Source organism: Hibiscus syriacus, unplaced genomic scaffold (assembly GCF_006381635.1).
Source record: "Hibiscus syriacus cultivar Baekdansim isolate YM2019G1 unplaced genomic scaffold, ASM638163v2 tig00111199_pilon, whole genome shotgun sequence".
Classification (NCBI taxonomy): Eukaryota; Viridiplantae; Streptophyta; class Magnoliopsida; order Malvales; family Malvaceae; genus Hibiscus; species Hibiscus syriacus.
This window is the reverse complement of record NW_024063015.1, coordinates 865,694-982,633: the sequence shown is the minus strand read 5'-3', so window position 1 is coordinate 982,633 and position 116,940 is coordinate 865,694. Positions and strand designations below refer to the sequence as shown.

The window sequence follows — 116,940 nt, the reverse complement described above, 5'->3', positions numbered from 1 at the left end:
GAATACGTAAATAACATGGAACAAATGTGTGATTATACCAAAATACTACGTCACCTAATATGTTAACTATTAATGGCAATTAACCCGTGGTGGCCACATCTTAACTAAATAAAAATGAATGTGACCATATCTTAATTAAATAAAAATAAAAGTGATCACATATTATGTTTTTTGAAATCAGCGAGGAAAAGTTGACAAAACACAAACATAAGCGATCAATCATGTAGTTAACCCAAAAAAATAAAATAAAATAATTGGATTTAAACCCAAAATGAATTAGTAACCAAGCAACCCTTAATCCATGAACTAAATCTAATATTTAGGAATCAATTATAATATATATATATCAAGAAAGCCTTAATCAATGAGCTAAATCTAATATATAGGAATCAATTATATATATATATATATATATATATATATATATATATATATATTAAAAATAAAAACATATAAGTGAAAACTTACATCTAGGCCAATTGAGAATATAACAACAGTTAAATCACTAAAATAAATCTAATATTTTATTTATAATTGATTTAAGATTTTAATATTTTTAAACTAAATTTATTGTTTTCATATTTATTTTTAATGAATATATATATGAAATCATTTTCATTAAAAAATAATTTAATATTCAAATATATAAATTTAATACATGACTAAAATAAAAGATTTTAAAGTTAATGCTCAAATTAAGACATTAGACAAATTAAAAACAGAATCAAGATCAAATAACATTAAATGAAAATCCAAGGAAACAAATCATATACAAAGTAGTGACCAAAATGGAAGAAAATAAATTAGGGTTTCAACACTGCAAATACGTAATATTACAAGGACACACACTATAATTATACTAATTTTGTTAACTGCCACGTAAACACTTTCGTTAAATGTTAACAACATGTGGAAATAGTTCAGTTGTTATATTGATGTAAATTTGAAAATGATGGTCATTTTGAGACCAAACCCATAGTTGGATGGTTATTTTTTGTAATTTACACTAAAGTTTATTAACTAAAAACAAAAAAAAAATGCTTATTGATTCAAGGCACGGTAAAATTGGCCCAATAGGGTAGATGGGTAAAAAATTTATCTATTAGGTCATTTTTAAAATTATTGTAGGATCTACGGTATTTATTACAAAGATTTAGAACTCATTACATCGACGTGATAAAACTTAATAAAAATATATTTTATTAGAATTCATCACATTGATTTACTGAGTTTAAATAAAAAATTATTTGGATAAATTCGTAACGTGACAAGTTTGTCTTATACAATAACATTTGATTCCAAAATAAAATCTAAGTTGGCCTATAGACTAATTTTGTCTCAAGGCACTCAATTTTTTAATAGTATTTTTTATCCGCTTAGCTTATCAGGTGAATTTTTGCCTCAAGACACTCAATTTTTTTTAGAAAATTGATTATTTTAGGAAGTTTTGAATGTTTATTTAATTTTTTAAATATAAATTTTTTTTTTAATTTAAATTTATTAAATAATTAAATATATTCACAGCTACATAACCAAAATATCTGACCCTTATAGTTTTCTTTGAATATTTTCTCTCATAACGCTATCGAAGGAATGAACAGTCAAAATCTTGACGGGAGGAATATCACCGTTAATGAAGCCCAGTCCCGCAAAAGTGGAGGAGGTGGCGGTCGTTTTGGTGGTGGAAACAGTCGTGGAGGTCGTTAGGGTTTAAAATTACTCAGCAATATAAATAGATGCTATTCCAATAAATTTTATTTTAATAATTAATTTTAAAAATTAATATATATATATATATATATATATTATATTAAAAAACCTTCACTTTTTGATAAATCATTTCACGCACAAACATTTTTTCCCTCAAGTGCAGGGACGAAAGTGAACTACAAGCATAGTCACATGGATCGCGGTACGCTCCGGTACGGGAACGTGGAACAGGATCGCAATTCGCTAGGTCCCTAAAATTCGGTACGAGGGGGATAGACTCATTTCGGATCACTCCGGTACGATGTACCATATAAATTGGTACGATGTACCAGTTTCTTAAGTTGCTCTTTTTCTACATCAAATTTTATAAGTAACTTCAAGACTTCAAATATCTTAGAGTAACTTCAATACTATAGATTTCAATTAGTAACTTCAATACTTAAAAGTTGAAGGACTAAATTTATAAAGTTGAAGGACTAAATTTATAATTAAACCAATATCTTAAACAGTAAAAATACAACAGTAAAAAGAGTTGGTCTTTACTTGGGTTTCTGAAATATTAACTTTACTTTTTTTTCTTCTCACACTTCAACGCTTCCTCATCTTCCTTTCTTTTCCTTCTCTAAAATACCAGTCCATCTTCCTTTCTTTTCCTTTACCAAATTATCTATCAAAAAAATATGTCGACTCTACCGCCGACTGGTAAGATCGGCCCTTCCACCGTCTTCGTTACCGCCCCTTCTTCTACTGAATCCTTACCCCTATATTTGTTTCTTTGTTTTTGTTGTGATGGGCTTTTGTTTCCTTTGCTTCTGCTGTGAGGGTTTTTGTTTTCTTTGGTTTGTTGTGGTGGGTTTCTTCTTTCTTTGGTTTGCTTTCATGGGGTTTATACTTCCATTATTTTCGCTATGGGTTTTTGGTACACTAATTTCACCGTTCTGATACGCAAACGAACCGTGAATTGGAACGGACAAACTGAAACGAGATTCGTGAGGTGGAACGCGTTCGTACCGCATTTTGGATCACAACGTACAGTACGTAGATCGTGGGCTATTGAGCGATTTATGTAACTATGACTACAAGTATTTAAAAAAAAAAGTGAACTATAAGTTACCAGAGATCATATATGCTAAAGTATTAATATTCAGTACTATTTTTTATTCATTAAGTCAATTTTCTTATTGTAATTTGATCATTTAAAATATATTTTTAGTTTCAAAGCTACTTTATTATCTTCGTCAAATATTAAAGGGTAAACTATGCCAATAGTCACTAATATTTGGGTAAGTTTTCGTTTTCACCACTAATGTTTCAAAAGTTACAAATTGATCACTAACGTTATCGTTTATGACAAATTGGTCACTCACCATTAACAAACGTTAACAGACGTGACGGAAAACACATGTGGACCATTTTATGCTTATATGGATGGTTGACCACCCCTTTGACCGGTGTTTTACCAAATATTTAATGAAAATTTAATTAATAAAATTAAATGGAAAAACCCAAAACCACCATAGCTCTCCTCTGTTATATTCAGTTAACCCAAAGCAGAGGGGAGGAGAAATGGCTTCGGGATTCTCCTGCGGTGGTCGGGATTTTTACGATGGATTAACTGACAGATCTATGGGTAGCCCAATCTGATTTCCCCGTCGCCTACTTCTTCAGCCACTTCATCGTCTTCCTCCACGTCATCGATTGCTTATCCAGCTTCTGAACTGAAATAGATTACAAGAAGAAGAATATGGCTTTGGGAAGATAAAGAACCTGAGAAGGATGGAATGCAAGAAGGAAATAGACGGGATTAGGAGACCAGATGTGCGTACAACGATGGGTGAGTATGCAAGGTTCTCTGATATAGCTATCCTACACAAATCAAACACCAGAAAAGAAGAAGAAGAAATCAGTCAATCGTTTTTCATTTCAAAGAAGTTGAAACAATGTGAAGAGAAAAGAGAAGCAACCCTGTTAAACCCATTAAAAATATATGCACAAGGAGTGGGAATGTGAAGATCGACTGGTCTGTTCTATAGTAATAAACAAATAAAAGATAAAGAAATTGAAGAGAGAGTGGTACACAGAGAAGGGGAAAAGATGAGAGGAAATCACAACCTTGCAAGCACCTTTCCCTGTGAAGAAGAAAGGGAAAAGGGAGTAGCAAGAGAAAACCAGCATTATTGGTGTAAACTACAAAGAAAAAAGGGCTCATTCCTCCTGTTATGGTTGTTTTGGCCAGAATAGTGAGTGTTATGGTGCAAGCTTCCATTATCCCCATCACCGTAAAAGGTGCTATTTCACCAACTATTTCTCTCATCATTACGACCATCTTCCCCGCCGTTTGGCCAATGAATGGAAAAGAAGAGCCATTACTAGATTCACTACCCACCAATGAACTTTTTCAATTTCTTCATGTATATCAATCAAACACTCAATCATTAAAAATGATGTTAGAAATGTGGAAAAAATTAAAATTAGAAGAAGAAAAGAGCTCAGCTCCTGCACCTTGTAATACGACTGCAACCACGGTTGTAAGGGTTGACCTGAGATTTGGACTGGTAATTGTAGTAGGAAGCACCACACCGGGAGCAAGGCACGGTGTTCCTCTACAGCGCGCAGTAGCTGATGTACATTGTAGTCGCCAACATGCGTTGGCTTATCTCGAAGTCCAGCTCGAACTCTTCCCCGGCTAAGCATTCAGCTACGGGGCTCTTGCATGGCGATCCGGTGGGTATCAATTCCAGGATCTGGTGTTTGTGGTGGTCCCAACTTGTATCGACGATTATTGCAGCAGCCGCCACCGCCGCTATGAGCGTCGCGTAGATCAAAACAAGCTTGCAATTGAGTGCTTCCATTTATAAATATGAAGATCTCTCTCTGTTTTACTGCTGTGAGCACCGACAACTATGGTTGTTTCCTTTGCTTTCTTCTCTGAAGCGTCTGTTTGGTTCCATTGTCTAATTTGGCTATCCTCGATGCTACTGTAGAGCAACCAAATTGTAATAAATTTCAGTAGGTCAACCATCCAGGTAAACAGCTAATAGTCCACGTGTGATTTCCGTGACGTCTCTTAACGGCTGTTAACGGGGAGTGACCAATTTTTCACAAATGATAACGTTAGTGACCTATTTGTAACTTTTGAAACATCAGTGGTGAAAACAAAAACTTACCCAAACATCAGTGACCATTAGGTATTAAATTTTAGGTTTGTAAACGAACGAACCGAATGAATACAAACGTGGGTATGTTCGTGTAACTTTAATCAAACAAATGAAGAACACGAGAAACTAAACGAACAAAATTTCTTATTCGCGCTCGTAAGAAATGTAGCTTCGTGTTTGTTCATATTTGTTCGTTAAAATGATAAATGAACACAAACGAATGAACGTTAACGAACACACATGAATGAACACAAACAAACATAATCAAACATAAATACGCATAAACGAACGACCATAAAATTAATTGGGTTTATATTTGAGAAAAGTTTTTTTCTTTCTAAATTATTTTAGGGTTTATATTTTCTTTAATTGATTTGAGTACTTTTATTTGGTTTTATAATTAATTGGATTTTAAAATATTAATGAGTTAAGGTTAAAATTTATTAGGTATTAATATTTCAAACGGGTCTGAAGATTGGACTGAATATAAACGAACGAACATAAATGAACGAATTACTGAACGTTCACGAAATTAAATGGACGAACATACCATTTGTTCATGTTCATTCATTTAATTAAACGAACATTAAATCTTGTTCATGTTATTTCGTTTAATAAATAAACGAACATCCCACCGAATAGTTCATTGAACGTTCGATTCGTTTATAGGCTTATTAAAATTTTTATTGTTAAATATTTTTTAAAATGTGAGATCAATTTCTTTTTTTAAAGGGTGTTAAGTTTTTGAAAGTGGTGTCATTTCTTTAATTTTATTATATATATATATATATATATATATTATATGAGAATTTTTATTTTTTTAAAATTTTGGGGTGTCAATTAACACCCTCACTGTATACTGGCTCTTCCAGTGCATATTTTGACATCTTTGGTAGAATTTGGACAAAGTATTGTACATTTTTAAAAATAAAATGACGGTTTTTGTGTAATTATACAAAAAACATTGTGTACATGAGCCACAAAAAGAAATAGATCAAAGGATTAAAAGCACACATTTTTATAAAAGTAAAGAGATTAGAAATGATGACACTATACATAATTTGAAACTCTCTATACGATTGACTTTGGGCTTCAAATCGTTCTGTCATCTTTATCCCTTTGTTTGGTCTTTGAGAGTTTTAAGTATTTCTCCTAACAACACTTAATCTAAAGAACCAATATAAATATATATATAAATATACAATATATATATATATATGGTTGGCATGATCATTTAACACAGTTCTGGAACTAATTACGCGACCTCAGTGTATAAGGAGTGTTTTTCTTAGATATCTCGAGCTCGAGCAGTTGAATCTATAGGTGTGTGCGACCATTATCAATTGGCTAAGAAAATTATGAACATATGCTACTTTGTAATCACCCCAAACTAATAAAAAAATACAAGTAATGATGCAACTTTATCTAGTTCTTCTTCTTAGAGGTGAAAGCCCTTATTATGGTCGTTCTCTTGTTAGTGTTCCATTGTTGTTGCTGCTGCACATTCTGTTCAATTTTCTGTTGTTTTGGTGACTGAAAAGGTGATTTTTCTTCTTGCTTCTCTTGTTTCTGATTATGATCCCTTAATTTGGTTTTTAACATATGGGGCCTAAGTTTACTCAAATCCGATAACCTCACCGCCTTCAACAAAAATTCCTCCGCGCCTTTTCTAAACATCTGAATCAAAATTACACAAGCAAATGAGTTTCACCATGAAATGCAATTTCAAATTCTCGTATTTGATTTTGTTTCTTTTTTACCTAGTGATCCTTGAAGAGACATTCTCAGATGACATGATAAATGTAACCCCTAGACTCGGTCTATGCATTACGACCAGATCTAGCAGATTATGATAAAATTTTCGAAATTTTTAAATTTTAAATCCTATGAATAATACCTTTTAAAAACATAGTTATTAATAATAAGTTCTAATTAGAGTAATATAAAACTATAAATGTATGAGTAAAACAAAATCTTTCACAAATCAATATCGATGTAATTCTAACATTAGTTGCAAGAAAAGTATTTCAAAATAAATAGGCACATGCCACCCATCATAATGAAAAATCGAGAGATAAATACATTAAAACAAAATAATAATATACGAATGTGTCAACCCTCCAAGTGCCAGGTTCGGGGTCGCCTATAAAAAATTATCTGAAAGAGAAAAATCTGGCGGAACGAGCTAGGGAGCTCAGTGTGTTCCAGCAGTGCAAAATAAAACATATGGTTAAGTTCAAAATCGATTCATTATCAAAGTTATGAAAATGATAGTAGAGTTGTAGTTTAAAATACAATACAACCCTCCAACCGTACGCCATGTGCAATTCCCCAGAACTACATCCATAAAGACTTACACTAGGCCCAAAGGGCGTAGGTGCCAACCTAAGGGAGCTCCTTGGGTCCATAAGGTATTATCTTAGCCAAAGCGTAGGTGCCCACCTGAGGGATGTGCCCTTAGGCCCATAAGGACTTATCTAATGTACATAGCAGAGGAGCCACTCTAAAGGAGTACCTTAGGGTCCATAAGGTCTTACCACTAGGACCATTGGGCCCAGGAGCCCACCCAAGGGTCACCTTAGGTCTATAGGGAATTACCAGCTTGATCGATATTGAACCTGTATGAGGAACTTGATTGGAGCTGAACCCACAGAGACTTCATACAAGATCCCAGAGTACCCTGAAGAGAATATTTTCAAACAATAACTAACAGTAGCAATGAAATCAAAGTTTCAACATATCAATTTAGTAAAAACAATATCAGAGAACATGAATTAGACAAGCAGGCTTAAAACTTTAGTAAATCAGAAATCATGCTTGAAACATATAAATCATGCAAAATTAAATCAGATCATCTAGCCATATTGCAAATTAGGTAAAATAGTCATATGCATATGATATTTCAAAAAGGTATTTAAAACACACATATATATATATAACATACAAGGAACACATATTGCAAAAAGAATCAGTCCGATAGATCTATTGAACATCAGCTTTACTACACTCTTTGACTGTAAGAGAACCTAATTGGAATAATACACTAAACTGAGTATTTAACAGGGTTGTAGAACCATACGAGTAATCTCGGGCTCTCACCGACGAGCGGATCAGGAGGAACCGGGCTGAGCAGATGAACGATCGAGAGAATAAGGGTACTTTAATTAAATGACATAATAATTTAGTCATTAACCCTCAAATTATATTAGATGCATTTAATTAAATCACTTAAATGAATACTTAAATTACATATGCATATTCAATTGTAACGGGTCAATTTGAAGACTTTTGGGTTTGAATTTGGCAAAACAGACATCGGATTTGGACGTCGAAAATAATAAAATATAACTTTTCAAAATTTTTGACTTTTTGGTCAAATTCACTGGCCAAAGGTCAAAGTCAATGGTCTGGTCAACGGGCAGGTGGTCAAGTCAAAGTAAACGGGTTAGACCGATTTGAGTTGATTCAGTTTGGTCTGAGTTGACTCGAACCGATTCTAGGAGGTTCCAAGACAAGAGAGGAGCCCCACGCGCGCATGGCAACACGTGACTACGGCGACAGGGTCAAGGGAGATAGCCGAGCACTCCAAGATCAGCAAAACATCAAGACCAAGAAATAATAATGCTCAAAACAAGATAAAATCATCAAAATCAAAAGAAAATGGAATAAACTCTTACGCCGACGGAGGACGAACGAAACTAGTGACGACACGGTGACCCACTAGTTGGGTTTTGAGCGCACGAAGGTGGGGAGTCCAATGGTGCAAGCGGTGAGGCTAGCTGATGACTGGGGTGACAGGAATCAAGGAAAGATCGAAGTGGTAGGGAAGTTTTTAGAAGAACTTCAACGGCTTCTCTACAGCGATCGGAGGGCCTTCAGCAACGACGGATGGTAGGGGTTTGATCGGGTTGGCGAGGAGCGTCGTTTGGGATAGGCGGTGATAACCATCGGTGGTCGAGGATAGAGATTCGATGATGGAGTAATACAAACGATCTTCACGCCTTTCGTGATGAACGACGATCGATTTTAGTGGTGTGACGGTTGGAGATGGGTCATAGGAGGACGCCAATTCAATTGGTGGCGATAGGGCATATCAACGGTGACTAGAGCAGGGTGGATCGATGAAGGGGCCAGTGGCGGCTATGGATATAGAAAGATTAGGGGTTGATTTTGGGGTTTGGTTCACACTATAAGGGTATCTGATTTTTGGGATTAAAACCAAACATAAAACCTTAAAACTCATTTTATTAATTTAAAAACCTAACTGTGGCTTATCCTAATTGGTAGAGGCATGGTTGACCATGCATTAGGTTAGGGGTTCAAAACCCATCAACCATATATTTTTATTTTTTTCCTGCAAGTATAAAAAGGGTAAAACTCAAGTTAGGTCCCTGAAGTTTTAGGTTTTTTGAAAATAGGCCTTAAAGTTCTAAAAATTTGCATAATAATCACCAAAATTCATTAAAAGTAAATTCAAATCAATTCCAATGAAAATCTGGGTGTGACAACTCTCATCCCCTTAAAATAATTTCATCATCGAAATTCTCCCGAGTCAAACAGATAAAGAAACTTACAACGATGATGGTCATTTCGATAAACCGAATCAGAGTCTGAGAGTCTCGGAATACATGACTCGAAATATAGGAATAAACATAATCATTATTCAAAGATGCATAATAAGAAAAATAATTAACAATAGATACATGCAGAAGTCTCGGGCTCATCATGATCGTCAAGACGTCTAGTAACATAGACTAGAGCAATCTGTTTCGCCTAAAATAAAACTGGTCCTCCACTTTGCTGCAAACGAGCTCTAGTGTCAATCCTAGAAGCAGATCTAGAAGTCTTACCCTGATTCTGACTCCTAGCTGGGGTCTAAACGGAAGCCTGAGAACGGGCAGGGTTCAGAGTATATGGACGCTCATAAGATGCTGGATGCAGACACTTTCTAAGGAAATGCACACTAGATCCACATCAATAGCAAGTACCCATTTTTACACATTCTCCCCTGTGTTGATTTCTACAACACTCACAAACAGGTATATAAGAAACACCCGATGAATCACCCCTCCTAACACTTAGGGTGGAGCTGTAGGCCTAGAACCATAATTACTACTCGGAGGAGTATAAGTACAAGTCCTCTTCTTAGGCTCCATAAGGTCTTACCATAAGGGCCATTGGGCTCAAGAGCCCACAAAAGGGCCACCTTATGTCTATAAGGAATTACTAGTTTGATCGGTGTTGAACCTATATAAGGAATTACCAGCTTGATCGAAGCTGAACCTGCAGAGACTTCATACCAAATCCCAAAGTACCCCGAAGAGAATAGTTTTCAAACAGTAATTAACAGTAGCAAGGAAATCAGAGTTCTAGCATATATCAATTCAGTAAAAATAGTAACCAAAGAACATGAATTAGACAAGTATGCTTAAAACTTCAGTAAATTAGAAATTAGGCTTGAAACAAATAAATCATGCGAAATCAAATCAGATCAACTAGCCACATTGCAAATTAGGTAAAACAATCATGTGCACATGATATTTCAAACATGTATTTAAAAAGATATATATATATATATATATATATATATATATATATATATAGAACATAAGGAACACACCTCACAAAAAAAATCAGTCTGGTAGATCTATTGAGCACCAGCTTCACTACGCTCTTCTACTGTATGAGAACCTAAGTCATATCAGAACAAAATTATTATCGGAGTAGTACACTAAACTGAGTATTTAATAGGGTTGTAAAACTATACGAGCAATCGCGGGCTCTCACAGACGAGCGAATCGGGAGGAATCAGGTAGAGCAGACGAACGATCAGGAGAATCACGGGTACATCAATTAAACGACATAATAATTTAGTCATTGACCCTCAAATTAAATTAGATGCACTTAATTAAATCATTTAAATGAATACTGAAATTACATATGCATATTCAAGTTTAACGGGTCAATTTGGAGGCTTTTGGATTCGAATTTGGCAAACAAACTTCAGATTCAGACTCAAGACGTTGAAAAACATAAAATATAACTTTTAAAAATGTGACTTTTTGGTCAAAGTCAGCAGTCAAACTGGTAAAGGTTAAAGTCAACGGGTCTAGTTAACGATCAATGGTCAGGTCAAAATCAACGAGTCATACTAATTCGGGTTGACTCAGGCCAGTTCAGATTGACTTAGTTCGGTCCGAGTTGACTTGAATCAGTTTTAAGAGGTTCTAAGACAGGGAATGAGCCCCACACACACACAACAGTATGTGGCGGTGCGTGATGATGATGACGGGGTCAGAGACGGTAGCTGAGCACTTTAAGATCACCAAAACAACAAGACCAAGCCATAACAACGTTCAAAACAAGCTAAAATCATCAAAAGCAAAAGAAAATAGTCGAAACTCATACCTCAACGACGGACGGACGAAACCAACGACAGCACTGTGACCCATCAGTTGGGTTTTGTGCGCAAGGAAGTGGGGAGTTCAATGAGCAGGCGGTGAGGCTAGCCGATGACCGGGGTGACCGTAATCGAGGAAAGATCGAAGCGGTAGGAATATTTTTGGCGAAACTTCAATGGCTTCTCCACGGCGATCGACGGGCCTTTAACGATGACGGTTGAAAGGGGTTTGATCGGTGGCGAGGTGCGTCGTTTGGTCTATGCGGTGATAAGCATCAGTAGTCGGGGATAGAGATTCGATGATGGATCAATACGAACGGTCTTCACACCTTTCACGATGGACGATGATCGATTTTGGAGGTATGATGGTTGGGGATGGGTTGCGGGAGGACGCAGATTCAATTGGTGGCGACGGGGCACATCAACGGTGGCCGGAGCGGGGTGGATTGGTGGAGGGGGCGACGATGGCTAGGGATCGAGAAGGTTGCTTTTGAGGTTTGGTTCATACTAGGAGGTATCTGATTTTTGGGATTAAAACTAAGGCTAAAACCTTAAAACTCAATTTACTAATTTAAAAATCTAACAACTAATTTAAAAATCTAATAGCGACATAACCTAATTGGTAAATTCATGATTGGCCATGCACTAGGTTAGAGGTTTAAAACCCCTCAGCCACACATTTTATTTTTCTTTTTCTGCAAGTAGAGAAAGGGCAAAACTCAAGTTGAGTCCCTGAACTTTTAGGTTTTTCAAAAAATAGGCCTTAAATTTTTAAAAATTTGTAAAATAGTCTCAAAAATAAATTAAAATTAAATTCAAATCAACTCCAATGAAAATCGGGGTGTGACAATAACCACTAGTATGTTTCTTAGAGATGAAGATTCCTGCAACAATATCATACTCAAAACAAACTTCTCAGTTCTCACATCTATTCTATTTCTTATGATGGAAAAGTAAAATATTTTTGGACCACCATGATAAAATCAAATCATGATATCATATTTCCATTGAATATGTTTGGGCAAGTGGCAAAATATTCCAAGGGATGATTTCCCTTTTCTTCTCAAGCAGGTCTTCCACTTTAGGACCCGATATTGCCAACTTTTTCCAATACACCATGCTATAATTACTAATTTGGCAATGCAAAATCTCAAAAGAAAAAAAAAAACCTAAAAGTTTCCTCACCATAAATAGGATCGACCCAGAGGATGCTAGAGAATATGGTCGTCCCCTTAAAAATTTAAAATTATTAAATAATTCTAGTATTTTTTTATATTTTACCTGTCAAATGTTATAATTGAGGGCCTCTCAAATGTTATAATTTAGTACCCTAAATTTTTAATATAAATTATTAAGTTATTAACTTCTTACATAAAATTATGTATAATCTCTTAATAAAGTAAACAGGAATAAAGGAATACAATGACTGAAGAGAAAAGAGACAATGAATAGAAACAAATCACACACCTTTTTTTTTTCTTGAGCAAATCATAGCCTGCCATGCCAGGCATACAGTAATCTGTAATGACGAGATTCACTTCAACTTCCTATAGAACGCAAAAAACAATCAGAAAAAAATTCAGGTTTGGTAATCTTAGATATTAAAAAGGAAAAAAAAATTATGAACCTGGTGAAAGCGTCATTAACATACTCTTTCCCAACGTGAAAGCGTGTTTTATTATGAAAATTTAATAATAAAGGAAGAGAACACGAAAGAATTTAAAATTCAATATAACAAACTAAAAGGGCAAAATGTAGTGTTTCCAGTTGCGTTTTTGTGCATCATTTTATAATGTTAGGGATTAATTTAACCCAAATTCAAGAGCCCAAATTAACAAAAATCATCAAATATATGACTTGCTTGCAACAAGTCATGCATAGGCTTAAGTCTAGGACAGTAAATGAAACGAGTCAGATCGTGAGTTATTCAAAATTAACTCGGTCAAAGCTTGATAAATACTCGATTCGAATGGACTCGACTTGAGCTCAAGCTCGACTCAAGTTCTTAACGAGCTAAAACGAACTACTTGATACTTGACTCGAAAAACTAGTGAGCAACTTGAAAATATAATATATTAAGAGTTTATTTTTTAAAAAAAATAAATAAATTATTAATAACATTAACATTTATGTGTTGATTTTTTTAAAATACAATATAAAATTTTCATGTACTTAAGGTTTAAGTTCAAGTTTTAATTAAATTAAGTTTAAGATTTTTTTTTTCATTTCGAGTTTTTTTAAAGCTTTTACGAGCTTCAATTCATGGTTTCAAATTTGAGTCAAACTTAAAAATTTTAGGCTTGCAATTTTCGAATCGAATTCAACAATACTCGAACTTGACTCGATTCGTTTATAGCCCTAGCTAAGTACACGCCAAATAGATGATAACGTTGGCACTCTCATATGACTATATATATTGTGCATATCCTCATTTTGACATGTTATTTTTAGGGTTAATAATGCCTAACATTATTATGTTCAGGGATTTAATGTTAAAAATATAACTTAATCACATGAGATTAGGGATGAAATGTGCATAAAATAAGTTGAAAAGCGCTACACTGAATCGGGCACTAATTAGATTGTGTAGATGCGGTTGTACTTTGAGATCTCCTTGGAGAATATAATAAAGCTGCAAAAATGGGTTGCATTTTTTGTTGTTGCATAAATAAAAAAGTCTCGATATAATTGATCTCTCACGAACACCATAATACAGCCTGATTAAAAAATAATTAATGTGTTCATGATTAATTAATTAATTTTAAAAGTTATGAAATTATAATTTATTCCGAATATGAATACATATGTCAAATAAAAAAAGTATTCATAGAAGAAACAATTTGTTAGGTTTGGCTTAGCTGAAAATTTTGATTAAATTAAAACCCCCTTTGCCAAATTGAAAAAAAAGAAGCAAATTATATGTATGTTTGGTACTTTCCTTAAATAATTCATTGTTTGAGATTCTGTAATTATTTTGCTTTATTTTTTGATGAGCTTGATTAGTATCATAAATATCCACTAATGACTGAATGAGATCCATATTTTATATAATTTTATTAAAACTTCAATCACTTCCCTCTCTTTTTAAGGTTGTAAACGAAACGAATGTTTAACGAACCGTTCAATGAGAAATTAGTTTATACTTATTTATTTATTAAATGAACGAACATGAATATATTTTTTTCCGTCTAATTAAATGAACGAACACAAACAAAGGGATCGCTAATTCATTTACGTTCGTAAACGTTAGATAATACGTTCGGTTACATTATTTCCTTTAATAAATTTATATTTATGTTCGTTTATATATATTCTTTTAAGAGTTTTTCTTGATTTAAAAGAAAGTTACTTTTATGTTAGTTTGTTTATGTTCGTTTATCATTTTATCGAACAAACTTGAACGAACACAAATAAGCTATATTCTTTAACAAACAAATTTGTTATTGGTTGTAAACAATCAAAATGGTCCCACGTGACCAAATGATGTTTTCGTTACTCCAGTAACTGTTTTTAACGATCGAGTGATCAATTTGTTATAAATCGAAAACGTTAGTGATCAATTCATTACGTTTGAAACTTCAATGGAAAAAAAGAAAAAAATTACTCAAACTCTAGTGATTGTTTATGAAGTTTACCACTACTTTATAATGTTGTTGGCTAATGCTGTTAATTACTCAGGCTTGACAAGTCTAATCATTGTCAACTATATATATATATATATATATATATATATATATATATATATATATATATATAGTGTTTCTTGAAAATGATACAAAGACTGCACCAAAAATATAAAATAATATGAATCTAGGCTTAACAAGCAGTTATAATTGCGAATCTTGGCATAAATAATTTATTTGTTATTCTTTGGTTTCTTTTAAATTGAACATATAAAATTTGTTGTTTTTCTGAATTTTAAAAGGGATATATATAAACTAATATATAGAATAATGAAAACCATGGGCTTGTTTCAATGAGATTGTAACCACCATTTTTATCCGACCTACTACTACTACTATTATTATTATAATTGTTTCTATCATTATTATTATATATAAAACAAAATTAAAATGTTAAAGGTCCAATTTACACAACCAAAAAACCAAAGCCTAATAGTGGCCCACGTGAAGTCTAGGGTTTCATCCTTTTGCTCCTGATGCTGTCTACTCATAACCGTTAGATCTGGGAGTGATCTAATGGTCCAAATCAAATCTAGATTAGGGATTTCCAAACCCTAATGCCTTCTATCCGCGCCACATACCGCGAGCCGTCAGATTTGAGAGGAATCCACACCGTCGTCAATTGTGGCCGTCGAGAAACCCGCTTGAGATGCATGCGAACATCTTGCCAGTTTCCCATTCAATCCGCTGCTGCCATCACCGCCAAGATATCGATGTTTATTTACCCCGTCATTTCGCGTTTGTCAACGCTGCTCGGCTAGGGCTCATTTCCTGGCGATGTCCCCTCCTCGACCAGAGTGTCAACACGAAGAAAGCAAAAAAAAGGACAAAAACTGAACATGCAACCAAGAAAACACCAAAATAGAAGACATTTTTAGTTTTAAAATAGAACAAAAAAGATAGAGAAGAAGGGGGCTTTCGGTTTTGAAAAAAGAGAAGAGGAAAGCCAATTTTTAAGAGATAAATATGAAGAAGAAAAGAGGAGAAGCTTACCATCATTCATCGTCCGTTGGAGGGTCAAACGTCACCGAAAATTCGAGTTCATCGAAGGTAAATCTCTAGATCTAGGGTGTTTCATGGTTTTTAGGCTTGGAGGAGTCTGGATCTAGGTCTAGGAGGAGGATTAGGTGTTTTTTATGGCTTCTATTTGAGTGTTGGCCACTATGGACGACTGCCGGCGGTGCTAATATACGGTGGTCGGAGGCTTCGTGCTACCTCTGGCGAGGAGATAAGGGGAGAGAGTTGAGAGAATTTTCACTCTTTGGCAAGAAACATATAAGATAAAAAGAATGAGGAAATGACCATTTTCAACCAAAATTTAGACTTATACACCCACACCAAAATGACATCGTTTTGGGTAGGGAAAACACACGTTTAGCGCATGGGTTTATCCTTTCGGAGGCCCTTTAAACTTTGTAAACATTAAAATTTTACCACTAATGAAGCTCTTATGTCCTTTTAATCTCAAATCTATATTTTTAAGCTTACTATTCAGTTCTTACCTGTTCTACATTATTATTTTATCATTGTATAAGTTTTGGCCTCTAAGTTATAAAATGTTCATTTTAGTCATTTGTATCTGCCTACATATAGGAGTGGGTAATTTATGCTTATGGGTTTCATATTTAGTTTTTTTATTTAATTTAGCCACTTTTTGTGATTTAGTATTCAAGGTCTAGTAGATTTATTGCATGTTTGATTATTGTTTTCCTGTTATCTTTATGATTTAATCTATGGGTAATTTAATTTATTTTATTTCCATTTCTACCACTGATAACTCCATACAAAGTCTATATTTAGGGTCTTTTTACTTAAGTTATTGATTGTCTTAAGGCACATATAGAACCGTATAGGTGCATTTAGGATTATGTAGTTACATTTGATGGAATTAATTTACTGTGACATTTTGGTGTTGCTTTACGAGAAATATTGTGTCTGGTTGATGATGTGCAGGTCAAAAAGCAAAAGGGTGTGCAAGGAGAATTGCCTTGGAAAATTGAGATACTGAAGCATAATGAAAATGACGCGGCAGCTAGGATGACATTTCTGGGCGCAAAGAAAAAAGATAAAATAGCTGAATATATTTTTTTTACAAGAGCCAACTGTCCAACCATCACGTGATTCTTGCTGCCATCCACCTAAGAGGGGACCATTACCACCTTTGTACTCCCTTTTCATGTGTAGGGGATGTACCTTAGGGTATCATTATCATTTTGGCACAAAACCCTAGGTATATTCCCTTGGTATAAATAGATTAAGACACCACAAAGAAGGGGGTCATCTTCTTGGGGAAAAGTAAGCAAAAACCAGAGGATAAATGCGACACCAAGCTTTCAACTTATTTTCTTTTTCTTATCCCTTTCGTTGTGTTCCTCTATTTTCAAGTTTGAGGGAGTGGCGAGCTAGGCGTCTGAGAGGAGATAGAACCACTAAGGTAGTTTGTGGTGGCCGAGGGAGCTTCGCCAACATGTGTTGGGAGTTTTTTCTCCATCCTTATGCTTTATTTTTATTTATATTTTATGGGTTGAAAGGAACGAATGATTCTAATGGATTATTCGAACCCCACCATGAACTAACTTTATTTGGTGGGGTTTATCATGGATGATTAAGTATTTTTCTTTAATAGATGGTTGATATTTCTATGTTTATTACTTGTTTTGCTTATTCTTTTTAATTACTTAAGATTTTAGGAGCTATGAGAGTATCATTTTCTTAAGTATACTACTTAGTGCGTGATAGATACTAAGAAAATAACCTTTAGTGTTCAACAGAAACTAAAGGAAGATCGATGTAAGCAATGAGTTTTAGCTGATAACTAGAGCCTAATCCACCGTTTGAGATGAGGTTAGGATTTTAACGACTAAAAGGAGTAGTGCCAAATCGATAGGTTAGATGTTGTTGCTCAGGCCGAGAGGATTTATCGTGGCATTTTTCATTTGTCAGATCCCATGACTAGAGATAGCGTAGGGATGCTTGTAGTAAACTCTGTCGAGCAAGTAATACATAGAAGTTTATACCATCCTAAAAGATAAGACTTAAGATTCCTAAGTGACCCTATTATTCATTCCCGTATAGCTTGTTGTGTGAGGATTATCAAGTCATCTTATTTAATTTTCAAGTTATCAATTTGTTTTGCCTTAGCATTTTGATTTGTCTGCACTTTAAACAATTACTTTTGCCATAACATTCTCATTTTCCACCTACTCACACTACCATTTCTACCCCACATACACACATTTCATTTTGCCTCAACATAGCCATTTGTGCATACCATTAGCTATACTTAGATAAAGTAGTTTGTTGCTTTGACTTAACTAGTAATCTCCTCCAATCCCCATGGAGATGATACTCACTCACTCTATATTACTTATTCGATTGTGTATACTTGCATAAATTTTCGTGTAAATTTATAGGTACTCACAACGCGAACAAGTTTTTGGTGCCATTGCCAGGGATTGGCAACTGGAAGTTTAATAGTTTTTTTATAACATTTTTATTTTACTTCTTTATGTTTTTGTATAATATACTTGATATTTTTATTTACCTTTTTCAGGCTTGATTGGTGTATTCCCCGAGGACATCTTGAGGAATCATTAATACAAATTAAACATGAGATTGAACGACTTTATATACGAAGGAGACGTGCTCAACATTATCATTGAAATATGTATAGACTGTAGAACCAAGGTGTTGGCCAAGTGAAGGATTAGACAAATTAAAATGTTGAGGTAAATCCAAATGCTGGAAATGATGCTAGGCCTCGTGCTATTCACGATCACTTAAATCCTAGTTTGGATGATCTAAATCCTGATATTGTGGCACCTGAGATTCAGGCAGCCCACTTCGAGTTCAAACTAGTCATGTTCAATATGCTGAATTCTATAGGGCAGTTTGGGGGTATTCCTTATGAAGAAGCCAGGAAACACATTCATAACTTCTTGTAGGTGTGTGATTCTTTTAGGAAACAAGGAGTGCATTAAGATGTGTTAAAACTTAAGTTGTTTCAATATTCTTTGCGTGACCGAGAGAGAACTTGGTTAAGTGGAGTTCCATCTGGCTCGATGAAGTCTTGTTCTGATCTATCCAAAATTTATTTGATGTGGTATAATCCGTCGAACATGAACACTCAACTTAGAAATGACATAACATCTTGCTGTCAAGCTGATGACTAGTCTATGTATGAGTGTTGAAACCAATATAAGGGATTGCTTCGCAAGTGTACAAATCATGGTTTCCAAGATTGGACTCAAGTCGTAATGTTTTATAATGAAGTCAATACATCTACGTGGATAATGCTAGATGTCTCGACAAATGGGACTTTGCTAGACAAATCACATGAGGAGGATTTTGATATTCTGGATAGGATTGAAAGCAATTATTACCAATTCCCCTATTCAAGGCTTGCAACTGGGAGGAAGACACATGAGACCTATGAGTTAGATGCTAAGGACTCAATTTCCGCCCAACTTTCAGCTATCACAAGTATTTTGAAGAACTTGCAACGTTAAAACGAGGTGAAAAATTGAAGGTAGCTATTTCAGCATGTCTGTTATGTCATGACAATCACCATGAGAGTGAATGCCCAGAAAATCATGAGTCCATCAACTTTGTGGGAAATTTTAACCGAGGTAACAACAACCCCTACTTCAACACCTACAATACAGGATGGAGTCAACATCCTAACTTTTTATGGGGACATCAAGGAGCTAACAATGCTAGTCACTCCACTTGGAAGCATAATATCAATAAACCCCCACCCTATCAAATGGATATACCATGACATAATTCTAACAAGAGGATACCATCTTTATCAAATAAAAATTCTTTGGAGGCCACTATACAAGATTTTATAGCAACTACCAAGACTATGTTGTAATACCATGTCAAAACTATTAAGAATCAAGGTTTTCTACTTCAAAGTCAAGGAGATTTACTGCAAAGCCATAGCTCATCTCTAAGAGCTTTGGAAGGCCAGGTTGTTCAAATTATCATGGCATTACAAGAACGCCAACTAGGACATCTACCTAGTCACTAAAGCTCATAGCAAGTAGCAATACAGTGCACTCACTCTGAGAAGTGACACCCATATTAATCAACAAGATAAGTTTGGGGAAAGGAAGAAGTATGATTTCAATCCCCACAATTTAGAAAGCTAAATCTGAGATGCAAGAAGAGACACTTGGAGAGAAGGACAAGGACAACGGTTCAACAAGTGGACCTAATGAAGGTGCAACCAAACATACCACAAAAAAAGTTATCCCCACACCTTCAGTAGAGGAGGTTAGACCCTCACTGCCCTTCCCTCAAAGACTAAAGAAGCATAATTATGGCATTCAATTTAAGAAGTTTGTGGATATCATCGATCAATTATATCTTAATGTTCCACTCTTGGAGACCATTTACTAAATGCCCACTTATGCTAAATTTCTCAAGGAAATCGTCACCAAGAAGAGGAAAGTTAGGAAGTACGAGACAATTGCCACGGCAATAGAATATTTCTCCGCACCGAGCAAGCTGCCACCAAAGCAAAAAGATACTGGCAGCTTCATCATTCCATGTTCTATAGGAGACAATATGTTGGAAAGACACTTTGTGACCTTGGCTCGAGTGTGAAATTAATACCCAAGTCAATTTTATTGAAGCTTGGAATAGGAAATGCAAGACCCACATCCATTATTTTTACAACTAGATGATCGTTCCCATGTTCATCCCGAAGGGAGAGTTAAAGATGTCATTGTGCGAGTGGAAAAATTTGTGTTTCAAGTGGACTTCCTTATAATTGTTTGTGAGATTGATACTAACACACCCATAATTTTGGGAGGCCTTTCCTAGCCCCTGGTCGAATCCTTATTGATTATGAAAAGGGTGAACTCACCATGAGAGTGGCCGACCAATGTGTGACTATGAATGTCTTTCGTACTCTCAAATTTGTTGATGACTCGAAAAAATAGCAGATCATTTTTGAAGTGGATTTATTGATAGAATGGGAAATTGATCAATTTTTCTACAACAATTTCATATAGTTGACAAATTATGAGAGGCTCATTGAAGAACAAAGCATCGAGGAGCCCGAGGAATTTTCATTGGAGATCGAGCAGTTTAGATTACTCACAGCTAGACCTAGTACGCACTTTGAACCTCTTGATTTTGATGAATTTGTACCTCCTAAGCCCTCATTATAACATACACATATCCTAGAGCTCAAGACTTTTCCAGAGCATCTTAAATATGCTTACTTAGGTAGTAATAATACTTTACCTATGATTATCTCCTTTAACCTTAATGCTGACCAAGAATGTAGTTTGCTAAGTGTTTTGTCACAACATAAGAAAACGTTAGGATGAACTATGACTGACTCGAAGGGGATCAGTCCCCACTATTTTCATGCATAAGATTCTACTGGAAGAATTCCATGGAAATTTTATTAAGCAACAAAGAATGATTAACCCTATTTTAAAAATATAATTATGAAAGAGATCATTAAGTGACTTGATGCTGGGGTGATTTATCCTATTCTAATAGTTCATGGGCGAGCTTGGTGCTATGCGTCCCCAAGAAAGGAGGACAACCATGGTGAGAAATTAGGATAATGAGCTCCTACCCACTCACACTGTCACAAGATGAAGGATATGCATGGACTATCGCAAACTGAACAAAGTTATCAAGAAGGACCATTTTCCCATCCCTTTCATTGATCAAATGCTGGATCGATTAGTAGGCAAGGCATACTATTGTTCCCTAGATGGATATTCTAGGTACAACTAAATTTTCGTATCATCAGATGACTAAGAGAAGATAACCTTCACATGCCCATATGGAATTTATTCCTATTGAAGGATGTCGTTTTGACTTTGTAATGGCCCAATAAATTTTCAGCGCTGTTTGCAAGCTATTTTCTCTGACATGGTTAAGGATTTTCTAGAAATTTTCATAGATGACTTCTCTACTTCTAGAGATAACTTTGAAAAATGCCCTGGTAAACTGGCACGAGTGCTTAAGAGATGTGAGAATGCTGACCTTGTGCTTAATTGGGAGAAAAGCCACTTCATGGTGACTGAAGGCATTATGATGAACCATAAGATCTCACAAAAAGGCATTGAGGTGGACAAAGCCAAATTTGATGTAATTGAGAAGTTGCCTCTGCCGACCTCTATCAAGGGTATTAGGAGTTTTCTTGGACACATTGGTTTTTATAGGAGATTTATCATGGATTTCTTCAAGAACTTCAAGAACTTCAAGCCCTTGTGCACCTTACTTCAACAAAACCAACCCATTGTGTTTGATAAGTTTTTCCATGGCACATTAACAGAGTTGAAACAAAAACTTATCTCAACACCCATTGTTGTCTCCCTCGATTGGATTTCACCATTCGAGTTGATGTGTGATACGAGCGATTATGGCGTGTGAGTTGTGCTTGGACAACACCGAGGTAAAATTTTTCATGTTATTTATTATGTTGCTCGTACCTTAAATGAAACGCAATTGAATTACACAACCACTGAGAAGAAACTACTTACCGTGGTATTTGCATTTGACAAGTTTAGGCCATACTTTATAGGCACCAAAGTAATTGTTCACACTAATCACTCGACTATAAAATTTTTAGTGAACAAGAAGGATGCCAAGCCTAGAGTCATTAGGTGGATACTATTACTGCAAGAAGTTGACTTGGAGGTTGTAAATAGGAAAGGTACCAAAAATCAAGTTGCAAATCACATGTCTAGGCTAGAAAACAATTCAGAATGCCATGACATTTTAGATATTCAAGAGGAATTCCATGTCGATAAAATCTTATATGCCACGACATTTATGTGTACGCTGACATCGTTAATTTTCTTGTTAGTGGAATTTTACCTTATGATTTGAACAACCAGGGATGGAGAAAGTTCAAGCATGATGCAAAGTTTTATTTATGGGATAAACCATATTTGTTTAAGCATTGTGTAGACAAGATGACCCCTTAATGTGTCCCTGAGGAGGAACAAAAGGACATCCTACACCATTGCCACGTGACCCCATGTGGAGACCACTTTGGAAGTGCAAAGACTGCTGTAAAGGTCATTCAATCGGGTTTTTACTGGCCTACACTATTTAAAGACACTCATGAGTTTTACAAGGCTTGCCATCAATGTCAACGTACTGGGAACATTACTAGACGACATGAAATGTCGCTATAAAATATTTTGGAGATTGAGAACTTTGATGTGTGGGGTATTGACTTTATAGAACCCTTCCAATCATCCTTTGGAGATCTATACATCTTACTGGAAATGGATTATGTGTCTAAGTGGGTTGAGGCACTTGCACACTGAAGAATGACTCTAAGACCGTGCTCAAGTTCATGAACAAAAATATCTTCACCAGATTTGAAGCATCTAGAGCCATCATCAGTGACGAAGGCACCCATTTTGAGAACAAGCTAATTGCCAGGACATTGTAGAGGTATAGGGTGTGACACAAAATTGCCACAACATATCACCCCCATACAAATGGCCAAGCTGAGGTCTCCAACCGTAAGATCAAGCAGATTCTCGAGAAGGTAGTGAACCCCAGAAGAAAGTACTAGTCCCTAAAGCTCAATGAAACACTTTGGGATTACCGTAAGGCATTTAAAACTCCATTAAGGATGTCCCCATTCAAATTGGTGTATGGAAAAGAATGCCATCTTTATGTCAAGCTCGAGCATAAAGCTTATTGGGCTATCAAAAAGCTCAATTTTGATGCACAATTAGTCGGAGAGAAAAAAATTATTGGAGCTTAATGAAATAAAAAAGTTTAGGGTACAAGCATATGAAAATACCAAGCTTTACAAGGAGAAGACTAAAAAATGGCATGATCAAATGCTTTTTCCATGAAATTTTCACATTGGTCAACAAGTGCTCCTCTATAACTCAAGGCTAAGGCTCTTTTCAGGTAAACTTAAGTCATGATGGTCAGAACCATTTGAAGTGCACCACGTCTACCCTCATGAAGCTATCGACATCAACAATATAGATGATGAGACCAGTTTTAAAGTCAATGGTCAATGATTGAAGGCTTACAATGAGCTCCACCCTTGCGTGATAAGTCAACGCTCTATATGAAAGACGCTTGAGTTTGCATTTCTAAGCTTTTTGAAAATGCCATGACATTTTGGATTTACTACACGCGAATTTTTATTATTTTCAGTTATTTTCATTATTTTTCATTTTTTCTTTTAGGATTTTATTCTATTTTTTAACCCATCATAGGTGGCAACTGTTCATGCAAGGACAAAAAGAAGGACAAACCCTACTTTTAATATTTTGGACGGCAGAAGACAAAAGGAATAAGGGAGTTATTTTCTTTAATTTTCAAATCCCCACCTTTATTTTTATTACCTTATCTTTCTTACTTTATATACTTTATTTATTAGTTTTCCCTTTTAATCTTCTTAAAACCCCCACCACATGTCACATACATTAAACACCCCAATTAATTTTTATTTTTTTACTCTATTTCTTCTTTGTTTTTACCGATTTCAACACTTCTCTCTTTTCTCTTTCAAGGTCGAATCCTCCATAACCAAAGTCCTCAAGTTTTTTACTTTGTCAATTCTTCACTCAAGATAACATGATGCGATCTCATCCGGCAAATACGAACCCTCCCTTCACACTACAGTTTCCTGACGACGAAACAAAGGAATGGTTCCAAAACATAAAGAACCAAAAAGTTTTCTTTGAGAAAGAGTTTTATGCAAATATCTCAGACCTGACGCAATGATCCGTCTTAGTTAGGGGTAAATTTATTCGCTTTACACCTTTCGCCATTAACCGCTATTTCAAGCTATAGGATGTCGATCGTCATTCAAAGTTTGTTGAGGAGGCTAACAACAAGGCATACCAAGGTGTGTTGACGGATCTCTATTTTCAAAACATTGAGTGGAATGTAAGCAAGTTAGCCGTCACACATTGGATAAAGACGAACTCCAACAGAGGGCTAAGTTGTGAAACCATTTCGTGAAGCTTAAGTTGATGCCTACAACCCACAATACAACAGTGTCGCTACCTCGGATGATGCTACTGTACTCGATACTTGTGGGAAACATGATAGACATTGGAAAGATCATTATGGAGAAAGTGCATACATGTTTGAAACGACCGAAAAATGCTTTGGTCTTTCCAAATCTCATCACAACACTTTCCTAAAACAAGGGAGTTATTGAGGATGAATTAGATAATTTCTTACCAGGATTGAAGGGAATCACAAAGGAAAAGTTTTTTGTGCTATTTGGATTCAATGAGACTAACCTGAGAAGACTGTGGAAGCTGGCGCAAAGACAAATGCCATAGCAAGATTAACCGTTGTTGCTGCTGAGTCTTCTAGGCATGCGAGGGCATAGGTGGAGACTTTATCAGGCGATCTTTGAACATTCTTTGCTTACGTCAAGCAACGAGATGCAATGATAGAGTCTTACTTTAAGGAAATTTTCCCTCAGTGGGTCCAAGATCTCCCGATTTTCCCTGACTCCATACTGCAACAAACTGGAAATACCACGACATCGTCAGGTCCCACTTAGCATAATACCTTGGTCGAGCCACATAATGATGTTCCACCTACCGACATGCATGAATAAGATGAGAAAGAACAAGAACCCATCCCCAAACCTAGTCCGAGAAGCCATCCACGACCCCACAACTGCTGATACATATATTGGTGAGACGCCTAGCCAACCGAAAATGCCGCAACAATCTACCCTACGTAGGACCACAAAGCGTCTAAAAAAGTATGCAAGGCGGGTTGTATCTCCATCTGACAAGAATCTTTCTGGCGCTAGTACTCTTTCTGTCGAACCAAAATCTGAATCGGAGAAACCAAGTTCTTCACCTCTGAAGAAGCACCCCAGGCGCAACACAACCACCGCGACACCACCACCATAGATAGTCAAGGTACCTTGCATTACATTGCATTACATATATCATTTAGTCTAGAATTTTATTTAGTTTTTATTTTTTTTTGAATTGAGGGCAATAATTCTTTCAAGTTTTCGGGAGGTAATGTTCTTATTAGGACAACTGCATTCATAGGGTTAGCAGAACTAATTTGCCATGGTATTTGTAAGTGTTAAGATAGTTTATAGGAACAATTTGATAATGCCCGATGATGATATTCCTATGGATAAAGTTGAATGTATATGACTATTGTGAATGATATAACCAACTCTAGGACTCAATTCTTTGTGATTCGTAACACACGATAGTATACTTTATATCCTTAAGGAACTTATACATTTTTTTATAAATGAACTCTTGTATATATTGTAGCATAGAATTTTGACAAGGAGCTTAAAGGCTAAAATTTGACTCCCTTAAATTTTGAACTATGTTTAGTTGCGAATAAATTATTAAGCATAACTAATAGAGGGACACTCCTATTTGCCATGACATTTCTTGGATACTTTCTTTGAATAAATGACAACCATGGCATACGACTGAATGAAAGTAGTCACGGGATGACTCTACAAAATAGACTAGGGAATGGGGTGTTTGCTTCACTTCATTTCCAATTCTAAGAAAGTAGGTGTGTTGGGCTGACTTCCCTCGTTTAAAAAGAGTTGTAAGGAAATGGGAGTGAAAGTTATGCTTAGAGTCAAATGAAAATACTATGGAAAAAATAAGAGTACTTGAGTAGAAACTTTCTAACTTCGTTGAGGATAGACTGGATACAATCACACACACACAAGTAAAGGATCTTGCCCTAGGGAGTAGTACTTGACTTCATAATTGGTCTAGCATGTTGAACTCAATTTTTTTAGGGATGGAATTTTTTTCCTACATCACTATCTTGACCTAATGCTTTTCCATGACATCTTTATTTTGCTAACTATTATCCATTACTTGAGGACAAGTAATAGCTTAAGTTTAGGGGTGTAATAACTCCGTAAAAAAAACTATATTTAGGGAATTTTTACTTAAGTTATTGATTGTCTTAGGGAACATGTGGGACCATATAGATGCATTTAGGATCATGTAGTTGCATTTAGTGGAATTAATTTGTCGTTATATTTTGGTGCTGCTTTACAGGAAAGGTTGTGTCTGGTTGATGATGTGCATGTCATTAAAAAAAGGTTGTGCAAAGAGAATTACCGTGGCAAATTGAGATGCTGAAGCAGAATGAAAATACCGAGACAGCTAGGATGACATTTCTAGCTGCAGAAAAAGACAAAAGAGCTAAAGATATTTTCATACAAGAGCCAACTATCCAACCATCACGTGATTCATGGTGCCATCCACTTAGGAGGAGACCACTACCACCTTTGACTTCCTTTTCATGTGTAGGTGATATATCTTAGGGTATCATTGTCATTTTGGTACAAAACCCTAGGTATAATACCTTAGTGTAAATAGATTAAGAAACCACAAAGAAGGGGATCATCTCCAAGGAAAAAAAGTGAGCAAAAACTAGAGGAGAAAAGTGACACCAAACTTCTAAATTCCTTTCTTTTTCTCATCTCTTTCGTGGTGTTACTTTATGTTCAAGATTGAGTGAGTGGCGAGCTAGGTGTTTGAGAGGAGCTAGCACTGTTAAGGTGGTTCATGGTGGCCAAAGAAGCCCTGGCAGAGCGCATTAGGAGTTTTTCCTCCACCCTTATGCTTTTTTATTCATAATTTATGGGTTGAAAGGAACAAATGATTCTAATAGATTATTCGAACCCCATCATGAACTAACTTTATTTGATGAGGTTTATCATGGATATTTACGTATTTTTCTTTAATGGATGGTTGATATTTCTATGTTTATTACTTGTTTTGCTTATTATTTTTAATTACTTAAGATTTTAGGAGCTGTGAGAGTAGCCTTTTCATAAGTATACTACTTAGTGTTCGAGAGATACTAAGGAAATGACCTTTAATGTTCGATAAAAAATAAAGGAAGATCGACATAAGCAATGAGTTTTAGTTGATAACTAGAGCCTAATCCACCATTAGAGATGAGGTTAGGATTTCAATAACTAAAAGGAGTAGTGTCGAATCGATATGTTAGATGTTGCTGCTCAAGACGAGAGAATTTACCGTTGCATTCTCATATGTCAGATCCCATGACTAGAGATAGCGTAGAGATACTCGTAGTAAACTTTGTCAAGCAAGTAAGGAATAAAATTTTAGGCCATCCTAAAATATAAGACTTAAAATTCCTAAGTGACCCATCATTGATTCCCGTAATAGCTTGCTGTGTTAGGATTATCAAGTCATCTTGTTTAATTCCCAAGTTATCAATATGTTTTGCCTTATCATTTTCATTTGCCTACAGTTTAAACAATTACTTTTTCCACGATATTTTCATTTACCACCCACTCACACTAACTTTTCTACCCCACCTACACACATCACATGTACTGGCATGACATAAGCTTTATACCTGAGCTTTGTCCCAATTAAATATGGGCGAAAGCTATGTTTTCGTGGTGAATTTATTCCCCATATGAGCTATAACGATTTACGTATGGGATACACACCTTATACCTCTGTGGGAATTTATTTCCTCGTATGGGTATAGGGAAGTAGATCTCCTCGAATTGGACTCGTTCCCTTTGAAGCCTATAATGGGTGAGGATCGAGGGTTTGACAACCCAAGGGGCACTGACATCAAGGACAATTCGAGTATCCTTTCCAATAGAGCCGAAACCATTCATATAGTGAACCATAGACTAGTAATCTAAGGTAGAGCCATATCGAACCTCTGTCCGTCAGTAGATACTGAGATATGTATATAGGAGGAATGACTCTAAGACTTTGTCTTTTGCCTTAAATTCATAGAATAAATTTATTTTTAGATGAAAGAATGCGAACTAAATACCATGCTGTTAGGATTAATTTCTTGAAATAAAGCATTTCGGGTAGAAAACATGTCTGGGTAGGACCAATTTTAATGAATCATGTTGGATATATACCATGATGGGTAGGTGCTAAATTCATCTCTGAATATCATTTTTACTTATATCAATTACCTTAATTTATATTTTTTATGTAATTTTTGCCTTTTGTATCATATCATCATTACATGATACAAATGTGTTTATTCACAATTGAATATCTGAGTGAAAATGTTTCAAAGGGGGAAAAAAGATTTCAATCAAGTAGCCGCGTACACAAACATGTACCGATGTCTAAAAGCTAAAAAAGAACAAGAATGAAGCTCGCTCGAAGAACTAGGCTTCAAAGTTGAAGGATAGAATGACATCCAAGAACATAAGGTATCAAAGGGATATCATCCGAGATGAGCCACACTTTTAATGGAGCCTCTACACAAGCCCATGGGAATAGAGCACTTGATAGATTGAGTTTCTAAGTATGAAACACCAAGATAAAGCATCAACGTACTTTAGACCAAGCGGCCAAGTGAAGGCATGTCTATAAACTGGACTACCTTGTAGAGTGACGACTTCGATCTCCAATGCAACTTTTTCTATGATATTCATTGTTGGGATCAACACCATTTTGCCTTTGCATTTTCACTTTGCATTTGTATTCACATCCTTACATCTTTGCAGTTGCAGCCATATACAATTACATTTATTGAAACATTATAACATTCATGCATTCAATAAAACACCCGAATAATAAGTAGAGGTTTCCGATCACAATGATCCTGACCTCTACTAGTAGCATGAATACTTCACGCCCACATAATACAAGGAAGATGACTAAGGAAATGGAAGAAAGACTAAAGAAAGTTGAGCAAGAACAAAAAGATATGCAAGAGGACATGAGAAGTAGGTTGGCTAAGATCGAGGCCAATATTAAAAACTCATAGATAGATATATTAAAGATGATAGAAGATATATTCAAGAAACACGCGATTGTTGAGAAAGTTCCTGCTAAAACCCATTCATATTACTATGGATACCCCTGTACACCAGAAATCTCAACCTCAAGTGTTCTTCGCCATTTAGAACCCACTACAATATCAGGCTGAAACTTCTAACTATCCTATTGCATTTAGGATGAAGTCAAGAGAGTTTTATGTTGACAATGAGGTCCCTGATTTATATGAATTGGCTAAAAAGGAAAAACTCACTCAGTGTGTGAAGAATTTGGTGGAGAGAATAAAACTTAGGGAAATTGATGAGTCATTTTATGGGTTTGACACCAAGGAGTTAGTCTGGTCCCCAACTTCATCCTTTCACCGAAGTTCCAAGCTCTTGACTTTGAGAAGTATGATGAGACCACCTGCCCTTTGTCCCACATCATCATGTCTTACCTGAGAATGGCTGGTCACGTGGAGACTGAGAAGCTGTTGATCTACTGCTTTCAAGACAACCTAACTGTGCCCGCTTCTAGATGGTATAATCAGCAAAGTCATACTCAAATTCGTTCTTGGATAGACTTAGCACAAACATTCTTAGGTTAATACAAACATATGACTGATATGACCTCTGATCGAACAATGCTGCAAAATATGGAGATGAATCACAATGATATCTTTCGACAGTACGCACAACGATGGAGAGACGTTGCATCCACTAGTGACTGAAAAGGAGTTTACAATCATGTTCATCAATACCTTAAAGTCTCCTATATCGGTCACGTAATAGGAGCCGCAACTAGGAGTTTCTCTGACATCGTCATATATGGAGAAATGATCGAAAGAGATATCAAGCATGGTAAGATAAGGGGCATTGAAAGTGCTAATTTTAAGATAAGAGATGAGTTCAACATCATGGGATCTTATTCAACTAATTATAGGACCAGAGGTCGTAGGGTGAACCGAGAAAAGATTCATATTGATCCAATTTTGATGACATACGAAGAATTAACACTGGTTGAGATGAACCTGGTGACTACAGTATAGTCCAAGCCAAAGAAACCCTTGTTTCCTAAAGATTGTGACGTTAACGCAGTGTGTAGCTACCACATTGGAAGTTCATAGCCTACTACCGAGAATTGTGGGGCATTGAGGCGTAAGGTTCATAATTTGATCGAATCTAGGGCATGGACCTTCGAATAGTGATGTGGCATTATCATGCAAGTAAAGAATTCATTGCATCCACCATGAAGCTTTATTGCACTTGCATAAAAAATGTATTTTATCTTGTTTAAACTGGCTTTTCCTTTTTTTTTAAAAGTTTTTCAGTCACTTGACGCTCAAACATATTAAATAAAATGTCTCATACTGAGGTTATAAACAATGAGAAAAGTTCAATCTTGAAATTCTCTAGATATCAATTGAGTTAAAAGCTCTTTAAATAATTAAGGTTATAAATCTTTAGTAAGTTATAGGATTAAACCCTAATAAAATAATAACCCTTGATATTACTCTAGAAGGTACATCAAAGCACCATACCCTTCTCTTGCAAGGACCAAGATAGTCTTCTCCTCCCACAAAGAGAATCAAAGGGCTTCGCATTTAGGTAGGTATATGAGTGGACAAAATGGGGCACCTTACACATGAGGTTGTAAAGCTGATTGGTTTTTACTTCTGTTGATGACGTTGGATGATGACTATAGTCTTTTCATATGGAATGGTGGAGTAGATGAATTTAGTTTAGGTTAGTTTCTTGGAAATTGAGCTCTAAGGATGAAAATTTACTGACTTTCACTAACACAAACTATACAGATTCTTCTTAACGAGTTTAAGAAATCTCAAACTCAGGGAAATAATGAAATCCAGTTTTTAACTTTTGCTAGGGGCATTCCGCTGAAAGTATTAAGCTGTTAATCTTCGGAGGTAATGTCTGACCTTTATGAAGTGATTTTCGTTCGAGTTGTCAAGTCAAAGACTTTCTAACACTTGAATCCTCTAATTAGAGGTATTCTACTAAAGTAATGGACAACATCAAGAGCCTTAAATTTATGAATAGGATTACATTCAGATCATAAACTAATTTCTATGTGTCGAGATGAATCTCCCAACAAAATCAAAGTAAATACAAGAACACCAAACTTAACGAAGTATAATTTAAAGAAATGCAGTAAGGCCTAAAGTAAATTTGAATTGAGAAGAGTTTCAACGAAAGGTGGTCTAAGGGAGTTGAGAAACATTTGTATAGTCGATTTCACAAACACTCATGAATTTTGCTTTTAGACAAATATTTTCGCACAACCTTTGCTGAAGGAGTCCATGAAGCTTGAACGAATGAAAGATTTCAGAGAATTGAAATATAAGTGTTCTAAAAGGTCTACCAATTAAATATGCTAATTGTAACATTGTGTCCGCATCCAATTAAATGTCAAATAAAAAATAAGGGGTATGTACAACGTTCCCAAGGACAGAGAAAAGAAGTAGTACTCGATAACTGAAACCATAGAAAAATAGGAATTCGACCTAAAACCAACCCATTAGTCCTGACACTTGTCCAAGGATTATAACTTTGAAAATTTAAAGAGTAGTTGATTATTTTAATATTCAGTGAACTCATGTTTTGTTATTTGCATCAATTGTGAGCCTAAGAAGGTGCATTATTTTGTTTCTTTAACAAATTTTTCAAAAGAAAGAAAATATCTTTCAAACAAGATACCTTTATTGGGAATGGTTTCGTAGAAACCGGGTAAAGGTCGCTCAAACTTAGAAGCTCAGAACTAGAGACGAGGGCCATGAAGGTCAATATTGTTGGGGAATGAGGAAAAGCTAGACATAAGAAGAAGACTCAACAAAGACAAAGACTCCTAAGGAAACAAAGATTCAAGACAGTGGAACTCGCAATACTAAAATGAGATAATGCATGCATATTTAGGCATTTGGAAAAATAGGAGCATAACATTCATTTTTCATCAAGTTTTGAATGTTTGACAGGATTTCAAGAAGTAAACAGAGATTTTGTTCCGTGTAAAAGAAGAAGATCTCAACAAAAATTCAGTCAAACTTGTCACCGTTGAAAGAAGTGGATCTCAGCAAAGAATTAAGTACAATCGTGTACTTTAAATACATATCAATGACACATGATGATAGACCAAACATTTCCAATAGAAGGGTTTATAATGAGAAGAACTCGTCTTATGAGAGAGAAGAAGTTCCTAATGAGAATAACTTGTTCAACCTTGGTTCATCCATCACAGAAGAAGATGGATTAATATTTCCAATGAAAGGGTTCATAATAAGAAGAACTCATCTGATAAAAGAGAAGAAGTTTATAATGAGAAGAACTTATTAAACCATTGCTCGATTCCATCACATAAGGAGTTGGATCAACATCATCTCGCTCGAGATAGTTTTTCTTGAAACTCAAACTTCAATATAATTTCACTTGAGGTTTAAATTCATCACATAAGGAGTTGGATCAATATCACCTTTTGGCTAAATTCCATCATGTAAGAAGTTGGATCAACATCATCTCGCTCGAGATAGTTTCCCTTGAAACTTAAACTTCAATATCATTTTACTTGAGGTTTAAATCCATTATATAAGGAGTTGGATCAATATCACATTTTGACTCGATTCCATCATATGAGGAGTTGGATCAACATCATATCGCTCGAGATAGTTCAAATCCATCACAGAATGAGGTGGATCAAAGTTTCTGGAAGGGAGTTCATAATGAGAACTCATCTGAAGAAGAAGTTCATAATGAGAAGAACTCGTCCAAGAATAGTGAAAAGTCATAACAAGGGGAGCTTGTAGCTCAAGAATTTCAACAGTTCATACAGAATAAAATTGGTGTTTTTTATCTTTGCTCTATTCCCGTTTCACAATAATGAGCAAAGGACAATTGTAACCACCATTTTTATCCGATCCATTATTATCATTATTATTATAAATGTTGCTATTACTATTATTATAAATAAAACAAAATACAAAATTAAAATGTTAAAGGTACAATTTACACAACCCAAACAAAACAAAGCCCAATAGTGGCCCACGTGAAGGCTAAGGCTTCACCCTTTTACTTCTAGTGTTGTCTTCCTACATCCGCCAAATCTGGGAAAGATCTAACGGTCCATATCAAATCTAGATTAGGATTTTCCAAACCCTAATGCCTTCCATCCGAGTCGCATGCCGTGAGCCGTCAAATCTGAGAGTGATCTGACTATCTAGATAAATTAGGGTTTTTACCCTAACATTTGGGTCCACATCGCTGTCAACCGTGACTGTCGATCTACTCAAGTGAGATGACAATCATTTAATTGTAAAAAAGGCTCTTTGTGATTACTACTTGATGACATCAATTTAATTGTACAAAAGGCTTGGTATACATGGGTGCAACATGCAACTTTAAAGCTTTTCCACTAATAATTGCAGGCCTTATATGTATCTAGTTAATTAGTGAAACAAATTAATGTAGAATAAGATTATTATTATTAATTTTCATTTAATCCAAAAAGGAATTTTATCTTAGGAAAAGATTTTTATGTAAAGCTAATTAATCAGAAATTGCATAAGTATTAGTATTAGTGTTCCAATTATTACCTTTATCGAAGTGTTATTTTGTTAAATGTATATAATCATAGAAAGAGATAAAGCTATTAGCCTAGCTCCACCACACCCACACCTTCCTTTAACCAGAAAGGGTCGTACTTGTTACGTGACACTGGACATCATTAAGCCTGACTAGGCATTGAATCCACAACAAAGAAAAGTCTAATGTCGAGCCAATGTCACCCTTCAATGGAAGTATTCAAACCAGTTTTGCTCCTTTTTTTTGAATGGGAAATGAGGCAGTTTTTGCTCTTTATTTATAAGACGGATGCACATTTACCACATCAAAACAGTACAAATAGTTGTATTTTCTTCCATACAGACTCTATGAAACCATTATTCAAAGAAATGGACAGTACATGTCTTATATTCCAATTGGTTTGCTGACAGAAACTAAACTAACCTGAATCTACAACTTTCAAGCACAGATGATGGAAGTTGTGAATGCTTTTGGATGGATCCAAAACCAAAAGCTCATGTTGACTACCGAAGTTCCTCCTCTCCCTGCACCAAACTCCCCTCAAGCATGATAGGTTTCATTCATAACACCACAACAATCCCCCTTTTGGTTGATCTGTACAATGAGGGTCTACAATAATGCTCTCAATGAACAAATAGTCTGATCATTATCTCAGGCTGATTGCAATGTCACCTTCTCCGCAGCTGTGCTCTGGTACTCGGCACAAGCCTCAGGGGTATCTTCTTCACTAGGTGGAACCAGCTGCCAGAACAGTGGTAAGTACTTGTCCCATTCAAGCAATATCGTCGAGCCTTTGGCACTCCCAGTTTTTTCCTTCACCATAAAGACTTGAAGTAAAGACGTCGTTCAAGGAAATAAAAGAAATGCAGTTGTTAAGATGATTTGTGAGTATGGAACTAGTAAACATCAGAGAATTAACATTAGAGGACCCCATAAAAAGTCAAGACCGCAATAACAAATACAAATTTCTAAAACCAGTTTTTAAAGATGACAATCCTCATTACAGGAGATAGTATTGATATTATAATTGTAATCTTCAAATTGAAAAAAAGGATAACTTTAATTAATTCACTCAGAAAATAAAGAAAACCAATGTGTTTTTAGTACTAGAAGCAGCAACAGGGGATAAAATTACAAATAGCAAAATTATAGTAAATGGCTATAAGTTTCTATAAAGAGAAAACACATGTCCGTGCACACACACACCTCGAGTAAAAAAAAAAATTCAGCATATAAAATAAATGAATTATGGGTTGCGTGCTTGTGCAGACTATTGCCAACAAACAAATCATTTAAAATTAGTAGGATAAGATTTTGTTTAAAGAATTTACTACACAGAAAAATTGCAAGTTAAACTCATCATGATTTCTACTTTAACCTTCAGAAATTTACAAAACATTACACCATATAAAAGAAATTCCTATAAATTTTAACATCATTTTATACTCAAGGTTTAGAGTTTTGAGCGGGACAGATTAGTTTCCATATACTATATGAAGAGCCTAAACTAAATTCGCCATACACATAAGAGAATACTAAATCTTAGCCAGCTCAGTCCTAAATAGCTCTGTCACTGCTGGCTGGTCGGCAGGCAGTGGCTCTTAACCTAAGAAATACGTGACAAAATCTAATAATAGTTTATTGAGCAGGTTCATGATGAATGTTGGACAATTCAAAGTGAACTTACAACATGGGCTTCAATAAGGCTCTTAAGCTGCATCTGTCCAACAGGGGCTGTTACTCTTTGGATCTTCACAATTTCCTTATTTACCTGATCAAATATTTATAAAATTGTAAAGATGATAAACTCAAGGAATAATGATGATGATGATGAGGGAGATTTAATTATAAACAAAAAACAGATTCCACTAAATGATTATGTAACATGAAATTGTAAAGGAGAACAGGAGAAGGGAGGGGATGCAGGATAGAATGAAGTAAATGGAATAGAATACAAAAAATCCTTGTAAATAAAGAGAAAAAATTAGATAGATGGAGGAAGGGAGGGAGAGAGGCAGGGAAACCAAAAAGGAGAATAGTTCAAAGAAAACCATTTAGCTCTAGATATTGAATCCAGCAAAAGAACCAGAACAGAAACATTAATTTCCACTGACATGCATCCTATTGATTATACTTATGTTCTATGATTGCCAAAAATGACTCGAGCAGAAATGAAATGTGCAAGAGACCTTCATTGCCAAATATAGGTATCGAATCCTTTGGCTAGCAGTCGCTAGCCTCAAAATTAGAAGAAATTGCTGTTCAAAAAGGCATCTTCCTTCTTTTCTTCGTTTAGCCCATGGAGAGGGTGGGGGAAAAGAGACTGGCCAGATTTCCAAAGCTTAGAAATCTAAGATCTATCTATCAATATATATATTTATATATATAAATATAAGTAACAATAGGATGAACTTGAGTGGAGAGAAAATGCAGTTAGAAGAAGCATTAAATATTTATAAACTGTGTATGTTTTATGTGGCAAAATTCTGCCTGGGAGCAGCTGAAGAAGATGAGACGCAATTGATAACATGCAATTAGTTAAGAATTTCCTATGGCAGCAGAGAGGTCTCATAAAAAATTAATGGCACAGCATTTTTAGAAATTATAATCAAGGCTGCAAGATCGTTAAGCACTTTCCAATGTATAACAAATTAAGCCAGGATATAAGAGAGGAAGATAGGTAATTTCTGCTCAAACCTTGGGTATTAGAGTATCATCCTCATCGAGTATGTATGCTAGCCCTCCAGTCATTCCAGCTGCAACATTTCTCCCCGCTCTGCCAAAAATAAATACGGATGTTCTATGAATTACATCATTTTGTTTTGGATAATTGGATAACACCAAGTTGGTTAGTGATAACCAGTACAAATAAATAAATAACAGTTACTCACTTTCCAAGTACAACCACACAACCACCGGTCATGTACTCACAGCAATGGTCACCGGTGCCTTCAACCACTGCTTCGGTAAGTGAGTTTCTCACAGCAAAGCGCTCTCCGGCCTTCCCTCTAACAAATACTTGGCCACCTGTCGCTCCATACAAACATGTATTGCCTACTATAGCTGCATCCTCAGGGCAAAATCCAGGATTCTCTACAGTGGTTACTACCAACTCACCTCCAGCCATACCCTTATAATATTTATTTATAGAGCTTATGTCAAATTCTATGAAGAAATAATGGAGTTCAATCATTGTTAGGAAGGTTCATTTTAATAATTTTATCTTAAATTAGAATTTAACTTGAAATGTTGCTAACAATGTTCACAAAACAGTTTATTTTTTTTGGATAATTACACACAAAACAGTTTAGGCTATACCAAAGTGTGTTTAAAAATGCATATTTTGAAAAGGGAAACTTTTGACATAGCTTGTGTTTAGATTATTTTATATCTAGTTCAGTCTATAGAGGCCAGTGTCAATAAAAATATGGAAATAGACCGAATCAAAAAATTGCAAATTATTTACTAACCAAGTTCAAACTTTGGGAAAATAAAGACAGCTTTTTTTAAGTCTTAAAATTATCAAACAGAGCATGCAGAGTGCAGTTCAGTCACAATACCTTTCCCACATAATCGTTAGCTTCTCCAATAAGCCGAATATTCATTCCAGGAGTCAGGAAGCATGCAAATGACTGACCAGCACTACCAGTAAATCTATGAACAAGAAGAAACCTAGTTTAGCTTGCCAGACAGGTACAATTTTATACACAAACATCAACTATTAAGAAGTTGGATCTCACGTTATATTAATCTGCCCTGCAAACCCAGTGTCTCCGTATGTTTTTGCAATCACACCTGCTATACGACCACAAACAGCTCTGTCCACATTGTATATCTTTACGGTCTTATGTACCTCTTTCTCATTTTTAATTGCATCAGAGACCTGAATTAATGAAAGAAAGCTTCTAAATTGCTGGCTATTAGTAACAAATCATATGAAAATTGCAGCTGAACAAATTAAATTCAATTAACAATTTTCATAACATACCATTAACCGTGATATTGCTATTTTTATAGAAAAAACATGAGTGAGAAAGGTAGAGTGAGAGTGAGGGAGAGTTCGAAGGGTTTTGTTCGTCCGGCCAGAAGTAGTTCTTTGTCTGGAGGAGTATCGTGGGTTGCATTTGTGGATAATCTTAGTAGGCGAGTGCATAGAAGTGCAGTATGGGATCGTTTTAGTCATTATGGCAAGGTAATTAAGGTGTTCATTCCATTTGTTAATAGGAGACCTTATTACAAGGAAAATACATTTGCTTTTGTGCATTTTGAAAACAAAGATGATTTGCATTTTGCAATTGAGAAGATGAATAACGTCTCGTTCGATGGGAGGAGAATATCGGTGTCGATTGCTAAGTATCAGAAGAAAAGTACTTCGAGGAGCTTCAAGCGTACTAGTGTGACGAGGTCTACAGATGTTGGTGTAGATGAGTTGCTAAGGAAAGTACCATCGTCTCCAACTGCAGGTGTTGGGAAGAAGGAGATGATGAATAAGTTTTGCGATGGAAGGTCATATAAGGATACGGTTGTGGGAGGAAAAGAAGTTGAGGGCCAGAAAGTAGGGAGTTTAGGAGCTAAGATGGAGGTGAAGAAGCTGTTGGAAGTTTTTATTCCAATGGAGGATAGGTCATGGCTTAAAACGTCTTTAACTGGTATTTGCAAGCCATTATTCGAAATTGAGTTTGTGCAGAGGGCGTTAGGATCTGAGGGAATCAATGTCAAGGTGGTTAAATGGGGTTATGCAAAAAACGCCTGTCTGGTAGTTTTTAAGACTGTTGAGGAGAAAGTTGCAACGATGGAAAACAAGTGGGAGGCTTTGTCCTTTTGGTTCGAAAGGTTGGAGCACGTTGTGGAAGAAAAGGGCATTCCATTACCTTACTGTGCAGTTTCTATGATTGGTGTTCCTCTAAACTGTTGGTCAGTTTCTTTTTTCACAAGCTTGGCTTTGAGATGGGGCAAACTGGTTAAGATACAGGAACAAACTGCTCAAAGAGTGGATTGTAGATTAGCTCATATGTTATTGAGGGTTGAAAGTCCTTTTGATATTCCTCCCCATGTCACTATTAATATGTATGGGAGATCGTTCATGATTAAGATTAAGGTGGAAGGAAGTGAAGATTTTTTTCCGGAGTTAGAGGATATGGTTGAAGATGACGGAACAGTAAATAATGGGGAGGATAACTTGCCGGAAGAGAGACATGGGGATGACATCGAAGAGCAGGAAGGGAGGTTGGGTATGCAGGCGTTGTCAGATATTCAAAACAATGTACAAGCATGGGTAATGGTATTGGACTCGTCACAAGGGGAACGCACAATTTACGATGGGAGGTTGGAAGGAAAAGGGGTTTTTCAAAATTTAGTGGCAGTTGATGTATGTGCAGAGGAGACAGTTCTTGTGATGTCCAGGGACAACAGGAAAGGTTGGGGTCTGGTACAGAAGAGAGAGAAGGGGTGGTTAACAGGGAGGAGGTCTCCTTGGGGCTTGACATTGTTGACCAAGTGAATGGGTTTAATGGTAATATGGGTAGGGTAGAAGTTAATGGGCCTGTTCAGGGAAGTCCAAGTTCAAATGGAGGTGACTACAAGCCTGATGAGTTAGTTAATATTAGGGGGGAATGTGGAGGTCCTCAGCGGAATGTTTTGGAGGGTTCAGAGCTAGATTTTGTAGTAGTGCAGTTTGGATCTAATGGGGTACAAGTTAGTAAAGTTCCTACAAGGAGGTGTTCTTCTTCCCCTCCATCAAATCGAGTTCTTCCTCCTAATGCTGCTGTCATTTTCTGTGACAGAGTTTACAGCAGATCTACTAAAGATCTACTAAGAATAAAAGAGGTGAATCGAAGAAGGGTTTTTCAGCAGTTGAATTTTCGATTGACAAGGACGAAATGGAATTAACTTAGCAGGTTAGCCAAATGTTGGGTGTTCACTTTAAAGGGGGAAGAAGGATTTTGTTGAGAAGTTTTCGGAGTCCAATTCGGCTAGGAGGGAGAAGGGTGGGTATTAACCCTTAATATTGGTTGAAGGTTTTTAAGTATTTTTTATGGTTCGTGTATCTTGTGTCACTTGGAATATTAGGGGTTTAGGTAGGAAGGAAAAGGCTAGGGCAGTGAGGAAGGTGGTTGTAGATAAGAAACCATCGTTTCTTTTTCTCCAAGAAACGAAATTGGAGGTGGTTAATATAGGTTTGAGGAGGAAGTTGGGGGGTAAATATCTAGGTGGGGTGGTGGAGTCCCCGGCAGTGGGAGCATCAGGAGGATTGGTTACTCTTTGGGATAAGGACTGGTTTTTACCTAATTTGGTGAAAATTTCACCAAGGTTTATTGCTTTGAAGGGTATAGTAAAGGATAACCAAGAGGTGTGTTGTTTTATTAATGTCTACGGGCCCTCTGTTGAAGCTGATAAAGAGGCGTTTTTTGAGGAGTTAACCAGTTTTATTTCTTCATTGGGATGCCCATTATGTGTAGCTGGAGACTTTAATGCTCACTTATCACAGGAAGAGAAGATGGGGAAATCTCTGAATGAAAATTCAATTGGGTGGTTCAGGGAGTTTCTGTTTCAAGCAAGTTTAATGGATCTGCCTTTGGTGGGAGGAAGTTTCACTTAGGGTAATAATAAGGAAGATCCTACGTTTGTGAGGCTAGATAGGTTTCTAGTTTCGGACGACTTTTTAGGTTTATTCCCGGATGTTGTTCAGCTGTTATTACCTAAATCAATTTCAGACCATAATGCTGTGGCATTGGAATCCAGTAAACTAAATTGGGGTCCGAAACCTTTCAAACTGTTCAATTATATCATGGAGGAGGAGGGTTTTAAGGAAGCAGTGGAAAAGAAAATTTCAGAAGTAAAGATTAGGAAGAGACTGAGCATTGAGGAGTTACTTAGAGAAACAAAGGTGGAAATCAGAAATTGGTCTAATGAAAGCAGAATGCAATTACACAGTTTGATTGAAAGCAAAGAGAAGCTAATCTCGAATCAAGAAGCTCAACTACAACAAAGGAATTTTTCGTTTCTGTGGTGGATGTTGCAAAAGAAAAAAGTGAACTATGGTCAATGTATAAAAAAGAAGAATTAGTTTGGTTCCAAAAATCAAGGGCGCAGTGGATTATGGATGGGGATCGAAATTCAAGGTATTTTCATCAATGTGCTACAAATAGAGGGAGGATTAATGCTCTTAATTCTTTGGATGTGAGTGGTAATTTGATTGAGGCGCCGATGAAGATAAAAGCTGCTATTTTTGATTTTTTCAAGAACGCTTACAATGCCATTCCGACGGTCGAAGTTGAAAAGCTGGAATTGAATTTCAATAGGCTTTTGGAGGATCAAGTTACACAATTAGAGATGAAGTTTTCGGAGGGGGAAGTTTGGGAGGCAATACAGTCTTCAGATAGTAACAAAGCTCCGGGTCCAGACGGATTGAATATGGGATTTTTTAAGAAATTTTGGCAGTTTTAAAAGGAGATATTCATAAGTTTTTCGAAGATTTCTATGAAGGGAAGAAGTTTGGGAAAGGTGTTAATCATTATTTCATTACTCTAATTCCGAAAAAGCAGAATCTGGTTGGCATTGAGGATTACAGACCAATCAGTTTGGTAAGGGGAATATACAAAATTTTGTCCAAGGTTCTGTCAAGAAGGCTAAGGTTGTGCATAGGAGGGTTAATTGGTCAATCTCAATTTGCTTTCATCCCGGGAAGACAGATTTGTGACTGCTCCTTAATTGCTAATGAAGCCATTGATTTTTGGAGGAGGAAAGGAAGAGAAGGTCTCGTTTTCAAGAGGGCTTATGACATTGTTGATTGGAATTTTTTAATTCAAATTATGGAGTGTATGGGGTTTAGTAGAAGATGGAGGTTGTGGATATATAACTGCTTGAGTTCAACTTCTATTTCAGTTCTAGTTAATGGCTCTCCTACTTTTTTTGATAGGAATAAGAGGTCTCATTAAAAACCTCCCTCATAATTGCCTCTTAAGAAGAGACGATTAGCGGAAGGAGGAAAAGAGTACCTCAATATATAAATAACCCAAAATTACATAAGACTTTAAATACAACATCACCCGAAATAAGAGACTAAACATAACCATAAAAACACTAAAAGAACGTTTCAACCAATCCCCTCCTTGCTAACTTATCAGCCTCCCAATTACAAGCCCTAGGGACCAACCTAACCACAATGTCCTTAGTCGAAATTAAATCCCCTAATTCCCCAACCAAAGAACAACAAAACGATGGGGCCTCAAAATCCAATCCACTGTTGTTTTACAATCACTCTCTAGAATAAGTCTACCCTTCAACACCCATCCCGAATTAAGAAACAAATCCATGCCTTCCTTAATAGCTTTCAACTCAGCAAGCAAAGGAGGACCTGTTCCCACAGCCTTAGAAAAAGAAATCAAGATAGAGCCATTCGAATCTTTTAGTACACCTCCAATACCACCCTGCAAGCCATCACCTCTAATCGCCCCATCCAAATTGAATTTATACAAATCAGGAGGAGGTGGAAACCAGCACTGATCGATCTTCCTCTTGTGAGATAAAACAACTAGACTGTCTGCAAGCCGAGGATCCCCAACTAATAAATCAACCTGGATATTAGCCTTAGGAAATTTGGCTAAAAACCATTTTGCCAGCCTGAATCTGCATATGAAGAACAATGTAGAGCTCTCAAAGTTCCAATTCTCGAAAACCACTAAATTCCTAGCCTTCCATAGTGACCACAAAACAACACCCGGGATAAATTTCCAAATAGAAAAAGAATCCATTAAAACGGTCCAAGACCAGAGTAAAGACATAGAATCTTTAAGCAGAACAGTAGACGCATCCCATATTATGATGAACCTATTCCATAACTCCTAGGCAACCGGACATAGAATGAATAGATGTTGAATTGTTTCTTCCTCCTTTTTGCATAGAGGACATAATAAATCTTCCATGGAAACACTTTTTTTTCTGCAACTCCACTCTAACAGCTAATTTTTTATGAGATAGTTGCCATAAAAACGTTTCAACTTTCGGAGGAGCCAATCCCGTCCAAACCCATTTATTCCACTGAAAAATCCCACCAGACCTACGTGTAAGTGCTGATCTGCAAGCCTTCACTGAGAACAAACCATCTCCATTCCCTGACCAAGATAAAAAATCTTCAATTGAATCAATCAAAACAATATTATCAATCAAAGTCATTAGAGAAATCCATTGCTCCAATTCCCAGTCACATAAATTCCTCCTTAATCGGATATTCCAAACCCAACAATTGTTTTCATAACAGCCAAAGTCCTCAACTAATCCCCTTTTATTAATCGATAAGGCATAAATCCTAGGGAATTGTTCTTTTAAAGTAGAATTATTAACTCAAACATCATTCCAAAATTCAATTGATCTACCATTCCCCACTTGAATCTTTGAATTTGACCTCAAACAATTCCCTATATCATCCTTCTTCTCATAATTATTCCGAATTCCTCTTCATATCCATGAATCTTGAGGATTTGTAGCTTTATTAATTGATAGAGACAAGTTACTAATATTGTGCTTGCAACAGATCATCTTCTTTCACTGTGAATCTTTCTCATTCGCAAACTTCCAAACCTACTTCCCAAGTAACGCTCAATGAATCCGTTTCTTCATAGGATTATCCCCCACAAAAAATTAGCCATCAAAGAATTCAACTTCTGATTTATCTTTAAGGGAATTTTGAAAATCGAAAGGTAAAACATAGGCAAGGACGACAAAACAGACTTCACCAACACTAATCTCCCTGCCATCGATAATGAAGTAGCTTTCCAGCCTGCTAATTTGCTGCTTAACTTCTGCAGTACTGATTCCCACAACAATTCTGAATTTCTGGTAGTTCCAATCGGTAACCCAAGGTATGTCATAGGAAAAGCCCCCACACCACATCCTGCACTTTGAGCCCATTCCTTTCGAACATCATCATCTAAATTTACACCGAACATCTTACTCTTGGACAAATTAAGATAGAGGCCTGTCATTAAACTGAAAATCCTCAATACTCTCCTAATGTTCAGAATCTGAGTAGATGAGTCTCTGCAGAATAGAATTAAATCATCTGCGACCTGCAAGTGCGTCAAATGAAACAAATTATCCTCCCTGCCAACACTGAACCCTTCGAACAGAGCACAATCTGCAGCCTTAATCAACATTAAATTCAGTAATTCCCCAACAATATTAAACAACAAAGGAGACAAACTGCAACCTTGTCTCAGCCTTTTCCCCAACTTAAATTCATTAGTCGGAGAACCATTGACTAGAACTGAGATAGAGGCTGAGGAAATGCACAAATCTATCCATGAAATCCACCTATCTCCAAAACCCATAGTTCTCAGAAGTCTCAACAATATCGGTCATTCCACCGAATCATAGGCTCTTCGAAAATCCACTTTGAAGACCACATCTTTTCTCCCTTTTTTCCTCCAGTAGTCAATAACTTCGTTAGCCAAAAAGGCACAATCCAGCAGCTGTCTTCCAGGAATGAAGACAAACTATGATGGACTGACTAAATCTTTAATAACATACACAAGCCTTCTAGATAGGATTTTAGAAATTATTTTATACAAACTACCAACTAAGCTTATTGGTCTATAGTCTTCGATACCTTCAGGATTTCTGATCTTGGGAATCAATGTAAGAAATGCATGATTGACCCCATGCTCCCAATTCCTTCCGTTATAAAAATCTTCAACAAATTTCATAATATGAGGCTTCAAAGTTGACCAGAATTTCTTAAAGAAACCCATGGTTAAACCATCTGGCCCCGGTGCTTTGGCACTATCCGAGAGAAAAACTGCCTCCCACACTTCCTGTTCTCAGATTTTAACTTCAAGAATGTTTTTTTGCTCATCCGTCAGTTTAGCAAAATTCAAATCCAATCCATCCACCTGTAAGGTAGATTTCGAATTATAGTTGTCCTTGAAATACTCAAAAACGAAGCCTCTCAGCTGTTCTGGGTCTAAAATAACGTCCTCTGCTACCTTCAATGATGAAATGGTGTGTTAATTCTATTCCTATTCAATGCAGATAGATGAAAAAACTGTGTTTTTGTCCCCCTCAATATTCCATTTCACTCTGGACCTTTGTAGCCAAATCCTCTCCTCCTTCCTATGCAAATTCCACAGTTCCAGTCCATTAATTCTTGCTTCCAATTCTGAAATATCATCAGAGAGTCCCCTGTAATTACTCCTTGGCCAATTCCTAATGACCTGTTTAGTACCTCTAAGAAGTGAAAACAAACCCCTACCACCATTAACCTTCCTCGGATTTGAAACTGATTTTTCCACCACCCCAGCAAACCCATCTTCCTCTAGCAAGTAATTGTAAAACCTAAACGGCTTAGGACCCCAACTATTACATTCTTCTACGAGCAAAACTGGATTATGATCCGATAAGGATTTGGGAAGCATTTTTTGGATCACATTAGGGAATTGATTTAAAAATGAACCACTTATCAAAAATCTATCAAGCCTTACCCAAGTAGATGCCTCTCTATTGTTACACCATGTGTATCTCCCCTACTAACGGTAGATCCATCAAATTATATAACTGAATAAAAGACCTAAACAACTCCATCGAATGCCAATTTTGTGTAAATCCACATTTCTCCTCAGGAACCAAATAAGCATTGAAATCCCCCCATGCAAACTGGCATATTCAAACTTTGTACAAAACACAGAAAATCCCTGAAAAATTCCTCTTTTTCCGCCTCTACTGATGGACCATACACATTAATAATGACACATTCAAAATTGCTCATCTTGAACCTCCCTAATAGTGCCATAAACATATTGTGGTTATGCTGATCCCTGACCTCAAAAAGGTTCTCATTCCACAAACACATCAAACCACCTGCAGAACCATCAGCTGGAACAATACAACTACCTCTGAGCAGACTACCCCCAAGCTTTCTCATTAATCCACTTCTACACACATTCAGTTTTGTTTCTTGTAGTAACAAAATGACTGGCTTTTCTATATAAACCAATCTTGACACTGCTCTGATTTTTTTCAGTTTTCCCCAGCCCCCTAATATTCCATGTGATAATTTTTACTTTTCACATTTGATTTAATATCATACAACACCCAAATCACTCCTCAAACTATAATTCGGAACCCTTTCCAAACCCCAACATCTCCAACCTGAAAATCTCTTCTTCTATCATCTGATGCCCCCCTTTAAAAGAAATTCCCAGCATTTCACATACTTCCCTAGTAGCTGCAGCTTCGGCTCTAGCTTTAACATACTCTTGAGAAGGCTGAGAGTCCTCCCTGACATGTTCCAAGGATTCTCTGACCATACTATTAATCACCCTCCTATAAACTCTATCATAAAAGCTCACCTCCACTTCACCCTCCGAACACACACTACCCGAATGACATGGAGCCATTCTTAACCTTCTCTGATTCATTGAATTTTTTGCCCGAGAAAATTCCTGAATAGAATATTTTGAAGAATCTAAACTGCTTTCCTTAATTAAATTCCTGTCAACCACCCTTGTTCCTGAACTAGTTCCATCTCTTAAGACCGACATTCGTTCTCTGACACTCAAATATTCTGCCTATTAGGACCTATTGGTCACTTAATTAACTTCCTCTTCTTTGAAACAACCTATTGGTCACTTGATACTTTATCCCTTCGAAAAATATTCTGCCTATTAGGACCTAAAATAATATCCTCCTGCATACTCCTCTTCCCACCAGACTGCTCTACAACCAAGTCAACACTCTGATCCCCTTGCGCCAGTTCCCTTTCCCCCCTGAAATTATTGTTACTCGCCTAGGCTCAACATCTTCTTTAGAATTCATAGAATTAGCTGAACTGAAATTGGGCTGTAGAATGAATTTATCTCCAATCCATTTTATATTATAAGCAGGCCCAAAAGGTCTAATTTTCTTAATACGGGATAAGGCAACCTCGTCATCAGATTTGGCCTCTTCTAAAATATTTTCTCTCAAACCTAGCCCCACGTGACCTCCCACTTGGATTGACCTACTTTCCACAAAACCTGACAGCCCACAATTAGAGTTTTCTGCATTTGACTTCCTTGATGCAGCCTGTCCCCCACTAACTCCCTTCATATCACTGTTATGGCCATTATTCAACCATGAGATAACTTCCTGCCTAGAAAACTCTACTGGCTCTTCTCTGTCAACTGCCATAGCAGGAACACAATCATCCCCTGCCTCAGAAAAGACATAATCACTGTTCAACTTATTTGAAATTTTCTCATCCATCTTCCTCCCCGACTCCTTCGGCTGAATCAACACAGACCCCATGGAAATCTTAACTTTGAAAGATCTACCATAAGAGCCTACTGTAACTGAATCATGAACATCGAATGGAGTCTCCACCCTAAGCAAAACCTTTGCAGACGAGAGATCATATCTATGTTTTGATTCATCCTTGAAACAAATGAACCTTCCCCATTTCCCTGTAAGTTTCTCCAAGAAAGCCTCATTCCAGCACAGTAAAGGCAAACCACACAATTCTAACTGGCACAACGACAAAGGTATTCCATTCTCATTTAATACCGGAGCTAACCAATCGAAACACGAAGACAGCTCTTCCATCTTATTCTCCCAAACATAAGAGAATTCCTCAACCGAGGCAAATGTGATGATACAAGCCTTCCAAGCATATCCCCATCGCGACACCTGAACTCTCAATCCCTCCAACTCCCAAGCTTCTTTTAACGACTCGTACTCATAAGATGATTTCATTATACCTGTTAATGAACGTTTAACCCATTCCGAATCGTTAGTCGAAATATGCATCTCCCACACATTCTTCTCACCAGTAGCTGTCCGCTTCCTACCCTCCACGTTAATCTCTGGCTCTTGTTCTCTTCTCCTGATAACATCTGACTTCACAACTTCCTTATACGATCTACCATCCCTGAAGCTTTTCATCGATTGTTCCTTTACCCCATTCTGAACCGAATCCTGCTTTCTTGACTTGATCATCACCGTGCTCTTCCCATCAACATCCTCCTTCCTATTTACCTTTTGATACTTAGCAACCCCTACGTATATTCTCCTCCCATCAAACCACTTCCCATTCACATACTGGATAGCTCTCTTCCTACTTTCCTCATCAGCAAATTGGACAAAAGCAAACGTCGAGGACTTGTAGTTTGATTTCTCTAAAAACCTTGGAATGAATATTCTTAAAATATGACCATACGAACTAAAAAAATCCCATATCACATGTCTTGAAACCCTCTTACTAAGATTATCAATGAACGCTGTCCATTCCTCACCGGAAGCACTGAACTTTTTCAAATTTCCTCTATTTCTCTCCTACTAGAAGTTTTAAAATTTCTAGGGGGCTGAGACAAGGGTGTTCTTTATCCCCGATCCTGTTTAATCTAGTGGGGGAATTTTTGAATCTGTTGTTGTCTAAAGCAGTAATGTTGGGGCTGTTCGAGGGTTTTCAAATAGGTTCTGATAATTCTTCTTTGATGCTGTCTCATTTACAATTTGCGGATGATTTGATTATTTTTTGCAAAGCTTCTAAGGGACAGTTGGCAAATCTGAAGAGGGTTTTGGTTGTATTTGAGATGTGTACGGAGCTTCAGTTGAATTTGGTGAAGAGCAGAATTTTTGGTATTAATTTACAAGATCAGATTGTTGGGAAGTGGGCAGAATCTATTGGTTGTTTAAGAGACTCGTTTTCGACAGAATATTTGGGATTACCATTGGGAGCAAAGAGAAATTCTATTCATCTATGGGATCCGATTGTGAATAAGTTCTATCAGAAATTGGCAAGCTGAAAATTATCTTCTCTATCCATAGCAGAAAGGACAGTTTTGATAAAATCAGTCTTGAATGCACTCCCTAATTATTATATGTTACTTTTCAAAATGCTAGTGGTTGTGAGGAAGAAACTGGAATATATTATGGCCAACTTCTTGTGGGGTTCATCGGTTGAGAAGAAAAGGTTTCATTGGGTTAGCTGGAGTACTGTTTGTTAAAATAAAGAGTTGGGGGGATTGGGAATTTCGAATCTTAAGCTACGGAATAGAGCTTTATTGGCCAAATGGGTATGAAAGTTTGGTACAGAGATGGACTCTCGGTGGAAGGCAATGATGTTCTAAGTATAATGTGGAAATGAGTTCTATTGTTTTAAATGATAATGTGCCTTCTAATGTGTCTTGGATTTGGAAAGGTGTTTTAAATAACTATCGGACTAATGACTCATTTGGGTTATGCTTTCGAAATAATCTAGTGCTTCAGGTGGGAAAAGGAGATTCAATTAGATTTTGGCATAATTCATGGATCTCTAACTATTCCTTGAAGAATCTGTTTCCTAGGATCTTTGCACCGTCAGTTAATAAGGGGTTGTGGCTAATTTTGGGGGTATGTCAAATGGGGAGTGAGTGTGGGATTTATAACTTAGGAGGAATTTAATGGATAGTGAGTTTGAACATTAGATGGAAATGATGGTATTGTTGGATAATTTTCATCCTCTGTTGAAGGGTGAAGACCATTTGGCGTGGAAAGGTAGCGGGGATGGTGTGTTCTCGGTTCAATCTTGCTCTAGATTATTTTCTAGTTTATCAGACTCAAAAAATTCATGGTTGGAGATTGTGTGGAAGGGTTTAGTTCCACCTAAAGTGGAGATATTCCTTTGGCAAGTTATTCATCAGAAGTTGGCTGTCAAAACTGTTTTAATGAGAAGAGTCAAAAATATCGAAAACTCACTTTGTGTGTTCTGTGGAGTGGAACCAGAATCGGTCAGTCATTTATTTTTTTCTTGCGTCTAGGTTTGGCAGATTTGGGTCAAACTCCTACGTCTGTGGAAAGTAATCTCAGTTCTTCCTAATAACCCGAAAGGTTTCTTGCTTTCATGGTTGCAATTAAGACCTAACTCGGGTATTTGGAGATTTATTCCAGGAGCTGTTTTGTGGTTTGTCTGCCTGTGCAGGAATCAGATTGTATTTGAGAAAGGCAAGTTGCATAAAGCTAATCTGTTTTTTTTGGTGAGGTATAGGGTGGCGTCATGGTTTTTAGCTAAAAATAAGGATGTCTTTTCAAACTGACAGCCTTGTGGGATATCTTACTTTGGCGGATATACATAAGTCCCCCTCTAACTTCCGACTGTCAAGATTAAAATGGTGCCCTCCTCCTACAGGTTATTTTAAGATGAATGTTGATGGGGCTGTTAACTTTGACTAGAGAAGAAGTGGGGTTGGTGGAGTTCTTAAAGATACTGATAATAACAAGCTGGTTTCCTTCTCTAGAGCATTAGGACCTTGTTCTCCTATTCTTGCTGAGATTTTTGCTATCAAAGTGGGGTTAGCATTGTTTTTTGAGTTAGTTTGGAGGGACAGGAATTCTAATTTTAGAAAGTGACTCGTTTATTGCTGTGAAGTGGATCAATAGCCCGGAACTATGCCCGGTTCATCTTGTTGATTTGATTACAGAAATTCAGAAGACAGTTGTGCAGTCTAATGTTATTATTAAGCATATTAGCAGATGTATTAATGTGGAAGCTGATTGTCTAGCTAAGTCAGGAATTGGTTAGTGAGTGAGGAGGTTATTGTTATGAGTTGTGGGTTTGGTGTATTATTTTGGTTATGTTTCTATGTTAGACAATTTTATGTAATGTTTGGTAATCTTATGTAATTATGGGTTATTAATATATTAAGGCACCCTTTTCCTCCTTCCTCTATTTGTCTCTACACAAGAGGCAACTATGAGGGAGATTTTTAATGAGGCCTTCTATTCTTATAAAAAAAACAATTTTCATAACATGATTGGCTACACTAATTGGCTACAGGTGAAGAACAACTAACAAGAAGACTTCACCAATTTATGTAGCAATTAACAATCCCCGTACAATGAGGTAGGATTATAATGTTATAATATGTTATCATCCAACCTAAAACCAAAGAAGGGCAACAAACAACACAACCAATAAGCAGCATAAGAAACTTGGGTTCTTATATAATAGCATCCAACCTAAAACTCAAATAAAAAGAAAACTGTGAGTTGTTACTATTGTAAATATAAGAGTTTATTTAAAAATAGTGATAGAGATAAAATCTTATCTCTTGATAACAGAAGATAAGATTTGTTATTTAAATAACTCCTAGTAGTAGTTAAACTCTTGCACTCTAAGTCTTTAAATAGACTATGCATTTTATCTACAAGATATAGAAAAACACTCATTATTCTCGTGAGTTTCCACATGGTATCAGTCTATGGATCGAACACTCCATCAGGATCGATGGTTTTCCCTTCTGAATGTTCTGGCACTAACTCATCGACAGATTACTTTCAAACTGTCGATGATTTCCCAGAGCTCTTTGGCGTAGCAGTCACCTACCATCGTTTTGTCGGCTATAACTACCTTTCGTGGTCCCAAATCCCAATCAGTCAAGATTTTCCTTATTGGACGAGGGAAACTTGGCTATATCTCCGGGGAGATTCCAAAACCTTCTTCAATAGACCCATCTTTTGAGAAGTGGGTACGTGAGAATGGATCTTGTACAACCCTCCCACGAGGCTTATAGGTCTATAGTCATCTAATCCACCTATATTAGACACCTTGGGAATAAGAGTAATGAATGTATGATTTATTCCATGTTCCCAATCTTTCCCCATATATAAAAGTTATGAAAGAATTTCAGAATGTCGACCTTTAGAACATACCAAAATCTTTTGAAAAAGCCCATATTTAAACCATCCGGCCCGGGAGCTTTGTTGCTATCACACGATTGTAAAGTCTCCCAAATTTCTTCCTCCGTAAATTCTTTTTCCAAAATTAAATTTTGCTCCAATGAAATTCTGGAAAAATTTAGCTTCATATCTTCCACTTCCAAGGTAGATCTTGTGTTAAAAATTCCAAAAACATTCCAAGGTAGATCTTGAGTAATCTCACCATTAACATTCAAAGCACTCATGAAATTCCTCTTCCTCCTAACTAACGCACATGTATGAAAAAACCTTGTATTACTATCCCCTTCCTCCACCCATTTTGATCTCGATTTTTGAAACCATATATGTTCTTCAATTTTGTAAAGCCTCCATAATTCTTTTCGCATAGCAGTCAATTCTGCTCCTTTTTCTCTACCATTTGAATCTTGCAATTGCTGGAAATTTTCCTCTGCCAAGTGAATTTTCCTTTCTAATTCAGCAATCTCTACAGCTGGAAATTGGTCTCACTTCCCCGCCCATTTCTTAATCGCCATTTTCGTTGTTCTCAGGATAGACAGAATTCCAGCTCTGTTCTGTTTCATCTTACATTCTCGAACAGTAGAATCAACAAATTCCTCAAAACCTTCCTCATCCATCAAATAATTTTTTTTTTTGATATGAATGGAAGGCCTCGTTAAAAACCCCCTTCTTGATTAAGGAGCTTGATAATAAGCTCCTTAATCAGCGGACGGAGGAAAAGAGTGCCTTGAATTTTATTAATAATGGAAAAATTACATAAGATACAACCATTACACCAATAACAATACATAAAACTTAAAAACATCCCCTAGCATAAAAGCCTTTACAGTACATAAAACTTAAAAACACCCCCCTGCCATAAAAACCTTCACAGTAGAATAGAAAACCATAGTTGACTCCTAACAATCAACCTATCCCACTCTTAGCTAGATTGTCTGCCTCCCCATTGCACGCTCTTGGAATCCACCTCACTGAATGTACCTTACTAGTGATGAATGTACCTCACGACAGCCATTGAAAGGAGGAAAAGAGTACCTTTTTTTTATAGGAATAACAGGCCTCATCACAAACCTCTTCCTTGATTAACGAAGTCTGATAATCAGCTCCTTAATTTAACCACTCAAGTAACAACCAAAAACCTAAAACTCAAACAATAAAACCCACTGATAATGCCTAACAATCAACCAATTCCCATCTTTGCTAAACTATCAGCCTCCCCATTACACGCCCTTGGAATCCATCTAACTGAGTGCACCCTATCCGAGAAGAGTGATGAAATCTCCTTAACTAAAGGTAAGATAAAAACAGGGGCCAAAGTTGGGGTCAATATCCATTCCACAGCCGACTTACAGTCACTTTCCACAATCAACTTTCCAACAGTAACCCAACAAGAAGACAAATAGATTTCAATTCCTCTCTTAATAGCCTTTAACTCCGCATCCTGGGGGGGACCTTGACCTATATTTTCTGAAAAAGTCAGAAGAAAGTTGTTGTTCCAGTCTCTCAAAATACCTCCTATACCTCCATTTGTGCCATCAAGTCTAACAGCTCCATCAACATTCATCTTCAAAAAATCAACAGGGGGTGGGAACCAGCGAATCACCTGAACATTCTTAGGATTAAGAGCCTTAATACCGTCTGCAAGAGATGGATCACCAATCAGCACATCCTCCTGAATAGGAAAATTAGGGTACTTGGCTAGAAACCATTTAGATAACCTGAATCTAACAATAAAAAACAGAGACATCCTATCAAGGGGAGCACCTTCGAACACCTTTGCGTTCCTAGCTTTCCAAATCGACCAAAATACTACTCCCGGAATAAATTTCCAAATCAACGATTTCCCCCTCAGTTCACCCCAAGAGCTGATCAAAGAAGGTGGGTCCTTTGGAAGTACCAAAGCTATATCCCAAAAGCTTACTATCTTATACCATAGTTCCCAAACTACAACACACGAAATAAATAAATGTTGCACTGATTCCACTTGTTCCTTACAAAACGGACACAAAATTTCATCCCCTAACTGCATTCCTCTCTTCACCAATTCTTCTCTCACTGCCACTTTCTGATGAGCTAGCTGCCACAGGAAAGCTTCAACACAAGGAGGAGATAATCCCTGCCACACCCCTTTAAACCACATATCAGAACCCCCCGACACCTTCCCGAGTACATTTCTACAAGATTTTACTGAAAACATTCCATCCCCACTTGCAGACCAAGAAAGAAAGTCTTCTACTGATTCTGTCAGTTTAAAGTCATTCAGTTTTGTCATCAATTCCAGCCACTGCTCCAATTCCCAGTCACACAAATTCCTTCTAGTTTCGACATTCCACACCCAACCATTCGAATCAAAACAGCCAAACTCAGTAACCTTACCCCATCTGTTTGTAGACAGCACATACATTCTAGGGAAAAGATTTTTTAAAGGAAACTCGTCAGCCCATGTATCTGTCCAAAATGAAATAGACTTTCCATTCCCCACTTTCAACTTAGAGTGTGATCTGATACATTCACACTCCGAGTCATTCTTCAAGAAATTGTTAGCAATACCTCTCACAATCCAAGAAGATTTGGGCGTAAACACCTTGCTAATAGACATGGAATTACAACTAACCTTGTGCCTGCAACATAACACACTTTTCCACAAAGTATTCTTTTCATTGGCAAACTTCCACACCCATTTTCCCAAAAGAGCCCGATTAGAAAGATTCACATCAAGAACACCAAGACTACCAGAATTCAGAGGCTTGCAAACTGATTTCCAATTAACCCAGTGTATCCTCCTTTTTTCCTCATTACCCCCATAGAAATCTGGCCATTAATGAATTGAGCTTCTTACCAATAATGCAAGGCATTCTAAAAAGTGATAAGAAAAATATTGGTAAGGAAGTTAGCACCGACTTCAATAAAACTGTCCTGCCAGCCAAAGAGAGACAAGAAACTTTCCAGCCGGCAAGTTTGGAGCTAAAATTCTTGAAAACTGGATCCCATAGAGCTTCTGAGTTTTTCTTAGCACCGAGAGGAAGTCCCAAGTAATCTGTTGGAAAGGAACCCACTGAACAGCCCACTGCTAATGCCCACTCTGTTAAAACTTCCTCTTCCACATTAATACCAAACAGCTTGCTCTTCGCTAGATTTAGATGCAACCCTGTCATAATACTAAAAATCCTCAACACTCTCTTGACATTTTTAATCTGGGAGAGAGAAGCTTGACAGAAAATGATCAAGTCATCGGCAAATTGGAGATGTGACAACCGAACAGAGTTTTCAGATTTCCCAATAACAAAGCCTTGAAACAGACCCCTGTCTACTGCTTTAGTTATCATCAAATGAAACAGCTCACCTACAATGTTAAACAGTAACGGAGATAAATTGCACCCTTGCCTAAGTCCTTTGGCCATAAGAAACTCTTCCGAGGGGGACCCATTTACAAGAACCGAGATTGAAGCTGTTGATATACACCGAGATATCCACGACAACCATCTCTTGCCAAAACCCATCTCTGACATTACTCTGATTAAAATTGGCCATTCCACAGAATCATAAGCTCTACGAAAATCTACCTTTAAGACAACCCCTTGTAACCCTTGTTTTCTCCAGTAATCAATCCCTTCATTTGCTATAAAAGCACAATCCAACAGCTGTCTCCCCGGTATAAAAGCAAACTGAGATTGACTAATAATATCACCAACACAACAACTCAATCTCTTCGATAAAACTTTGGAGATGATTTTGTATAAACTGCCTACGAGGCTGATTGGTCTAAACTCCTCTACACTGTCCGGATTTAGCTTCTTCGGAATAAGTGTGATAAAAGCATGATTAACACCATGCTCCCATTTCCTTCCAAAATAGAAATCTTCAAAAAACTTCAACACGCGTTCCTTTAAAATTGGCCAGCATTTTTTAAAGAAGCCCATTGTGAAACCATCCGGTCCTGGAGCTTTAGAGCTGTCTGATTAAGCTATAGCCTGCCAAATTTCCTGTTCTAAGAATTGCTCTTCAAGTTTGTTAGACTGTTCCTCTGACAGCTTAGCAAATTCCAGAACTAAGTCCTCCACTTCCATTGTTGAATTGGAGTTGTAGGTTGCCTTAAAAAATTCTGAAATATGTAACTTTAACTGTTGAGGGTCTGAAACCACATTCCCATTTATCTTCAAGCTTAAAATTTCATTTCTTTTGCTTCTGTTCAGTGCAAACAAATGGAAAAACCTTGTGTTTCTATCCCCGTCTTTAATCCATCTAGTCCTTGACTTCTGAAACCAAATGCTTTCTTCGATTCTATACAGCCTCCAGAGATTAGTTCTACACTGCCTTAACTGATCCCACTCCTGCTTCGAGAGAATTCCACCTTGAGCTTTACAATCCAGTTCATTAATACATCTTTCTAAGTCAGAAATCGACTCAGAAATCCCCAAAAATTTACTGCTATACCATTTTCTGATTGATGTTTTTGTTCCTTGCAAGATGTTGAAGATTCCCCTTCTGTTAGTTCTCCCCCTCATAACAACCATGGAAGATTTAACCAATTCCTCAAATCCTTCCTCCTCTAATAGATAATTAAAAAATCTGAATGGTTTAGGACCCCAATTAACGGCTTTATCCTCTAGTGATACTGGATTATGGTCAGATAAGGATCTAGGCAAAAGTCTTTGCACTACATTCGGAAAAGAAGTCAGAAACCTCCCAGAAATTAAGAACCTGTCGAGTCTTTCCCACGTAGAGTCTTCTCTATTATTACACCAAGTATACCTTCCTCCCACCATAGGGAGATCAATTAAGTTTGATTGTTGTAAGAAGTTTCTAAATAAATCAATAGAATGCCAGTTTTGGGACTTGCCCAACTTCTCATCCGGATTGAGATACACATTAAAATCTCCCCTTATACACACTAACAAATTTTGAGCAGACACAAACTCCAACAGTTCCCTAAAAAAATCTTCCTTTTCTGCTTCAATTGATGGACCATAAACATTTATAATCACACAATCTTCACTAGAATTTCTGAACTTCCCAAAGACTGCTATGAATCTGCCATTTAAGATGCTGTTCGAGACTACAAAATCATTTTCATTCCACATAATCATTAATCCTCCTGCAGATCCCACAGCTGGAACAACAATACCTCCTTTAAGAAAACTCCCCCTATCCTTCTTCTTAAAGCCAAAGAAACACTTTCTAGTTTTGTTTCTTGAATTAGAAGAAAGTTCGGCTTTTTCCTCTTCACCAAATTAGCTACAGCTCTTGATTTTTCCTTTTTTCCAAAACCCCTTACATTCCATGAAATTATGTTGACATTTATCATAACGAAAAAGTCAACACCAAAACCTTTAAGCTAGTCAACAGAAGAACGCTAATCTCCTGAATTCCCCCGTTTCTTACTTTCGGCCAATCCCTCCTCAAAATTTATAATTTTGTCTAGAAAAGCCTTCTTCCCCTCTTTAAAAGATATCCTCAGTATTTTGCTGACTTACCATGTAGCCAAAGCCTCCTCCAAGAACACCGAGAATGTTGAAGAATAAACAGTAGGGAAACTAACCACATCCAAAGCTTCTCTGATCAAAAGCCTTCTCCTACTTCTACTCACTCTCCCTGGCATAGAACCAGGTATAAATCCAGTAGAGACCTCTTCTACAGTCCCTGAATGTTGAGCAATACCTACTTCTGAAGTCTGAGGAACACCAAATTCCTCATTAGTGGAATTGGCCCCTTCCACTAAAGAATTTAGATATGATTGTCTGCTCAAACTAGGGATTAGAATTTTCCTATTTTGAACAACCAACTCCCTTATTTTATGTCCCTCATCTTTTATGCTCGGATTATGCCACACCTTTCTTACCCTAGATCTTCTATATACTCTAGATACAGATCCTCTTTTCCACCTTCCTACTGGGACGTTCCTACCACATGAACTTCCAGACAAGAGGTTCAGAGGACTCCAACTCCTTAAACCATTTGTGACAGACTCCTGATTGGCTCCCAACACCTGAATTCCAACCTTTTGGACTGGTACGAGTTCCCTTTCCACCTCTGTTTCCTCTATACTGTTAACTTCTTTGTCCAGTTCAACATCTTCCTCTAACCCTTCAGAATTATTATTTTTAGAAAGCCCTCTACAATGTGACTGAATTCTGACATTTGACTCTCCAGTATTCCTTTTTAAAATAGAGTCAAGCTTAGAAGGAACCAAAATATGCAAGTTTGATTTCTCCACATCAGTCTGCTGAAGATCACTTGGAATGTCCACCCGAGGATCTATCTGTTTACCATAGCCCAATTCTATTAAGTTAACAGCTGGCCCAGTCAGAGAGAGTCTTGTATAAATTGGGGTGGGCTCACTAAAGTCTTCTGACTGCTTTTTCACTACTATAACATATATTATTTCTCAACCCGAGGCCCATATATTCCCCTCTTAAATTCAAATTTTCCTCTGGTAGTTCTGACACCCTTTCTCCACTGGGTTGACCTTCATCTACCTGCCCCATTAAATGTTGATCCTCACAACCACCAGCCGCAACATTACATACATCCCCTTCCAACCACGTGTCGACTCTACCTCTAGTATCCTCAGCTAATAAGTCTGACCTACCAACCCCTCCTGAGTACCGATCATCTTCCTCCTCTGATGCTGCAACTTCCCTGTACGCTCCACTGCCGTCCACCGCTGAATTCACTGCTGAAAAACCATTCTGTTTCTCAAAAACCGACCCACATTAATTTTAACCAAATAAGATCTCCCATACGATCCAAGTGTAACTGTTTCCGGTATATCAAAAGGACTGGCCACCCTCAACAATGCCCTTGCAACCGCCATATCCTCTCTTCTAGCCGTCGAATCTTGGATACAAATCAGCTTCCCCCACCTTGAAACAAGTTTTTCCAGAAATAGGACATTCTAACATAATAACGGAACTCCAACTAATTCAACCAAGCAAAATGACATCGGTAAGCCTTCCTCATTCAGAAGCATATCAAGCCATTCAAACCAAAATGATAATATCTCCAATCTACTCGACCACTCCTCCTTTAATTCCTCCACTGAAGCAAAAGTTAAAATGCAAGAGTTTCTTGCGTAACCCCATTTGGCTAACTTGACTTTGATCCCATCACTCGCCAGATCCTTCATCACTAGCTCCAAATCAAAGTGTGTTTTAATGATCCCTGTCAATGATCTTTTCACCCAATCCGATTCAACCGAGGGAATGTGCATCTCCCACAAGTTCCTCAGCCCCGATTTCTTCCTAGGAATCCCCATCCTATTTTCTTTGCTCACCTGATCTTCCCTCAGCCCAACATTTGAGACCAACGCATCCTTATATGATCTTTCATCTCTCAATCGATTAAAGGACTCAATATCAACTTTTCTTCTCCAATATCCTCCCTTATACACCGTATCTTCTTCCCGTATGAAATTTCTGTTGTCCACTTGGCGAGGTCTCTGCTTCTTATACTTAGCTACCCGAACATATATTTTCTTTCCATCAATCCAAATACCATTGACATTTTCCACCGCCTTCTTCAATCCTTCCACCTTTGCAAACTGAATGAAAGCAAACGTATGGTTACTATAGTTTGGTTTGCTAGAACTACTCGGGATGAAAACTCTCAGTACACGACTCTGTCCACAAATAAAATCAGCACTCTTCAAAAAAATTGGCTTTTTCATCTTCAACAGCAGGCCCATAAACATTAATGAAACCACACCTGAAATTGGTTGATCGAAATTTCCCAAAAATAGCAATAAATCTTCTGTTTATAACATGATTTTCCAATTCAAACGTGCACTCATCCCAACAGCTCAATAAACCTCCAGAAGAACCCACTGCTGGAGATTCTACAACCCCTCGAAGTGTATTCGAACCACTCCTTAAAAAATGTCTCTGAACCTTCTCCAATTTAGTTTCTTGTGTTATCCCCTAGTTCTGGCATCCATATATTTTAAAATTTATGATAACATCCTTTATATTTGGGATTTGAAAATATCAATACAAAAAGCTGTGAACCAATAACTTTAGAAATTTACGAAACCCAGTCCAGCCTATATGTGCTAAGAACATTGTATGTTACATTTTCTCTTTACTGAAGCACCCCTTATTGTCTTGCAAAGCCACCAACTTCAAAATTACTCACTTTGCTTCTTTGATTTAGAGCTCAAATAAAATCATTCAAGATAGAGGCCACATTGACATCAAGACACCCAACCAACCCTATTTCATTCCCTCTATTTTATATTATTTCTCTTTGTGATCTCAAATTTTCTCACACCTCTTGGTCAAGGCAGTGCTACCTCCATAATTGCTTCATGTGTTATCCGCTAATTCTGGCATCCATATTATTTTATTTTCTATATTCAGCTATACCGGACACATATCCCGGCATATCTAAGGTGTGTAAGTAATCATACACAATTATATTCCAAAAGTGGAGAATCTTTTTAAATCAAGTTATAAGAATTATACATTTGAAACAGAACGGACTACTGGAGAATCTTCTGTTTGTCTGTATCTCACAAGGTTGGACCTCTGATGTCACAGTCAAGAAAAAAACCTTTGACCATGGATGTGAAATTACATATGCATGCAAAAAATACTATAAGCATAAACATCAATAAAAATTTTCATTAATATTATTATTCATGCAAGTGTTACCTCAGGATCAGCAAGTATATTATCATCCAGAACAGGACCATTTGAGTGAACTTCTTGAGTCCTGATGGCAGTGCTGCTCCATTTCAGTAATCCAACATTCTAGGAACCAGAGACAGTTCTCATGTTGAGTGCAAATAAAAATATGTTCGTCAGAGAAACACTCATGTGACGAGCAGGCAATGATTTAAAAAACATACCGACAAGATATAATTCAGATCAAGATGATGGGTTTTCACTAGTGAAATATCTCTTGGTTTTAGTAAATCTGTTCGTCCAATTATATCATCCAACTTTTCATAACCCAGTTGTGCTAACATGCCACGCACCTCAAAGAAAAAAAAAGAATTCTATTAGACGGGGAAGAATGCAGAAAATTAAACGTGAAGTGCATAATCTAAAATGAATTCTAAATTGGGGGGAAAATGAATACAAAAGCCCATCAAGAACAAGGATTATGGGTTACCTCCTCTGCAACATATAAAAAGAAATTGACAAGGTCACCAGGAACACCAGGAAATCTTGCACGAAGTTCTTCTCTCTGTTAAAATAAAAGAAATACATATTAACAACAAAAAGTAGGGAATAGTACAGCACATATTTTTTTTTTTGATAAGAATAGAGTGTCTCTTTAAAATCTTTAAAATAGTACAGCACATATGAGCACAAGCAATCATAGCATCACATAAGAAAAAGGGTAACCTAGTACCTGACTGGCAACACCAACTGGGCAATTATTTGTGTGACAGATGCGAGCCATAATACATCCAGTGGCAATCATTGCCAAAGAACCGAACCCATACTCATCAGCACCCATCGCTGCAGCCGTTAGAACATCAACACCACTTCTGAAACCACCATCGACTCTAAGAATTACCCTTTCTCTTAGTCCATTTTCAATGAGAGTCTGCAAAAGATCAGAGATTTAAGATTGCTCTCATTAAACTGAAAATAGTTTTAAACGATTTAATTGGTAGGATAAAAGACACCTGGTGAGTCTCGGTAAGTCCAAGCTCCCAAGGACCACCAGCATGTTTAATGGAACTTATAGGACTGGCTCCAGTACCACCATCATGACCTGATATCTGCAAAAGAAAATTACAGTTGTAAGTTGACTTCAGATGGATTCCTAAGAGCGGTGTTCAACAACAGCTTTCTTGATCTTGCTCTCTCCTTATCACATTTATGTATAACTCACAGATACAGACATAAAAAATCATAACTGAAAAGAAAAGAAAATAGTAACATTAAAGACACAAGAAATCTAGACAATGAACAGACTTAACACTTTCTCATGAATATACATGGCATGTATCAGCTTTGCAAGGAATAAATCTTGACTAGCTAGCACTACTGTTTGCGTTAGATAAAAATGCCAAAAGTCCAATAGTGCTAGTATGTTCCATTTTGCTGTGAAGGAAACTTTTGAGATTCATAATAAACTTAAAATAATAGTTATCTTGATGTAATCCACTTCACAAGAAAATAGATATGTCAAAAGTTTAATCTTCTTCAGCACGCCACTTTCCTGTCGAAACTTGAAAGAACCATATAAAAACTAGAAAAGAGAAATCCCCGATGAGACCACTTTCCTGTAAGCAGCAAGTTTTTATTAACGAGCTTTCTAGGATTGAGAATTTAAAGAGAGATAAACTAAACCGAAAATTGTGATCACAGGTACTTAAGAAGGGGGAGTGGAAAAAGGCCATGATTGTTGAGGGGCAACGTGTAGGCACATTCTTGACAGCTTGAACAACATCAAGTAGAATTTTATTCTTTTCTCATTACTTTCTAAAATATTCTTTCATATATGAATTTTCTTATTCATCTATTCAAATTTTTTTTAATGAGGCCTACTCTATTTCTATCAAAAAATCTATTCAATTTTTATCTTCTTTTTTCAAATTTAAGACGAACTACAAATATAAGATATAGCTTTATTTCTAATTTATTTCCATGTAATATTTAATGTTTCATATCCAAGGAAAAACATATCTTTGCAGATGTGGGGAAACCATCAGCTTCACAAATTATGGGGAAATTTTAGATATATCTTCCCTATCATTCCAATTTGTTTATATACCTCTTTATGAGATGGGATGGCTGGTGGCATAGGGGTATTCTTAGAAATTCAGAGGGCAACGTTTAGCGACGTTTTCAGAGTGTATTGGGCCAGGCCCCTCCCCTTTAGCAGAAATGAAGGCTATTAAAAAAACAATTGAATTTTTTTATTCCTCAATCTGGTCTGCTAAAGGCAGGTTGATTCTCGAAAGTGACTGCAAAACTGTCGTGGAATGGATCCACTCTCCATCGCTTGCCCCGGTGTTCTTTAGTAATTAATTAAAGAGTTAGAATCTTGTGTTTGTATAGGGCATTGATAGTAAAGTTCATTTCTAGGGGATGTAATTGGGAGGCTGACAAGTTAGCTATGGAAGGGATCGGTTAATTGTTAGCTGCTATATAGGCTGTTCTAGAACCTTTTGAGGTCATCATCACGGAAGTTTTGTAAAGGTTTTGTTATTATTAGAAAAGAATGAAGAAATAATATGCCTTATTTCTTGAATGAGTACAAGGCTCATTTTATACAGAGGGAAATTACAACAAAAAAAGAAACTAATTAGAGCCAATATTTGACAGCTTATACTTTCCTACTTTTTCTTGACTTGCATCTTTTACTTTCTATATTTACATAAAAAACAGATCCTAGAATATCTCACAGATTATGACTAAATCAAGGCTTTCAATGACCAAATTTCCAACACTCCCCCTCAAGCTGGTTTAAAGATATCTTCCATAGCCAGCTTGCTAGTTAGCTTACCAAATTGCTTCTTGTGTAGTCCATTCGTTAGTACATCAGCTAATTGTTCATCAGTTGGAAGATATGTCATGCATATTATTCCCGCATTGACTTTCTCCTTGATGAAATGTTTATCCACTTCTATATGTTTCGTGCGATCATGAAGAACTGGATTATGAGCGATAGCAATAGCAGCTTTGTTGTCACAATAGACCTTCATTGGAGTCGAGTAAGAAAACTTCAATTCTTCAAGAATCCTTTTTATCCACATCGCCTCGCAGATTCTATGGGCAACGACTCTGAATTCTGCTTCAGCACTACTTCTAGCTACCACATTTTGTTTTTTACTCCGCCATGTAACTAGGTTTCCTCCAACAAAGGAACAATATCCAGAAGTTGATCTTCTGTCTGTAACACTTCCTGCCCAATCTGCGTCTGTGTAGACTTCAACTTGAAGATGTCCATGTTTCTTGAACAATAAGCCTCTTCCTAGAGTTCCTTTCAAATATCTTAAGATCCTATAGACGGCCTCGAAATGCTCCGCCCCTGGTGAGTACATGAATTGACTTACCATGCTAACTGCAAAAGCAATATCAGGCCGTGTATGAGACAAGTAAATCAACTTCCCTACAAGTCTCTGATATTGTTCCCTGTCCTTTACTTCTTCAACCTTAGCAGCTTGCAACTTCAAGTTTGGCTCAACCGGAGTTTCAACCATCTTACAACCAAGTAGACCTGTTTCTCCAAGGAGATCAAGAACATATTTTCTCTGATTGACAAATATGCCTTCCTTAGATCTTGCAAATACTTAAGAGCTCCCAGGTCCTTAATTTGGAACTCCTTTGCTAGTTTTTTCTTCAGAATAGCTAATTCTGTTTCATCATCACCAGTGAGAATAATATCATCAATATAAACAATCAAAATTGCAACTTTACCATCTTTTGAATGTTTATAAAATACAGTGTGATCAGCTTGACTCTGCAAGAAGCCATAACTGATAACTGTCTTTCCAAAGCGGTCAAACCAAGCTCTTGGTGACTGTTTGAGTCCATATAGTGACTTATGTAATTTGCATAGTTTGTTACTGCCAAGTTTCTTCTCAAATCCTGGCGGTAGGCTCATATACACCTCCTCTTCCTGATCACCATTGAGAAATGCATTTTTAACATCAAATTGATGTAGAGGCCAATCGGAGTTCACTGCAAGAGATGACAACACTCTAATAGAATTTATTTTAGCAACAGGAGCAAAAGTCTCTTGGTAGTCAATCCCATATGTTTGTGTAAAGCCTTTAGCCACCAATCTCGGCTTGTATCTCTCAACGCTTCCATCAGCTTTACTTTTTATTCTAAACAACCATTTACACCTGACTATTTTCTTTCCTTTGGGTAGATCGACAATCTCCCATGTACCACTTCTCCTTAGAGCATTCATCTCCTCCATGACTGCTAATTTCCAATTCGGATCATCCAATGCTTCCTGTATATTCCTTGGAACAAATAAATGTGAAATCCTAGACGTGAAAGCTTTATGGTTTTTTGATAGTCTGTGATAAGAAAGATATTTTGCAATGGGATGTTGAGTGCAATTTCGGACACCTTTCCTAAGTGCTATAGGGACATCAAGATCAGGAATACTAGGTGAATTGTTGGAAAAAGTGGAGGAAATCAAAGGTGTGGTAGGGATAGGATTACCTGAAGTTTCGACACCAGAACTCAGATCTTCAGATTGGTTTGGTGAAGGTTGTTATTTGAGTCTTTATTTCTCAGATGAAATCTCTCCCTAGTATAAAACTGAAGCTCAAAATTCAAATCACGTTGATTAGTTTGTAGTACTTCTCCCCCTGAACGAGAATCTCCTTAATTAGGCACCAACTAACCTGGTTCTCCTAGGCAATCATTATTAGAAACACTTGAATTTGGATTTTCAAAGTGACCACTCTCAAAAATGTATGGTATGGTTTTTGTGTAGGATAAATGACATTGGGTAGTGGGATAGAAATGTCCCAAAAATTGTCTTCTACATCACTTGTCTCCCCCTGAAGAGAATTTTTTGTGAAATAAGGTTTTGTTTCCAAAAACGACACATCCATACTCACATGAAATTTTTTTGTTTGAGGATCAAAACACTTATACCCCTTTTTATTTGAAGAGTACCCAAAAAAACGCATTTAATAGCACATGGGTCAAGTTTTGAACGAAATTGGCATGGAACATGAACATAGACAGTACATCCAAAAACTTTGACAGGTAACTCAGAAAACAACCTTATTCCAGGAAAAGATGATTTTAGGCAATCGAGTGGTGTTTTGTATGTTAACACCTTAGTAGGCATCCTATTTATCAAGTAAGCGGCTGTTAAAACTGCTTCACCCCATAAGTATTTGGGAACATGCATGTAAAACATTATGGCACGTGCTACTTCAAGTAAATGTTTATTTTTTCGTTCTACAATGCCATTTTGTTGAGGGGTATCCCAACATGTGGAGTGATGAAAAATCCCTTTCTCTTTTAAAAAATCAACTAAGTGCTCATTAAAATATTTTGTTCCATTGTCAGAATGTAAAATACTAATCTTGGTTTGAAATTGGTTTTCAATCAGAGTGTAAAATTTTTTGAATAAATCTTTCACTTCAGACTTTTTATTCATTAGATAAATCCAACATAACCCGTGTGTGGTCATCAATAAAAGTAACAAACCACCTTTTACCAGAAATAGTAGTAACTTTAGAAGGGCCCCAAACATCACTATGAATCAGATAAAAAGGTTTGGAGGCCTGATAATCTTTTGGTAAACAAGGGGAACGACGTTTTTTTGAAAAAAAATGCAATTTTCACAATGAAAAGAAGAACAATCAATCCCTTTAAATAATTCTGAAAATAAGTGTTTCAAATAAAGAAAACTAGGATGTCCTAGTCTATAGTGCCACAACATTATTTTTTTCTCAAACAGAAATTGAACTAGTATCACTAAAGCTCTGAACTTTTTTATTACTGATAGATACTTCATCAAAGTAATAAAGACCTTCAATCATCCTAGCACGTCCAATCATCATCCCCGAGTTCCGGTCCTGAAATTCACAATGTGATTCAAAGAAGGTAATGCAACAATTAGAATCTCTAGATAGTTTACTGACAGACAAAACATTGCAGGCTAATTTAGGGACATGAAGAACATTATTGAGATTAATTTTCTCTGTCAGTTTAATGAGTCATTTTCCTGCAATAGGTGAAAAACTACCATCGGCAATTCTAATTTTTTCATTTCCAGGGCAAGGTGAATAGGTATTAAATAAATGAGAAAAACTAGTCATGTGATCTGAGGTTCCAGAATCTATTATCCACGGAGAGGAATTTGGACAAGGGCTTTAGGATTACTACCTGTTTGTGCCAAAGAAACACTAGGAATACCGGATGATAAATTGGATTTTATCAGTTTCAAGAATTGATCAATCTGCTCTTTGTTGAAGGGACCTGAGTCGGCTTCACTTGTAGTAGGAATTCCATGATTCTTCTCTCCTTGCTTGTTGCTTTTCCAGTTAGCAGATTTTCCATGAATTTTCCAACATGTCTCACGTGTATGGCGGGATTTGTTGCAAAAATCGCACTAGACCCGTGGTTTATCATCAGACTTGCGCTGGTAGTTTGCTGCCTTGTAGGCTGCAACATCACTAAATAAGACAGAATTTTTAATTAACTCACCAGTACTCCTCTTTTTGAGCATGACACCTTCGGCTTTCTTCTATTCTAACTTCGGCAAATACTTCGCCAATGGATGGAAGAGGACTGCCAATAATCCTTCCTCGTACTTCATCAAACTCAACATTGAGGCCGGGAAGAAACTTGTAAATACGGCTATCGTCTACAGTTTTCTTATGGTGATTACAGTCGTCAGTACTTCTCCATTCATATGTGTTGAAGAGATCAAGATCCTGCCACAACCTTTTCAACGAATGGAAATATGTGGTGACAGAATTATCTCCTTGACGAATCTCCTCCAATTTTAAAGTCAACTCAAAAACCTGAGATTGGTTGCCCAGGTCAGAATACATTTGACTAACATTATCCCACAACTCTTTTGAAGTAGGATAGCACATGTAATTGGAGCTTATGTCCTCCATGGAATTGACCAGCCATGTCATAATCATGAAGTTTTCAGCATCCCCAGTAGCGTACAGCGGATCATCAACAGCAGGAGCCTTCTTGTCACCAGTGATGTAACCGATTTTTCCTTGCCCACGAATATACATCCGGACTTATTGTGACCATCGGAGGAAGTTGTCACCATTTAAGCGGATGATGGTGATTTGGACAGAATGAGAATTGGAGTGGTGCTGCAGAGTAGCCGCAGCAGGGGTTGAGGTGATTTCCGAAGCGACTTCGGACATGGCTACGGTGATTTTGAAACTGATGTGTTTTAGGGTTAAGACACGATTATGGCTCTGATACTAAATTAGAAAAGAATGAAGAAATAATGTCTTATTTCTTGAATGAGTACAAGGCTCCTTTTAAACAGAGGGAAATTACAAAAAAAAAGAAACTAATTAGAGCCAATATTTGACAGCTTCTACTTTCCTACTTTTTCTTGATTTACATCTTTTACTTTCTATATATACATAGAAAACAGATCCTAGAATATCTCACAGATTATGACTAAATCAAGGCTTTCAATGACCAAATTTCCAATAGTTATGTAATTATGAGAAATCAATAAATTGAGATACTCTTTTCCTCTAGGTATCCCTTTCTTCTTGGAAAGGGATAAATATGAAGGGGGTTTTTAATGAGACTTCTTACTTCTATCCAAAAAAATATACCTCTTTATGAAATTTTATGATGTTTCTATAGTGTGCTGTAATGTTTTACTATATTCATGTAATAAGGATATTGATTTTTAAACATAATTTTGCGGCTTCCTAGTAGATGACATATTTATGAAAATCGATTTTTTTAATATATTTTTCACGTATATTGAATTTATGCAATCGTCTATTTTTTGGGTATGGGAAATCTTTCCATTGATGTAATGACTTCTACTCTACCTTTTGTTGATATCTTATTCTTGAAAAGGTAATCTTTGTCCCTTAATATTCCTTTCCTCTGTTGCAATTATTTTATTCATCATCTGTTGTTAATATTCAAAACTACTAATAAACATGTATATTCATTATTAGGAAACAATTTCACTTGTGATGTGTGGGTTAAACACTAGTATAATCTAATAAAAGCTGGCCAAAAGGTGCATTCTAAAAAAAGAATAATGCATAAACATTCTAAGCACATTGACAAGGCACAACACAACCTTTGTAGGTGAACTGTCTTGGGAAAAAAAGATTTGAGTGTTATGCAGTTGAAGAAATCAGAAATAATAAAATTCAAGGGCATAGATATAAAAACCGTAGAAACATGAAAAATCTAAGAGCTCAGGATGCTGGTAATAAATTGTGATGATTCACCTGTATGATATCAGCATTAGCCTTTGCAACCCCAGATGCAACTGTTCCAATTCCAGCTTCTGCCACTAGCTTGACAGATACCTTAGCCTTAGGGTTGACCTATTTATTTGGTAGATATAAGATAGCTGTCTTACCAGTACTCCAAGGATACTACTTTTAGCAAAAGACTGAACAGGTTACAGTGTTCATGGTCAAAGTAGATAAATGTCTTTAAAGTTCACAAAATCTGTTATACTTTAGATATTATATGTTTAAGTCAAATCTAGATTAATGATGAAGCAATCAATTACCTGATGTAGGTCAAAGATCAATTGGGCAAGATCCTCAATAGAATAAATGTCATGGTGTGGGGGTGTGATATAAGTGGAACGCCTGGTTTAGAGTTTCTTAACTTTGCAATGTACGCACTAACTTTTTTCCCTGGCAACTGACCTCCTTCACCAGGCTTAGCACCTTGTGCAATTTTGATTTCCAACTGATCTGCATTGACTAAGAATGTAGGAGTAACACCAAAACGACCAGAAGCAACCTGAAGAAATAGAGATGCATGAGAATACAAGGAACAATCTACTGACTACTAGATTAGTAAAAGCACAGACTGCTCCTAGCAGATCAGAACAATTAGATTTATCTGTGCAATTCCCATCTAATAAAGAAAGTTGAGGATCGTTAAGCACTATCATAGTTCCAAGTGTTTGTACCAGTTTGCTCATAAATATCCCTCCATATTGTTATTCAGTTATTTTTCTTTTAGATAGAGAGAGAGAGAGAGAGGTATATAAAATTTACCAAAAATGTGGCCAAAAGTAAAGGAGATTCAAGCATTGACATTATTGTATTGTTATCTTAAATAAACTTGTACTTTTAACTTCCTAGTTCTTACAATAAATTTCTAAAAGAAATTCTTAGTTGTATTATTTGCAACTGAAACAAGGTAACTAAGAAAAGTCACATTTGAAACCAAAGATAACCAAGTGCTACACAGTTTTGGTGCAAATGCATAAACAATTCAAATGTATACAATTCACATTGTGCAAGATAAGTACAGGTGTATTATTTCAAAAATATCAGCGCCCTAAAGAAATCCCCATGGGGTCTACATGACACATAACATAATCGTATGAAACCTTTTTAAGCAAAATTCTGTTAGATGACCTGTTTAATAGCACTTGTAGCAGTATCACCATTTTGAAGACCTTTAAGGTGTGGCAGTGTGGGAGAATACCCATCAACAACATCAGTAAGTGGCCTCCAGCGAGTTGGATCCTTGAAGAAAATAAAACAAACACCATTAGTTTCTTCATTTTATTTCCAAATGTTTGATGGGTTAATTGGGGGGGGGGGGGAGCATTCTCCTATAGATAGGAAGACCTAAACCAAACCTTTCAATCAAGATGATTGTGCAGTGACAAGTTTCAAGATTATATTGGTCTACAAACCTAATAAAACAGTAAAATAGAAGAAAGCACTTCTCATGTGTAACATGGCAGTGATCTTTTCTTTTGAAAGAGCAAGTACTATGAGTTAGTGACCAAAGAAAAAACTTTGACACACAAACATACACACAAGTACATGTATATTGCTCAAACAAAACATAGCAGAAAAAAAAAACTAATATATATCTCCTGTCCTGGATTACCTCACCACCTTCTCCTGAATTAGACTTCCCACCTAATCTGTTCATGGCAATGGCTATTGCCTCATGAGTTTCCCTTGAAATAGCTCCAAGTGACATTCCACCAGTGCAAAATCTTTGAACAATGGATAATGCAGACTCAACTTTTCCAACAGGAATTGGTGCACGCTCACTTTTGAATTCAAGAAGATCACGAAGAACCTGCATTTACAATAATAGGAATAGATCATGTAATTACATAACTATAGCATTGAAACGATAAAGAAGGGATATCATATGTATTGACTAACATTGACTGGACGATTGGCCAAGTGTTGCTGATAAATTGAATAAGCACTTTCACTCTTCTCGCGGACAGCTTTATGAAGTAGTTTTGACATCTCAGGGTTGTTTGCATGATACTCCCCTTTTAAAAAATATATAATAAAAATTAATAAGATATAAACACAAGTAGATGAAATCAAATATACTCAATAAACCATTGTTCTTGAGAATACTAAATCAGGGAGTTCCTGAAGTGACAGAATTCAGGCTAAGATGATATTATGTCTTTCCAGCTAATTTGCATGAATTATCAATAACCAAGGCTGTTTCTTCCCTAGATTCTTGGATATGGAGAGGAATTCTGAATAATTATGTCAAAAAGGATCAGATTGGAGAATGTTTGAGAGCTAATTCTAAGATCCAAGTGGGGAATGGTAGGTTGATTGCTTTCTGGAATGATGTTTGGGTCAATAATGCAACCTTAAAAACTCAATTCCCCAAAATTTTTGCTCTCTCGACTAACAAATGGGGGAATGTTGCTGAGTTTGGTGGTTTTGAAAATAATGCTTGGGTTTAGAATATTCAGTTAAGAAGAAATCTATGCGACTGGGAAGTGGATTAGTGGATTGCTTTAATGTCCTTGATTGATAATATAGTTCTGTCCGACTCAGTGGTTGATTATCTTGCTTGGTCGGGAAAGGGGGATGGATTATTCTCGGTAAAGTCATGTAGATTGCGCTATCTTGCAGTTCAGAAGGAAGTTTCGAGTAGAATAAGAGGGTATGGTCTGGTTTAGCTCCTCCTAGAGTTAAAACATTTATTTGGCAGTTTTGTCATCGTAAATTGGCAGTCAGAGTGGAGTTCAAGAAAAGAGGGATTCCTTTGGATGATGTGATGTGTCCTCTGTCATTTTCACGAAGAAACTATAGAACACCTGTTCTGCTCTTGTTTTGTTGCAAGGGAAATTTGGAATAAATTTCTAAGGTTATGGGATATCTCTACTGTTTTGCCTCAAGACCCCATCTCCCTTTTGTGTTCTTGGTCGTATCTAAAGCAAGATTCTCCTATTTGGAGTTTTATCTCGAGTGTTGTTTTATGGACAATTTGGAAAACTAGGAATTTGGTAGTTTCTGAAAATGGGAAGGTGGACGTTTCTGCTATTTTCTTCGTTGCCAGATTTAGGCTGGCTAGATGGTATTTAGCCCCTACTGTGTGTATTCAGACAGATTTACTAGTAGGGGATCTCTCGCTGGCAGATAAGATCCATCATTCGGCTATCTCTAAGAAGGTTAATTATTGGACTCCTCCTCCACCGGATATGTTTAAGTTCAATGTTGATGGGGCAGTTACAGGAGATGGGTTGCAAGGTGAAATTGGAGGTATTTTAAAAGATTCTAACTGCTTTACTTTAGCAACCTTCTCTAATGTTGTAGGACCAGGTCCTCCTACTTTGGCAGAATTGAAAGCTATTAAGGAAGGAATTGATTTGTTTTATTCCTCTGATTGGGCTAGGAAGGGAAGATTTATTATTGAGAGTGATTGTAAAAATGCAGTGGAATGGATTTTTAAGCCACACTCTGCCCCTATTTTTTTCAGTTCCCTGGTGGAGGAAATTCGGGTTTCAATTTCTGCTAGGGATACTTCCCTTAGATTGATTCCTAGGAGTTGTAATATGGAGGCAGACATGTTAGCTAAGGAGGGGATTGGTTGATCGCTGCAGCCCACTGTTCTAATGTATCGTTTTGCTTCGGGGATTGCATAGGCTTAAAGTTTATTTTGGTGTTGTTAGGTTGCTAAACAGGCCAGCCACAGGCTTGCTTTGCTTTCGCTAAGTTGGATTACGCTGAGATTGTGTGGTGTATATGGTTGTTTTTTGGTTTTCTGTTTTTGTTGGGGGTGTTTCTCTGGTTGTATCTTATGTATCTTATTATGTTGAATGTAATCTTAAGGCACTCTTTTCCTCCTTCCACTGATTAAAGAGCTCATTTATAAGCTCCTTTAATCAAGAAGGGGGTTTTTAACGAGGCCTTCAATTCTTATCAAAAACTAATCCAGCACATTGTTCACTCGTTTTCAAATAAAGTATTCTTATCATCAGAATAGAAGAGATACCATATTATAAGTAAAATCGTGCATTCCTCATGAAGCACAGATGCATAAATATTTTGACTATAAGTGATACCTCCAGGTCTGAATTGTATAAATCCAAAATTTTCCAATCTTTTAGCTGTATCTTCAGAGAATGCCTTCACCCAGAAAGACAATGTTTCCCTCGCCAACTGTGGGAAACAATAATCACAGAAAACAAATCAAATGAAACAGAAGTAAATAGCATAATAACACATTAATCAGAATATTGAGATTAAAATAGCAAATTAAGTAGGCCACCTGAGGACCGGTAGGGTAGAGGAGAAAATTTGAGAAAATGACAATTCAAAAGATTTGGAGAGAATGTCAAAACCAAAGGAAATTTCAAAATCCCAGTCTCAATATACTGCCCAAACCCCAATACTGGTAAATAAGCAAAGCATGTCAAAACTAACATAAAATGCCATGCGAGTCCATGCAAAATGTAAAATTGACAAAAATGCATCCCTAATTATTTAATTGAATCAACATCATCCATCCGAACATCACAGTCAAAATTCAACACCAGGTGGTTTCCTTTATTTTGTAAATTTTTTTTATAGAAGTAGGAGGTCTCATTAAAAAACCCCTTCATAATTGACCCATTCGAAAAGGAAAAGGTCTACCAGCGGAAGGAGGAAAAGAGTACCTCATTTTATTGATAATTCATGGATACATTAGAAAACCTTTACATAACAACATAAAAGGCTAACTTCAAAAGAAGCAGGAACAACCTGTTAAAACAGCCTACACTCAACCAATCCCTTCTTTAGCTAACTTATCAGCCTCCCAATTACAACCCCTAGGAATTAACTTCACTAACAGACCCCTAGACAGTTATTTGGTAAATGAAGAACCAAGCATTAAAGGAAACCATGGGAATCCCCAGGAATAAATAAGAGCATTTGATATTCACCAAAAGCTATTGATTGGATACTTATAAACTCGTGGTTAGAAGTTACAATTTAGTACAATGTAATCTCAAAGCTATGGATGTTGACTGGTATTTGGTAGAGATATCTTAAGAGTAATTATGCTGATTGATGTTTGGTAGAAAAGTTTTAAGAATACTTTGTTGACTAGTGGTTGGTAGAGATAGTTGTTACATTTTGTAGTAATGCCCATTATTATAGCCTAATATCATGCTACGAGATAATTTCATGTTTTAGAATTTTCGCATGAACATATAGAGATTACTATAACTAACAAATGTATGAAAACGAAAAAATATATGTTTCTATCAAAATCTGTTCTCAACAGTTTCAGCGTTCAAGTTCTGTTTTATTGTTCCTCCATGTGAGGTGTTGGCATATTAGAAGGTTTTGGTGGTATCAGAAGAACCCATAGCAATAGAATTTCCTGCAAGCCATTAGAAGGTCTTTTTGAAACACCAAAGCCCATTTAAAATCAATTTCATGCAAACAGGTACAAATGGACACCAATTTTTTCTAATCCAAATACTAGATACATTAATCTAACCACCATTGTGTGGAATCTACCAGTATGAAAGTCTCACCAACTAAAACTACTTAAACTAACACGAGATGCTTCTGAAATCTCACAACTCAGGATGCCAGCCTCTCAAAGGCTATAGATCAGCTTTTGAAGTCGAGATGTTCAAGGATAAATACATATCCAGAAATTAATGTCAAGGGTCAACAGAATTAGTCAAAAGCCTAGGCAGAACACACAAAAAATAGTATGTGCCATGTAATCTCAAGTCATTACACAGAGAAACAAAAAATGATCAACATAAAACCAAAACGCAAAATAGAATTGGGGCATCTTTACAAATGACTTAAAACAGTTAGAAAATAATGACTGGAGAAATTACTTCATAAGAACAAGCAAACATTTTTTATACCAGGATCCCATTCGATTCAAAGGGATAGTAGTCTAACCTCATCAAAAGTCAGTCCGCCAATCTTTGAGACACTCCCACAAAATGCAAAATCCACTATTTCCTTTCCCAGTCCATAAACCTCAAATATTTGTGCACCGCAATAACTAAATAGAGAAATAATAAAAGTAACTCAATTTTCACAAATAATGAACACATAAAAAGGCATCAAAATACATATTTAACCATTCAAACCCTTCTAAGTTCAGAACTCATACCTTGAAAGTAATGAGATACCCATCTTAGAAAGAATTTTTAGGAGACCAGCTTTGATTGCCTAGATCATGACAAACATTTAGCATATAGGTAAAATATAAGAAAGGAACCCAATTTAGAGGTAACTTAAAACTCTCTCCCTCCCAATATACACAAGCAAACTCAAGGAAATGATTAGTGCTAAAGATGGCCTAAAATTTTATGGAACAACTAAGTTTTTCCAAAATAAAAACAAGAACAGAAAATAATGGTAGTTTTAACTCTTCAGACTATATAGAACTAATCTTAGCCAAGAATTCACAAGATTTTCAGTGTTGAAAAATGGACCTCACTGACCAGTTGTGTGGGGAAATGGTGGCATGTTTAGGACAGTCACATGCATAAAAATAGGAATCCGTCAAATTGATCAAACAACATGTTTAACCAGTTCTATATATATTTATATATATATTGATAGAAGTAGAAGGTCTCATTAAAAAACCCCTTCATAGTTACCCCTTACCAAGAGGAAATGGACAATTAGCGGAAGGAGGAAAAGAGTACCTCGTTTTATTGAAATTTCATAATTACATAAGAAAACCTTTACATAACATCTGGAATGTTGTCCTCAAAAGATTAAGGAACAACCTATATAACAGCTAACAATTAGCCGATCCCTTCTTCAGCTAACTTATCAGCCTCCCAACTACAACCCCTAGGAATTAACTTTACTATCAATGCCCTAGACAATACATAAGACTAAATCTCATTAATTAAATTACTAAAGAACACAGGGGCAAGACATGACAATTGGATCCATTCCACGACTGATTTGCAGTCACATTACAGAATCAACCTGCCTTTATAAGACCAGATTGAGGAATAGAAAAATTCAATAGCTTTTCTAAAAGCCTTCAACTCTGCTAATGGGGGAGGACCAGGTCCAACACTCTCTAAAAAAGTTGCTAGAACGAAGCCATCTGAATTTCTAAGAATGCCCCCTATGCCACCAGCCATACTATCTCTTGTAACAGCACCATCAACATTAAACTTATAAAAATCAGCAGGAGGAAGAATCCATTTAAGAACAGCCGTATTCGGCAGCTTAGAACATCTTATCCCATCTGCTAAAGACGGATCAGCCATTAGCAAGTCTACCGAAATCATAACTTGAAGAAACTTTGCTAAAAACCACTTTACTAATCTGAACCTGATAGTGAAGAATATGGATGTCCTATCCAATACCTTATTCTAAAAAATAATTGAATTCCTATGTTTCCATAACGACCAAAGAACCACACCTGGAATAAATTTCCAAATCGTTGAGCCACCAAATTAGGCTAAGAACAAATGAGGGAAGGGATATCACAAGGCAAAGTTGTACTAACATCCCAAATTTTGAAAAATTTACACCAAATATCCCCAGCGACTGTGCAAAAAAACAAGTGTTGGACAATTTCTTCGCTCTGCTTGCACATCGGACACAACACCCCATCTGATAAAGGAACCCCCCTTTTCTTCAATTCTGGTTTAACTGCCAGCTTTTGATGAGTAGCTTGTCAAAGAAAAGTTTCAATTCTAGGAGGCACCAACACCGACCATATACGAGTCTTCCAAATAGGGTTCTCTACTTGATCCTTACCTATAGTATTTCTGCAGGATTTGACCGAAAACGACCCATCTTGTTTTAATATTCCAAATCCATCCATTAGAGTTATAACAACCAAAATCGACCACCTTACCCAATTTATTTGGAGACAAAGCAAAGATTCTAGGAAATTGAAGTTTCAAAGGGATATTATCAACCCAAACATCATTCCAAAAGGAAATTGATTTACCGTTACCGACCTAGAACCTAGAATGGGATCTTAACCTCTCACCAATCGAATCATTCCTCAAAAAACTATTAACTATCCCTTTCCAAATCCAAGAATCTTGGTTAGAGAGCACCGAACTAATTGATATTGATGAGCAATCAATATTGTGTTTGCAGCAAATTATTTCCTTCCACAAAGTGTCCTCGTTTGCAAACTTCCAAGTTCATTTCCTTAGCAAAGCCAGATTTGTAAGATCTAAATCTAACACCCCCAAACCTCCATTTTCAATCGGACGACACACCGTTTTCCAATTCACCCAATGGATATTGTTCTTCTCTGAACTATCCCCCACAAGAATCTGGCCATCAACGAATTCAATTTCTGACTAACTTTACTCGGCAATTTGAAGACGGATAAGTAAAAATCGGAAGAGAAGACAAAACCGATTTCAAGAGCACCAATCTACCTACCAAAGAAAGTTTAGAAGTTTTCCAACCTGCCAATCTTTTGTTGAACCTCTGTATAACTGGATCCCACAGATTCACTGAATTCTTCTTAGCTCCCAAATATAACCCTAAATAATCCATCGGAAAAGAACCCACAGAGCATCCCATAGATTAAGCCCAATCTTAGTAGGAGGGTGTCCCGTCGTTCATTAAGGGATATTTTCATAAGACATGGTTCTATTGAGAGAGTTTTCATTCCCAAAGTCACTAGGAACCCAAAATACAAATTTTCAACGTTTGCTTTTGTTCAGTTTAGAAGTGAGGATGGTTTGAAGAGGGCAGTCGAGGTCTTAAATGGTGTTCTGATAGATGGGAGGAAGATTTCAGTTGGTCTTGCAAGATATAAGGGAGCTTCTTCCTGGTCTGAGGGAAGGAAGGTTACTACAATGAAGGTCCTCAGTCAGAACATTGCTGGAACATCCAATTCCAATCAGGCGAAAGCTTTAAACAATTGTTTTAGGGATACTAGGTCTTATAAAGAGGCTTTTTTGTCAAACAGAAGTGCAATGGGAAATAAGGCGATTTCATCCGATGATATTCATAGGGGGGAAAGTGAAGAAAAGTACTTTGGAAATGCATATTCCTTCTGAAAGTTCCAAATGGTTTAAAAGGTCATTAACGGGGATTATGAAGCACTCATTGCAGATTGAGTCAGTCAAGAAAGCGCTATTTAAGGAGGGTTTCGAAGTCCAAATTATCAAATGGGGACATGTGTGGAATTCTTGTGTGATTGTCTTTAATTCATCGGAAGAGATGAGGGATACTTGTCTAAAGAGGAAAGAAGAACTAGAGTTATGGTTTGATCGATTAGCCCCTTTGTTGAATGATGATGGTGTCCCAATGGCCTTTTGTTTGGTGGAACTAGTGGGGGTCCCTTTGTTATGCTGGAATGATCAGTTCTTCGAACAAATAGCAGGAAGATGGGGGATAGTTGTTGACATTCATGAAGCCACTAGGAAAAAAGAAGACCTCACAACGGCGAAAATTTTATTAAGGGTGGTAAGTTGTTTTGATGTTCTGGAGGTGATCTCTCTGGGTTCCTATGGAAGATCATTTAAAGTGTGCATCAAGGTGGGATCGGCGTGCCAGTCTTCAAGTTCTTTTTTTGGCAACTCTCCGGTGGAAGTTCACGGTGAGGGACGTTGTGGAGAGAAGGTCACTGTAGAGGAAGATTTCAAATTGATGTCAGAAAGTGGGAATGATATAGATGGTTCAGCAGAAGATTTTCGGCAAAACGTTGACAGCTGGTTTGACAATAGAGGATTTTCTGGTTCTGGGGTAGTTGGTGGGGAAAAACAGCTCGGTAGACTTTCTATAGATAGGAATGGCATTAATGGTGGACTATCAGAAAGTCAGAGTATTGGGAGTATAAAAGTTGCTGATTATGCCGGCTTAGGAATTAGAAAGTCAAAATTTTCTGATTTTGGATCACAGGCCCAATCGGATAATGAGGGATTTTCTAGGCTTGTTGGCTCAAAAATTATTCCAGCTGTCCAGCAATTAATATTGACAAGTTTGGCAAAATGATCCTCAAGCACAAAAATGTAACTCTGGAAATTCGAATGAAGAAGAGGGAAATGAGTCAGATTCAGAGAAGTGCTTTCAGGCTGAAGTTGAACAAGTTGGGCAGCAATTAATGTTGTTAGAGCCAAGTATAAATATGGCAGAAAGCTTCTCAAGGGGGAGATCGCGGTACAGAAATAAAAGAGTGTTGTCTTCAAAAAGTGTCCCATTAGAGAGAAGGAAAACAAGCAGCTATAAGAGGTTTTATTCAAGGTCGACGAGCAGGAAATTCTGGCATGGAAATGTTCTGAATGTTACTCCTGAAAGAGAGGAGGATTGGACAAATAAGGAGGAGATTTTACAGCCCTCAAAAGATGTTCAACAGATAGTGGAAGTGGAGGTTGCAAGAGAGTTGTCAGAAGGTGATAGATCTAGATTCATTTCCGGCTCGGACTTTAGAAGAGCTAAAAGATGCTTGTTAAGGGAAGCTTATGAACAGGTGTCAATCTCAACAGTTTCTACTTCAGATTTTTCGATTTTAGTGGAGGAAGCCTTAGCAACTTGGGAAATCAGCAAGTTATTGGGGGTGTCCTTCAAGCAAGGGAAGGAGGCTTTTCTGGATAAGATTATCAGCTTGGAGAAAGCTTTGAATAAGGTTAATCAAGGTGAGCTTAATGGGGATGTAGATTGTGGACTAATTAATGATGAAGATTAATTTTATCATTGCTTCATGGAATGTGAGAGGATTGAGGAGGAAAGAAAAACAGAGGGCTATTCAGAGGTTAATTGATAAAAATCACCCACAGTTTCTTTGGCTGCAAGAAACGAAAATGGAGAAGATTCCTAGATCTATGCTTAGAAGAAAGGGGTTTAGTTATTTTAATGGAGTCTTTGAATCTCCAACGGTTGGCTCATCAGGGGGTTTAATGAGTTGTTGGGATGATAAAGTTTTCGAATTAGAAAATCAGTCTATCTACAGAAGATTCATTGTCTTATCCGGAAAATTTCGTGTCAATAATTTCAGTTGTATTTTCATCAATGTTTATGGCCCTTCAGTAGAGGAGAAAGATAGTTTTTTTGAAGAGTTGAGCATGTTCATAAGTGGTCAGAGGGCTCCTATTTGTGTAGGGGGGACTTTAATGTTTATTTGCATGATGGAGAGAAGATCGGAAGAACTCAGAACAGGAATTCAATGAGGATATTCAATCTTTTTATGCTGCAAACAGGCTTAATTGATTTACCTTTATACGGAGGAAGGTTTACTTGGTGCAATAACCAAGATACCCCTACACATGTTAGATTGGACCGATTTTTGGTTGATGGCCAATTTCTTGGTGCTTTTCCTGATTTGGTGCAAACCTTACTGCCTAGATCTCTTTCAGACCATAATACTATTCTGCTGGAGAATGGAGGTGTCAATTGGGGTAAAAAGCCTTTTAAACTTTTTAACTATCTCATGGAAGAAGTTGGGTTTGAGGATTTGGTCAGATCTTCTATTCAAGAAAGGAAGAATCAGCAGAGGAAGGCTGGAATTTATAGTATACTGAGAAATACAAAAACTGCTATTAAGAATTGGGTGGGCAGTAGGGACCAATTTCCTGGGGCTAGTATCTTAGCCTTAGAATCGAGGATCCACAGTCTAGAATTGGATATTCAACAGTCGCAGGATGGTGTTAACAGTGGAATGACAGCAGAGTAAGTTTCAGCAAGAACATAATTGTGGAGACTATATAAAATAGAGGAGCAAATCTGGTTCCAAAAGTCCAGATCAAAATGGATAGAAGATGGAGATAGAAATACAAGATTTTTTCATAATTGTGCTTCGATTAGGAAGAGGAGGAATGCTTTGAATGCCTTGAATATTGGGTGTAATGTTATTCAAGAACCTTCTGTCATTAAGACCACTATTAGGGACCACTTCTTTAAGATTTTCAACGAGCATTCAACTTTAGAGGTGGAAGAGATTAGGTTGATTTTTCCTAGCATTTCAGTTGAGCAAAATCTAAGTTTAGGGAATGAATTTTCAGAGGAGGAAATCTGGGAGACTATACAATCTTGTGATAGTAATAAAGCACCGGGACCGGATGGTTTAAATATGGGCTTTTTCAAAAGATTTTGGCAGGTCCTCAAGGCTGATATTATGAAATTTTTTCATGATTTTTATTTGGGGAAAGAATGGGAACATGGGATTAATCATACCTTTATCACTCTCATTCCAAAGGTCTCTAACATTGGTGGTCTAGATGACTTTAGGCCAATTAGCCTAGTTGGTGGGTTTTATAAGATCATTTCTAAGTGTTTGTCGAGGAGATTGAGGGGTTGCATTTCAGACATCATTAGTCCAACTCAGTTTGCCTTCATACCGGGTAGACATATTCTGGCCTGTTCTTTAATTGCTAATGAAGGGGTGGATTATTGGAGAAAAAATGGACTCAAGGGTTGTGTATTCAAGGTTGATTTCAAGAAAGCTTACGATTCTGTTGAGTGGTCTATTTTATTTAAATTAATGAAGAAAATGGGATTCGGGTCCAGATGGAGGGGCTGGATTGAGCAGTGTGTAACCACAGCTTCTGTTTCGGTTCTTGTAAATGGAGTTCCTTCTGATGAATTCCCAATGGCTAAAGGTCTTCGACAAGGTTGTTCGCTGTCTCCTTTGTTGTTTAATTTAGTAGGGGAGCTACTTAATCTATTGATTCGAAGGGCAATGTCACAGGGTTTGTTTTCTGGAATGGTGATTGGCAGAGAACAGGGGTCTGTAAATGTGACACATTTACAGTTTGCGGATGATCTTATTATATTTTCTGGTGCCTCGAAGATGCAAATTCAGAATGTCAAAAGGGTGCTTCGAGTTTTTCAATTGGTTTCTAGTCTACAGCTGAATTTGAAAAAGAGTAAATTGTTTGGTGTGAATGTTAATGAGGAGGAACTGCTGGAATGGGCTACTTTTATTGGATGTTCAATTGGGAGATTTCCTTCTGAATATCTAGGTCTTCCCCTAGGTGCTACTAGAAATTCTGCAACTATTTGGGAACCTATTATTAATAATTTTTTTAACAAGTTATCCGGGTGGAAAGCAGCATCTCTCTCTTTAGCAGGGAGGCTAGTGTTAATTAAGGCGGTTCTATGTTCGCTTCCTACATATTATCTTTCCATATTTAAAATTCCAGCTTCTATTCTTAAAACCCTTAACTCTATTATGTCTAATTTCCTATGGGGAGGGGGAAATGGCATTAGAAAAATTCACTGGGTTAGCTGGTCCAATGTTAGTAAGCCGAAGAGTGAAGGGGGCTTAGGAGTTCTTAATCTTAACCTGATGAATAGAGCGCTTTTGGGGAAATGGACTTGGAGGTTTGCAAATGATAGGGACTCAGTTTGGAGGGAAGTTGTTGTGCCAAATATAGACTCGATTCTTCAGTTTTAACTCTGGACAGTAAGCTTCCACCTTGAGATGACTGTTTAGCTTCCTCCTAAACTTTACCTGTCGCGGGCACTGCTTTCCAAACCTTCTGATACTTAGCAACCCCCACTGAGACTTTCCTCCCATCAATATACGATCCATTTACATTCTTAATAGCATTCCTCAGGCCATACTCATTGGCAAACTGAGCAAAGGCGAAAGTATAGGCTTTGTACTTTGGTTCATAGCACTCGGGATAAAGACCCTAATGACATGACCATGTAAATGGAATAGTTCCCTTAACGCTCTCCTTGTAACTCTCTTGCTCAGATTATCCACGAAAGTTGTCCATTCCTCACAAGAGGGAGCTTGAATTTTTTAATTCTCTCGCGCTCTTTCTCTTTCACCTTCTCTCATGTATTTACATGTTGAACCAAGTTAAACCGCACAAGTTCAATGTTGAACCAGTTTAGAGATTCTTTTATTATTTTAAGCACAAAAAATTAGAAAAAATGGTGATATTTGAACTCTTGACCACATGTATCAAGGAGTGTAGCATTGAGCCAAGTGTATCCTTAGTTGTAGCCTTTTTGCCGAAAATGATTGAGAAAAGAGAAATTTAAATGCAGAACCATGATAAATTTAAGGGTAAACTACATGAATGGTCACTAAATTTTGAGTAAGTTTTTGTTTTCCCCACTGAACTTTCAAAATTTACAAATTGGTCACTAAGGTTATCGATTTGTAACAAAATGGTAACTGAACGTTAACAGCCGTTAACCTTGATGACGGAAAGTTGAGTTGAATCGTTAAACGCTTACTTGGCCGTTGACCGTTTACCTGAACGTTGATCAGTCCTTAATAGTTACGTTGGGTATCTCCTTCATAGCTCTCTCTCTTCACTCACTTTCTCATTCTCTTTCACTACATTCATCTTTCATTTTAGTTTTAGATCCAAAAACATATTGTCATTTTTGTCATGTTTATCTATAAATTAAATAGGAAAGATAAGAGAAGAAACAAGCTTGGATTCAATGGAAAATTAATAAATCAATTTTCTTATAAACACAGTCTGCAAATCCAAAGGAGTGAAGAACTCTCTAACAAAAGTTCTTCTATAGTTATTATTACACTTGAGCGAAGCTTTTGGCTTCCTCGGAGCAGGCAATGGACACATGAATAGAGTTCGAGTCATGGCTTCTTCTCCAGTTGGAGTCTTCGAATACGATGATTCTCCATCATCATTTTTTATGCTTTCTTTATCTTTCTTCAATGGAGAGTCACTTGATTTTGTGTACATAGGCTCAATGAAGCTCATATAGGAATCATGACTAAAACCTATTTTTGGCCTTTGGGTTCTAAGTCGTCGTTCACCTTTGGCTTTCTTGAAAACTCCATTTCCTTGGATCAAAGATTAATTTTTTTTACTAGAATTATTGATATCCAGGAAGGCATAATGGAATAAAGGAGGAATAAAAGAATACAAATTTTTTCCCTTTCTTTTCTTTTCCTTTTGTGGAGAGAATCAAGAGGAAAGTAGAAGGAAAGTGACGGAAATGAAAAGGATTAGAGTAGTTTTGTTTAGCAAAAAAGTGAAGGCCTTGAATTATGAAAAATGCGAGAAGTTAAAATGTTATGCAGTCAAATGCAAATGGCTTTAAATAAACACAATTATGAAAAAAATGTAAAGTGGAAGGAATATATGAAGATGGATAGTTATTAAAATATGAGTAAATAATTTCAAGTTATTGGACGGCAGACGCATATCACTTAAGTTGACTAAAAAAATTGATGTTTGTGAAAATTTGTTAAGAAATGAAATTAAGATGGAAGATGGATACACATTGAAGGAGTAGAAAGAGAGTGAAGAGTGAGTTGTGAAGAAGGAGATACTTAACGTAGTTATTAAAGACCAATCAACGTCCAGGTAAACGGTCAACGAGCAAGGTAAGTGTTTGACGGTCCAACTCAGCTTTCCGTCACCTAGGTTAAAGGTTTTTAACGTCGGGTTACTATTTTGTTACAAATCGATAACGTTGGTGACCAATTTATAACTTTTGGAAATTCAGTGGGGAAAACGAAAACTTACTCAAACTTTAGTGACCATCATGTAATTTACCCTAAATTCAATAAGAAGTTTCCCTTCATTTTAGACTGAAGTTATATTTTGTTAGACATCTGCTTTTCATGTTATATTATTTGCGAAGTAGCAAATTCTACAATCCATATTGTATTATGTCACTACTTAATTGTGGTGCTTTATAGATATGTTAGTAATTGTTTTCTTACCAATATATCAACATTTGCTATTTCATTACATTCAAACTTAGAAAAATCAATAGCAAGGATATAATACATAGCAAGACCTAATGTAAATGAAGATAAAAGAATTTCATATATGACAAGACAACAAAATAACATCAAAATCTTTCATCATTTGATATATACTGACCTTGCAAAAGTTTGTCTGAGCCTGCTCAATTGTCACAGTAGGCATTTTTCCATTTCGCATCATATTCACAGTTTTAGAACTCAGACGCCACTGCCGACAAGTCTCCAATGCCAAGTAAGGAGAGACAGCACTGCAAAAGTGATAACCACAAAAAAGGTGTAGTTTAAAGATATGAAAACAAAATAGGCTTTAAGAACCAAGTAAAACAAATTAAGCCTCCTGATTACTTCCCGCATGCCAAATAAATGTTTTCAACACCTTATCTCCTGTTCTTAAATCATAAACTTAATAAATAAGAGATCTTTCAGAGATTCAATTAAGAGATGCATCAAGTAATTTACAACTTGAGCACCAATCTTGAAACGAGTAACAAGAAACAAAACGGGAAAATTTGAATTTACACCATATAGTAGGGTAGTTGTACTCTTACTTTACCATGTAAGGGTTTATGTGATAGATACACCATGAGGAACATGATTTTTAAATACTTTTATAATTTTAAAATATTTTTGTTATTTTATAATTTCTTATAATTTTAAGATGGTGTTAAAAATAGAGATTTTAAATAATTTTAAAATACAAATTTTAAAAATCTAAGAAAAAACATGTGTCAGCATCCTAACAATACATGTGGCACAAGTTATTAAAAATCGGTTAAAGTGAACATTGGTCAAAGGGTCACATTGATTATTTTTTTATGGGTTTGAGGCTAAATTGGGGTGAAAAAAAGTTCAGGGGCTTTTTGCACCCTTAACCCTATTCTAAATCTGTGTCCTTTAGATTCAGGAACCTAAAATAAAATAAATGACTATAACCAAAAGAGGCACAGTTTTTTTTTTATAGGAATAGAAGGCCTCATTAAAAACCTCCCTCATAGTTGTCTCTATTAAGGAGACAAGTAGCGGAAGGAGGAAAAGAGTGCCTTAGTATATTAATAACCAACAATTACATAAGAACCAAACATTACAAATAATTGCCAAATCAAAGAAACAACCAAAGAAACCAAAAGCACAGCTACTAACAATATCCTCCACAGTCACTAACCAATTCCTAACTTAGCTTAGACAATCAGCTTCCACATTCATACCTCTGTTGATATGCTTAATAATAACATTATAAAGCACCACTGACTTCTGGATTTCTGAAATAAAATCAACAAGGTGAACCGGGCAAAGATCCGGGCTGTTGATCCACTTAACTGCAAGAAGCGAGTCACTCTCTAAAATAAGATTTCCTTTGTCCCTCCAAACTGAATCAAAAAACACATCTACCCCGGTTTTGATTGCATAAATCTCTGCAAGAATAGGAGAACAAGGTCCTAAGGCTGTAGAGAAGGAAACCAATTTGTTATTACCATCATCTTTAAGAACTCCACCAATACCACTCTTTTTCCAGTCAAAGTTGACAGCCCCATCAACATTCATTTTAAAGTAACCGAAGGAGGGGGACACCATTTTAATCTTGACAGTCGAAAGTTAGAAGGGGATTTATTCATATCCGCCAAAGTAAGATCACCCACAAGGCTATCCATATTAATAGACAAATCCTTATTTTTTGCTAAAAACCATGATGCCACCCTATACCTCACCAAAAAAAACAGATTTTCTTTGTTCATCTTGCCTTTCTCAAATACAATCTGGTTCCGGCACAGCCAAACAGACCACAAAACAACTCCTGGAATAAATCTCCAAATACCCGAGTAAGGTCTAAGTTGCAACCATGAAAGCAGGAAGCCTTTCGGATTATTAGGGAGATCAGAAAAAACTCTCCACAGACGGAGTAGTTTTGCCCAAATCTGCCAAACCTGGACGCAGGAAAAAAATAAGTGGCTGACTGATTCCGATTCCTCACCACAGAACACACAAAGCGGGTTTTCGATATCTTTAACTCCTCTTCTCAATAAAGCAGCTTTGACAGCCAACTTTTGATGAATAACTTGCCATAGGAAAATCTCTACCTTTGGTGGAACTAAACCCTTCCACACAATCTCAAACCAAGAATTGTCAAATTCTGCTAAACTTGAAAATAGTCTTGAGCACGAATTAACCGAGAACTCACCATCCCCACTACCTTTCCACGCAACACGGTCTTCACCCTGCAGTAGAGGGCGAAAATTATCCAGCAAAACCATCAGTTCCATCCAATGTTCGAACTCACTATCCATTAAATTCCTCCTAAGTTGAAAATCCCATACCCACTCCCCATTCAATATACACCCAAATTCAGCCACAACACCTTCCTTATTAACAGACAGAGCAAAGATCCTAGGAAACAAAGTCTTCAAAGAAACATTAGAAATCCAAGAATCATGCCAAAATCTGATAGACTCTCCTTTACCCACCTGAAGCACGAGATTATTTCGAAGGCATAAACCAAAAGAGTCATTAGACCAATAGTTATTTAAAACACCTTTCCAAATCCAAGACACATTAGAGGGCAGTTTATCATCTAACACAATAGAGCTCGATCCCGCATTATACTTGGAACAAATCAAAGTCTTCCACCAAGAGTCCTTCTCTGTACCAAATTTCCAAACCCACTTGCCCAATAAAGCTCTATTCCGTAACTTTAGATCCGAAATTCCCAATCCCCCCAACTCTTTATTTTTACAGACAGTATTCCAGTTAACCCAATGGAGCCTTTTCTTCACAGCCGATGAACCCCACAAGAAATTGGCCATAATAGATTCCAATTTCTTCCTCACAACCACTGGCATTTTGAAAAGTGACATATAGTAATTAGGGAGAGCATTCAAGACTGATTTTATCAAGACTGTCCTTCCTGCTATTGATAAAGAAGACAGTTTCCAGCCTGTCAATTTCTGGTAGAACTTATTTACAATCGGATCCCATAGTTGAATAGAATTCCTCTTAGCACCCAAGGTAACCCCAAGTATTCTGCCGGAAAAGACCTCTTAAACAACCAATAGAATCTGCCCATTCCCCAACAATGTTATCTTGTAAATTGAGACCAAAAATTCTGCTTTTCAACAAATTCAGCTGCAGCCCTGTACACATCTCAAAAACAACCAAAACCCTCTTCAAATTTGCCAATTGACCCTTAGAAGCTTTACAAAAAATAATCAAGTCATCCGCAAATTGTAAATGGGACAGCATCGACGAAGAATTATCAGAACCTAAATTAAAGCCCTCAAACAGCCCCAATGCTACTGCTTTAGACAATAGTAAATTCAGAAATTCACCCACTATATTAAACAGAAGCGGGGATAGAGAACACCCTTGTCTCAGCCCCCTAGATATTTTAAAACTTTCAGTTGGGGAGCCATTGACAAGAATTGAAATAGAAGTTGAACCTAAGCAATTATGGATCCACGACCTCCATCTTCTGCTAAACCCCATACACTCCATAACTTTGATTAAAAAATTCCAATCAACAGTGTCATAAGCCCTCTTGAAATCCACTTTGAAGACGAGACCTTCCCTTCCTTTCCTCCTCCAAAAATCGATTGCTTCATTAGCAATTAAGGAGCAGTCACAAATCTGCCTTCCCGGGATGAAATCAAATTGAGATTGACCAATTAACCCTCCTATGCACAGCCTTAACCTTCTTGACAAAACTTTAGACAAGATTTTGTAAAGTCCCCCTACCAAACTGATTGGTCTGTAATCCTCAATGCATACTGGAATCTGCTTCTTCGGAATTAGAGTGATAAAGGAATGATTGACACCTTTCCCAAACTTCTTCCCTCTGTAGAAATCTTCAAAAAACTTAAGAATGTCTCCTTTCAAAACCGGCCAAAATTTCTTGAAAAATCCCATATTCAATCCGTCAGGACCCGGAGCTTTATTACTATCCGACGAATGTATTACCTCCCAAACTTCCTCCTCCGAAAAATTCATATCTAATTGAGCAACTTGACTCTCCGAAAATTTAGAAAAATTCAAATCCATCTTCACAACTCCAACCATCGGAATGGCATTGTAAGCATTCTTGAAAAAATCAAAAATAGCAGCTCTAATCCTTATCGGATCCTCAATCAAATTCCCACTCACATCCAAAGAATTAAGAGCATTCACCCTCCCTCTATTTGTAGCACATTGATGAAAATACCTTGAATTTCTATCTCCATCCATAATCCACTGCGCCCTTGATTTTTGAAACTAAACTAATTCTTCTTTTTTATACAATGACCATAATTCATTTTTTTCTTTTGCAACATCCACCATAGAAACGGAAGGAATCCTTTGTTGTAATTGAGCTTCTTGATTCGAAATTAGTCTCTCTTTGCTTTCAATCAAACTTTGTAATTGCAATCTGCTTCCATTAGACCAATTCATGATTTCTGTCTTAGAAACTCTAAGTAACTCCTCAATGTTCAGCCTCTTCCTACTCTTAGCTTCTGAAATTCTCTTTTCCACAGCTTCCTTAAAACCCTCCTCCTCCATAATGTAATTGAACAGTTTGAAGGGTTTCGGACCCCAATTAATCTTATTGGAATCCAATGCCACAGCATTATGATCTGAAATTGACTTAGGTAATAGCATCTGAACAACATCCGGGAATAAGCCTAAGAAATCTGCAGAAACTAAGAACCTATCCAACCTCACAAATGTAGGATCTTCCCTGTTACTACCCCAAGTGAAACTTCCTCCCACCAAAGGCAGATCCATTAAACTTGTATGGAATAGAAACTCCCTGAACCATCCCATTGAATTTTCATTCAGAGATTTCCCCATCTTTTCTTCCTGTGACAAGTGAGCATTAAAATCTCCAGCAACACATAAAGGGCACCCCAATGAAGAAATAAAACTGGATAATTCCTCAAAAAACGCTTCTTTATCAGCTTCGACAGAGGGCCCGTAAACATTAATAAAACAACACACCTCTTGGTTATCCTTTACTATACCCTTCAAAGCTATAAACCTTTGTGAAATTTTCACTAGCTGAGGTAAAAACCAATCCTCATCCCAAAGAGTAACCAATCCTCCTGATGCACCCACGGCCGGAGAATCCACCAACCCACCTAGAATTTTACCCCCCAACTTCCTCCTCAAGCCTACACGAACCACCTCCAATTTCGTTTCTTGCAAAAAAAGAAACAACGGTTTCTTATTAACAACCACCTTCCTCACTGCCCTAGCCTTTTCCTTCCTACCTAATCCTCTAATATTCCAAGTGACACAAGAAACACGAACCATAAAAATAAAATTAAAAGCCTTCGACCAATAATAAGGGTTAATGCCCACCCTTCTCCCCCCTAACTGAATTAGACTCCGAAAACTTCTCAGCAAAAGCTTTCTTACCCCCCTCAAAATTAACACCTAACATTTGGCTAACCTGCCAAGTTACTTCCATTTCATCATTATCAATCAAAAAATCAACTCCTGCAAAACCCTTATCCGATTCAACTCTTTTAATCTTCTTATTAGATCTGCTGTAAACTCTGTCACAGAAGATGGTAGCTACCTTAGGGGTCGAACTCGATTGTTGGAGGGGAAGAGGAACACCTCCTTGTAGGAACTTTACTAACTTGAAACCCATTTGTTTCAACCTGGACAGCAGGAAAATCAAGCTCTGAATCCTTCAAATCTGTCTGCTGAGTACCTCCACATTCCCCTCTAGCATTAACTAATTCATCTGGTTTGTAACCACCTCTATTTGAACTTGGACTACCCTGAATAGGCCCAAAAACTTCTACCCTACCCACAGAACCAATGAGCCCGTTAACTTGGTCAACATTGTCAAGCCCCAAAGAGACCTCACCCCTGTTAACCACCCACTCTCTCTCATCTGTACCAGCCCCCAACTTTTCCTACTGACCCTGATCATCATCAAAAACTGTCTCCTCTGCACAAACATCATCTACCACTACATTTTGAAAAACCCCTTCTCCCTCCAACCTCCCCTCGAAAAATGTGCGCTCCCCTTGAGATGAGGCCAATGCCCATGCTTGTACACTGTTATGGTTGTCTGCCAACGCCTGCTCACTCAACCTCCCTTCCTACTCATCGATGTCAACACCAAGGCTCTCTTCCGGCGAGTTCACCCCATTGTTTACTGTTCCGTCATCTTCAACCATATCCTCTAGCTCCGGAAAAAAATCTTCACTTCCTTCCACCCTAATCTTGATCAAGAACGATCTCCCATACGATATGGAAGAATATCAAAAGGACTTTCAACCCTCAACAACATATGGGCTACTACAATCCACTCTCTTAGCAGTTTGTTCTTGTATCTTAACTAGTTTGCCCCATTTCGATGCCAAGCTAGTGAAAAAAGGAACTGACCAACAATTTAGAGGAACACCAATCATAGAAATTTGACAGTGAGGTAATGGAATTCCTTTATCTTCCATAACTTGCTCCAACCTATCGAACCAAAAGGACAAGGCCTCCCACTTGTTTTCCATCGTTGTGACTTTCTCCTCAACAGTCTGGAAAACTACCAGACAGGCGTTTTTTGCATAACCCCATTTAAGCACTTTGACATTGATTCCCTCAGAACCTAACGCCCTCTGCACAAACTCAACTTCAAATATTGGCTTACAAATACCAGTTAAAGACTTTCTAAGCCATGACCTATCCTCCATTGGAATAAAATTTCTCTCTGCTTCCCTTCTCCCTTATTTCCAAAACTCCCCACTTTCTGGCCCTCAACTTCTTTTGTTCCGACAACCGAATCCTTAAAAGGCCTTCCATCATAAAACTTATTCAACAACTCGTTCTTCTCTGCAACTTTCTTCCGCAACTCATCTGCACCAGCAGCTGAAGAACTCCCCACATTAGTACGCTTAAAGCTCACCGAAGTACTTTTCTTCTGATACTTAGCGATCGACACCATGATTTTCCTCCCATCGAACGATACGTTATTCATCTTTTCAACAGCAAGATGCAGATCATCTTTGCTCGCAAAATGCACAAAAGCAAACGTATTTTCCTTATAATAAGGTCTCCTATTGACGAATGGAATAAATACCTTTATCACCTTGCCACAATGACTAAAACGCTCCCATAATGCACTTCTATGCACACGCCTACTAAGATTATCCACGAAAGCAACCCACGAAACTCCTCCAGACAAAGAACTACCTCTGGCCGGACGGACACTTCCCTTCGAACTCTCCCTCACTCTCTCTCTACCTTTCTCACATTATAATTTGAAAATCTTAGGGAAGCAAACAAATTGCCTGACATAAACTATTAGTGAAGTTTCAGAAAAAAATAATAATAACAGTAAATAGTAACCAACTATTCATACGTTCAAAAGCCAATTAAGGCATCCTCTTGTACAAAACAAATACTTAGAGAAAAAGAACAATTACATGGGTTCCCAGTCCATCAATCTCTTCTGCACAAATTGCAGGTACCAAAAAGACATCTTTCCCAGGCTCTTTTATTCATTAGAATTTGAACCTATGCTACTAAAAAAATATGGCAGAAATTTCCATTGCAGTATGCTCTTTCAAGGTAAAAGAGACTTTTGCCAAGCAAATTTACAAAACGGGCTTGACATAAAGATGTAAACTCCTACAATGCTATTAAACCATCTAGTAATCTCCCATATACTACAATCGTGGGGAATATTAAGCATAATTTACATCTATGTTGCTCTAAGTCTGATGCATATTTGGACATAGGTAGGTAAATATGACCCTCCAAGGATCCACCAAATACATGAAAAACTTGGAAAAAGTTTGAACAACCCATGTCAAAAACAAAACCATATACGACACTCAAACCCATGTCTCAGTAACATAGGATTACATCCACTATATCTAGCAAAGAATCAAAAGAGAGTTTTCTATCAATAAAAATCTGGCAGACCAGATAAGTACAACCTCTATCACTAACCTCGGGGATGGTACTAATGCTTTTGCATAAAACCAAGAACAAAAGGAAACTACAAGATAAATGGGTTTCAGATAGATAACAAAAAGAGAACTCACCTAGCCCCATATCCAATTAAACAGGCAAATGATGTGTGCTGAAGCACTGAGCAGTATCTGCGACTATGGAAGCTGACACCCGCAGCCCATTTTGAATAAGATGTTGATGAACAGCAGCAACGGCTAGAAGTATTGGAATTGCAGGCCGAGTTGCTTCCTGGAGAGAGAAAAAGGGAAACATCCAGAATGAAATTTGGCCGGAGATATATAAGATTAAAGGAGAAGATGCCAATCTTTCGAAAGTGAGATTACAGTAAGTAACAAGGTACCAATAATCAGAGATCAAAGTATATGATACAGTAGCCTTTGCTGATCACAAACTCAAATCAGAGTTAAAATAGCTCTCAAAGCGAAGATACTTTACTGATTCATAAGCTTTCATGCAAGTATAAAATGGTTCTTACCAACTCGTCAGCACGATCAGAGAGAACAAGCAGTTGAGAGCCATTACGAACAGCTTCATCAGCAGCTTCACATAGTCTGTAAAGTGTCTTTTCCAATGAACCTTCAACCCCTTTACGTATATCAAAAAAAGTGGGCAAGACTTGGGCCTTTAGCTGGGGATCCTTTAGCAATGACTCAAGCTCCCTCATTCAGTACAGGACTAGAAAAGTGACCTGGTTTGGACAAAAATTAATTTTGATGGTGGGAAATGATTAAAAATTTAAGCGATTTCCAATTTAACAGAAAGCATGTGATGGCATCAAATATAATTTTGGAAATCTACAAACCTGAGAAGCATTTCAGGTCCAACTTCCAATATATTTCCTCGTTTTCCAATATTGACTTCAAGAGACATAACTAATCCTTCCCGAAGAGGATCAATGGCTGGATTTGTGACCTGCACAGAAACAAATAATAAAGCAAATGAATTCAAAACATCAAATTAATAAAAGTTGTGCAACTGTCAAGTGTGATTTTGTTCTTGCAAACAACTTAATTATCTTGCATGGTAAACCTTGAGCAAAATAGTTGCTTAGTGTTTCTCAGGAATTAGCGCATTATCTTTTAACGTTAACCAAACTCAATCTCAATCAAATAGACGTCTTAATATAAAGATGAAGCAAAAAAATTGCAAACTAAACAAGCAATTGTCCAAAAAGATAAAAGAGACACCAAGGAATGCCAACAGTGAAAATAACTAGAGGTAACCAAGCATATAGGAAAATTGAACACTTTAAACCCCGTATTTTGAAAGATCTCTAGGCAGCAAAACTATAAGTTCGTTAACATGATTAAAATTCTAACCTGTGCAAAACGCTGCTTAAAATAATCATAAAGCATGTGTGGCTTTTGAGACAATATTGCCAGTGGAATGTCATCACCCATGCAAAATGTTGGCTCCTTTCCTTCTGCAGCCATACTCTCAATGATCATCTGAACATCCTCTTGAATAACCAAAAGCCCTAAGACATCACATTATAAAAAATAATAACAGTTCATTCACCAAATTCTGCATATTTGATCATAGATTAATTTACGATCACTAGAAACTAAGATATTTCAATCAAACTAAATCAACTAAACAACAAATGTACAAACTAACATGATTTCACATTATATTCAACACACATGCAACCACGTTCTTAACCCCACTCACATTAGTATTTTTTATTACTTCGATAATAAAAAAGAACTCAATTTTTTTCTTCTAAGCACCATACCCACAATTCTCAATAGTCTTAATTATTGTTATATTGTTTACTTCTCATTTTTTTATAACAAAACTGTGTATAGAAGAGATACATATTGAAAACTATACTCGGTGGAAGTTTGAGAATTTCAATTAAATGAGGGAGAAGGAACACATATTTTCATGTTACTAACCCTTTTTTTTTATAAGAAGTGGAGGCCTCGTTAAAAACCCCCTTCATGATTAAAGGAACACCAATAGGTGTTCCTTAATCAGCGGAAGGAGGAAAAGAGTGCCTAAAAATTCATTAATAACTGAAAAATTACATAATGTTTAAAACAACCAAGCCCCTCATGTTACTAACCCTTAATTATATGAAGGGGAAAACAAAATTAGATGCATTAGCCCTATATTTTTCCCTACCATATTCTCCAATTTTTAGTGTTATTAAGCCACCATGCAGAATCTGCTTATCACCTTTGCCCACAAAGAAATCTGATATTGAACATTTGAAAGGTTTGCCAGCAAAGAAATATAATCACTGGACAATGCAAAAGCAAAAAGAAAAAGTATTTTTTCTCCTCCATGTATCAGTGTAAATCTTGAAACCAGTATACTCTTAAACTAATGTGATTTTCTTGAAAAGCAATGGGATGCTAACAAATCCATGAGGTACCAGACCTATCCACTATGGAAAAAAGGAGTGAGCAAGAAGCACATGTAACTAGATAGACCCAATAGGCTCTTTTCTATATGACAAAATCCATGGCAATCTAATTATTTTTTACAGAAGCATTTACAAATTTTACATCTCACTAAGCAAACTTCAATCAGAAAAAAAAAGCATCCCTTCTAGAATGATAATGTTTCCTTAGATATGGGCTTTCTATTAGCTGACAAGAACATAACTTATTTTCGCATGCAAAATTGTAGAAGCAATTTTCCAAATTAAAATAAAATCGACACTGACCACATAAGACATATCAATCAAGAATCAATCCAATCCAAATAAAGCTCTCATAAAATGATTATCAGCTAGAGATGTTAAAGGACTAAGAGCATTAAAGGAAATAAATTCCGTCACATTTGCATTCATCAAAACACCACCATGAACAACTCAATGTATCTGACCGAAGTTGAATACTTACTGTTGCCGTCTTAAGATTGTTTCACTGTCCAAAACTGTTGTGGAAAGGAAATTTACTGGCTTCAAGGACCGCATATTTTCACTAACCCATTTCTATATTTGTTGCAGCTACTCGCTTTTTGACCTCAGTGTTCTCATATACCTATAAGTTAAAGTATCTAAGATGTAAGCTAGAAGAATTATGGAAAATTTAACCAATCATCTGTTTGTCACCGCTTTTGAATTTTATTTTCTGTTCAAAAAATCTTACATATATTTAAAACAAAACAATTATCAAATAATCCGGTAGCATTTAAAAAATAATTTTCAAACAATCAACGAACATATAATTCATTAAATCTTACATAGCATATTGAATTTTTGTATTTAAAAAATATAAGTCTTTCAAAGAGTGAAAAAGTTACAAATAAACATGTTCAATACAAATTGTTTTTTTATAAGAATTGGAGGTCTCATTAAAAACCCCTTTTTATAATTGTCAATATACTATAAAGGTAGAGCGACAAAAAGTGGGAAGAGGAAAAGAGTGCCTCAAATATTATTATAAAAAAAAGGTTTAAATCAACCCCAAATGATACCTCCGATCATAAAAGAAACCATTACAAAGAAACACCTAGGCTAGACCACATTATTCCCTAACATTAGTCAATCCCTTTTTTTGCTAACTCATCCGCCTCCCAAATAGTGTTTTTTTGGATAAGATAAAAAACACTTCTTGAATCATTACAACAGACATGATTTCCTTAACAATGGACTCAAAACAAGATGGACACGAAGCAGGGATCTTAATCCACTCCAAAGCATTCCTACAATCACTTTCCAGAATCAAACAACCCTTTGATCCCCATCCCAACGATAAGAAGAAACGTAACCCAGCTCTGATTTCCTTCAATTCAAACAAGGCAGGAGGCCTCGTTCCAGTCGGTTCCGAAAAAGAACCTAATATACTACTAGAAGAGCCCCTTAGTAACCCCCCTATACCCCCCACTTTCCAATCCTATTCATCGCTCCATCAACATTTAACTCAAAAAAAATCCCTCAGGAAGAGGGTGCCAACTCGCAGGAGGAGAATTTTTCTTTCAAATGATTTTGCAAGAGTCTGCTAAGGAGGGGTCTCCAATAAGGGGATCTAAAGTCATCGGAAAATGGGGCTTCTTGGCCGAGTACCACACTGCTGATCTGAATCTAGCTATAAAGAATAATTGTGTTGTGTCTACAAACCCATTTTCGAAGACAATGGAATTCCTGAACTTCCATATTGACCATAGCATAGCACTAGGGATAAACCTCCAAATAGAAGAATGAGGTACAAGATCCTCCCGAACTATTAGGAGAGTTGTTAGGTCAGAAGGGAGGGCAGTGGAGATCTTCCAAAACTGAAAAAATTGATTCCAGAGTTTCCAAGCTACTTTTCAATAACTCCCAAGCAAAGCTTGATTCATTAGGTTGAGGTCAATAACTCCCAAGCTTCTTGTACATATAGAATGGCATCCTGAAGATTGAAAGGAAATAGATAGGCAGCGCAGTTAGTACCGATTTCAGCAGCACAAATCTTCCAGCAAGGGGTAGAGAAGATGTTTTTCAACCAGCTAGCTTGTCATAAAATTTTTGAATCACGGGATCCCCACATTGACAGAGAATTTTCTTGGCTCCAATTGGTAAACCAAGGTACTCCAATGGAAAGGAACCCATCGAACAATCGATGGTTGAGGCCCAACCTTTGATAACAACTTCATCAATATTAATTCCAAATAACCTACTTTTAGTACAATTTAGTTGGAGCTATGACGTCACTTCAAATATACGTAGTACTCTTTTAACATTCTTTGTTTGGCCTATGACATTGCAAGATAATTAAACTATCCGCGAACTATAGATGAGAGAGCATGGATGACTTCTTAGTTCTCCCAATTAAAAAACCATTAAATAGTCCAAATTAACAGCCTTGACCAGCATCAAATTAAGCATCTCTCTAACCAAATTCAACAAAAGAGGTGATAAAGAGCAACCTTGTCGGAGTCCTCTGGCCATCGAAAATTCCTCAGTTGGCACGACATTAACAAGAACTGAAATGGAGGCCTAAGAAATACACCTAAGAATCCAAGAACAGCAATGCTCACCAAACTCATCTCTTTCATAATTCGTATTAGGATTGGCCATTCGATGGAATCATTTTTTTATGGAATCATAAACCCTCTTGCAGTCTACTTTAAACACAACACCTTAAAGGCCTTTCTTCCTCCAATAGTCGATCCCTTCATTAGCGATAAAAGAACAATCTAGGATTTGTCTTCCCGGTATAAATGCAAATTGTGATGAGCTGATGATGGAATTAATGCACATCCTTAATCTTCTTGAGAAGACCTTTAATAATATCTTGTACAATCCCCCAACTAAATTGATTGGCATGTAGTCCTCTAGGTAGTCCAGATTGATTTTTTTGGGATCAAAGTGACGGAAGCATGGTTGACTCCATTCTCCCACTTTTTCTCGAATAAAAATCTTTAAAGAATTTCATAATGAACTCTTTTAGACTTGGCCATATTTTTTAAAGAAGCACATATCAAACCATATGGACCTGGCGCTTTGTTACTATCTGAAGATGCAATGGCTTCCCAAATTTCCTCTTCCGAGAACTGTCTTTCCAAGAGTGCAGTCTGCTCAACGGACAACTAAGAAAAATTCAAATTAATATGTTTGACTTCCAAAGTTATCTTCAAGTTATAAGCTTCATTAAAAAATCTCAGACACAACTATTGATTTGATTAGTGTCATAGATATTCCTACCATCAACTTTCAAAGTTTTTATAGCATTTACGCTTCTATTTGACGCACATTGATGGAAATACCTAGAGTCTCGATCACCGTCCTTTACCCATCTAGCCTGAGAATTTTGAAGCCAAATGCTTTATTCAGTTCAATACATATTCCATAATTCCTTCTTGTTGTTGACTAAGGAATCCCATGAATTAGAAGATGATACCCCTGTTCAAACACCACCTCCATGTCTTGATTTTTCTCCAACTCTTGAATTGATTCAGCTATCCTTGAGTACCTGCTACAGACCACTTCTTGATCATGTTTTTCTGCCTTTAAGGTTGCTCAGAATACCCTTACGGTTATTTTCCTTTTTCAGATCTTGATTGCGATTCCACCATATTAGCAAAGCCTTCTTCTGCATCAGGTTGTATAATAAAGGGTTTTGGCCCCAATTGAATCCTCGTTTACGATTTCAATTGTGTTACGAACTGAAAGAGACTTCAGAAGTAGCTTTTGCGAAATATTTGGGAAAGCCGCCAAGAATCTAGCATCCCCCAGAAAACGATCAAGCCTTATAAAAGGACTTTCTCTGTTATTCCACCAGGTGAAACGACCCACAATCAATAGTAAATTAACAAGATTGTCTTGGTGGATGAAGCTCTGAATAGCTTCAATTGTGTTACGATTTGAAAGAGACTTCAGAAGTAGCTTTGCGAAATATTTGGGAAAGCCGCCAAGAATCTAGCATCGCCCAGAAAACGACCAAGCCTTATAAAAGGACTTTCTCTGTTATTCCACCAGGTGAAACGACCTACAATCAATAGTAAATTAACAAGATTGTCTTGATGGATGAAAGCTCTGAATAGCTCAATGTTGTGCATATTTTGAGAGCACCAATTTCTCTATAGATAGGCGTTGAAGTTCCCACCAATACAAAAAAGAATACCCACCTGCTTATGTAAGAAAGTAGTTCATCAAAGAAAACCTTCTTCTCTGCTTCAACTATTGGGTTGTAAATATTGATGAACTCGCACCTAAATCCACTTTCTTTAACCTTCCCCATAATAGCTAGAAATCTCCTGTGAATGAACTTATTTGTGACTTCGAATAAGTTTTCATCCCAAAGGCAGAGTAAATCACCTGCAGGATATTCCCATTTGATTTCCTCAACAAAGAAAGTTTGATTACTGTCAGTTTGGTTTCATGTAGGAAAAGAATAGTTGGTTTCTTATTGATAGCCATTCTCCTAACTGCTCTCGACTTCCTTTCTTCCCAATCCCCTACATTTCACGAGATGATAGGTATATTAAACATAGACAAGATTGAACAATCACCTTCCTTAAGGAGTGGCCTATCTCCCAGCTACCCTATCCTTATTCTTCTCTAAAGTCACACTTTATCCACCAAACTCTGTTTCCCACCTTTAAAGGAAATGACTAGCTTTTGCTCACCCCACGTAGCCATAGCTTCCTTGGGATATCTAGACGAGATAGGAGTGGAATTGGTGGAACTATTTCTTGATCTAGAGAAGCCCTAATCACTCTCCTATTCTATACACTTTGTCAAAGAAATTTGTCTCCTGTCTTCCAACCGAAGAACCTCTACCAAGACTATGACCTCTCTGAGATGGAAAGTTCCCTGGACTGTTCCAATCCAGACCCAAATATTGTATATCACCACCGTGGAGATGATCTTCTCCTTAGGGCTGCACAATTTGGCTCCAAATTAAGTGGAGCATGCCCATCTGGAATTGAATTAAAATTCTCTCGCGCAATGAGCTGATCTCATTAAATTCAATCAAAGCACCTTGATAATCTAGCTCTAATTCATTAATATTTCCCACTTTCCCATCAACATCAATGATAGTTGTCTCGATCCAGCAGAAAATTATCGTCAGTATCATTCCCTGGAGTGCCACTTGTGACCATCAACAAGCCACGAAACCACTCTGTTTTGAGACTCCAAATGTGACGGTTGATTGTCCAAGCCCACCTGAGAATGTTGGCCCCATTCTGCTCCTTTTCCGATGACTCTGAGTTCCAAATATCCTCAAAGTTTCTTTCATAGTCCTGATCAGGACAATCATCAAGATTCATCGAAGCCATTCCTAGCTTGATACTGACTGTGTAGTTCTCCCATTTGAAAATGTAATAGACCTTGGAATATCAAAAGACTTGCGATCCTCACAATCATCTTGGCAACCGCCAAATCATCCTTGTTTCTAGTGAGTCTTGGATGCAACAAATGACCCCCACTGATTAGCTAGACTTGTGAAGGACTCATGCCAGCAATTCAAAGGGATTCCTACGAGACCAATCGAACAGTAGGCCAGAGGAACTCCTTCCATAACAAGATGATCCAAACATCAACCAGTAAGACAATTTGACCTTTTCATTCGTCCAAACCTCTCTTAAACCATTCAAATCGAAAGAAATTTGTTTATGAGCATAATGGAACTTGTATCGTATATGGAAAGAAACTACATAATTTTCTTGAATAAATAATAGGTGAAAAACATACCATATCCCTGTATGACGTATAGGTTGATTTTAAAAGACAAAAGCATATTTCAAAAATAAACCCGCCATTTCTTTTAAATAGTTAACAAGGAATTATCACTATAATCATTATGAACACACTTTCAATGCAAAAGTTGGACCCACGCCATATCAAACCACAATAAGTTGCTATCACACTGACCATTTATAAATCAGCAGTTATCATCAGCCGGGACCTAAACGACCCTTCATAATAACTTTGAATCATCCACCGGTAGAACACCAACCTAAAATAAGAATAAAACATTGGCCATTGTTACACAGTGATCCAAAACCACAGCAAAATGCACAAAACATCAACAAAAGGTAGGAATCTAATTATATACATGTCAATTTAATATTATGTAACAAGATACGATAAACTATTTCTATGTGGAACAAGAAGAAAAAATGATGAAAGTTGAGTTTATTGGACATCTAAATTAGCTTAAAAGCGGGAGATGATAAACCTGCAATGTTTACCCATATATACTGTTATCAAATTGGCTTCTTTCATTGTTTTCAACACAGAAGTCACCCGAGCAGGCTATTTCATGAAACTTAGAACAAAAATAACCTCACTATATTGAACTCATCATCAATATTTACTCTTCTATCACATACAGTAATATGCCTCTTATGTGCAACAACCTTTTAGTAATAGACTGAACTAAGCTAGCTTATTTTAATGAAGTGTGAATTCGTTTTTGAATCCTCTTTACATTTCAGTCATCAGAACAAGATTAATTGAGAAGTTTCACATGCTTAAGAAAAGTCTAATCTTCTATTCAGAAAACAGAAAATAAGTACAGTTTATCTTCAATGTTTCAAATATTTAAAACTTCCATTGGACAGTAGGCTTTTGACTTTCATCAATCAAGGAATTGCTGTCAACAAGGGATCAAAACACACCTCAGATGCAACATAGACAACGTTGTCAGTTGTCCTCCAATACCTAGCAGGGCGAAGACCATTCCGATCAAGGCATGCCCCAACGGTTTTTCCATCACTGAACCACACAAATTAAAATAGAAAGTATCAGAAATGCAATAAAAGGGGGAAAAGTGAGGGAAGGGAAAATAAGTAACAAACAATGTACAAGGAATTGTGAGGCAAAGGTTTAGCCCAAACTGTATAGTTGAGTTTAACAACCTGAAGCCATAAAAAACACTTGTGTTTCCTAACTAAATAGGAACTCTATGTCCTATTTATTTATCATTTTTCTTTGTTCTACTGGTAGACACCAAAAGAGAAGTGCATTACACAACATCAACAGCAAATCTACTTAACATGTTGAACCATAATATCAGTAGAGTTAATTACAATTAGTAGCACAGAGGTCAATTGGCCAGTCTTTAAACCTGAGGTATTATTTTCATTACAATAAAAAAGGACATCTATAGTTATCACTCAATTCAAAAATATCTTCCATTCCATCAAGGAACACAGTTCCTGATCCACCAGCTATTAAGTGTTACAAGCCACTGATTGTTACAGCAGCAGAAACGTATGCATAATGCGAGCATACAGACATGTATATATGCATGTATCCATGCCTTTTCACCAAAATCATGCATTTCATAAATATGCTATTGAGACAAGACAAAATTGCTTTACTTGTTTAATTAATTTAAAAGTTGAAGCCCACTATCATCACCAGAGACATTGGCAATAAAACTAGAAGTCCTAAAAGGGTATACAAGTCCCTGGAAACATTACCTAAATAGGAGTAAGGCAGGTCCATCCCAAGCGTCCATCTGACTAGAAGTCCCCTAAAAGGTATACAAGTCCCTGGAAACATTACCTAAATAGGAGTAAGGCAGGTCCATCCCAAGCTTCCATCTGACCCTTGTAATAGTCATAAAAGTCTACAACCTAAGGAGAAACAATTAACTAATTACTGTATGCATGAAAAATATTAAATCACATTAATTCACTAGTAATGAGAAATGATAATTAGAGACAGTGTTAAATATGAAATAAAACACTAAAAAAACTGACAGCAAAGCACAGAAAGGAAAAAGTGAATGAAACCAATATTGAATATGGGTGGGGCAATAAGAGTTGATAATCATGAAGAATCATTTTTTTTATAAGAATTTCAGGCCTCATTAAAAAACCCCTTCTTGATTAATGGAGCTTTTAGGAAAGCTCCTTAATCAGCGAAGGAGGAAAGAGTGCCTTAGATTTATTAATCATAGGCAAGTACATAAGTACAACCAGAGACATACTTAACAGAACCTTAAATATTACAGAACAGAAAATCAAAACACCAAAACAATGATATAGACTTGATTATGTATCTGATCTACTTATGCTAAAAGTAATCTGGATTGAAATAACCTGGCTAAAACTCAGAATTCACCACACTTGGCTGAAAAGAATTTTGTTTAGTGAAGAATAATTACATTGCCCCCATAGCAGAATTTATAAGCAACTTGAATAACCAGAACAGTCTCTAGACATATACCTCGGGATATTTAGCTGTCAAAGTGGGATGATTTTTGTATGCCTCTGGAACAAGAATCATGAGAGCTTCATCAGGACCACGACCACTTCGTATCAATAACTGGACAAATAAAAAAAGAATAGTTTCAAATTCTCCAACAGCTCATGCATGAAAGCGACTATAAGCATGTTGGAAAAATGGTTTTGCAAAAATTTATGATGGCTCAATTGTAGAAAAATACTTTTGAGACATCCTAATGAATATATAGATATAATACCACTAGCCAATGGCTACACCATGAAGGCTGAAGCCATGTAAACATTAGTTCTGCTATGCACCTCACCCAAATTCTCCCCATAATTTCAATTTGTCGACCACCAAACTCCCGCATAGTATACATAGTAATTGAATGAAAAGGTTTGCTTACTAGACAACCAAGGCCGAAATAAAAGCCAATGGATCTCTTTTGCAACACTGCCAGGCATGGTTGCGAGTTATGTTCATTTAGGAATTTATTTTCTTGTAAATATTGGAGTTTTATTCTAACACTAACTCTAGCCCTCATTGTAGATAAATAACTTTTAACTTAGCTAGAACTCTTACCTTAGCTAGGACTCTTAGTAATTTCTTGTATAAACCCTGTTGTAAATTGAAGTTTGCAACATGAATCAAACTTATTTTTCTCTCTCTCCAGTAAATTACTTTTATACATGGTATCAGTTTAGGTAGATCTTGCCTCGACCTCTCTTGGCCACGACGGTCCTTCCCCCTCTTCCAAGGCTACGACCTCTGCCTCTCTCCCAGTCCCTGTTGAATCTTCTTCGATTTCCATCTCTTTCATCACTTAAATGGAAACTAATTCCTTGGTCACAATCGGTCCAACTGTATATCACCAGTCGCCGAAAACAACAATATCTCTTGGCAAATACCAATTCCATATTCTTCTGAGCCTCATATGATACTTGGTTGAGTGAGGACACCATGGTTATAACTCTAGCCCTCATTGTAGATAAGATAACTTTAACTTAGCTAGAACTCTTACCTTAGCTAGGACTCTTAGTAATTTCTTGTATAAAACCCTGTTGTAACAATACTTTCTTTGCGTTGTTTAATTGAGTGTCAGATTTCTGAACTCAAATAGGGCGATCAGACTGTTACGCAGTATTACACTCAACTGTGTCGGTTGTGGCACAACCCGACCTCTACGAATCCCATGACTGGCGTTGTGGCGAGGATGCTAAGCTCTTCAAACAACTATTGAGATGCTACATGTGTTTCAATTTTTGTCTAGATCGACGGCTACTCTCAATGAAATTGTGGGCAAATTTTGGGGTTAAACCCCTTCCAACGCTTTGAGAAGTTTTTCCAGAGCTCCGTCGCGAGGAGAGCCAACGTTCTTTTATGCTTCCCTCTCTGGTGGTTGAAGGTTATGTCCTAGTCACACATCCATCCGGCGACTCTCTCCCTAAGAAGGGTCACCTTGGTGCGATCATTGGAAGAAGGTCGGGCATGTTCGTGATTGATGCTGGAAAATTCATGGGCATCCAATAAACTGGGAGTCTTCCAAAAAATCATCACCGAGCGACCATCAGGCCATTCTACTGTAGATGTTTGCCGGAAGCGTTCCTTTACAAGACAACAACTGAAGGAGATCAAGCAATTCTCGAGACAAGTTAATATGTCTACCGAACCGAAACACGCTTGTATTGTGCAAGTCTCGTTCCATTCTCTTCTTCGCCCGGTTTAGTTTCATGGATTGTTGATTTCGGTGCTAGTGATAATATGACAGGAGACTTGACACTTTCAAATTTTCGCCACATAGTCTCTTCCTATTGATAAATTTTTGCTTATGGTAACTAACATAAGTTTTTAAGACATTACAACTAAGATTAACAGCATCTGCATCCAGAGACCATAGAAGACCATTAAAAAATATGAATGAAGAAGGCGGTAGAAGAAGAACTCTCTGCTCTTGAAAGCAACAAAACTTGGGTAATTGTTGATCTTCCTAAGACAAGAAGTTAGCTGCAAATGGGTCTTTACCGTGAATACAAGGCAGATGACAATGTTGAGCGGTATAAGGCTAGACTCGTGGCAAAGGGTTTACTCAGACTCATGGAGTAGACTATCAAGAGACTTTTGCCCCAGTTGCGAAGCTCAATACTGTAAGAGTATTATTATTCTTAGCAATAAATAAGGACTGGATACTCATCATCTGGATGTTAAAAACGCATTCCTCAATAGTAATCTTGAATAAGCTATATATGCAGATTCCACTAGGGGAAAAGGTACAATCTGAAAATCAAGTATGCAAATTGTTGAAGCCTCTATATGTCTAAAACAGTCTTCTCGGCCTGGTTCGACAATTCATGAAAGTACTTTTGCAAGACAATTATAAGCATCAATCTGATCATACTTTGTTTATCAAAACCGCTCCAAACAAGAAAAGGCAATCTTAATTGTCTACGTCAATGACATCATCTTCATAGGTGAAACCAAGAACTTAGGGACCTTGAGATATTTTTTGGGCATGAAAGTGGCAAGATCGAGAGAAGGGATTGTCATAAACCAACGGAAGTACATTCTAGACTTACTCTCTAAAACCGGAATGACTGGTTGCAAGCCTTCAGAAACTCCCATGGAAGCAAATCTGAAACTTAGAAAAATAGGAATCCAGTAAATAAAGACCATTATCAAAAGTTGGTTGGTAAACTCATTTATTTGTCACTTACTAGGCTAGACATAACCTTCTTTGTTAGCATTGTGAGTCAATTCATGAATGATCCTAGAGAAGAACATTTGGAGATGTCATATCGAATTTTGAGGTATTTAAAGAAGACACCAGGACATGGATTAATTTTCAAAAAACATGAAGATAGAACAATAAATATTTTCTCCAACCCAAGTTGGGTTAGAGAATTATTTTTTTTTGATAGAAGATGAGGCCTCGTAAAAACCCCCTTTTTTACCCTCCATGTTTGAAAGTAACATGAAGGCATTGAAAGGAGGAAAAGAGCGCCTATAATTATATTAAACAGAATAGTACATTGCCAACCCTTACAACAAACAAAACTTCCCAAAAAGCATAAGACTTAAAAACCACTATCAGTGGACAGCGAAGTCACTAATAACATAAGACGGAGAACCAAAATCTGCAACAAGTGAAACATACACCCAACTCCCCCAATACTAAGGCAGCAAATCAACCTATACCATCTTTAGCTAATCTGTCCGCTTCCCAATTAGCAGCCCTCAAGATAAGCCTTAACGTAATGTCCAACCCTTCCATAGTAGAGACTATCTCCTTCACCAATGATTGGAATAAAGGGGTGCTTAATTCCGGATTTTTTGATCCACTTCAGCGCGTTGGAAGAATCTTTCTAAAATAATCCTCTGATTAAGAACCCCACCTGAATCAATAAGCAAACCCAACCCCCTCTTAATCGCCAGAAGTTCTGCCATAATCGGGACCTCCCCCAACATTTTCAGCAAACCAATGAATCGTTGGGTTAGAGAACAGATAGGAGATCAACTACGGGTTATTTTTCGTTTGATTGGGGAAACTTGGTGACGTGGAGAAGCAAGAAACAAGTCATGGTTTCCAGAAGTAGTGCTGAAGCAGAATATCGCGCTATAGCACTCGGAATATGTGAAGGTGTTTTGGTTACAAAGACTCCTAACTGAACTAGATGTGTGCAATAGAACCTACTTTGAGCTTCACAATGACAATAAGTTCAGCTATAAGTATTGCTAAGAACCCAGTTCATCACGACAAAACCAAATAGTGGAGATCGATAAACATTTCATCGCCGAAAAGGTAATGACGGATGTAAAACTAAATTGTGTCTCTTCAAAAGATCAACTAGTCGATGTCTTGACTAAGGTTCTTCCAAGGATCAACTTTGACGAAGATTACATCCAAGCCGGGTTTCTATAATATTTACTCCCCAACTTGAGAGGGAGTGTGAGTTATATTAAGATTAGATTAATTATAGTGTGTTATGGGTTATATTACGATTAGGATGAATTATTTGTATTTTATTTTATTAGTAACTCTAGAAAACTATTTTTAGGAATTCTATACTATCTAGGACACTCACTAAACTTGTATAAAAACAGTCTTGTTGTAACTTCTCAATTTACGATAAGAATTAAAAAACATTTTTCATGAATCCTATTCTACAGTTACGTGTAGCAGATTCTTTTCTTGTAAATATTAGAGTTTTATTCTAAAACTAACTCTAGTCCTCATTGTAGATAAAGATAACTTTTAACTTAGCTAGAACTCTTACCTTAGCTAGGACTCTTAGTAATTTCTTATACAAAACCATGTTGTAACCATTGAAGTTTACAACGTGAATCAAACTTATTTCTCTCTCCAGTAAATTACTTTTGTACATGGTTCTATACAACACTAAAATACAAACAGCAAGACATTCTATCACATCAAACTCAAAAACATAATTTCTTCACTTTACCCTCATATGAGCATTGTAGGAGACCTTTCCAGAACAATTTTGGGTCAAGTAAAGATTTGGCTCGATCAAAAGTTTACTATTGAAGGACCATTTCTAGCCTTTTTAGCATTTGCACACTAAACCTACTCCCTCCACACAAGATGCAAACAGTCATATCTCCAATATAGCCCAACCACAGACAAGGACATAGTAATGCATTTCTATCAGTATATTTAACTATTTTTTTTATAAGAATTGAAGTTCTCATTAAAAACCCCTTCATAATTGTCAGAGGACCATAGAGATAAACCAACAAAAAGCGGAAGGAGAAAAAGAGTACCTCAAGTATTATTGAAAAAAAAAAAAGTTTAAACCAACCCTCAGAAGATAGAACCAGATTATAATAAGCGCACCATTACAAGAATCAAGATTATCTAGACTCAACCACCTTACTCCCTAACATTTTTTATTTACTACAACTTCCAATCCGTAAATGTCACCCATTAAAAGAAATTACCAGCTTGTGTCAGCAGTCAAAGTAGGAATCAGATTTCACAACTACAAGTATTAGAAACACAAAGGAAATTTTATTTTTATGGTAAAAAGAAGATAAAGGCCTAAGGGAATTAGGTTAACCATCATGATATAGTATATTCCAATAGTATACTACAGCATTGCAAGAATCCAGCTCCTAGAAGGGTGGGTGAACCCTCAGAGCTTAGCTCTAAGTTCACCAATCATGACACAGTATAATTCCAATAGTATACTAAAACATTAATAAAGTTTAGCTCATACTTCAGCTGCACTATCAAGATTTGCCGAGTCAGATGCCTTTGGGTTACCAAAAGGGCGAATTTCATTTTCCCTTCCACGCCAAACAGGGACTTCAATGAGGTTTCACGATTGCATCCAATTCAAGTTCCCCTGCATTAGGTTCAGAGTAGAACGCAAAGAACAAATTGAGATCATTAATCATATTTGTCATAATGAATAATATATTAGACAAACATGATATTTGTAGCGAAACTAACCTGTATAGTATTGATCTCTCCATTATGACCGAGAAACCTCATCGGTTGAGCAAGAGGCCATCTAGGACTAGTATTTGTACTAAACCTTCGGTGATAAATGGCAAATGGAGACTTGTAGAGGTCATTGCGAAGGTCAGAATAAAATAACCCAAGAACTTCTGAACGAAGCATGCCCTTGTAAACAATGGTTTGATTGGACAAAGAACAGAAATAAAGATCAGTTCCCCAAGTCTCTGAGGCTGCTGCTCTTTCAATTAATTTTCGGCAGATGTATAGTTCCCGTTCAATGTCATCGACGTTCTCTTCCTTGACAACTCTAACAAATATCTGTTGTATATTTGGCATGGCTTCTTTTGCATAAAAACCAACTACGGATGTATTTACAGGAACAGACCTCCATCCAATAACCTCAAGGCCCTCTTGTCTAAAAATATTTACAATAACTACAGAACCAATAAAAACTAGTCAAACAATAGAATATACATGTAAAAGACATACTAGATCAAATGATATAATGTACAGAGATGAGAAAAATTATCTCCACATGATTAACACTCTTTATATGTGATGAAGCTCACAAAAGTTATAAAAGTATGGTAACAAATAAGTATATAAGGAGATACTAGTTTCGGAAAAGCTCCACGTTTAATTTGCAGAGTCGGTTTCTCATTTGTTTTTCACCTGTTCTGTGTCCTGGGATCTATGGTGCAGGTTTTTGCGTTTTTGGAATGTTCAATCTTCTATTCATTTTGTTCCTGCATTGTTTCTTCAGGCTTGGTGGGGGCTGGTTTCGAAGTCTGAAATCTGGAAATTTATTCTTGGAGCAGTGATGTGGTCTATATGGAAGTATAGGAATCAGTTAGTTTTTGAAGGGGGTCTAAGGATCAGATTAATCTTTTCTTCCTTGCGAGGTATAGATCGATGGCCTGGTTTTTGCTAAACCAACATTTCTACTCTCCCTTTGATTGTTTAATTGGTGACCCATCTGTTGCGGATCCGTGTGGCAGCCATAAGAGTTTAGTTCTATCTCGGTCCGTATGGTTTCCTCCTGTGGGTTTCTTCAAATTGAACGTGGATGGTGCTGTCAGTGGTGATTGGTTAAAAGGGGGCATTGACGGGATTCTCAAAAACTCAGGTAGTTTGCAGTTAGAGTCCTTCTCTGAGGCTGTTGGGCAGGGTCTTCCTGCAGTAGTTGAATTGTTGGCAATTAAAAGGGGTTTTTTGCTTTTTATAGAATTTATATGGTGTAATAAAGGGAGACTAATTTTAGAATTTGATTGCCTATCTGTGGTTAATTGGATCAAAAACCAGAGTGGTTGTCCTAATTCATTGAGTCTTATGTTGAAAGAGATTATATTGTTAATTAGGGATAGGGATATGGTTAGGCATATTTCCAGAGGGGCCAATTGGGAGGCAGATAAATTGGCGAAAGAGGGAATTGGATGAGTGGGTTTGTGTGTAGGTATGAGAGGTTAGTGTTGGGGTTTTTTTGTATAGGTATGAAAGTGGTAGCAGTAGGGTGATTGATGTTAACTATAATGTAATATGGCTTTGATATTCAATAAAATTTTGAGACACTTTTTTCCCCTTCCAAAGTTCTATGAATAGTTATATTTCATAGGTTATGAAGGGGGTTTTAATGAGGTCTCCCATTTCTATAAAAAAAAAGTCTCTTTGAAGATGTTTAATCAATTTGGAACTGAATCCTTACAGCTAATTAAACTGAATTGTGAATCCACTTTATCTGCCCAAAGCCATAATAATAGCTAATAGAATTATATGGTTAGGAAACGAGAAACTCGTTAGTTCAAAATTAAATAGAGTCGGCATATGATGGAAGTGAAAGAAAAGAAAAATTAGTAAATCTCTTAAACAGTTGGATAACAAATATTAAAGGAATTTAGTTCCGCATCCATTCCATTGGAGTCATTTTTAGCTGGGAACTAATTCATTATCTTAATTCCAAAGCAAAACAGTAGCAGAAGGCAAAAATGAATCAGAACAATTAAATTAACGAACGAAATTCAACGATAATTGAAATTCAAGTTTCTCAAATGTTCACATGAGTTCTCAAAGAAAATAGTAAATTACAAGCTTCTTCACTCAACTTTCTTCTCACTCCTACTTTGGTCACTAAAATTTAAAAAAAATACTTAACGGTGTTATGACTGGACATTTTTCTTTTAAACTTATGAAATGGCCCCAAAACTTTCTTCTGTTTTTAGTGAAAAACCCCAAGTTTCAAATTTCATTTGATTTCTCGATGAAGCATCTTCTTCCAAATCCCAGTGGTGGGGAGGTGGAGAAGGAAGAGCGAGTTGTATATCATGATTTCACATTGATCGGATGGTGGATATTATCAAGTAACTTAAGTAACATCCCACGAAGTCCTAGTAGCGCTCGCTCATATATCCTTAATCCTTATTTATCATAAATAAATCCCAATCAGCCTATTTCACATCTACGTGAAAAACCAAAAGCTTCACTCATAGCTGAATAATATACAAAAGTAAGCCATCAATATATTCCAGTCATTTGTGTGCCCCAATTCTAGATAACATAAAAAAGCAAACCAGTTGATTTAATTAAACAATTACCTTTTTTGGCTTCTTCTATAAGGCTATTGTCTTTGGGAAGAAAATCATCCCAACACCAGTGTGCAACTTATCAAAGGATGCCATCCCTTGATTTTCAGCCCATTTGTCAAATAGATCCCAAGGAATTGAAGTCATCAATCCCGAACCATCACCAGAATCATTATCTGCTCCACAACCCCCACGATGCTCCATGCCCAAGAGCTATAAGGGCATCCTTAACAATTCCATGTGATGCTTTATTTTCCAAATTGGCAATGAATCCAACTCCACAAGCTCCTCTTTCTGATATATCCTCTAAGTTTGCAACCTATACAAAATTCAGATCATAAGGAGAGCAAAGTGAACGAGTGAAACAACTCATTGTCGTCAAAGATGAAGTGAGCGTAAAGAAATCAAATTTTGGGAACAATGTTAATGACAGATAACATTTAGATGCTCTGGAAGTCACATTCCTACTTCTATTATCCCCAATGGATCCTAGAAGTTTTCGATACAATCTTGAAGCAAAACCGAGAGAAAAAAAAAAATTGATACCAGGTAAAAGAGAATATAAAAAATAAAGTTTCAAATCCCAGGATCATGTATTTCGTCATGAAGTAACAACTCTATGATAGCATGACCCTTGTATCTCAAAAAGGCATAAGCGTGGAAGATACATCACTCTTTCACCCTGTACCTTGATTATACATATCATAAGGTATACCAAACCTAAACATGCACCTCAGGTACTCAAGAAAAATGAGTCACTTCACCCATGACAGAAAATTATGGGTTACACCAACAAAGAAACTAGTGGTTAAAGTTCAATACTCCTATTGTATATTCGAAAATTCTATTGAACAATGAAAGATGTAAGACAAACTTCGATAGAACACATGAATGGCCATTGTAACTACTGAACTTGAGCTTTAAGAAAGGACTTCAATTATTAAGCAATAAGCATAGTATATTTGTAACAGCAAAATACTAAACTCGTGTTAATCTATGAAATTACGTCGTTACTTCAGACACAAATACATAGTATTATATGAAAAATTAAAACTGGGTACTTTTTTAAACAATACTTCCGGCATCCAAAACCTAAATTTGACTCATTAACCACGCAGCAGTAGATGGTTTAAGTCAAAACAAACAACAAAATAGAAAGAAAGATTGATCGATAGTGGGAATTCCACCTTGGGTTGAGGAGCGGATGATTGACGACCAGAGGCTCCAGTAGTAGTAGTCGGAAGATGATCAAGAACGGCCCTAACAAAACTGTTGGGGTGGCGCAGAAGCGGCGCGTAGAGCGAGTGTTGAGGGAGAGGGGGAGTCTCCGCCTGGGACAAGTAGTGGGTTTGGATTTAATGGAGCAGAAGCCGACGAAGTCAACGAGGAGGAAGCCATTGTCGGAGGGAAGGGGGGGAGGGGTTGGGTTGAAATGGGAGATAGGAATGAAGGTTAGCCATGATTGTGAGGCGCGAGAGGGATAGGGGAATGGAATATAAAGAATTTATGTGGATTTGAATGAAGAGAGATTAAAAAAAAGTGTGGATTTTTTTGAAGTGCGGATTTTTTTGAAGAAAGATAATCAAAACCAAAAATGGGTGGAGCAGCCAAGTCACCCGCTTCTTTCTTCCCTCCCTCTCCCCTGCTGTCTACTTCCTTCGTTTTTCATTCGTTGATTGATACTTACGTCATTACTTCTGACTTTGTGCGCTAATCATATTGTTTGTGGGAACCTTACTTATTTCCTAATTATTCATATATATATATATATATACACACGTGTGGGTAAACTTGTTTCACCTTAGAAAAATTGAAATTTTTATCTTATTTAGTTTGATATTTTGAGTTAGTTATAAAATAAATTTAATAATTCAAAAGTTAATAACCGATAGATGATTTTTAAATTCGAGTGGAGTCCTTCATTGTGCATGATGTATGTATATTGCATATGAAAAATATGAAGAAATACATATGCATATTGTATATAATTAAATAAACCGTTTAAATTGAAATCAAATAGTGATATAACATTATAATATCTTATACGTGAACCACCCCTATACCTCCTCACCAAATCTTCTTCTTTCTTCATAATTCATTTCTTTCTCCTTCTTCCATAATTCATTTCTTCTTCTTCCTCTTCCATAATTCATTTTTCTTCTTCTTTTTCTTCCATAATTCATTTCTTTCTTCTTCCTTCCTTCCTTCCTCCTTCCAAGTTGAGATATTAAGAGTTCTAAGTGTGAGGTTTGTAAGCTAACGTGAGAATGATTTTCTCCATCTTTCAAGCTTGGTTTTAAGCTCCATTTGTGAGTTTTAGAATTAGTTTCAAAATGGGTTTTTCTTGAAGATAAGGTGGCTCCTAGTTGAGTTGAGAGGACTTTTAGCAACCAAGAGGCCAGGTAACACACTATCAACTCTTCTATACTCTTAGTGATCATTAGAAATGAGTTCTAGCTTGAGAGTTATTATGAAGCTTAGTGTTATATGTTAATGGTGGATTCCAAGATTTATGTTATAAGCATGATATAAAGTCTTATTTATGATTATTGTAATCACATAAGACTTTAAAGAATGTTTGGAGACCTCACTAGAGTCTTTGGGATTGAAATATAGCAGTTTCATATGTGTTTTATGACTTTTGCAAGTAGAGTATCGATACTTTAGGGATAGTACCGATACTTGTTCTTCATTTTGGGAAAGTTATGAGTTTTTGGGCAAGAGTATTGAAACTTTAGGTTATAGTTTCGAAACTCCCATAAAGTATCGAAAATGGTCAGAACATAATGTTTAAAAGTATCGGTACTTATATAAAGTATCAAAACTTTTGTAGTAATATTGATACTCTTAGGCTAGTATCGATATTTTCAGTCTATTTTGGGCAAAAATGTTAGTTTTTAAGGGAATTAGACTCAAGGTACCCCAACACTTCAGTATTTCCTCACATAAGACTTCAAGTAAGAACATTAATGATGTTTAATTCAAACGTAGAAACAAGAATAAAGAAGGGAAATAAGACTAGTCTTGTTTGAATGCTCGAGAAAACGACCAGGACACCCGAGTTCCTTTAGAAAAGATAGAGAGTCGAAAGTATAGATTCAGTCTGGATCCTTAGGGAGCGCAAGACACTTTAAGCTGACTAGTTTGTACGCAAGGTCTAACACTCAAAGAGTGTGATAGTCGATAGTGGTGTTCTATGCAGAGATTTTAGGGGCCACATTCTCGGTAGAATAGAGGGGTGTGTAAGCTCTAAGATGCAAAACCCTCAGTCGCACCATGATGTCTACCATAGAATAGAGAGTGAGTATACGAGTATACTCACTAAAGCAGAACAGACCAGACTAGTAGACTAGATAGAGTAGACTTGATAGCTTGAGCATTTCGTGACAAACTTTTAGTATGTTTTAGTTGTTAGTGTGGCACGAGCTAGTTATCTCAACCTTTGTATTATTTTATGTGGTCAGGTCAGTAGATCGAGAGTTCAAAGAGTAGTAGATAGATAAAGGTCCAAACCCAGTGAAGATTCCGAGTACGCCTCAACAATTTTTGAAAGGCGTGTATAATTTATAAACCCTATTGTATCAGTTGAGTCGTAAATTTTATTAAGAGTCAGCCTGTAATATTTTGATTGTAGATATTTATTTTGGGAGCTCCCAATATAAAGTTTTAAATTTTATTATTTCATAGATGTTTTACTTGTGGAAATGGTCATTTTATAGTACAAGAAAATAGTAAAGTGTTGGTCAGCCACTCCGGTGGTTTTGTGTGACATCCTACATAGGTCGACTATGTATCGTATTGGTCTATTGTGTTACACCAAGGGGGGTAGAACTAGTGGTAGGAGCACGAGTGAGAAGGTCAATTGCTTGGGCGTTATTATACTGGACCTGGACCAATTCAATACCCAAAGACCAGGTGAGCTACAATCTCATATAATCCCTTGAGCTTTGCTTGGAAGGGGTTCAAAATACCAATAACCCTATTAAGCCTCGTGCATCCAGGAACCATCCCATGAATTGAGGGCTCTATCAACTGTGCTAAAACCAGAGGTTTCATCGATTGAGCCATCGATATGGAGACAAATCCAATCCAATGGAGGTTGAGGCCAATTGATGGCGCACAGGGACTTCTGGGGCTTCAAACTATTGGACTGATCATTGGAAAATTAAGTTGCCCAGCTCCTTCTCATAGCAATAGCTTCATCAATGGGGATGCAAGAACTGTTAAACACAAGATCGTTCCTTCGCTTCCAGATCATTCAAGGGGAAGAGCAATAAAGCAGAGACCAAAGTGTACACATATCAACAGAAAAAATAGAGGAATTTAAATTATAACTCAGCCAAATCTTCAATCATGGAGATGGAAAGAGCGATGGCGAGAGAGTCAATAATAGATTTCCAATAGAGTAAGCAACAAAGAAATCATGAAGGGTGTGGAGTTAAATTTTGTTAGGGGCACCACAAACCAAGATGATAGGAAAATGAGAGACCACGATAAATGCTAGTGATTGCCATCATACGGTGGTGAGTGATAAGTTAAAGAAGACGCAGATGCGGTAGGGAATAGGCACATACAAAATTGTTTTCCATAAAGGGTCCCAAGAGGAGTCGACAAGTTTTGGGCAGACTTAACAGTAATAGAGTTGAGATTACCCCAACGCCATACACAACGATCATCACCCTGACTGAGGTTCGGGGGAAGAATGCTCATGATGTGCGATGATAGCCTAGTGGAAAACGAGGAAATAAGGGGAAGGTTCCATGCACCATTGGAATTAACGAGTCGATCGGGTTAAAGATCGACATGAAAATGAATGGGGATGAGCCAATCAGGAGGGGACCCAAACTCGTTAAGCATTGATACAATGATTGTTTCAATGTGCCAAAAAAAGATTGGCCTTGAGTGTAATACCTAAAACATCGGGTCAATAACTATAGTGAAAGGATTTAAAATTTGGTGGGTTAATTTAAATAAATTGATAAGTACAATGACTTATTTAAGAATTTGTGTTTAAGACTTATTACTAAGAATGGAAGAATTGAGGGGCATTATGGTCATTTAAAAGGAAATAAATTTAATATTCATTTTTATTTGGGATATTTATTAAGGTGATAAGGAAATGATAAAAGTGAAAACCTTGTTCTCTTCTTCTTCTCGTTGTCCCCGTGCCCTCCATAGCAAATGTAAGATTTCCTTCAAGTTGGTTTTTCCTTCAAGTGATTTATTAGAGATTTAATAAAATGAGTTTTTAAGTAATTTGATGGAATAAGGTTAGTTATTGGAGTTTAAAGGCATATTTGACTTGTCAAAGAGGTAAATAAGAGATTTGGAGCCTTAAAAGTTTGAAAACATGTTTGAAATTGGGTGTGATTCTTAGTTTTAAGTTTCTTTGGAGATTTTGGATGTTTAAAAGAAATTTATGGAAGTAAGTTAGTTGGGACAAGGGATAATGAGTTTAATGGCATGGTTGGAGATAAGAGTAAGATTTAGGTGAAATTTGTGTAAAATTCGAAGTGAAAGTAAAATCTGGGCAAGGGAATTGGTACTGGAAGAACAGTACCAATACTATAAGGTTAAATTAGAGGATTATGATGAACAATATCGATACCAATTTAAAGAAGTATCGATAATAAGGTGGAGGTATCGATACCAAGAGGAAGGTATCGATACTGTAATCATCCTAAAATGGTATCGATACCAAAGTGGGTTTTGGTATCATAGAAGAGAAGTATCGATACCATAGGAGGGGTATCG

At 36.8% G+C, this 116,940-nt stretch overlaps 1 long non-coding RNA gene and 1 pseudogene across 1 annotated transcript; both read right to left on the bottom strand.

The window, feature by feature from the left end:
• Nucleotides 1-6,429: 6,429 nt before the first annotated feature.
• On the bottom strand, nucleotides 6,430-6,668 carry LOC120155623. The gene is made up of 2 exons (XR_005518986.1): nucleotides 6,629-6,668; nucleotides 6,430-6,545 (listed from the first exon to the last, which is right to left on the bottom strand). It is a non-coding gene; the product is annotated as an uncharacterized LOC120155623 (long non-coding RNA).
• Nucleotides 6,669-34,627: 27,959 nt separating this feature from the next.
• On the bottom strand, nucleotides 34,628-112,681 carry LOC120155620 (annotated as a pseudogene).
• Nucleotides 112,682-116,940: the final 4,259 nt, after the last annotated feature.